The sequence below is a fragment of the Gracilinanus agilis genome, chromosome 2 (assembly GCF_016433145.1).
Source record: "Gracilinanus agilis isolate LMUSP501 chromosome 2, AgileGrace, whole genome shotgun sequence".
Classification (NCBI taxonomy): Eukaryota; Metazoa; Chordata; class Mammalia; order Didelphimorphia; family Didelphidae; genus Gracilinanus; species Gracilinanus agilis.
In genome coordinates, this window is record NC_058131.1 from 181825180 (window position 1) to 181969358 (window position 144179).

At 38.4% G+C, this 144179-nt stretch overlaps 3 protein-coding genes across 4 annotated transcripts in view; all 3 read right to left on the reverse strand.

Moving 5' to 3' along the window:
• Positions 1-29053: 29053 nt before the first annotated feature.
• Positions 29054-84201, reverse strand: NFU1 (NFU1 iron-sulfur cluster scaffold). Of its 2 annotated transcripts, XM_044660904.1 has the most exons (8): positions 84108-84181; positions 73037-73140; positions 69114-69249; positions 52953-53019; positions 48317-48431; positions 45792-45852; positions 37292-37466; positions 29054-29423 (listed from the first exon to the last, which is right to left on the reverse strand). In XM_044660904.1, the coding sequence occupies exons 1-8, from the start codon at positions 84164-84166 to the stop codon at positions 29379-29381; spliced, it is 762 nt and encodes a 253-aa protein (XP_044516839.1). In that variant the 5' UTR covers positions 84167-84181; the 3' UTR covers positions 29054-29378. The 2 variants fall into 2 exon arrangements, with proteins under 2 accessions (XP_044516839.1, XP_044516840.1); XM_044660905.1 differs by lacking the exons at positions 69114-69249; positions 73037-73140 and having other exon boundaries at positions 84108-84201.
• Positions 84202-110861: 26660 nt separating this feature from the next.
• LOC123233443 (uncharacterized protein FLJ45252) lies at positions 110862-112025 on the reverse strand. The gene has a single exon (XM_044659553.1). The coding sequence runs from the start codon at positions 112023-112025 to the stop codon at positions 110862-110864; it is 1164 nt and encodes a 387-aa protein (XP_044515488.1).
• Positions 112026-126396: 14371 nt separating this feature from the next.
• Positions 126397-144179, reverse strand: part of AAK1 (AP2 associated kinase 1) — a 231061-nt gene continuing 213278 nt past the window's right edge. Inside the window, exons 18-22 of the mRNA XM_044659555.1 lie at positions 137459-137560; positions 133677-133778; positions 132253-132362; positions 127232-127343; positions 126397-126491 (exon numbers count right to left, since the gene is read on the reverse strand). Of these exons, the coding sequence (XP_044515490.1) occupies positions 126397-126491; positions 127232-127343; positions 132253-132362; positions 133677-133778; positions 137459-137560 (521 nt within the window). The remainder of the gene's footprint in view (positions 126492-127231; positions 127344-132252; positions 132363-133676; positions 133779-137458; positions 137561-144179) is intronic.

The window sequence follows — 144179 nt, forward strand, 5'->3', positions numbered from 1 at the left end:
GACTGGGCAAATCACTTAATCCTAATTGCCTGCCTACCCCTTACCTCTCTTCTGCCTTGGAACTAACACTTAATATTAATTCTAAGACAGAAGGTAAGAGTTTAGAGAAAAAAAAAGAAAGAAAGAAAGAAAGAAAAAAACATTGTATGAGGGGCAGCTATATGCTTCAGTGGATAGAAAGCCAGGGTTGGAATTGGAAGGTCCTGAGTTCAAATACAGATTCAGACACTTCCTAGTTGTGTGACCCTGGGCTAGTCACTTAATTCCAATTGCCTAGCCTTTACCGCTCTTCTATCTTGGAACCAATACTCAGAATTGAGTTTAAAATAAACTGTAAGGATTTTTTTTTAAGTTGCATACATTGGCTACCCTTAGCCACTGCACCTTCTGGTCTTGCTTAATTGATTTTCTTAGTTCCTGGGACTGGCTTTTTGTGCCTATGTGTGAAGGGGAAATAGGAGGATTGATATAAGCAGAAACGAAGGAATGTGAGGTTAAAAAAGGCACCAATAAAACTTATTTTTAAAATAATAGAAAACAAAACCAAAAGCAATATGGGGCATGTACTATTGAATGTGAAATACATTAAGATTTAAATACTTTAAGATTTCTATCTCTAGAAGGCTTTCCACCAGCAACAGGCTATTACATGCCCCAAAATGAAACAGAATTTTGGCATCTGAAGTCTGGTCAGTCTACCCTGGATCCCTAGGGCAAATCTTTTAAAGCTGAGCTTAGGCTCACATGTAGGACATCCTCAAAAGAAATTTTAAAAGGCCCCTTTTAGCAAGGTGCTCAATTTAATAAACTATAGGATGGCTTTTTTCTCCAATACTTACACAAAAAGGCTTAAAATACAAAAGGAAAGAAACAAGTATCTACTAAGTTCCTACTATGTGCTGGGTGCTTTATGAATCATGCACATTTGATCTTTACAACCATCTTAGGTACTATTATCAATCCCATTTTTTAGAGAAGAAACCGAGGCAGACAGCAGTTAAGTTACTTGCCTACAATCAAATAACTAGTGTCAGAAGCTCGCTTTGAACTTATATATATGTTCCCGACTCCAGGTCCAGCTTTCTCTCTACCACACCACCTAGCTGCCTCAAGAGTATGCACTGACAAATACTTAAACCATGAAACAACAACCCATAATCCCTATTACTCTCCTGAGAGGTTTGTCACTTAACAAAAACATGAAACACCTTTTATAATTATTTGCTGAATGGTATTTTATATCCACCTCATCTCTGAATTTTCCCAGTTATTCAATCAAGGTTCATTCTCTCTGACAAGCCAGGTATTCCAGGCCAGGCCAGCTCAAGCCAGCCTTACCATTCAAGTATAGAAATGGGAAGCAATGAAATACTTGTGGACCACACAGAATTCCATTAAAATTTTTGATTATGAAATAATCAAAGATTTGAAAAGGATGCAATTCCTCAACCAAACATATGCTTCTCTCCTCCACCTCTTCATTCCCCCTCTGTGATCCTACCCAATCAGGAAGTCAGTCAGTGGATAAATATTTATTAAATACCTACTATGTGCAAGACAATGCAGTAAGTGCTGAGAATATAATGAAAGGTGAAAGATAATCAGTGGGGCAGTTAGTAGATAAAGAACCAGACCTGGAGACAGAGGTTCTGGGTTCAAATTTGGACTCTACTACTTCCTAATCGTGTCACCCCGGTCAAGTAATTTAAACCTAATTTTCACCTTGGAGCAGATATTTAGTAGCAATTCTAAGACAGAAGGTAAGAGTTAAAAAGAACAAAGAACAAAGAAAAAAAGAATTCTGTTGAGCTTTATTTGATTTCCTAGATTCCTCATTAGGCTCCTGTTTGTTAATAAACCTATGACCCTAAGAGTTCAAATAAATGGGGAGAAAATAGAATCTGAAAAAAATCCATTAAAATTCAGTTATATTAGGAAACTCAGCCCCAAACTGTGAAAGTGCCAAAAATTCCTCAAAGTTTTTGTCTATCTCTTCTGAAAGGAAGCTGCCAACTGGTTAGTCAGACAGCTCCAAGACGGCCAAGGGCTAGCCATGGATTACATGGGCTCATTCTGGTTTCTTATCCAGCTAGGACCTACCCAGGAATGAACTCTCTGTCTGAGAACCTAGCCAACCTCCTTTGGGATGTACTGACTATAATCTCATCTGATCTCATCAGCATCTGTACTGCAAATCTGAGTTTGTATTCATGAATTACCATCTTGCAAAGGCAGATGTCAAATATAGTTCAATCAGGAAAGCCTGCAGATCAAAGACTGCCTGCCCTCCTTCCCAGGGCTGACTCTGCCTCTTTGATGGCTCAGTTCCAAGCTATCCTCCATCCGCTCCATTATGCATGGCTAAGAGGAATTTATGTAACTAGGGGAACCTGATTTCTGTAGAGCAGACACATAGATGGGAGAATGGTTGATGTGTCTATAATGAACAATCCAACCAATCACTACATCCTTACCTTAGCCTGAAGGTTGGCAGAGGAATTCATGGCACTGTCTTTCCTCTGTCCCATATTACTATCAGATATTATTATTTTTTATATATTTCTTAACAATTACATGTAAAAACACATTTCCACACAAGTTTTCCTAAGTTATATGATCAAATTAATCTCCTTCTCTTCCTCCACCCAGTGTTGGCAGGAAATTCAATCTGGGTTATACGTGTTTTATCATGCAAAAACATTTCTATATTGTTCATTTTTGTGAATAATCATATAAAACCAAAACCCCCAAATATAAACTCATATGCGTTCATCTGCGTTCTGATTCCAACAGTTCTTTCATTGCAGGTAAATAGTATTCTTTGTCATAAGTCCCTCAGAATTGTTCTAATATTGCTGTTACTGTGTACAGTGTTTTCCTGGTTCTGCTTCTTTCATTCCGCATTAGTCCATAAAAGTCTTTCCAGCTCTTTCTGAAGCCATCCTGTTCATCATTCCCTACAACATGATGGGATTCTCTCACTATCATATACCACAATTTGTTCAGTCATTTCCCTATTGATGGACATCCTTTTAATTTCCAATTCTTTGACATCAAAAAAAGAGCAGCTATAAATAATTTTGTATAAGCAGGTTCTTTTCCATCCCATCTTTCCCATTTTTAAAAATCTCTTTGGGATACAGACCTAGGAGTGGTATTACTGGATCAAAGGGTATGTATTGTACTATAGCCTTTTAGGCATAATCCCAAATTGCCCTCCAGAATGGTTGGATCAGTTCACAGCTCCATCAGCAATGCATTAATGTTTCAATTTTGCCACATCCCCTCCAACATTTATCATTTTTCTTTATTGTCATATTGGCCAGTCTGATAGGTTTGAGATGGTACCCCAGTTGTCTTAATTTGCATTTTTCTAATCAAGAGGGATTTTGAATATTTTTTCATATGATTATTGATAACTTTGATTCCTTCTTCTGACAACTGCTTATTCATATCCTTTGACCATTTGTCAATTGGGAAATGACTTGTATTCTTACAAATTTGAGTTGGTTCTTTATATATTTGAGAAATGAAACCTCTATCAGAGAAATTTGTTACAAATTTTTTTCCCAAGTTTGTTGTTTCCCTTCTAATCTTGGTTGCATTGGTTTTGTTTGCACAAAAAATACTCTTTAAATTTAATATAATAAAAGTTATTCATTTTACATCTTATAATGTTCTCTATCTCTTGTTTGGCCATAAATTCTTCCCTTCTCCATAGATCTGAGAGGTAAACTATTCTGTGTTCCCCTAATTTACTTCAATATCACCCTTTACTTCTAACTCACATATCTATTTTGACCTTAATATATATACATGTATATATATAATATAGGGTATGAGATATTGATCTATATCTAATTTTTACTTTTAATTATTTTTGCCAAGTTAGTAAACATGAAGTAACATCTTAAAATTATTTAAATCTGAATTCCTTGAGATTTCTTTATTTTATTATATTATTTCTTATATTACATTATTTTATTTCCTTACTAACATTTCCAAGTGATTATTAATGATTTATGTTTTATTGATTCTGTTATCCTTGAGTAATAAACAGCTTGGTCCCTTTGGGACCATCTAACCATCTAGTATTTTCAGTTCACTTTACTCAACAGATGTAGATTCCCTGAATGTTTCATTTGAGAATTCTCAGTAGAGAAGGTATTTAGTATTTTGTGAATTTGTATCCCTACAGTCTGATACAGTATCTGGCACATAACAGATACTTAATAAATACTTGTTAATCAAGTGATTTAAAAAGTATTTATGAGGGGCAGCTGGGTAGCTCAGTGGATTGAGAGCCAGGCCTAGAGATGGGAGGTCCTAGGTTCAAATCCGGCCTCGGACACTTCCCAGCTGTGTGACCCTGGGCAAGTCGCTTGACCCCCATTGCCTACCCCTACCACTCTTCCACCTATGAGTCAATACACAGAAGTTAAGGGTTTAAAAAAAAAAAAAGTATTTATAGGGCAGGTAGGTGGCTCAGTGGATAGAGAGCCAGGCAGGAAGAACTGAGTTCAAATACATCCTTAGACATTTCCTAACTGTGGGACTCTGGGCAAGTTGCTTAATTCCAACTGCTTAGCCTTTTCTTCTGCCTTAGAATCAATACTTTCTCTTGATTCTAAGTGTTAGGAATAAAATTCTCTGGAGACTGTATATTAATTTATAATTATTAGATAATGAAAGTGAGTTGGAGAGAAAGACATATAAAAGGCATATGGTCAGAAGGGTCCACATAGCTAATCTGAGTTTGCCCCTCCCCTTCTGTCTCTGTTCCCTAGACAGGAGAGATGGTGTGAAAGCTGCTCCAGCAGGAAAAGTCAAAAGGCCAGCAGGCTGCTTCTTCCTGAGAGCCTCACTTCATCCTTGATCCCTAATTAATAACCTGGTGACATCACTCCTTCTGCATCTCCTTGATTGGACAGGCTTGACCTCAGTCCAGGTCAGAAGTCAGTCTTCCAGACATCAGGCATCCTGAGGGACAAGAGACAGCATCTTCAGAGAAGCCAGGGAACCCTAGGCCTGTAGCATCCTCCCAGAGTATCCCATGAGCACCCAATCAGAGGGACTTGGGACCAAAATGGATTTTTGAAACTTTCCTCCTTAAAAAGAAAAGAGGGTATAATTTATTTTAAATTCACACTTAAGGCAGAAGGTAAGAGGTTTATTTTTTATTTTTTATTTTCAGAAGGTAAGGGTTTTTTTTTAATGTGTTTATTAAGCTCTTGTATGTGAGGCAAACTGGGGATAAAAAGATGAGCATTGACATAGACCTTACACTCAGGTCCATTACAACCTACTTTTCAGCCATTTTCAATTGCGTCTGACTCTTTGTGACCCCAGTAGGGGTTTTCTTAGTAAAGACACTGGAATGGTTTGCCATTTCATTCTCTAGCTCATTTTGTAGATGAAGAAACTCAGGCAAACAGAGGTAAGTGACTTGCCCAGGGTCACACAACTAATAAGTGTCTGAGGCCAGATTTGATCTCAGGAAGATGAGTCTTTCTGATTCCAAGCCTAGTATTCTATCATCACATCACTTAGCTGCCCTAATTGCTTAACTCCTACGTTAAGGAGCTATGATTTCATCAGTGTCCTTGATCCCACTATAGTTGCAGGTCCCAACTCCTTTCCTGATAAACAGCCACATTTTCCATGTCTGACAAATTCCTCACCCTGTAACCAGCCTGATTGGTTGCTGAACATCTCTGGACTTTACGCTCAATCTTGGCTGTCAGAGAGACAGTCTATCAGCCCATACTGAAGCCTTCCCAGATTAGTAGGACCTCCTCGACTCTACTGCCAAAGCCTTCTAAAGCTTAAACTCTATTACCAGAATGAGACATCAGAGGAAATGCACATAAGCACAATAACAGGCTGAATGAAATAAGGACAAAGAAGAGATCCAGTAAAAGTGTGCCAGGAAAATTTGTGTGGGGAGAAATCTTTCTCCTGGAGGATATCAGGAAAGTCTTAATGAATGAGGACAGCAATTGAGCTGTTATAAAGTAAGGATAGAAGAGATGAAGAGGCTATGAATCCTAGTTACTCAAGAAAATGATCAATATGAATCCTCAGAAATGAAAGCCACCAAGGCAAGACGAGGAAACAACTAGTAGTTGATCCTTTATGGTCAGAATAGAACAGAGTGCACAAAGGAGAGTTGGATTCCAACCACAAAATGTGACCATCAGCGTTAAAAATCCCTGCCTCTTATTTATTGTGGTTTGCTGGTTCAGACAGAAGAGTCAGTAATTGCTCTATATTCCAGACAACACCTAGTGTAATAAAGTTGGCAATTTGACATTTTCCAAGGCAAAGACAGCCCCAAACCTTAATGTTTTTTGCAAGAAAAAGAAATCTTTAAAAGCTGAACTTAGGCCAAAGGGGACAGTTAGTGGACAGAAAGCCAGGCCTACAGATGGGAAGTCATGGGTTCAAATCTTGCCTCGGGCTTATGACAAATAATCAGGAAAAAAAATTGGCAAAATCCACATTGATATAGTCATATTTAAAAGACCAAGTAGAACAGGGACTAGAATGAGAAAATATTTTTGGCAGGCAGACCAATCAGCAGGATATTGCAACAGTCCAGACTTGAGATAAGAACCTGTACCAAGGTGGTAATACTGTCAGATGAGAGCAGAAGCCATATATATGAAAGATGTCATAATGGTAAAACATACAGGTCATGGCAACAGACTGGATATAAGGGATGAGAGAATGAGTGGAGGATGACAACTAAGCTTTGGACCTAGGTGACTAAAAAGATGGTGGTATCATAGGACTAGGCAAATTTGGAAGAGGGGAGAGTTAGGGATGTTGTTTAATTTAAGATGTCTATGATACATCCTATGGTTCAAGATGGCCAATAGACAATTGGAGATCAGAGATTGGAGTCATTAGAGAAATTAGGACTGGATAAATGGATTTGAGAGTCATCAGCATGAGATAATAATTGAATCCATGGGAACTGATAATGGGAGCTTCAGTTATTAAATCTTTCCCATATTTGTCCAGTCAAGTCCAATACGTAATAAGATTCTGACAGCTGGCCCGTGACAGATTAGATAGACATCAGACTTTTTTAGAGAATGAGGAAACTCAAGGGTGGAGCAACTACGAGCCCTAGGGATATATATAACTTGAGTGAACAGGAATCAGAGGGAATATGAGTCAAAGGACAAGTGATTGGGATATGTGGCTAAGGACTACAGAAGGAAATTGATAGGCAGGGTTTGGGGACCTGATTTGAGATAAAGAGGTCTAATTCACAAAATCTCACAATCACATAATGTTAGAGCTTAGAAGGAACTTTAGAGATCATCTAGTCCAGGGGTTCTTCTTTATCATATTTTTTTGTGTTGTGGCATTGAAACCTATGGACCTCTTCTCAGAATAATATTTTTCAATGAATGGTTTTGTTTTTATTAAACAATCATTAAGCATCTATTATCTGTAGAGTTGAGAGTAGTTAGGTGGCTCAGTAGATAAAAGTACTGGGTCTGGAATCAGGAAGATCTAACTTCAAATCCTGAGACCTCAAATATTTATTAGTTATATGACCCTGGGTAAGTCACTTTACCTCTATTTGCCTTAATTCACTAGACAAGGAAATGGCAAACCATTCCAGTATCTTTGCCAAAACAACCCCAAGGATAGTATGGTCCATGGGTAGCAAAGAATTGGGTTCAACTGATTACAACAATCTATTACTGTGGTAGCATAGTGGGGAGGTGGGGAACAATAAAGAATTTAAGTCAGAATTGTAGTAGAAAGAGATGGAGGATTCTGGGTCTCATTTTGATTCTTTTTTCTTCTTTTTTTTAACCCTCATCATCTGTCTTAGAATCGATTTCAAGGCAGAAGAGAGGTAAGGGCTAGGCAATTAGAGTTAAGCAACTTGTCTGGGCTCACAAAGCTAGGAAGTGTCTGAGGCCAAATGTCCATCTCTTAGCCTGGCTCTCTATCCATTAACCACCTAACTGTCCCACTGATTATTTCTTTTAAAGCAAAATTGGATAGCTGTAAAGTGTCTCATCTCATCCCATCCCCACCTCAGCTTAAAAAGGTCACCCTACCTGAGGATCTTCTTACCTACCTGCCCAACACCAAATTTTTCTTGAGAAGTTGTCTGTGGTAAAGTTGCTTTAATTAGAAGAAAATGGTGAAAGTTGAAGTAGATTGTAGGTAGCCTTGTTTGATACCAGAAATGTTTGAGGCAGGGAGATTCACATTGGGCATGACTTTCTGGCCCGTTAACAATCTAAAATTTTTTTTACACTCTACATGGTATCCCTTGGTTATATGGCTTTTTTGGTTAATGATCACTGAAAACGTGGCTTCGGGGTTACACAACTGAAGTCCATTGCTTGAGAACATACCTGCCTCAAGGTTATAGCTTAGAAATACCTGTGGGTGAACAACTCTGAATCTGCTAAGATTCCTTGTTCTTGAAAATAACTACTCCAGGGGGCAGCTGGGTGACTCAGTGGATTGAGAGCCAGACCCAGAGACAGGAGGTAGGTCCTGGGTTCAAATCTGGCCTCAGACACTTCCTAGCTGTGTGACCTTGGGCAAGTCACTTGACCCCCATTGCCTAGCCCTTACCACTCTTCTGCCTTGCAACCAATACCTAGTATTGATTCTAAGACAGAAGGTAAGGGTTTAAAAATAAAAAAATAAAAAAAATTCTAGGGGGCTCCCTCTCCCCTCCAAGATCAAATATAAAATTTGGCTTTCAAAGCCCTCTGTAATATATCCCCTCCCATCCCTTTGCAGTCCTCTTATATATTACCCACACTTACTGGGGATCCAGTGACCCTGGTCTCCTCACTGTGGTCCTTGAATTTCCTCCATCTCCCAACTCAAGTCATTTTCTCTGGCTGTCCCCTAAACCTGGAATATTCTCTCTCCTCATCTCTACCTTCTGGCTTCCATGGCTTCCTTCAAATCCCAGCTAAAATGCGATCTTTTTATATTTTTAAAATTTTATATTATATAAAATATAAGCTAATCTCTATAGAGAGCCAGCTCTATATGGTAGGGGTTCTGAGTGGCGTTTTGTGGCATCGGATTGTTAAGACAGGAAAAAGAAAATGAGAACAACCAGACTAGTGGTTAGCCCATGTTGCTTTAAACTCTGTGGTTTGGACTTTATTATATACTGATTTCAAACAAAGAACACAAAGAAAGAGTCACAGCTGTGAAGGGGTTACAAATCATACACAACCCATTAAAGTCTAAAAAGTAAAGATATAGGTACAAGGACAAGGGCCAAATTCCAACCACCAATTAGTAGGGGATAATTCTGGGAGCAGAAATATATTTTATGGAGATGTTCACTAATTGAGTCCTGTCTTTCTGATTTACAGGTTTTGCACCTGGTCAAATAAAGTCCGGACTAAATTGTCAGGTTCCAGACTTATCTAAGTAATGCAGTCTTATCTAAGTAATGTTTGTTAGGGTTCAGGCTTCTTAATTATCAAGAAGAGAAATTTTTAACTCAGTAGTTGCTGGTCTGCTAAGGACTCAAAGCTTTTCAATAAGTCTATTATGTTTTTCCAATAAGAAAAGGTATGGCTCATAAAAGATGTCAAAAGAGGGGTCTCAGATTTTTATCTATTCTCTTATTGGCTTCCCACAAATCCCTAGAGTGCCTTCCCTCTGTTGATAATCTCCAATTTATCCATCCATAGTTTGCTTGTATGGAGTTGCTTCTGTGTTATCTTCTCCCCATTGGACTCCTTGAAAGCAGGAACTATTTTTTGTCTTTTTATTTCTAGTGCTTAGTATAATGCCTGGCACAGAGTAGATGCCTGTTAAATATTTACTGACTGATCCGCTTTTTGAGAAGCACTGAAGATCTAAAAATAGATGGAGCTATACCTATAGATCCTACTCTGATTAGATTTACATGGTAATGAATAGGAGTGGAACATGCACAAATAACTGATTCAGGAAATGAGATAACTGTAAAACAGAGATCCAATAAAAGGATTATGAGATATCTAAGGGTGAAAAGGTTACTTTTATCTGGAGGTGCGATGAAGGAAGGCTTCAGTGAGGAGGCGGTAACTGAGAAGGCTCTAGAAGAAAAGGACACAAAACATATAGACATACATATACATATAACACATGTGTGTATTGTGTACATATGTGCATGCTTTGTAGACATACCTGTTTTGTCTATATACACATGTGAGTAAACATGTATGTATGTGTACACGTATGTAAATATATATCCAGAGAGTCATGGTATTCCAGCCACATTACACTGTTCCCCAGCCTCTATTAGCTCTTCTGTGTTCTCTCATCATCGTGCCTTTGTGCATTGTCCCCCCAGTATACAATGGATGCCTCCATGACATCCATTTTCTCCTTTCTCCTCCTTCTATTAAGTAAAAATTATCTCCTTGCTCCTCTTGCTATCTTTCCAGGTTTCTTACCCTTCATTTTCCTCTGCATACTCCATGATTCAGTTACAATGGTCTGTTTGCTATTCTTTGCACATGATATTCCATCTTTGCCTCCATTCTGTTTCATTGGGCTGGCTCCTCATGCCTGGAAAGAACTTCCTCTTCACCTTGACCTCCTGGCTTCCCCAGGTTCCTTAAAGACTCAAATCAAATTCTACCTTCAGCAGAAAGGCTCTCTCCACCCTCTGTTCTTCCTCCCTTGCTGTCCTTCCCCTCCTCAACTTCCTGCCTTCCCTCTAAGGTTACCTCTCATTTAACTGAATATATCTTGTATATACCTTCCTTCTAAATGAATATATATTGTATATACCTCCTGTTTAAATTAATGTGTTGTTCACATGTTGTTTCCTCTTTTAGAGTGGGAGCTCCTTGATGTCAGGGTCAATGTTTTTTGCCTTTCTTTATATCTATCTCTAACTTTTAGCACATTGCTTGGTACATAGTAGGTGCTTAATAAATATTTGTTGACTGCTCAAATCTATCAGCACTTTGCCAGGAACCATCTTTTGCCCTCAACTCCCTTGGATCATGCATATTTGTGTTCTTATCCTTCCCCATTAGATTGTGATAACCTTAAGGGCAAAGACTAGTGTTCCTAATTAAAAGTATTTGCACACAGTAAGTGCTTTATAAGTATTTGATTAACTTTTCAACTCTAGTGAACAAAGCAAGGTAAAAATTCAAGAGAAGTCAGGTAAGACTGAAGGTGATGGAAAAAAACTCTGAGCTGGGCCCATTTGCCATTTCAAAAAAATCAAAGGAGCTGGTTTAATTAGATTATGATTGCTTTAAATAAAACATTCTGGATATTTAGGTTCAAATTATTCTCTAATTAGGAGCAAAACTAAATTTGATTATGCTAATTCAGACTAATTTTGGGAAAAGTCAAGTTGACTGCCTTAAAAATCTGAACCATAAATTTTAAAGGCACAGTTTCATTAGTTGCAAGTGTCATAATAGTAGTATAGAGATCATCTCCCTTATTTTTATAACACAAGTAAATCAAACCAGGTACCTATTAGAGGTCTTTACAGAACTTTCATTAATGAATATATGTACTCACACATGCATATGTATCTATATATCTGTATATATACCTGATTGCCCTTGTTCCTCAGGTCTAGCCCAAGTACCAGAGAAGAATACTCTGCAAGCTTGGAGCACTTCACCCCCTTCCCCAGGAACAGAGAAGAACCTCAACAGATAGATAAAATAATAGGGCAAAAACAGCTAGAAAAAGGAGCATGAGACAAACAAACAAAAACACATGACCTTAGAAGGTTACTTTAGTGACAGGGAAGACCAAAATATGAACTCAGAAGAGGATAAAAATGCCAAAAGGAAATATCTGATGCTTCAAAGGAAAGTGTGAAAGGATGTCAAGCCTCAAAAGAACCCCTGGAAGAACTTGAATAAAAACTAAAATCCAAATAATAAGAGAATTAATGGAAAAACTCAACAGATGGATAAAAAGTTAACTGGAGAAATCAGCTTCCTAATAAGTAGAATAGGCCAAAAGGACAGTGAGGCACAAAAATACCTTGAAGAAAACAACTTCTTAAGGAACAAAATGGACCAAAATGTAAATAGACACCTCCCCCCATGCAAAAAAAAAAAAAAAAAAAACAACACTGAAGGAAACAAATCTTTAAAGAGTAGGATTTGGGGGCAGCTGGGTATCTCAGTGGATTGAGAATCAGGCCTAGAGATGGGAGGTCCTGGGTTCAAATTTGGCCTCAGACACTTCCTAGCAATGTGACCCTGGGCAAGTCACTTGACCCGCATTGCCTACTGTAGAAAATATATGTAAGGTAATGAGGTCACCAGGGATATTATAAATAAACTAAATGGTTTGTGGGAACACACACTGTGATTTTATGAGAGACTAGACCTGGACATTAAAGACTTGAACAGCCAAGCTGCTTCTAACTGACAAATGACAGTTAGCCAACTGTCACTCTGGCCAGAGGCCTTGAATTCAACAGACAAGGTAACAGGATATAACTGGGTTTAATTATGAACAACTAAAAGGAGGGATAGGAATGTCTACTCTAAAACCTTAACACCTAATAACAAAACCCACAGGGAAAGGGAAGGACTTATTACTCCACTAACTTAGTGATCTAAACTAACAGGGCCCAAGGAGCTGTAAATGGAGTCTCTGGGTGACTGACTCAGACCTGGAACCTGCCAGGCTTGAGCAGCTCAGCTAGGGGCTTTGTGGCTTTGGGATTCTCACTGCAATCCACTGATGATCTCTGGATGCCAAGAGCCAAGGTAGTCTCAGGTACCAAATAGGGAGGGTTTTGCTTGAAACACTGTCCACCAGATCTCAAAACTTCTTCCTCTTCCTTGGCACAGGACTGCAGATCTTCTCTCTCTGCTAGATGCCACCACTCAGGATCCCAGGGGAAAATTAGGATACAGGATGTCCTTTTTCTCTGAGTGCTTCCAGGGCTAACTGCAGTTTGTGTTAACCCCCCAATGGAGTCCTTCCCAGAGCACAAATCACTTCTTCCTGCTCCCTCATTCCATCCTGGAATTCCCAGCTTCAGCTCCTTCCTGCTATGTACATCTTAATACCTAATCAATAACTAATCTTATCTTCCTCACAACACTACCCTTACCACCCTTCTGCCTTGGAGCCAATACACAGTATTGACTACAAGATGGAAGGTAAGGGTTTAAATAAATAAATAAAAATAAAGAGTAGAATTGGCCAAATGAAAAAAGAAACAAAAACTCAAGGAAGAAAATAACTTTCTAAAAAATTAGAATTGGATATACAGGAACTAATGAAACCATCAGACATCAGGAAACAGTAAGAAAAACAATTTAAAATGAATAAATAGAAGAAAATCTAAAATACCTCACTGGAAAAATAACTGATATGGAGAATTGATTTAAGCAGGATAACCCAAGAATCATTGGAATATCTGAAGGTCACAATTAGAAAAAGAGTCTAGATAGCATATTACAAGAAATCACCAGGGAAAACTGCCCTGATATCCTCAAAGAGAAAAAACTAGGAACTGAGATAATTCATGATCACCTTCTAAAAGAGACACCAAAATAAAATGCTCCAAGACTACCGTAGACAAATTCCAGAACTACCAGGCCAAGGAAAAAATACTATAAGTTGCCAGAAGGATACAATTCAAATAACAAGGAGCCACAGTCAGGATTACACAGGATCTGGCAGTTTCTACATTACAGGACCAGAAAACATGGAATATGATATCTAAAAGACAAAAAATCTAGGATTACAACCTAGAATTACATATCCATTAAAACTGAACACAATTCTCCAAGGGAGCAAATTGATGTTTAATGACATAGAGAAATTTCAGACTTTCCTGATCAAAAAACCAAAGCTGAAAAGAAAGTTTGATGAGTAAATTTAACCCTCAAAAGAAGCACAAAAAAATAACATGAGAATTTAAGGGTTTTGATAAGGTTAAACTTAGTACATTCCTATCTGGGAAAGTGATAATTGAAATAATTAAGAAATATATAATACTCAGAAAATGTAAAGCACTTAAAGTATGCAAGAAACCTAAAGTACCTAAGATACTTAAGAACTTTTTCTCCATTAGAGCAATGAAAAGGAATATACAAGGAAAGAAGAAAGAGAGCTAAATAAGATGCACTGATATCCAGGAAAAAAATGGGGAATGGGAAAGAGGAACACATGAGAAGAGAAAAGGAAAGAAGGAAGGAGATAAACTATCTCTCATTAAGAGGCACATAAGTGATAAATACAATGAAGAAGATGGTGGGGGTGGGAAATGGCTGTACTGGAAACTTACTCTCCTTAGAACTAGCTCAAATGGGAATAATAACATTTAGATTATGTCAGCTATAGAAATCTACCTTACCCTATAAAGAAGTAGGATAGTAGGGAGAATAAGGGAGGTGGGGAAGAATGGACAAGGAGGAGTATGAATTTGGGGAGGTGGTCATCAAAAACAAAACACCTGTGAACAAGGAAAGGCTAAAAGGAAAGAGAGAGAAGAGTAAATGGGTAAATAAGATAGAGGGAAATGTACAATTTGTAATCATACTGTGAATGTGAATGGGATCAACAGCACATGAATGGGATAAAACAGAAAAAGATAAGAGTAGATTAAAGACCAGAACCCCACAATATGCTGTCTATAAGGAACACATTTAAAATAAGGACACACACATAGAGTAAAAGTAAGAGATGAGCAGAATCTACTATGCCCCAGCTAAAGTAAAAAAAGCTGAGGTAGCAAGCATAATCTCAGATAGAGCAAAAGTAAAAACTGACTTAGTCAAAAGAGATAAGGAAGGAAATTATATCATGATAAAAGGCATCATAAGCAATGAAATAATATCAGTATTAAACATATGTACCAAATAGCACACCAGTTAGATTTTTAAGGGAAAAGTTACAGGAGTTATAGGAGGAAATAGAGAGTAAAATTTTATCAGTGGAGGACCTCAACTTTCTCCTCTCAGAAGTAGATAAATCCAATAAAAAAGTAAATGATAGAAAGAAGTTAAGGAGGTAAATGGAACTTAAAAAAAATTAGATATGACAGACCTCTGGAGGGACTATACCTCTTTCTCAGTAGCACATGGCATATTCACAAAAACTGATCACATTATAGGGCATAAAAAGTTCATATCCAAATGTAGAAAATCAGAAATATTAAGTACATACTTTTCAGCCCATAATGCAATAAAAATTATACTCAACAAAAGACAGCAAAAAGAAAGACTAAAAATTGATTGGGAACTAAATAATCTTATCCTAAAGAATAAAAGGATCAAAGAACAAATCATAGACACAATCATCGATTTCATTTTTTAAAATTACAATGAAGAGACAACATATCAAACTTTACGGGATGTTGCTAAAGCAGTAATTAAGGGGAAACATATCTATAAGGCTTATATCAATAAAAGAGAAAGAGAAGATCAATGAATTGGGTATGCAATTTAAAAAACTTTACAAAAAGAACAAATTAAAACTCCACAATTAAACATCAAATCCTGAAAATCAATGGAGAGATTAATAAAACTGAAAGTACGAAAACCACTGACCTAATAAATAAGACAAGAAATTGGTTTTATGAAAATATAAATAAAATAGATAAACCATCAATCAGATCTAAATAATTAGAGATACCTTAATTGCTCATGGCTATATAATATCCATCATGGCTATTGTAATGAATATGGGACTGTAGCTAGTAAAGATAATAGCAGGAGGATGAGCTAGCTATAGAGAGGATGGTATGGACCAGTACCAGGGGTGATCTTGAAACTAAATATGGATTATCTCAATAGATGTTGAGAAAGCCTTTGACAAAATACAACACCCATTCTTATTGAAAACACTAGAAAGTATAGGAATAGAAGGACCTTTTCTAAAAATAATAAGCAGTATTTATCTAAAACCATCAACAAGCATCATATGCAATGGGGATAAATTAGAAGCCTTCCCAGTAAGATCAGGTATGAAACAAAGATGCCCATTATCACCTCTATTATTTAACATTGTACTAGAAACACTAGCAGTAGCAATTAGAGAAGAAAAAGAAGTTGAAGGTATTAAAATAAGCAATGAGGAGACTAAGCTATTTTTGCAGATGATATGATGGTCTACTTAAAAAATCCTAGAGAATCAAATAAAAAGCTAGTAGAAATAATCAACAACTTTAGCAGTTGCAGGATACAAAATAAATGCACATAAATCATCAGCATTTCTATATATTTCCAACACATCACAGCAGCAAGAGTTAGAAAGAGAAACACCATTTAAAATCACCCTAGACAATATAAAATACTTGGGAATCTATCTACCAAAACAAACACAGGAATTATATTAATACAACTACAAAACACTTTCCAAACAATTAAAACTAGATCCAAACAATTGGAAAAACATTGATTGCTCATGGGTAGGACAAGCTAACATAATAAAAATGACCATTCTACCCAAATTAACTTACTTATGTAGTGCCATACCTATCAAACTACCAAAAAACTTCTTTACTGAATTAGAAAAAACTACAACAAAGTTCATTTAGAAGAACAGAAGATCAAGAATATCAAGGGAAATAATGAAAAAAAAAAACTGGGAAGGAAGGTGGCCTGGCAGTACGAGATTTTAAACTATACTATAAAGTAATGGTCATCAAAACAATATGGTACTGGCTAAGAGACAGAAGGGAGGATCAGTTGAATAGACTTGGGGTAAGTGACATCAGCAAGACAGTGTATGATAAACCCAAAGAGCCCAACTTTTGGGACAAAAATCCACTATTTGACAAAAACCTCTGGGAAAATTAGAAAACAATATGGGAGAGATTAGGTTTAGAACAACATCTCACATCCTACACCAAGATAAATTCAGAATGGGTAAATGACTTGAATATAAAGAGGGAAACTATAAATAAATTAAGTGAACACAGAATAGTATACTTGTCAGATCTCTGGGAAAGGAAAGATTTTAAAATCAAGCAAGAGTTAGAGAAAATGACAAAATGTAAAATAAATTATTTTGATTATATTAAATAAAAAAACTTTTGTACAAACAAAAACAATACAACCAAAATCAGAAGGGAAACAACAAATTGGGGAAAAAAATCTTTATAACAAAAAACTCTGACAGGTCTAATTACTCAAATATACAAGGAGTTAAATCAATTGTACAAAAAAATCAAGCCATTCCCCAGTTGATAAATGGGCAAGGGACATGAATAGACAATTTTCAGATAAAGAAATCAAAAGTATCAATAAGCACATAAGAAAGTGTTCTAAATCTCTAATAATTAGAGAAATGCAAATCAAAACAACTCTGAGGTATCACCTCACACCTAGCAGATTGGCTAAAATGAAAGAAGGGGAGAGTAATGAATGTTGGAAGGGATGTGGCAAAATTGGGACATTAATGCATTGCTGGTGGACTTGTGAACTGATCCAACCATTCTGGATGGCAATTTGGAACTATGCCCAAAGAGCTCTAAAAAACTGTCTGCCCTTTGATCCAGCCATACCATTGTTGGATTTGTATCCCAAAGAGATCATAGATAAACAGACTTGCACAAAAATATTCATAGCTGTGCTTTTTGTGGTGGCAAAAAACTGGAAAAGGAGGGTATGTCCTTCAATTGGGGAATGGCTGAACAAATTGTGATATATGTTGGTGATGGAATATTATTGTGCTCAAAGGAATAATAAACTGGAGGAGTTCCAGGCGAACTGGAAAAACCTCCAGGAACTGATGCAGAGCGAAAGGAGCAGAGCCAGAAGAACATTGTACACAGAAACTGATATACTGTGGTAAAATAGAATGTAATGGACCTCTGTACTAGCAGCAATGCAATGACCCAGGACAATTCTGAGGGATTTTTGGTAAAGAACGCTGCCCACATTCAGAGGAAGAACTGTAGTACTCAGGAGAGGAAACACAGAAGAAAAACAACTACATGAACACATGGGTTGAGGTGGGCATGATTGGGATGTAGACTCGAAACTACCACACCAATGCAACTATCAACAATTTGGAAATAGGTCTTGATAGATGACACATGTTAAAACCAGTGGAAATGTGCACTGGCTTTGGGGGGGTGGGGGAGGGAGGTTCGGGGTGAAGGGGAAAGTAAGAACATGAATCATGTAACCATGATAACTTTTCTAAAAAATAAAAATTATAAAAAAAAAAAGAAACTGAATATGAATGAATCAAAGATCCAGCCCCAGGCTAGCAGAAAGATAGGTGAAACTCTCCTTTGCTAGGCACCAAGCTCCTTTAAGGTTAATATTCTACAGCCCCTGTCCTGATGAGGAAGTGACTTCCTATTGGTGTTTCTAGAAGTGAGACAGGAAGGGAGATGTGGCACTTCCTGTCTACAGTAATGGAGTTTATCTCTGCTGTAGCTTTTCAGAATCTTCAGGAGCTGTCCCTACTTGGCCTTAGATGGAGTAGGCAAATGACCACAAAGTTCTTAGATTAAAGCCAAGGGGTTTATTGATAAATGAGTATAGGTATAAGGGTATTGGAAAGATGGTTAGGTAAAACTAAGAACTAACTAACAGCTTCCTTGTTAAATCTAAGTTTAAGGTGTTGAAAGACTTCCTGGAATGCTCTTCAGCCCCAAGGGACCAGCCCTGGGTCAGAAAATAAAGTGGTCTCTTTTGTTGGAAATAAACTAATCTTTGGTGAATGAATAGTTGGTGAATCAGATGATGTTTCTATTTGGCTTGCAGTGATACTTTGATCCTACATAGCCTAAGAAACTGATTCCCACATTCTCACTCCCACCTCCCCGGGCCCCAGAAATCCCAAGAGGTAGAAGGACAAATGAGAAGTGAGAAGTAGCCAGCGATTTGCAAGCTCTGGCTCCAACTGCCAGGTGCCACCTGCCCCCTGGCTCATGCCACGTTCTATATTCTAACTAGGGCAAACTGTCAACTTGCTCCATGAAAATATGGCAGTATGATTTTCTATATTACACTATGCCAATATATTGAAAATTTCAATCCTACCTAAATTAATTTACTTATTCAGTGTCATACCAGACTACCCAAAAATTATTTCATAGAACTAGAAAAAAATAACAACAAAATTCATCTGGGAGAACATGGAAGTACAGTATAATCCAGTGATGGGCAAACTATGGCCTGCAGGCAAGATGTGGCCCCCTGAAATGTTCTATCCCCTCAGGACATTATTCCTAATCTGACGAATACAATGAGTAGGATACAATACAATGAAACTTCAAAAGAGTTGCCTTAGAAACAGACTGACAGATGAGCATTTCCTTTCCTTTGGCCCCATCTTTAAAAAGTTTGCCCATCCTTGGACCTATTTCAGGCTACACATTGCCTCAGGGAGTTGGGGAAGAGGAGGGAGAGAGAAAATCTGAATTTTAAAAATCACAAAAACAATTGTCAAGTATTTCTACATGTAACTGAAAATTTTTAAAAAGAAAAAAAAAGAAAATATATAGAGTCAAGAGGAGTATCATGTATGAAGGCCAGCATGAAGGCTAAGAACACAGGGTCCATAAAATAAAGTATAAAAACACTGGAAAGGTAGGAAGGGGCCAATTTATAAAAGATTTTAAAAATCAAATGAGGGGTTTTATATCTGAATCTAGAGCTAATAGGGAACCTTAGAGGTCTATTGAGTAGGGGCCCACTCTTTAGGAAGAACCAAGAAAATATTGTATATAGTCAATATAAATATAGTTTGAATTATAACTTTGTCTACCTCCAGAGAAAGAATAGATGAATAGAAACAAGCAAGATACAGTTATATAATATAAATATATATACACACATCCATATACATACAACCATATATACTTTTTGTCAAATGATGCTTTCATCAATTTTTAATTTAAAATTTTTTTCATTTAAAAATTCCTTACCTTCCATCTTAGATCAATACCATGTATTGATTTCAAGGCAGAAGAGTGGTAAGAGTTAGACAATGGGGATTAAGTGACTTGCCTAGGGTCACACAAATAGGAAGTGTCTGAGGTCAGATTTGAACCTAGGACCTCCCATTTCTGGACCTGGCTCTCAACCTATGGGACACTTAGCTGTCCCCACTCATTAAAAAAAAATTTTTTTTTTTAAAGGAAGATCACTTTGGCTGCTAAAAAGAGCATGGACTGGAGTGGGGAGAGCTTTGAGGAAGAAAGCCAAACAGAAGGATATTGCAATAGACTAAACATGAAATGATGAGGGCCTGCATCAGGGTGGTGGCTATGTGAAAGGAAAAAGGACTTAAACCAGAGATGTTGTGAGGCATTATAATAGGTATTAGAAATGTGGGGTGAGTTTGAGAGAGAGGATTTGCAGATGACCCCAAGCCAGGTTTCCAAGGAGATGATTGTACTCACAACAGTAAAAGGGAAATTTGGAAGAGGAAGGATTTTGAAAACTCCCAGTTACTGATAGAACTATATTACTTCCCTCTCAGTCCCCAACCCGCCCCACAAATCCAATAGCCTTTTAATACTGTTTTCGTTTTGTGATAATGTTTTTGAATTGTGGCTGGGAACAAAAGGGAAAAAGGGGAGGAAGAAGATAAACCCTAACAGGGATGATTTTTTTTGGTCAACTTTATAGAAACAAAGTAATATAATTTACCTGCATGTCAATAAAGAATTGACATTGTAGGAATTGTAGGAAGCACCAGAGTAAATGCCTTTTCTGAGGATGTCAAAGCTCCAAGAAATTACTTGCTTTATCTAAAGCAGCTGTGGAGCAATAACAAGGTGTACCTGTGGAGGTCATCCTGAGCACAGGGAGGCACAGTAGATTGAGGGGATAAGATGAAAGAAGTGAGTGGATGGGGATGGGGAGGAGAACACCACCCTAGCTATCAGAAGAATGTCTGCTTTTCTACAAACAGTGGGCAACCCTACAGAAAAAAAGAAGCTGGGAATGAGGAGGTGGGTAGGATGATTATTTATTTTGCTTCAATGAAATGTCTTTTGCTCTGATTTCACAAATCATCTGGCCCAGTAGATTAAAGTCATTGGGTGGGGGCTCAGAGTAATGGATTTGAATAGAGGCTAACTCTATTCTAACTAAGTACCTTAGACTCGGGAGGTAGTCAGGAGTCAGAATCATTTTTGGGGAGAGGCAGGAAAAGTATGTTGTAATAGCGCACATTTCCCTAAAAGTTATGTTGTTATATAATTGCCAAGAGAGAAATCTAACAAAAACACATTTTTCCTAAAAAGAGAATCCAGATACTATACAATACCCTATTCACCTCTCGGTTTAACTTTGATTGTTTTATCTTACTGGCAGATGCCACGAGTACACTAGGAACTGCTAAAGGATGTTAACTATGAGGAAAGTGTGTGCTTAGCAAACCTGTTCTAACAGGAAATACCACTTTGCTATTTACCTCCATTATCTAGGCATTATCTGAAAGCATTTAAGATGTTGACCAGTGGGTTTTTTCCTAGTTTATTTTTTTTTTCCCTTAAGGCTGCCATTTTAACCCAAGCAGCTGTATTTAAACAGATGTTGAAATGTGCATCACCAGGAACTGAAAATATAGACCTTTTTTTTTTTTTTTAAATCTGGATTGAAGATTTCATTCATGTAAGAAACTCCCTAATGAGAAAACCTCCTCTATCAATGCAAATTTGACCCTTTGCAGTCTTACAGAGTTGCCTGGGGCACTAGAAGGTCAACTGACTAGTTTGCCAAAGCCAGTAGAGATAGAGGCTACATTTGAATCTACACCTTTGCTAGTGGGTTCACTTTCCATTATGTCACATTGCATCATAATAATATACCCCCTCACATTTATAATGGGCTTTATAGATAAATTAGCACATCTGATTGATTTCAAAGACTGGTGAGTATATTAAATGTGCTACTGGTTGTCATGACACATTAACTAGGCTGGGGTGATTAAGACTGCACCAGTACATGGGATTTGGAGGGCATGGTTCGGTAGATCCTTTTGTTATAGTGGTGCAAATGGTGAAGCCCTGGGTTTGGGAAGGAAACCATTCTCAAGAATGAGAGGACTCCAAACTTAGCTTAAAAGTAAAAAGAAAGATTTATTAGTAAGATAGGATTAATGGCCAGCAAGACAGTATGAGTGAAACAGCCATGGGAGGTTGCCCCTGAATCCCTCAGTCCTGGGGATTATATACTTTACAACCATGGGGACATGATGTTGAGTCACGATGGGGATGTGATTCTAGAGTGGTAAACACTCAGGTATTTGGTGGGGGGGTTGGTCATCTGATCTGGGTCTGCCTGGAGACATAGGAGGTGACCCTCATAGTTTAGGGGACAGATGGATGTCTGAGATACAACTTGATGATATCGAGGAGGTGTATCTCCTTGTCTATCTCAACTTAAAGGAATTCCAAGAATAATGGTCTTTGCCTCAGGAATCACAAGGGCAGGAAGGGGGAAGGGAATTCCCCTGTTTACAGCCTGCCTGAGTTAAGGGGTACCGGGTCTCTGCCATCTCTGCACAATGCCCATGTCACTTTTAGCTTCCCACTGGGCCTACAGACATGAAGATGTAAGTTCAAATCCAACCTCAGACACTTCTTAGTTGTGTGTCCTGGGGTAAGTCATTTAACCTCTGTCTGCCTCAGTTTCCTCAACTGTAAAATAATAACATCTCCTTTCTAGGGCTATTAAGAAGACCAAATGAGATAATTTTTATAAAGTGATTAGTACAGTGTCTTCATAGACCTCCCAGCCTCCCTTCACCACTTAGAGACCTAGAGACCTAAAGACCTAAAAAGCCCAAAGGACCCAAGTGGCTGTCAGGGGAATTTATATTGCCAGACCAACTGACACTTGCCCCTGGCTCACAGCACCTGGGAACATTCCATGTCTTCCAACTGCCTTCCCTGTCATTCCAGGTGGCATCCATCATTTCCCAGGATATGAATATAACATAAACAAATGAATTTAGCACTTATCTAGTAAGAATAATTAAAGAGAAAAGCCACCAGAAACTTCCCTCTCTCAGTTGCTCCTCAGTAACAACTTAGTGGTGTTCTCAGTGGCTGCACACCTGCGCCTCTATCTACTTCCAAGACAGCATCTCCAATATGTCTCTGGTGCCATGGGCCTTTGTGTCCCTGAATCTTCCCTACAGTTTCAACTGAAACTACTGTAAAAAGATGAGATAAAAGTACATTTCCAGGCAGCTTGGTGGCTCAGTGCATAAAGAGTCAAGCCTGGTAATGGGAGATCCTGGGTTCCAATCTAGTCTCAGACACTTAGCTGTGCAACTCTGGGACAAGTCACTTAACCCAATTGCCTAGCCTTTACCGCTCTTTTTCCTTAGAACTGATAATTAGTATTGATTCTAAGACAGAAAGGAAGAGTTTTAATTTTTTAAAAAAAACATATTTTGGGGGCAGCTGAATGTTTCATTGAATTGAATCAGGTCTAGATACGAGAGTCCTAGGTTCAAATGAGGCCTTTGTTAAGCACTTATGTGCTGGGCACTATACAAATGCTAGGGATACAAAAAAAAAATACAAAATGGTCCCTGCCCTCAAGAGCATACATTCTAATGCCAGAGACAATATGCACATAACATACATATATATGAAAATATAAGGGTGCAATTGATAGTTACTCAATCAAGTCACCCCAATCTATGATAAGTGGTAAGGTGTTCAGTCAATCATAGGTTTTAGACTAAATACAAAAAGCCCCCTGAATTGATGTTGAAAAAGAAGAATGTTTGGATAGATTTTGAAAAAATTTGGCCTTCCAAGTGTAAGGTTGGAATTTGGACTTACAGCAAGTTACTGGAATTTGTAACAAGTCACTGGGTTTTATAGCGAGTCAGTGAGACTTGTTGCAGGTAGTGAAGATAAGGTAGGAATTTGGATTTATAGCAGTTAGCAAATGTAGAATACGGATTTATGGCAAACAAAGAACCAAGACCCTTCTGAGCACCTTCTAGGAACAGTCTGCAGCACTCCTGGGATACCCTGTTATCTATGCAAACATTCCCCTAGGGTCTATATAACCACTGTAATCCTCCCCTCCCCCCCCAAGCAGGGCTCTATTTGGGAGCTGTCCTAGCCCAGCATGGGCTAGTAATAAAGGTGTCTCCAGTAAACTTGCATTGTCTCTGGATCTCCATTCTTGGGTCATGATTCCGAACCCTAACACAAGGTGTTGTCTCTAAAGTATCCAGCTGGAATACTGAACTGATCCTAGTGGTCAAGGCAAGCATGTATTTTGAGTACATCCTTAAGGAGGGATTTTCTGGGGAAAAAGGAAAGGCCTCAGTTCTGGCCTTGACCAAGTCTCCTTCTCTCTTTGGTTTGTAACAATTAAAGAGGCCAATAACTAATGTTTGATAGAAGGGAGATAAAGTCTGCATGGTGAGTCTCTCTTCCAGCTCTCCCCTGGAGCCAAATATACACTGGGAGACTTTAAGGGGGTGTCACCCCGAAACTGGGAGACCTGTGTAGCAATCCAGGTATACATTAATTGTGATATTATTTTAAGAATGCTCAAAAACTGACTCTTGTATGACTAATGATTGATTTCTGGAATCTTGAGTTCAAATGAACCTCAGCCTTGCCAAATTCCTAGCCCTTCCCTAAGGCTACACTCTGAAATACGGCCAGCTATCTCAGTCTCCTTACTTTACTTACAATGATCAATTAACATATGTATCAAACATCTGTAGATGCCTTAGGCCATATCAGCTCCTGATCCAGGTGTTAGCTCTACCTATTGTTTTAGGTTCTGGCAGTTTGTATCTCCTGATGATTACCTCATAATGTTAATGTATCAAACCACTTGGCTCTCCCTTTCTCCATATACCATTGTAACCTCAATAAAAGTAGATATATGACAGTTGAGGATTAAGCTCTTGACCATCAAAACTCTGAACCACCTAAACTCCTGACCATCAGAGCTCTGAACCATGAAGCTCTTGACCACCAAAGCTTACCCGTTGTCTGTGTGCCTTATGCCAGAACTTTCTTTGTCTGTGTGTTTATTCTCGCCTTATGTTCTTTATCCATTAGTCCTTAACCCATAAGCCATTTTCACTCAGTCCTTGGTTCCCCTTTTTGAGTGTCCTACCCACTAGGAATTTTCATGGAGCTGCTGGATGGCTTCAACCTGGATGGCTGTGCTGCCCCACAGGAGTTAGGGGCAAGGCTTCTGTATAAAACGAGGTATATGGTACCTCAATCTGATTCTGAATAAGGACAGGGTTCACACAAACCTCCCCCCCCCCATCAGTTAATTTCACAGCTGGTGGTCGGGCTTCGAGATGGAGGTAGCCAGACCAAGCTGTGGTTCCCCTCTCCCTCATTGTCTCTCAGGCACTCTGGAATGCGATCTGACTGATGAATGGCTTTTATTATTTGCAAACCAGGGAATGGGAAAGAGGTGAAGGGCAGAGGGATTTTGGAGTGCCCTCTTCTCTATTTCTATGGGGTCTGTCACTTGCACTCCTAAGATTCTTCCCCTGCCCCTTCTCCTTCTGTTTTTGTTTCTATCCTTTTCTATAATTGTAAGTTTTGACTGAAAGGGGGTCTCTCAGCAATGTTGGGTAATGGGAGAAGGAGACTAAGAGATGGCTCCCAAAATGGAATCCAAAAACTTAGCTAACTATATATTTGAAGTCTTGATGGGTGAGATGCAATGGAATGGCTTTGATCAGGGAATCAGGGTTTCAATTTCCAAAGAAAGATCCTCAGTAAGCTCTCAGGACTGGACCCAAGCTGGGATGTCTTCCTCCTCCCTCTTCCCAGTCCTCTGCCCAAAGACCTCTCGTCTCCTTCCTCCTCAGAGAGATTCTCAGAATTCTCTCTGGTCTCAATTGTCAGCAACTGCCTTCTCTGGCTCCTTTTGTTTCCCTCTCCTCTGCACCAACACCCATCCTTAAAGACTGATGGAGCAACTTATGAGCTTCAAAAGATCTGGAAGATACTGGGCCTACCATTATCTTACTGGTATCCTCTCAGTACTCCCAGGTAGGCCAATGGTAATGTATGATTGAGAAGTCAAGGACAGACTGTACTTGTGAATCTACAGGATTTCGAAAAGAAACTATAGCTGCCCAGGGGAGTTTTGTGAGCATCCCACGGAGGGGAGAGAGTAACTTTTGCAACCCCAGAAGCTATGAGCTATCCCCTTTGCCACATGTACTCTCCAGAGACATTATCAACCATTTTTATCGTAACACCTTAGTAAATGTCCCCCCCCCCCCATCTTTTAAAAGCTACTTAAGACTGAATGACAAAATTGGATCTGAATTCAAAATCTCCAGGGGAAGTACACTAGTTGGGGCTCAAAATGATGGCATTAGAGAATCACCTCAGCACTAACCTGAGAAGGCTGGAGCTCAAGAGATTAGGATTGGAGATGATAGATGTATGGATGGATTGGTGAGTGGATGGATAGATGGATGAATGGATGGATATATAGATATATATATATATATATATATATATTTTTTTTTTTGTCATTTGCATTGAGATGATAATTGAACCTATGTGAACTCATGAGGTCACCAAGTGAGAGGAGAGAAAAGGGTCCAGGATAAGGCCTTAGAGTATGGCCACAGTTAGGATGATATGAATGGGGATCTAGCAAGAGACCAGGAGCTTACATGGTCTAACTTGATTATCAGTTAATTAAGAAAAGTAGAACCAAGGAGAAGGCACTATTGAGAAGAAAGACCATCTAGGAGATGGGAGCCAACCATATCAAATGTTATAGAGGTCAGGATGAAAAAGAAAAGGTCATTTAATTTGATGATTGGGGACAACAACCTGAACATTTATCAATTATTGAGATTCACTCAAAATCTGAAAAACAACATTGGAAATAGAGAGCTGATCTTGTAAACAAGCAGAACTTCTGTTGAAGTCCAGAATCTTGTCACATAATGTGATCCTGAACAAAGCTTACATCCTAGTGGCTTAAACTCTCAATGCCTCAGGAAAATTTTCTAAGACTGTTAAGTTGCAGAGGACTTGCAAGATTTCACTGATTGATGAAGTTTCCTTCTAGGCAGTTTCTCACATCAGAGAAATCATGGGTCTTTTCTAGGTAGTTACTCACCTGAAAAGATAGAGGAATTAGTGGTAAAGTTAACTTAATATGGATCTACTAACCCGCTTCTTTTCCTTCAGCAATTCCTTGATATTTATAGGGAGAGACATGTTTAAGCAAGGCTTCCTTGTATATTGTTTTTAAAGATTTGCAAGAGGTAGCTTTTTAAGAGATTGAAAGTATTTACATTTTTTACTTCCTGTAGATTCAGGTTTGGATTTAGGCACAGATTGGTTTATATTAGAGAAAAGAACAGTCAGTGGCTGCTTTCACAATAAAATCACAGAATCTCAGGAGTTTGGGAGGCTTTTAGAATCTAATCTATACCTGAAAACAAATTCCCTCTACATTATCCTTCTCATGCCATCATCTAATATCTTCCTGAAGATCCATTGTGGAAAGTTCCCTCCTTCCCTTCCAATGCACCCCTTCTGTAGTTTTTTAAAATGGAACCAAAGTCTACTCCATAATTTCCAGAGTTTGCTCTTAGTTTTTCCAAGTCCAAGCAAAATAAATATAATTCCTTTTTTACACAATAGCCTCTTTCATACTTGAAAGCAGCTAACATTTTCCTCTCCAAGTCTCCTTAGGACTAAACGTTTCTTTCACTGGTTCATGTGTGACAAAGTCTCTAGTCCTCTTTCTGTTATCACCCATCCTTCAGCTTGTCCAGGTCTAACCTAGAATGTGATGTTCTGAATTGAACACAATTCTCCAGATGGTGTAGAGCAGGGCAAGACACAGCATATTATTACCTGCCTCCCACTTTCTGGACATGGTGCTTCTTAACATCCCAAGTTTCTTCAACTGCCTATTTGCTTTGAGCTTGCAGTTTGCTAAAAACTCTAGATCTTATTTCATGAAAACCATTAACTAGATGCACTTTTACTATCTTATCCTTGTGATACTGATTCTTTTGTTTTTAATTACTGAGGAGGAGACATGGTACAGTAGAATAGGTAGAATAGGTTCAAATCCCAGCTCTGCTACCATGGGCAAGTTGCTTAACCTTTCTAATAGCTACCAGCATCCTTCAACATGAGGAAACTGAGGTAGGTGACCTCTAAGGATCCTTCCATCTCTAAATTGTTAACTCCATGGAGTTGAGTGTAGGACTTTATATTTCTCTTTATGAAATTCAGCCTAATATTCTGTTGTATCCTGATTCTCATCCAGGATATAAGCTAGCTTTTCTTGGCTTTGTGTCATTTGCAGATTTGATAAGTGTAAAATATCATCCAAGTCATTGATAAAAAGGTTGAACAGAAGAGGACTAAGGCTAGATCCCTGGAGCATTCAATTGGACACCTCTCTCCAAGTTCAAAGGTCACTTCAAGTGACCTTTGTGAGAATGGGAGTGTCTTATGCCATAAAATCTCAACAAAAGGTAGAATAGAGGGAGACACGAACAGGTGGCAATTAGAAATAAGGAGTATTTCTTATATATAGAAATAAGAGATAACAAGGAAAAATACATGTATAAAAATATTGACGCACTCTTTGTAATGGCAAAAAATTGGAAAATGAGGGTATGCCCTTCTATTGGGGACGGAATACTACTGTGCTGAAAGGAATGATGAACTGGAGGAATTCCATGTGAACTGGAAAGACCTCCAGGAATTGATGCAGAGTGAAAGGAGCAGAGCCAGAAGAACATTGTACACAGAGACTGATATATTGTAGCACAGTCGAATGTAATGGACTTCTTTATTGGCAACAATGCAATGATCCAGGACTATTCTGAGGGAGAGAAAGAACACTGTCCACATCCAGAGAAAGAACTGTGGGAGCAGAAGGAAAACATATGATTGATCACATGGTTCGATGGGGATATGATTGGGGATATATAGACTCTAAACGATCACTGTTTTGCAAATATTAGTAATATGGAAATAGGTTTTGAGCAATAATACATGTATAACCCAGTGGAATTGCTTGTTGGCCCTAGGAGAGGGAAAGGAGAAGGGAAGGAAAGAACATGAATCATGTAACCATGGAAAAATATTCTTAATTAATTTTAAAAATACGGGGTATGAGTTTAGACAAACACTTCTCTCTCTGAGGAAAGCAGATGGCTGCTTTACCTTTCTACTTTCATTTTGAAGAAAAACCATTAAGAACAAAAAAAGAAAACATCTATTTGAAAACAAACCACATTTACAAAACATTAATCAGATGAAATAAATTATTTAGAAAACAAAACAAAGAAAAATAATTGCCACATTTAATTATAGTTGTTTGAAGAATATCTTTTATTCATCCTCAAATTTCTTCAGCAGTCCATGTCATTCATCTCAAGGAAATTACAGGGTTTCAAGGTGAGTTTGCATCTTTTTCTTCTAGCTCATCATCCACAACCTAAAGACAAAGTAAAATGAATTAAAGATTTCAGAAAATACGTTTCAAATTGCTATTACACTGTTTTGATTATTGTATTTGTTCAGGACAAATGACTTTTCTGAATATGGCTTTCTAAATAATCTTTTCTGTGAGAATATAATCTCTAACAATACATAACTACAGGAAAATTCCACAAAAATGAGTGGCCTTTGATATATAATATCTGACAAAATTTACATACTATACTGTTATCTACAGGAAGTAAAATCAAATATTTATATTTAAGAAACAAACATAACCCGAAGTCACATGGACATAAGAAGACATGATTCCACTGGCAAAAAAAATGTTACTGGCTTTTATTCCTACTGCATCTTCACTTCTTAGTGCTTCAGCTCTCCATCTGCAAAGCAGAGATAAATCTGAAAGTGTCCCTTTGTTTATTGGTGATGGTGGTGGTGGTGGTTGTGGTTGTCATAGTTGAAGTTCTAGTATTATTTACCATGTTATTTATTTTATTTTATTTTTTAATAGACTTTATTCTCAGGTATTTCTACCCTATTATACCACAGAAGACATCGCCTGACCAAAAAAAAAATTATATATGTAAACTATGTCTTTCACGTCTTTATCAATTCTTTCTCTGGAGATTGACATTCACAAGTTATTCTTCAAATATTAATTCTGTAGCTGTATATAATATTCTCTTGGTTCTAGTCATTTCATTCTTCATTATTTCATGTAGATCTTTCTAAGTTTCTAAAAAAATTAACCTGCTCAACATTTTTATATAGTAATATTTATAAGAATTTATAAGAATCCAAGTACTAGTAATTAAATGATGGTCATCTTTCCTTCCAAACAAAAATTTTCATTTTAGACCTAAGAATATGATTAAAAAAAATAAACTTTTACTGACTCCATCTTGTAGCTAAGGAAACAGTGCTCCAGAGAGGTTACTTGTCCAAAGTGCCCTAGCTAGTAAAGTGGCAGAGTTAAGATCCAAGACCAGGGTCTTTCTATTCTAAATCCAGAGATCCTTCCACTCTATGTTACTGCCTTCCCCAAAGGGGAAAGGTCTCAAGAGTTTGGCCATGTTGCATAAGCTGATGAAAAATTCAGTAAATTATTTTCTTTGGAAAGGAAGAGGTCATATAAACAATGAACTTTCCCCTTTTCACCAAGTCTATTGCAAGTTAATACCAATTCAAGCTTTTAACACAAATACCACATAAAAACTCCATCCAAGCCAGTGAGTATAAACATTTCCTTGTGAATTCAAGTGGCTCTTGATATTCTATATAAAACAATGGCCAGAAGACAATAGAAAAAAATAAAAAATTCTAATATCATATAATGCAAGAACATTTTTAAAAATACTAATTTGGACCACTTAGATTACTGAATTGAAGTGATGACCATCTCCAATGACATTTATAATTGGAAAAAATTCAGTCCCTGGGTAATGATCAAAACTCTCCCATGTTCATCACTGCAGGCTGAAATTCCTCAGGCTACTCTTAAACCTTGGGAGACCATCTATTCCAGCAAAACAATTTATCAGAAATCCCAAGGCAATGGCTGGGCATTTTATTCTTAGTAATTGCCAAAGAAGTAACACAATTTCCCTCTGTAATCTAGTGTGTGTTATGACAAAAAGATTTACAGATGGCCTTCCTTCTTTCAGCTTTAAAAAGAACAGGCTGCATTTTTAAGTGTCCTCTAAAATGTTGAACTAAAAATAAAAAGACCACAGAATTAACACCTGGGAAGATTAAAGTTACTAAAACAAACTGTCATCAAGTGATTATTTTTTAAATGCACTTTACAATAGGGATTTACTACTAATATAAAGTTTAGCTCATTAGCCTTTTTTCCCATGTGTAACACTTCTTATTCCTGACACAAACACCAACTGAGTTGAAGCTATCATCACCTTTCCCCAGGTCCACTGTAACAGTCTCCCAACTTCAAGTTTCTGTCCATTTCAAATCAACTTTCATACAGTTGCTAAAAAGATTTTCCTTAAGCTCAAGTTTATTCATGCCACTCCACTATTCAGTATACTCTAGTAATTCCCTATTGCCTGAAGAGAAAATATAAACTCCTCTGTCTACTATTTAAAAAGCCCCTACACAATTTTGCCCTGACTTACTTTTCCAGCCTCATTTTAGTCCCTTTCCCATAATTTATGGACCTGTGTCAATGGTCTTTCTGTTCTTCCTCATATTTGACACTTGAGTTCCCATTTCAGTGCTTTTTCATTGGCTGTCTCCAATCCTGGAATGTCCTCCCTCCTTCCTGCTACCTTTTAAATACCTCATTTTTTTCAAGACTCAGCTGAAGTACTACCTCCTATGTAAACGCTTTCTTGATTCCCCAGTGCCCTCTCTCCTAAATGTACTTGTATTTGTTTTATACATATATAAAGAGAGAGAGAGAGAGAGAGATTTTGCACAGAGAACCTGTATGTCGCATAAAGGAATTTTGGAGAGCAATTCATTTGACCAATCCAACCTTTGAGGACATGGAAATTCTTCTTTCAGAATTATTTTCCAAAAGGGAAAAAAAGCCATTTATTGTTAAATTAGAAACAACCCAAAATTAACATCTTGGCCAGAGGAAGGGACAGGTCTGGAATTATAAAACAGACAACATTTAATTTATCTGAGAAAGGCCAAGGAAGATCTAGTTGAGGTAATGAAAATATTTTCAAAATGAGCTGATTCCTGGGGACAATTTGAAAAATTAAGGCAGGAGAATGGGGAAATTCCATCCAAGTTTCTTGATAGGGTTATCGAAGTAGCAGAGGATGTGCTTGGCTTTGTGGATTTAAATGAACAAAATCTATAACACATAAGGAGACAATTTGTGAAAGGCAGTAGCACACCAATTAGAACATACTTTAGATTACACTGCCTGGACTAAGAATCGCCATCTTGAAGATTTAAGAACAGCTACATACATTTTTACATAAGGAAAATGTAAATGAAAAGGATGAAATAATAAAGGCGCTTAAAGCACAACTTAGAGAAGCAAATAGCACAATTAAACAAAAAGATTGATGAGATAAAAAATTTAGCAACTCTGCAAGCATACAAACCCAGGAGAGATTTCACACAAAATAAGCAAAGAAGCAATTTGCCAAGGTGTTTCTTATGTAAGAAAATGGGACACATTGTCAGGAATTGCAATCTAAAAGCACAATTAGACTTTACAAACAAGAAGAAATCATGGAACAACACAACATACAACAACAAACAAAATGCTACACAGTATTGCAATCACAATTGTACAAGTTCAGAGGGCAGCTGGGTAGCTCAGTGGATTGAGAGCCAGGCCTAGAGATGGGAGGTCCTAGGTTTAAATCTTTTCTCAGACACTTCCCAGCTGTGTGGGCAAGCCACCTGACCCCCATTGCCTACCCTTACCACTCTTCTGCCTTGAAGTCAATACACAGTATTGACTCCAAGATGGAAGGTAAGGGTTTAAAAGAAAATTGTACAAGTTCTATGCACACGCCTGACTTGAACACTATGCAGAAATTCATCCAGCAGGGTGAAAAGCTGAAGTTTTTGTCAGTAGTTTCAGGGACTGCAAGAAACTCTCAGTTATGAAGCTATATACTAGATCTAGCAGAAATAAATAATGATGGGAATGGAAATGGGAAAAATGAGGTGGAAGAAAAATGCATTGACATAGAATTAGTGGGTGCAAGAAGAAAACACAAAACTAAGGAACAGGAGGATGAGGAAATGCAAATGCAGAATGATATTAAGGAAATCAGGTGTAAGATTTTTGGAACAGTGGGAAAAGATACCAAAAAAGCAGAAGGGAATAGAGATATTATTAAAGAAACTAGAGCACATAAAATACATTTGCTGGTAAACACTGATTTAGCAAGCAAAGAATACAAAGGAATAGTTTCTGGAATTGCAACATTTCTCAGCACAAGGCAAAAGTAACATAGCAGAAAGGGAAAACTATACTTTGGGAACTGAAAGTATAGGACAAAAGTAAATGATTCACAAATCTTATGGTGCTCTAATGAATCTAAAGTCAAAACTGCAACTGAACTAGGGAAAGCAACAGATAAACAATAGAATGGACCAATGGGGTGGAAAATTCAGTATCTCCAAACATTCAAATGAGCAGACCTCCTGGAGACAAAGTCAATACGGATGATACCACAAAGGGTATTTTTTATTATTTTGGGGGAAGTAGATAGCAAATAGCATAGCTTAACAAAATGGTAAATATTAAGATTCATGACAAATGACCTTGGTAAGGTCATTAGCACGAAAGGGGACAAATAAGAGAGGGAAATTTTGCAGAGAGATGGAAATGGAATATTGGAATGTGACAAGACAGACAGCCAAGGCAGTTGGAAAGGGGAGAACTAAAACTTCTGGGAAGAACTATCTCAGGGGAGTTTGGTTCTGAGCCCTGAACCAGATGAAGCTCGGATTCCCTTGGGGGGATTGAAACCTCACTTTTCCCTGAGGATTTTCCTACCACATCATTTGCCTTCAGCTTTGTGGACTGAACCTGAATCTCTGCTGAGGAAGAAACTTTTCTCTCTCAGTGCTAACTATATCTAAAGACTTTTGTGATCCTTCATTAATAGCTTTGGTTAGCAGCATAGTCAAGCAGACAAGAGGAAAAACTTTTAAGCCAGGCCTTTTGGCTTTTGGCAAAACAAAAGGGACCCTTCAACAGTCTCTGTGTTTTGTAGCTTACGGCACTCCTGTTTCCACTTTCCCAATCCTTTCCTGATTACTAGTTTATTAAATCACTTCTGAGTTTATATACCAACGAAAGTCAGATAAAATCTTTGGAGATATAAGAGGAGGGGTCAATTGAGAGGCAGCTCTAACAGACTTCAGTAAGGTCAAACCCAAAGCCACTGCTGCCTCTCTGACAGGATTTGTATCAGAAAAGACATCTAGGGTTGTCAGGCATTTCGCCAAGTCCTGGCAAACTGCCCATACTTTACCCCATAGGTGCTTCTTATCTGAATATAGAATCTTGTTCCTCCCTGTTCTCAGTTTTCATCTCAGGGACAAACCCCTTGTTGCCCTCTAGTTAGAAGGGAGAGTAACCCAGCTAGCCTATTCACACACACACTGACTAGCCAGTTATTAACATCCTTTTAGGTTACCTATTTCCCTTTTAACAATACACATACATACACATAACCTTATGCAAACATATATTCCACATATTCCACCAGGCTGCACTATTGTTCTGTCTACTATTGATAGGAGAGAGACTACGGCATTTGTGGATGGTTGATTGTTAGTTGTGGTATTGCTTCCTAGGTACTTTGATTCCACAATCTCCAGTTGGAGAATTTTGTGCTTGTCCAATTCCCTTCCTTCTCTTAGTTGTTTTAGTACTTGGAAAATATCTTGATGTTTGCTACCAGTTCCTGAGAATAGTCATCTTTCTTGGTTGTTATTGCTTTGTAATAGTTCCACAGGTGAGAGCATATGTTCTTTGAGACTGTTAGGAATTGCCAAATGGATAGGGTTATGGCTATGGCAGTTGGGATAAAACAAATGCACTCAGCAAGGGTTAGGGCACACCATTTATAATAGTCATAGAGGTCTAAAGCTTGTTGCACGAAATTGGGGACTGTCTTGAACCAAAAATCCATTACACCTTGCATGAAAGACCATGACATAATGGATATGCTAGATAAGATGAATGTTATTTTAGTCAGCTTCATTTTGGGTATGTCAGAAAATTTAAGGTTGTTCGCTAACTTAGCTTGCCAATAAATGTTATGGATAAAAGGGGGACACTAAAGTTGGGGGTGCTCTCCTTCCCTTGCTGAGTGACAGAGGGGTAAAAGGTGATTGAGGTGATAGGAGAGGAATGAAAGGGATGGCTGAGTTTAGGGAGGAATGGACAAGGCGGTATTAGGATGGTAAGAGTACAGGTTGAGGTGTTCAGGAGAGGCAGCTAACACAGGCTAGACACTCAGGCTAGAGACAGAGGATGCTGGGAAATAGGCTGAACCCTTCCAGGCAGGAAAGGTACTTCTAAAGATACAAAGAATAGGGCCAGTCAGAAATGATTGAAATCTGACTTGAGGGCTTTCTTGTCAGTTTCTCAAGTCCTCAAAGGAGGAATCACAAGGCTCCTCCCTGTCAGTGAAACTGAAGGGATTCAGGAGGAAGTATTGGGCAATTACTTTCTCCTAAGATGGATGCCTCTAGTTTCCCCCAGGAAATAAAGAGAATAATTCCTTCCCCTTCAACCCTTGCCTAATTCTTCAACACAATATCTCCAGAGGGTCTGATTAGGTAACAAAGGGATTTATTAATGTTCAGGGTTGGTCAGGAAGGAGAGAGGGGTTTGGGGTTTCTGACAGCCGCTAGGGAGAAACTCAAGATAGGTGAGGGTCACAGGAATGGGTTAGACAGAGAGAAGACCTGCTTCTCTCAGCCAGGGAAGATTTGGCTGCTTTTAAAGTAGAGGGTATACTAAAGGGATAGTGTAAAGTTTAAATTCTTTTGAGAATAATTTCAGGATAAGGATCTTGCCATCTCCCCAAAATCCAGACGACGAACTTGTTTGGTGAGGACACATGAAGATGTCTGAAAAGCCTTCACTGTACCATGAAGACCAAACTTTGAACTTTGGGGTGCAGTTGATTGAACTATGGGGAGTTGAATTTGAGTTGTATGTATTGTTTTAATTGTACACTGTTATGCCAGTGGGGGACAGCCCCAAATTGGTTTTTTGTCAATGCGGCTAATTTTAACCATTTGTTCATCTATTTCTTTTATCCCCAAATTCCTGAAAAATTTAGAAGTTGTTTATTTTTACAGGTCCAGCGAAGAAAAAAGGACTAACCTTTTTTTTTGCCGGACCTCACAGGGAATTGTAAAAGTGAAATTTGGGAAATGCCATCTAAAAGTGTATATATTTCTATGGACATGGAAAATGTATCAAACTACATTTCCCGTGATCCAACGTGGTCCAACTGGTTTCCGTTTCCGGGTTTTTGGGCTTGGGAAGGCCTATGTCTTGACCCAGGGAAGAGCTTAAATCTCCTGGGTTAGGAGGGAGTGTCTCTTTGCCAGTAGGCTCTTGGCTAGCAGACTTGGAGACAGTAATGGAGGCGGCAGCTTTGAATGCTTACAAGCGTGTGGTCTAATAACTTATCTATAAGCATGGCTTTAATTAAAATACTAATATCTATATTTATAGCAGCCTTTATCATTTTTAATATTTATAATAGTTTGAATTCAAGGATGTCCTACTTGCCTATTAGGGAAACTAAACCCACAAAGTCTATTCACTAAAAATCCAAAAGCCACCCTGCCTCCCAGAGCCCCAGGAAAACAGGCAGGGAAAACAGGGAAGTAATATGGAGAAGGTCAGGGAGAGGTCCAGGGAAATCAGCTAGGTTCAAATTGTCCAGAGACGAAGCACAGGCCAAAAGCAAAACTGAAAGCCAAAGCAGAGCTCTAGTTGGTCCTTCTGCTCTGTTCAAGACTCAGGAACCAACTGACTTCTCTCAGAATTCTAAGGCTTCTAACTGCCAGAAGTTTTCAGTTAGCCCCCTTCAAGAGCAAAAGCCTCTCTTGCATCTTTTGCATTACACTAGCCAGTTATTAACATCCTTTTAGGTTACCTATTTCCCTTTTAACAATACACATACATACACATAACCTTATGCAAACATATATTCCACATATATGTGTTCATGTTGTCTACCCTAAGAACATGTAAACCCTCTGAGGGTAGAGTCTATCATTTTTGTCTTTATGTCCCCTGTGCCTATGCACAATGACTGGTACAAGGCAGGTTTCTCAATAAATACCTGTTGATGGATGACAACTCATTTAAGTTGCAAGATAGTTCCGGCCTACCTGCTCCACACCTTCTACTTCTGGAATATAGAACTGAAGCATGTTCTGGATTCCATTTTTCAAAGTGATGATAGAGCTAGGGCAACTGGTACAGGAACCCTGCAGTTTCAGCTGCACAATGCCATCTTCAAAGCCTTTGTAGATCACATCACCCCCATCCTCCTGCACAGTTGGCCTTTGGTAGAAAATATTTAAAAGAAACAGATTTAGAGAAAGACATGAAAAGATTCAATCTGATTTAGGTATGCACTACCTTTTTTAACACTAAAATGAAGAAAGCCAAAACTAGCTTCGGAAATGGAGGGGCACAAGTAACCAATTTTTTTCAAGCCAATGACCACAATAGTTTATGCCACTCTATACCTTGAAATTTTACTTAACCAAATTTGAGTCAAATTTATAAGAATCAGTCATTCCCCAATTAATATGAATGGTCAAAGGACTTGAATAGGCAATTTTTAGATAAAGAAATCAAAGCTATTAATAATCATATTGTGTAATTAGGATTTGCTCCCCAAAACTCTAAATCCTAGCTTCCCATGTTCCCTTTCACATTAGATGCTAACGTAGGGAAGATATAAGTTTTGTGTAGCTCCACCCCTCGTCTCTTCTCCCCTGATCACAGTTTGTGGAGGTGGGGTGAGTCCCAGGCAGGAGAATTTTTCTCACGTGTCTTTATTCAGACTTTTACTTTTGTTCTTATATTTTTCTAACTTCAAGTGATTATTAATAAATCTCATAAAATATAATACTTGGAGTTATTGGACATTAATTTAAATCTTACAATGTGAAAAAAATGTTCTAGACCCCTCTTGATTAGAAAAATGCAAATTAAACTCTGAGGTACCACCTTACACCTAGCAGATTGGTCAATATGACAATAAAGGAAAATAATAAATCTTGGATGGAATGTTGCAAAATTGAGACACTAATACATTGCTGGTAGAGTTGTGAATTTATTCAACCATTCTGGAAGACAATTTGAAATTATGCCCAAAGGGCTATAAAGAATGCATATCTTTTGATCTAGCAATACCACTACTATGTCTCAATCCCAAAGAGATTTTTAAAAAAGGGAAAGGACTCATTTATACAAAAATATTTATAGCTGCACTTTTTGTAGTGGCAAAGAACTGGAAACTAAAGAGATGACCCTCAATTGGAGAATGGCTAAACAAAATATCATATATGATGATGATGGAAAACTATTGTGTAATAAGGAATGATTAGCAGGATGATTTCATAAAGACCTGGAAAGACCTACTATGTGAACTGATACAGAGTAAAATAAGCAGAACCAAGAGAACATTATAAACAGTAACTGAAATGTTGTGGAATGATCAAATGTGATAGTCTTTGCTACTAAACAGCAGAACATTGATCCAGGACAATTCTAAGGGACTTATGAAAAAGAATGCTATCCACCTCTACAGAAAGAACTGTTGGAGTATAAATGCAGAAGAAAACATGATTTATCACTTGTTTATATGGGTATGTGATTGGGGTTTTAGTATTATGATATTATTCACTTACAAAAATGAATAATATGGAAATAAGTTCTGTGTGATAAAATATGCACAACTCAGACTGAATTGCTTGTAAACTCTAGGAGGAAGGAGAGAGAGAGAGAAGCAGGGAGGGAGACAACATGAATCATGTAACTCTGAAAAACATATGTGGAAATTTGTTACTAAAATAGAGAAAATTTAAAAAAAATTAACCAAATTTGCTCAGCTTAAAAATGGTTCTAAAATATTTTGGACCTCATCATCTCATCAATCCAATCCAAGCTCCATAACCTTGAAATTCAACTCCCAGGACCATCACACTTCCTATTATATTACCTACTCTCATTCTCCCTGATCTTCATCCTCATTGTGACTTCAAGTCCTGTAATTCCTACCCCCTTATTCTCCCAGGTTTTCTTCTCCAATCTGGTTTCACTTACTTGTTTCATGTGGAACAGATATTAGATTTATTTTAAATGCTCTACAAGGCAAAAATAGGAACAGGGGTAGAAATTACAGAAGTGGATTTCAGTTTTAAATTTTCTATCTCCACTTGCATTTAAAACAGTGCTCTAGACCAGTGATGGGCAAACTATAGCCCATGGGCCAGATGTGTGTGTATGGGGGGGGAGGGGGAGCCTGAAATGCTCTATCGGGCTGCATGACATTATTCCTAATCTGATGAATACAAGAGTAGGATACAATACAATGAAACTTCGAAAGAGTTGCCTTAGAAACAGACTAACAGATGAGCATTTCCTTTGGCCCCCTCTTCAAAAACTTTGCCCATCACTGGTTTAGAGAACAGATAGAGAAAAGGAAGTAACAGAGCTCTTGGCCAAAGCCTGTGGTCTCGACGGCCAGGCATCAAGGACCTCATTTCTTATAGTGACAGAACAGGGCTTCCTACCCCACTCACCTCACCCATCCTTGTTCCTTAATATAATAAACCATCTTGTTAATGAATAGTAGTCAGATAAAGATTTCTTTAGAGGACACAAGTAAATAGAGAGAAGAAGAGGGAACTGGGGGAGACTGTCTATCAAGCTTTGGTTACGCAAAACCCAAGGCTGCCTGTCATTCAATCTGGGTTCAGAAAGGGTTTCTTGGGGTCCAGGCATTACATTAAGTCCTGGAAAACTGTCAATACTCAAACCCAAAGAAAATCCTTACCTGAATACTGGCTCCTGTCCATCTCTGTCCACTATACCATTCACAGAGATAACCTCTTGACACCCTCAGAGTAAAGGTGAAGAGTTCTCCAGTTAAGGCTTCATACACACAAGCCTATCTAACCAAATAACATCTTTGGGAACTCCCTAAATCATCTGTACAAAATGAACTCCCCAATTTATAGGAAACAATACCATACCCTCCACCTTTGTAAAAGAGTACCAATTAAAGGTTTATATGAAAGCCTTAGAGGGAGAATCTGTATCTAATTAAGCTAATGATTTAAACAATTTTTACTTGGAGTTTCCACTGCTAGCCAAAAATTCACTGAGAATAATACACAAATTTTCACTCCATACAGTTTCAAGCCACCCCCACCTGTTCTTCTAGGGAGCAATTAATTCAAACTCAGCAAGCCCCAAACCAAGTTCATTATCTTTCCTCAAAAACCTAATTTTTTGTGCCCTTTGATCCAGTATTACCACTACTAGGTCTATATCCCAAAGAGATTTTTTTAAAAATGGAAAAGGACCTGTTTGTTCAAAAATATTTATAGGTGTTCTCTTTGTGGTGGCAAAGAATTGGAATCCAAAAGGATGTCCCTCAATTGGGAAATGGAGTGATGGAATAATTTACAGGATAATTTCAGAAAGTGATGGAAAGACTTACATGGACTGATACAGAGTGAAATGAGCAGAATCTGGAAAATATTTGTACACAATAACTGAAACATTGTGGAATGATAAAATGTGATAGACTTTGCTCCTAACAGCAATACAATGATCCAGAACAGTTCTGAGGGACTTATGAAGAAGAATGCTATCTACCTCTAAAGAAAGAACTGTTGGATTAAGAATGTGGATGGAAGCGTATGATTTTATCATTTGTATATTTGGGTATATAATTTAGGGTTGTGGTTTTATAAGACTATTCACTTATAAAAATGAATAATATGAAAGCAGATTTTACATGATAACACATGTATAATCCAGATTGAATTGCTTACCAGCCCAGGACAGAGAAGGGAAGAAGGGAGGGTGACAATTTGAAATATATAACTTAGAAAAACTCATGTGGAAATTTGTTGTTAAAATAAAAAAAAATTTTAGAAATAAAAGAAAATAATTAAAGTCAGGCTTGTTATAGCTAGCCACAATTCAGGAAAGAACAAACATCTAACTTCTACTGACCAAAGAATATTTGTGGGTGAATAATCACTTTTAATTCTACTTGAATCCTCAACAAATATATAACCAAATTTGTCCAAGATATAGAAATGCATAATAAAATAACAGAGTTTGAAATGAGTTTGGAATGATTCTATTTTGTCATGGCTAGATCACTGCTGTCTAATCTCAAAATGTGGGCTACTCTTATAAATAGCCATGGGACAAAATAAATTTGCATGCTACGTGACAGAGGTCCAAAAAATGTTATGAGAATTTCTGTGGGAGAAATGTTGAGAGATCAGGGAAAGCTTCATGGGGGAATATAACATTTGAGCATGGCTTTGAAAGATGGAAGAATTCGCTATTTAGAGATAGGCTATATAGAGTTTTGTCTCCTTGGAAAAGAGACTAAGAATGAAAGGGAATACACAAAGATGGGTTTACAAAGCAGTAAATAGTCTAATCTGGATGAAGTGAGGATTATGTGAGGGGGGATGTGGCAGGAAATAAAAGTTGGAAAGAGAGGTGACCTGTAAATTGTGGAAGGCTTTGAATTGCAAGGCTTTAAAGAATTTAATGGGGGGCGGGGTGCAGTGAAGAACCTGGCTAAGAGTTTGAAATAATAGAATGACATGATCCAAGTTGGGCATCAAGAGGAGACAGAATTGGCATGTTACTGTGGAAAAAGCAATGAACTCAGAATTAAAGTTGAATTGTGACTGCCATTTACTATTGTTGCCTTAGGCAAAGCACTTAACTCTGAGGTACAGTTTACTTGAGTTTATACTGAGGTGAGAACAATAGCAACTGACTTCATTCAACACAATGTATCACCTATTATTTGCGCAGCTCTTCACAAAAGTTCTATTCCTAATATGGGACTCTAGGTTTACCTTGCACCCCCAAATTATAGAAATGCTTCAGGTCAAACTATAAGCAGGAAAATTCCTTTGCTTCCTTGCATTCTTAAGGCTAAAGAAAGGGTGGGCCTGATTCAAAGACTTAATGATAAGAAAGACCCTTGAGAGAATTATTTCCCCCCACCCCCATTCTCCCCTAGGTTTCAAGATGGACATTGACATACAAATTCTGGTTATGTCCAGATACCATCAGGTTGTAATCTAGGCCCCTAAATAATGCCCAACCAACCCCTATGTCTTCAGGACAAAAGACACCACTCTGATCCTGGTCAGATGACCAACCCCCCACTTTTGCCTGAATCCATACCCTTCTTGATTCACATAGCACCTGTTGTAAATAAAGTATAAAATCCCCAGAATTCATCCATTTGGGAGGCAGCATCACATTTATGCTGACCTCTCAAATTCAACATGAATTCCAAATTAATAAATTTCTCTTTTTATTTCTAAGCTAAATTATGGAGTCTTGCAAAGAGTACCCATCCCAAACTCCAGGGGCTCACCATTTGCCCCCACAACATATGAACATCTCATTATGGTGTCAACATTTTAAAACAAATTCGAGCAAAATACAAATAGTAATTTTGTACAAAGGAATGGGTAGTGGATAGAGCTCCTGGTCTGAAGTCAGGAGTTCAAATCTGGCCTCAAATATTTGCCAGATGTATGACACAGGGTGAATCACTTCAGTACTTTTGCTAAGAAAGTCCCAAATATCGTCATGAAAAGTCAATAGGATTCAACAAACACAAAGATCCTACTAACAGACCATTACTCAAAGACAAGTCTAGCCAAGTATTATCAGTAAGGTGAACACAAGGTGATGAATTTTTGTTCTAAGGAAAGATAAAACTAAGGAAAATACAAATTAGCACTAATTCTGGGCATCTCTACTTTCCACTTCAGCAGTGAGAGTCACAATCAGGCAAGGAGGCAATGGATAATAAGAAACACAACAGTTTTTAGACAGTCTGTACACATTAATTTAACTGTCAGTACTCTAAATGAGATCTTTGTCCAGTGAACAATGAGTTGATAAAGAAGAATGATTCACAGGTTCTCTAATAAGAGACAAAGAAGGAATTAGTTTTATCATGAGTTCAAAAGCAACAAGAAATATTGTTTTGTGGGATATTTGGTCATTTTGTATTGTAGTAGTTTCCTGAGTTTCCTCATGAGGAATATAGCAAAAAATAAAAACAAAAAATCACCGTAACAAATAACTGCACTTTATACATCAACACTTGATAAAAAGCTATAGAGGGGCAGCTGGGTAGCTCAGTGGATTGAGAGTTAGGCCTAGAGACGAGAGGTCCTAGGTTCAAATCCAGCCTCAGACACTTCCCAGCTGTGTGACCCTGGGCAAGTCACTTGACCCCCATTGTCCACCCTTACCACTCTTCCACCAAGGAGCCAATACACAGAAGTTAAGGGTTAAAAAAAAAAACCATAGAAATATTATACCAAGAACTAAAAGACTCTTCAAAACAAATAAAGGTGAACCCTGATACATTCCTAATTCCAAGTCTATTGTTCTTTACAATAAAAAATTTTCTCAATTAGACAAACTCAATCAAAGAATCTACAAATAGTTTCAGGTTCACTTCCCTTAAAAAAAAAAAAAAAAAAAAAAAAAAAGAAACCAAAAAGTAAATCTCTCAAACATGCAATTACACTGCTCAAAATTTCTCTTCTTTTCAGTGTTTTTATATATGTTATATCTGTATTAAAAAGATTTATACAAATCTTAGGGTTTTAATGAATGCTTTAAGACTATTAATAATTACTAATAATACTGGAAGCAAAATGGAGCTGTTCACAATTCCCAATGGCTAGGAAGGAAAACTTATTCCTAGAATGCTCTCTCACCCCAACTCTATCTTTTAAAATCCTGTCCAATTTTCAAGGCTAAATTCAAACACCACTTTTTCCTTAAAAGTTTCACCAACAACTCCTATTTAGAAATGATCTTCTCTTTCTCCAGTCACCCACACTGAAAAAGAGTGTTATATTTGACTATGTACTTTCTGTCACCTCCTACATTCAATCAGTTACCAAGACAGGTTGATTCTGTCTTTGTAACATTACTCATTTCCAACACTCCTATTTCTACTGTCATTACCCTAGTTCAGACCCAAAAGGCCTTCTCTGCAACTCTACTCTCTCTCATCTTCTGATCTAGCCTTCCCAAAGTAAGTCATATTCCTCATAAAAAAGACTTGATCAAGTCATTCTTTTGCTCAAAACCCTTCAATCTTGTACTGACTGCCAAAAAGATCCAAAGTCCTTGGCAAATATTGAAAATGCCATAGTAGAGCATGACTCTACCTATTTTGGAATAATAGGAGTGCTGGACTCAGAACTCTGGCAGACCTGGATTTTAGTGGGGGAATTACTTAATATTTCTGAATCTTAGTTTCCTTATTTCTAAAATAGGGCTAATACCTATAGTATCTACCTTACAGGGTATCATCTTTACCATTCCAGCATTATCTCCTGCCTTTTACTACCAGCCATTCCCTATCTATGCCCTTGTTAATAATGCCTGCCTACATACTTTTGCTCATATTGTTTCCCATGCCCAGAAAGAAGTCCTACCGTTCTTTTTGTTACACCTCTTTTTGGGCTTATTCTCCCCAATTTTTACACTCACAGAATAAGGTCCTTGAGAGGGACAACTGCTTCCTGAGGTTCTAAAAATTATCCTTGTGGGAAAGTAACTACATGCCTAAAGCTGTGGTTGCTGAACCCCCTTTGGTATGCTTCCTAATAACAGTCTTCTGGAAGATCCAATTAACTCTCAACAAAAATATTTATTTAAATAACACAAAAGAACAATAATTAGGAAACATTTTTCTCACATACCTAGGACACACTTCCACCAATATACACAATATATGCATGAGTAGAGGATAGCCTGGGCATTTCATAAGGGCAAAGATCAATTATTTGCTTATTTCCTCCCAGTGTACAAGGTAGTACTTTATCCAAGACAGCCATTAAATAGTTCCTGATTAAATAAATGAATCTTCTACAGAATATGTAAGTCAATGTCTATATGTGTTTAAAGTTATCAAGCAAATACAAAATTCAGGCTTACTTCAGATATCCATAGATAAAATAATTCCCTCAAAAGACTCATATTACATCCACACTATGAATTCAAAGAAAGTCATTAAAGAGTTCCTCTAACCAAAATAACCCTCAAAATCTTGCACCTCCACCCTCTTTTTCTGGGTCTGTACCTGAAGCCTTATAAGTTGAATCTTTCAAAGTTTATACTCCAATAGGATGGCCTTTAAGAACCCAGGGCTCCCTCTGAAACCTAAAGGGTAACCAAAGAAAGACTATAGGAGAGGCACTTTTGGCTATGTTTTTTAAAATTTAGATATCTAACATGTTCCTGACTTCTTGTCTCTTTGCTAAATCTCTGCAAACCTTATAGTTTTTTCAAACTTAACTCATTTCTAAAGGTTCTTCTTTCAAAACAGTATTGGATAAAGGACATACAACCATGCTATTAAACTTCATGACCCTATATGATAGTTTGATACATATATTCCTCAAAATTACATTTTGACTATTTTATTCTGTGAATTAGTTTTCAATAAGCACAGAGAAGTAGAATTTAAGCTCTTTTAGAGTTATAAATTAAACATTTAAATTAATTTGCACATGTGTTCATAAAAATAAATCTTTCAAACTCTTAAAATCATTTCTATGGTGATACCTTATCCTTGTATCCAACAGTTCTTTAATCATTGCTACAACTTCATCATCCTCTTCAGTTGCTAGAAGCAAGCACAAATCAAAGTATTAAAAACAGTAATATAATGGATTTTTTTTTTTTTAATTTAGGACTAAGGGGGCAGCTGGCTAGCTCAGTGGGATTGAGAGCCAGGCCTAGAGATGGGAGGTCCTAGGTTCAAATCTGGCTTCAAACACTTCCCAGTTGAGTGACCGTGGGCAAATCACTTAATCCTCATTGCCTACCCCTTACCACTCTTCTGCCCTGGAACCAAAACATAGTATTGATTCTAAGACAGAAGGTAAGGGTTTTAAAATAAAATAAAATAAAATTTAGGAATAAAAAAAGACTTCAATTTTGTAGCAAAGTCACATCTTTAATATTATTTGTTGGTTCCACAACTTTTTAAAAGGAAAATTCCATTTATTTGATGATATTCTAGGGAGGGAATAAGGAAATCAGATTAATTTGACATAGTGTGTTGAATGACCAATATGATACAGTGGTACTGTTTATGTCTTAGAATATGCTTAAATTTTAAAATCTTAGCCAGAAACACTGTAAAATTTCATGAGCCAGAAGAAGTGGAGAGCATCATAAAAAAACCAAAATGTCTTTTACTCCTTGGAGGATAATTTTAAATGAAAATTCATACCTGTTAACCCTTTAAAGTTGGGCAAATTATGTTAAAAAATTTCCTAGAATAAATGTTTACAAAATTATTAAAGTCTCTATAAAGTTGTTAAAGCTCCTACTATCAGCTCTGTTTCCATTAGTAACACTTCTGTTCATTTGTTCTGCTTTGGTGCTACCATGTTATATAAGACAATGTGCCGATCCACATCAGTATGTGTTTTAGGTTTTACGTTTTTAGAAGTCAAGGACCATCTGCTTTATTAACTATATGTAGAGGTTGTTGTTAGTATTTTTTTAGGGGGGGGGTTGCGGAGGGTGGGAAGATTGGATGGATCAGATCTATGATGTCAAAGGTATAGGGTACTCCCTGTGAGGAAACTCATTTGATCAATTCATATCTCTGTCTACTTGAAAAAGAGTTGTCCAGAACCCTGAGAAGTTAAGTGACTTGACCAGAGACAGAGACAGTAAGTGTCTGAGGCAGAACTTGAAGTCCGGTCTTCCTGACTCCAAGACTGAAAATTATGGAGAATGAGAGGAAACAGAAAAAGGCTCACTCTCAGCCTACCTTCAGCTTGTCAAAACCCCAGTTCTGCGCCAGGTGATGCTTAAGCACTACCTCCTTCCAAAAGGCTTTAATGATTCCCTCAGTATTTTGTGCTTTTTAGCAATAACATCTTTACTAATATGAATTTAACATTCAATTCAACAAACATTTGTTAGGTGTCTGTGGTGTATACAACACATATTTTCAACTCAATTTTGGGAACCAAAAGAAATGACCTTTAGTTATATCCACTAAATTTGAAACACGTTTCTTATGCTTTTTGGCTTTCATTTCTGGATTTATCTGATACCTTAAATATCTCATGACAAAGCAGTTGCCTTATTTTGCCACTAGATGACACTCATGCACAGTTTTAGGAAAATTTTTAAGTTTAAACTATCAGCCAATTTGTTGTTCAATCAAGCCTGACTCTTCATTGTCTCCATTTGAGGTTTTTTTCGCAAAGATAATGGAGTGGTCGCAATTTCCTTTTCCAGTTCATTTTACAGATGAACAAACTGAGGCAAACAAGATTATGTGACTTGCACAGGGTCACAAAGCTAGTAAGTATCTGAGGCTAGATTTAAGTTTAGGTCTTCCTTAATCCAGAACCAGTGCTCTATCTCCTGTACCACCTAAAGGCCCTTACCAACTTGTATATTTGAGAAAATATGGTATATCAACATCCCAGAACACAGAGAAACTGAAAACTAGAAGGGGTGAATCTTAAACTAGTAGGTTTGTTCAGGAAATAAAATTTTTCCCTAAAACAGTGAAAGATAAACCTTTAAAAATACATATCCCAATTGATAAGATGATAAGATGTATCTGGGATACATAAAAAAGAAAGGCTTCTATGGTGAATGAATTTCAAAAACTCTTTGTTTTCATATTCAGAATCATTTGTTTAAGTCTCTCAAATATATACTAATGAACAGAATTAAATCCCTTCTGAAAATTTCTTAGAATGCTCAGAATTTTTTTCAATTATACATTAATTTATACAGGTATGCTCTACTTGACAAAAATAAAACTTAGTCTGATGGTCATTATTCATAGCACAAAGATTTTTCACTTTAAGATTCTTTTAAATAGTGAACTCTCTTCTTCTTTTTAAGACATATATATTTTCCAGATTGCTGGAGGGCATTAGAGTCACATGAAGTCATTTACAGAGACAAATATATTACTTAAGTCTCCAAAAATTTCTCATTCATTTATTTCTCTGAAAGAGAAAGTTCTTTCTCAGAAAGAATATACTTTAAAAGATATTGTGTGGAAGTACTAAAATGACAAGAACTATTGTCCCAATATTTCCATTTACCTGTTTCTGTAGAAGGTGTTTCTTCAGTAAGCAGGGGTAAACCAGATGCAAAGAAATCCATTATTGTTGCATAAATATCTGGTTTCAGTAAGTTCCAATCTAAATCTTCACTCTCCTATAAATTTATGAAGAAAAATGTTACAATATTTCTGCTCAATTACACTCATATGTAACTATTTTTAAAGAACCTTTACAACATCATTTTTATAAAATACACAATCAGATTTTATTTTAACAGCTTTCAGTTCTGGGCTTCTGAAGAGTTTTCTACTCATCTATAGTGACTTAGGGAAGCAAGAGCCTCAAGCCAACACTATCTAATCCAAACCAATGTGAATTCAACTGGAAAGGTGAAACCGAAGACCAGAAAGTTACTCAGTTACCCAAGAATCCTCTAGGATAGGACAGTAATGACTGAGCCCTAAATATTCCAGATCATGTATCAGAGGTGTAAGGTGGTATCTCAGAGTTGTCCTGATTTGTATTTCTCTACTCAGGAGGGATTTAGAACATTTTTTCATGTGATTACTGATAGCTTTGATTTCTTCTTCTGTAAACTGCTTATTCATATGCCTTGACCATTTGTCAATTAGAAAATGGCTTGGTTTCTTATGAATGACTTAGTTCTTCATTCTCCATATATTTTAGATATGAGACTGCTATCCAGGAAACTATAAAAATTTCTCCCCAATTTTCTGCTTTCATGATAATCTTGGATATATATTTGTTTTATTTGTATAAACCCTTTTTAACTTAATGTAATCAAAATTATATAATTTATTTCTCACAATGCTTTCCATCTCTTGTTTACTCAAAATTTCCTCTCTTATCCATAAATCTAATGGGAAATATGTTTTCTGTTCTTCTAATTTGTTTGTGATATCTCCTTTTTATTACTAGGTCATGTCTCCATTTTGATCTTTTCTTAGGGAATGGTGTAAGATAATGGTCAATAACTAGTTTCTGCCAAACTACTTTCCAAATTTTCCCAGAAATTTTTGTGAAATAGTGACTTCTTACTCCCAAAACTTAGATCTATACTTTTGTCAAATTCAACATTATTAAAATATTTTACTACTATTTGCTATATGTCTATTCTGTTTCACTGATCTACCTTTCTATTTCTTAACTAGTACCAGATGGTTTTGATAATTACTGCTTTATAATATAGATTAAAATCTAGTACTGTTAGACTTCTTTCCCTTCCATTTTTTCATTAATTCATTTAATATTATTGATCTTTTGATCTTCCAAATAAATTTTGTTGTTTTTTTTCTAAGTCACTAGAATAATTTTTTGGTAATTTAATTAGGAGGCATTGCTTATGCAGATTAGTTTAGGCGGGATTGTCATTTTAATTATATAGGCTCTGCCCACCCATGAACAATTAATATTTCTACAATTATTTAAATCTGACTTTATTTGTAATTACATTCATGTAGTTCCTGGGTTTGTTTTGGCAGGTATACCCCCAGATACTTTATTCTGTCTGTGATTCTTTTAAATGGGGTATCTCTATCTTTTCTTGCAGAACTTTGTTAGTGATATATTAAAATGCTGATGATTTATTTGGTTTTATTTTATATCTTGCTACTTTGCTAAAAATATTGATAGTTTCAACTAATTTCTTAGTTGAATCTCTAGGATTTTCCACATATATTATCTGCCAAAAAAAAAAAAAAAAACAAACCAAAAAACATTTTATTACTCATTGCCCATTCTGATTCCTTTAATTTTTTTCTTCTCTTACTGCTACTGCATTTCTAATACTATATTGTTATAAGGAAATAAGGAAAGAGTAGGAGCTGCTGGAAAGAGAGAAGCAGGAAGATTCCACAATCCTGGAGAGTGACAGAGCTTCTTCTGGGAATAGTTGAAAGCTGGAGAGGTTGTGTGTGTCTGAACTCCTTGGGTAAACCTCATGAGTTTGACTATTTCTCTCTCTTTCTTGTGGCTGTCTTTCTGATCCAACAACTTATTCCTGTTGCATGACATACTGAAAAAGCATACTGAGAATCTGTATAGATATTAGTGCTTTTACCATCAACTAGAAGACAGGCTTGCTTCAATGCCACTAACTCTGCTCCCTGAGCACTATGATTACTAGGTAATGAGCCATACCACAGGGTCTCAAATTCTGTAACCACTGCAGCACCAGTATACCAAATTCCATTACACAAATATAAAGAACCATCAGTGAATACTACCAAGACTGCATTTCTATAGAAGTGTCTTTCAAATCCATCCTAGGCATATCCACTAGATCTACTACTTCTACACACTCATGTAATGGTTCACCATTCTTTGGTAAATCAGGAAGAAGCATAGCTGGATTTAATACACTACACCTCTTCAACTGGATATTCTCACTATCCAGGAGAATAATTTCATACTTAGAAATTCTTTGATCTGAATAAGCTTGAGTATGAAATTTCCACATCCTTCTAATAGATGTGAACAATATAGTCAATGGACATCCCCAAACTAAGTCTGGTGACTTCTGGACTAACACAGCAGCAGCAGCTACCCTCCTTAGGCAAAGTACAGTAGTAGCTGCTGCTATTGGATCAAACTGACAACTCTAATATCTAACAGGACGATAACTTTGTCCCAAAGCCTGTGTCAGAACACCAGAAGCAATTCCCTTGGTCTCATTTACAAACAATTGGAATGGTTTTGAATAATCTGGGATACCCAAAGCTGGAGCATATACAATGGCTTCTTTAAGCTTAGTTAAGGCTTGCAGATATTTAGGCTTAAGTTTTAGAGGTTCAGGTTCTGTATTCCTGATCAAATCTGTAAGACATTCCGTTATTTCACTATAACCAGGTATCCATTGTCTACCGAATCCAGATGTTCCAAGAACAGCTCTGAGCTGCTTTTTGGTCTTTAGAGCACTTAGTTTCTGTATATCAGCTATTCTTTTTTGTGTAATACTTCTTGAACCCTCTGATAACACAAAACCTAGATATTGTACTCTAGGCAAAACCCGCTATAATTTTGGAGATCTTATGACCACACTTATATAATTCTAACAAAAGAATCTTGCTATCTCTAAGACACACTTTTGCATTTGGGGACGTAAGAAGAATATAATCCAAAAAATGCACCAATTAACTTTCTTTGAATTTTATACTTTTAAGATCTGTATTTAGAATTTGCAAAAATTGGCTTGGAATCTGTGAACCCTTGAGGTAAACGAGTCCAGGTCCACTATGTCTTTTCCCACATAAAAGCAAAGATCTTTTGATAATCCTCATGAATAGGAATTGAGAATAAAGCTGAGCATAAGTCTACCACAGTAAAATATCTTGTCTGACTTGAAATGGAAGAAATTATAGCAGCTGGACTTGGTACAACAGGATGAGTTTCAATCACAAAATCATTGACAGCTCTTAAATCCTGAATAAAATGATATACCGGTCTGCCATTCTCATCCAATTTTGGCATTTTAATTGGAAGAATTGGTGTATTTAATTCTGAGAAGCATGGTATAATAATCTCTTGTTGGATTAGAGATTCTATGATTGGCCTTATAATTGGTATGTGCACTATCAATTATCTCTCTACCTAAAAGTTCCAGTTCCTACAATAAATACACTTCACTAACCAAATTCCCCCTTAGGTGGTGAATAGAAGTGGTTGGTTGGAAGGTAAGCAGGAACATGACTAAAGGGAAAAGGTCTCACTGACAGATGGCTTTCGGTGTCTTGCAGCTCTGTTGGAATAGTAGCAACAGGATACACACACAGGAACACAGGAACAAGTATTTGGATCAGGAGGACAGCCACAAGAGAGGGAGAAATAGTCAAATTCACGAGGTCCACCCAAAAAGTTCAGACACACTCAACCTCTCCAGCTTTCTATTTCCCAAAAGAAGCTCTATCACTCCCCAGAATTATGAAATCTTCCTGCTTGCTGCCTTTCCAGCAGATCCTGCTCCTGCTCTTTCCTGATTTCCTCTTATAACAATATTAAATAATAAATATTAAATAAATACTATATAAAAAATTGGTGATAATGGGCATGAATATTTTGTTATCTATAAAAGTAAACAACTAATTAATTTTTTTGGAAAAGTAAAACAAAATGATAGGGATGTCCTAGTCTAGGGGAGCTAAAATAAGTAAGATATTGGAGATAGTGAGGTAGAAGAAAGGACCCTTTAGTGTGAAAAGATGAAAGTCAAAAGGGATATGGTGATAGCTTACACAATTATGGGGGCACAGAATTTGTAAATACAAATTCTTTTGCCAAATATTAGAAATCAAAATTTGAGGATTTTATTTGGTGTTTGAAAGTGGTGACTTAATTAAAAAAAGAAAAAATAATGCTACACACAAGTGTTTTCAATTTTGGAAATAGCCTATATAGGAGATATCCACAAACAATGTTGAAAGTAGTTGTATTCTTCAAAAATTAATTTCTACTGTAATAAAATAATGCAGTAAATGAACCACAGATTTGATTTATTATGGTCATTTTCATGTCATGGGGTAATTCCCACAGTTGCTTGGAAAAACTATTGAAGATGTTTAATTATAGACTAGGCAGCACTGTTACTAAGACAGAATGGAGAATTAGGTAGGCAGAAAATTCTGAAAACATTTCTAGGCCTATTTATGATTACTCTTACCTTTGTGACTGTGATAAAATCCGGTCCTAAGAAGACACTTTTCACCCCTTCGATCCTGAATAACTGCCTAAAATCAAAGGGGGAAAAAAAAGAATTTTCTAATCAATAAGATTCAAAAAGGTACATTTGGCTAGAGTTAGCTTAGGAGTCAGGGAAACTTGGGTTCAAGTCCCATCTGTGACATACACTGGCTTTTGTGACACCTCTCAGGGCCTCCAGACATCTAAAACTATGCATGGTAGAGTTCCTCATTGGAAACTCTTTAAATAATGAAATGTTAGATCTGATCAAAACCAAAAGACTTAAAAAATCTTGTGAGCTAGGAATTAAATTAGAAGTATGACTTCCCTTCCCATCAAAAGAAATGATGATAGCTTATATTATTTACATAGTTTAAAATGCTTTCATTTCACCAAAGTTATATTGTTTGAATGGGGTAGTCAGAAGTAAAATTCTACCACCTCTCTACAGTGTACCCCTACTCAAAATTTGGATGAGGATACCACTATTTTTCCAACCTTCCAAGTCTGTGGCCTCAGAATCATCCGTGATTCTTTCCTTTCTCCCATTTTCCATAGTCTTTGGTATCCAATCAGTTGCCTGATCTCATCAATTATTTTATCTTCACAGAATTTCCTATATCCATCCCTACCCCAGCACTCACAGGCTACTACTCTAGCTCAGATCACTATCATCCTTCTCTTTTTTTCTGAACTTAGCTAACAACAAATAAAAGGAACATTTCCATATACAAAGCAGAATTTTTTAAAAAGCTATACATCAAGTCATAGATCAGTATCACAAACAGCTTGCTTTTCTCCTTAAATATATAAATTTAATTATTTCTATAACTGTCCTTGTCTGTGTTTCCTGACTTTGGTTTTATTCTTTTCCATGCATTTTAAATGTTTCCATTACCTTCTTATGTTACTTCCCCTCCCCAATTTTGGACCTCATCTCTCTACTCCTTCTTTTAAGATTGTAAGAAAAGTAAGGGGTATACATTAATTTTAAAACTTCTGAACAAATTATGGCATGTAAATATAATAATATATAGAGAGAAATGACAAAACTGGTTGTAGCTTCCAGAAATCATCTTTTATCACTTCTTATGAAATATTATATTTATGTACCACAATTTGTTCAGAAATTTTCCAATTTAATGTGTCCCCTTTAGTTTCCAGTTATTTGTCACTTCAAAAAGAGCTGCTATAAATATTTTGCCTATATAATGATTCTCTATTTTGGTCTTTTTCTTCTTCATTTTTCTCTTTGGGAGAATAAGCCTGGACTTTCAGGATATAGTTCCAAATAGTTTTCAGAATATTTAGGCCAATTCAAAGCTTCACCAATAAGTTGTTAATTTTGCCTGTTTTCCGAACAGCTTCTTCAACTATTTTTATTTTCCTTTTTTTGGTCGATTTTTTTCCAATCTGATAGGTATTAGCTAGAATGTTAAGTTCTAACTTGCATTTCCCTTAACTTAATATTAATAACGGAACATCTTTTCATATAATTGTTGATAGACTGAATTTCTTCCTTTGAGAACTACCTGTTCAAATTATTTAATAATATATCTATTGAGTAATGAGTCTTGTTACTATATATTTAAATTACTTACTTAAATATCTTGAATATCAGACATTTTTCAGAAAAACTTGTTACAAAGACCCCCCTCAATTAACTATTTCCTCTTCTAATTCTAACTGCATTAATCTCATTTGTGCAAAAACTTTTCCATTTTATGTAATTATAACTATTGATTTTGTGTGACCTTCTCTGTCCTTTATTTGGTCCTTCCCCAGCCTGCAGCTATGACAACCTCCACTGAGTTGCCAAAATCTTCTTAGGCACATAACTGATCATATCACTTCATTGCTCAAAAACTGTCCAAAGTTCCCTGTTATGAAAATATAGGAATAGATAGGCCTTTTCTAAAAATAATAAACTATATATATTTAAAATCATTAGCAAGCATCATCTGCAATGAGGATAAATTAGAAGCCTTCCCAATAAGATCAGGAGTGAAGCAAGGATGCCCACTCTGACCTCTATTATTTAATATTGTACTAGAAATGCCAGCAGAAGCAATTAAGAGAAGAAAAAGGAATTGAAGGAATTAAAGCAGGCAATGAGGAGACTAAGCTATCACTCTTTGCAGATTATATGATGGTCTACTTAAAGAATCCTAGAGAATCAACTAGAAAGCTAGTGGAAATTATCAACAACTTTAGCAAAGTTGCAGGATACAAAATAAACCCACATAAATCATTAGCATTTCTATATAGTTCCAACAAAACTCAGCAGCAAGAGTTAGAAAGAGAAATTCCACTTGAAAATCACCCAAGACAATATAAAATATTTAGGAATCTATTTATCAAGACAAACACAGGAATTATATGAACACAACTACAAAATACTTTCCACACAATTAAAACTAGATCTAAATAATTGGAAAAACACTAATTGGTCATGGGTAGGATGAGCTAATATAATAAAAATGACAATTCTACCCAAGTCAATTTACTTATTTAGTGCCAGACCTATCAAACTACCAAGAAACCTTTTTATTGAATTAGAAAAAATTATAACCAAGTTCATTTGGAAGAACAAAAGATCAAGAATATCAAGGGAACTAATGAAAAAAAATGTGAAGGAGAGGGGCCTAGAAGTACCAGATCTTAAACTGTACTATAAAGCAGTGGTCATCCTGGCTAAGAGACAGAAGGGAGGATCAGCGGAATACACTTGGGGTAAATGTCCTCAGCAAGATAGTATACAATAAACCCAAATATCCCAAATTTTGAGACAAAACCCCACTATTTGACAAAACCTACTGGAAAAATTGGAAAATAGTATGGGACAAATTAGGTTTAGATCAACATCTCACACCCTACACCAAGATAAATTCAGAATGAGTAAATGATTTAAATATAAAGAAGGAAACTATAAGTAAATTAAGTGAATATAGAATAGTTAGATCTATGGGAAAGGAAAGAATTTAAGACCAAGCAAGAGATAGAAAATGTTAAAAAATGTAAAATGAATAATTTTGATTATATTGAATTAAAGTTTTTATACAAACAAAACCAATGCAACCAAAATTAGAAGGGAAGCAACAAATTGGAAAAAAATATAACAAAAACCTCTGACAAAGGTCTAATTACTCAAATTTATAAGGAGCTAAATCATTCATACAAAAAATCAAGCTATTCCCCAATTGATAAATGGGCAAGGGACATGAATAGGCAATTTTTAGATAAAGAAATAAAAACTAACAATAAGCACATGAAAAGTGTTCTAAATCTCTTATAATTAGAGAAATGCAAATCAAAACAACTCTAAGGTACCACCTCACACCTATCTGGCTAGTATGACAGCAAAGCTCCCTATTATTTTTTGAACAGAAAACAATTTCTTCAACCTGGTACTGAGGCCCTCCCATCTGGTTCCAACCTATCTTTCAAGCTTTATTTCATATTTCCCCCCCTTTTGAACCACATATTTTAGACAAGCTGGATTATAACTATTCCCTAAATTTGACATTCCATTTCCTATTTATATGATTTGCATGGTGCTCCACATGGTCAGGTTGTTTCATCTGAAGAGAATTTAAATTCCATGAGAGTAGGGACTGCTTCATTATTGTCTTTGTATCCCCAGTAATTAGCACTTAGCAGGAGTTTAATAAGTATTGAACTGAATTGATCCCAGGTTTCATTTTGAACACTGGTTCTGCTTATTAGTCAAGTGAACAAAATAGCTCTGAATTTTAGAATGGTAAAGAGTCTGAAAGGATTTTCATGTAGAGAAAAGCTGAAACAACTAGATATTTAGTCTAGAAAAGTTAGAAGTTAAAAACTTAGAAGGGACATAATTTGTATCTTCAAATAGTTGAAGGATTATTATGTAAAAGACAATTTATTCTAAGTAACTCTATAGGACAGGACTATGATGAATGAGTAAAAATTATAGGGAGGAAATACAAGGAAAACCTTTCCAAAATTTAGAGCTGGTCAAAAAAAAGAAGGGAAGTGTATTGTGAGGCAGTGAATCTCCCACCACAGGAAGTGCTAAAGCAAAGACAACCTGTCAGGGGTTTTTTGAGAAGATTCTTGCATAGGGTAGGAGGTTGTACTATATGATTTCTAAGTTTCCTAAAAAATCTAAAGGAAAGATTTTCTATGACTCATACCCACTTAAAATAGAGAACTGCATGATTAACTGGGAAGAGAGTGAACATAGTCAAATTAGCCCCAAAAGGCTTATATTCAAAAAATCTCAAAATCTTAGAAACAGAAGGATTCTTAAGAGGCCCCACAGTTACTTTGTATGTACAGTAGTTTTCCCCCTGCCATTTATCTTGGGTTTCCATCTTCCCAGGGTATCAGTTACCCTGGGCCATTGGATTGCTCACTTTGGCTTTCAACTTTTTGGCTTTTTGGTTTTTTGAGGGGTGGGGTGGGGGTGTTGTTGTTGTTGCAAGGCTGCAGAGCCCCTAGCAGAAGGGTAGGACCAAAGAGAGAGAATATGTATATGTGAATATGTACACATATATTGTAATGTAGGATTTATGCAAGACCTCTTGCATTTGCAAATTACTCTAGGCAATCCTGTCAGTTAGGAGAATGGAACTTTGCCCCAGCAGGTGGCAGTCCCAGGAACTGACAGTTTGAGCTGGGACTATAAATACCCCTGCTGAACTAACCTGGGGGTTCTGATTTCCTTGACCTCAATCAGACACCCAGCTACCCCTGGACTTCCCGTGGGGACCCCGGGTTGAGGAAGATGGATGGTGGGTAGGAAATTAGATTAGGTCAGCCTAGCAACAGGGACACCCCTAAACCAAATCATCAACCTCATCTGTCTAGCTGGTGGATCACTTAACATCAGGGCAGTGGAAATTATCCCTGGCTGAGGGGCTGGTTCCCTCAGCCTGATGTTACCTTCTAGGTCCATTGCCAACACTGGCCAGTCACCCTTAGCAACTTCTCCAGCCCATAAACCCTCTTTCCTCAGTTTTCCCTCCTGTGTTTAAATAAACCCTTAGCCTGAAACTGTGAGCTTCTGTAGTTAATTATAACATCAACCTGGGCTAAGGGGCCGAGGAGAGGGGAGAATAGCAATCACTTGACTCCAAGGAAGTACTGGCCAGGCATCCATTTTATTTAGGAAGAGTATGAGCTTCACTTCCTATTGGTTACTGCTTTCACTCCAGCAGGGAGGGGCTCCTCACTCTCCACCTTAAAGGAGCCTACAGACAGCAGGGAGACTGACTGGACATCACCGCTCAGGCAACACATCCCTGGCAATCTCAAATCACCAGCTACAGTAGTTACAAGCTCCCTGGCCAGGTGACTTCACTGGTACCACCAGCTCCCCTGTTATCAGCCACATTACCCCCTTATCACAATATGCATATAAATGTGTGTGTGTGTATGGCAGGCAGGTGTTCACTTATATCTATGATTTCAGCCATCCCATAGTAGGTCTTGGAATGTATCTCCTGTGGATAGGAAGGTTCTACTGTACTTTGTATTTATTTATATTTCTGTATATTGTTTTTTCCAATAGAATGAAAGCTCTGTAAAGTTATTCATTTGTTTTTGTTTTGTGATTCTAGCAGCTAGCACAGTATTTGACACACAATACCTACACAATAAATTCTTGAATTAATTTAATTGGCTTTAGGGAATCACTAATTGAGACATGGCTAGTGGACTACTATATCTGAGTCGCATCTTAGACTTTGTCTTTAAAATAGAGAACAAGCAGAGATCTGAGAATGAAAAGGATGAGAGATATAAAGAAGATATATATAAAGATATAGAGACACATATTCTAGTTTGCTGGAGAAAAGACTTCAAAACCCTCACAAAGGACAAGAAATGATGCCTACTCAATTTTCAGATAAAGAAACCAAAACTATCAATAAACACATGAAAAAATGTTCTAAATCTCTTATAATTAGAGAAATGCAAATCAAAACAACTCTAAGGTACCACCTCACACTTAACAGATTAGCCAACATGACAGCAAAGGAAATTAATAAATGTTGAAGGGCATGTGGAAAAATCAGGACATTGATGCATTGCTGGTGGAGTTGTGAATTGATCCCATCATTCTGGATGGCAATTTGGAACTATGCCCAAAGAGTGCTAAAAGACTGCCTGCCCTTTGATCCAGCCATACCACTGCTGGGCTGGTACCCCAAAGAGATCATAAGGAAAAAGACTTGTACAAAAATATTTATAGCTACACTCTTTGTGGTGTCAAAAAACTGGAAAATGAGGGTATGCCCTTCAATTGGGGAATGGCTGAACAAAACGTGGTATCTGTTGGTGATGGAATATTATTGTGCTCAAAGGAATAATGAACTGGAGGAATTCCATGTGAACTGGAATGACCTCTAGGAATTGATGTAGACTGAAAGGAGCGGAACCAGGAGAACCATATACACAGAGATGGATACACTGTGGTAAAATCAAATGTAATGGACTTCTGTACTAGCAGCAATACAATGATCCAGGACAATTCTGAGGGATTTATGAGAAAGAATGCTATCTACAACCAGAGGAAGAACTATGGGAGTAGAAACACAGAAGAAAAACAACTGCTTGAACACATGGGTTGAGGGGGTTTTGATTTGGAATGTAGACTCTAAACAACCACTCCAATGCAACTATCAATAATATGGTAATAGGTCTTGATCAATGACATGTACAACCCAGTAGAATTGCGGGTCAGCTATGGAGCTATGGAGGGGGGGGGAGGAGAAAGAAAGAACATGAATCATGTAACCATGGAAACTTTTTATTAAAAAAAAAAATAGAATCACTAAAAAAAAAAAAAATGATGCTTATGGTTCCTATGAAAGTAGTACACAGGGATTGCTAGGTAACTCAGTGAATTGAGAGCCAGGCCTAAAGACAGGTTGTGGGTTCAAATTTAGCCTCAGACACTTCCTAGCTGTGTGACCTGGGCAAGTCACTTAATCTCCATTGCCTTCCCCTTATTGCTCTTCTGCCTTGGAAATAATACACAGTATTGACTCTAAGATGGAAAATAAGATTAAAAAAAGAGAAAAGAAATTAGTGCCCTATACTGTAAACTCAAGGGCACAGACTACTGTAAAGGTTAAATTGAATGGTTAGATTTAAATTATATGAAATAATGTGGTCGCTGAAATTATTATATCTCAAGTCAGAAGTTTATTTACCAAAACGGGGGTGGGGGGGTGAGGGGGAACAATAAAGTAGAGAAATGTGAAAGAGGTTAGAGAAAATACCTATACTAGTCCTCATTGGGCCTCCTCCAAGATGGAATCTAGTCTCTTAGGAAACTAGGAAAGGAGTCAGTTTTATCACTCACCCAACAAAGTAGTCCAAGAGTCAGAGCCTAAATTGAAACTGAGCTCCAAGCCCACAATTCAAACTGCAGTCTCCAGCAAAGTTCCCTGGAAGAGTCTCCCCAGTCAGAAGACTATCTCCAGAAGACAATCTCTTCAGACTATCTTCTCAAAGACCATGCCCCTCTGAGGGAGTTTGGGTTTGCTTTTATGGTGACTTCTTTTCTTCTCCCCTTTTCACAGGGACCAATCACAGTTTAGATATTTTTTAGCACTGGCCAGGGGGCAGTGTCTGTGGGATCGGCTTCTCACCTTCTGAATGTCAATTTTTCATCAAAAAGGTTCATAGTTTCCTGGTTGAAGAGTTTCTGAGGGTGTGAACTCTTGTGTGTGAATTCTTAAAAGAACTTACAAGTTTCTGACTGAGTTTTTAAAAAGGGTGGAGCTCTCCAAGTACCGTGCTGGCTTCTCAGCTAGCACTAAGTAGGGTGTTCAATTCAATTTAAAAGGTAGACAAAGGAGAGTTAATCCTATCTTCAGTCTCTAGTGAAGTACTTGTTAGTGTTAACTCAGGATAGACAATAAAGAATTCTCTTTCACACTACTAAGGAAGTAGTAATGGCAAAGTGCTCCTCTTTCTGAGATCACAAAGATACCTCTCCTCATTGCTAGCTTATTCCCCTCCCCTCTTCATGTACTCTCCCATGTTATAATACACCCCACCAAAAAAAAAAAAAAATCAACAAACTCTTTATTACTGAATAATTCTCTTTTGTCCTATATGGTCCAGCTCATATTTGCTGGATAGTTCACCCTGGGCTACATTTTGAGCTTCAGTGCTCTTTGGAATAATATCACACTGTTCTTCAGTAGTTTAAGAGAGAAATAAGAATTATGAAAGCAGAATTTATATCTTGAACAGCAAAATCAATAACCAAAATAGAAAAACTTGAATCTATTCAAAAACAAGTTCCACTAGTAATCAAGAGGAAACTATCAAATACAAAGGAAAGGACATTTGAATAATGCAAGAATATTTCACATACACTAGAAAAAAAGAGTTCTCAAGTGTCCTTTCCTTTGTATTTGATAGCTCCCCACCTGCATAAAATGCTGCTGGTCACCTGTCCCACTCCCTCAATTCCTTAGCTCTCTGGCCCTGCACCAGAGTTTAGAGCTTGCTTTCTCTGGCACCAGCAGAGACTGCTTTTTACATCATGAGTAGTTCAGAGCTTCTTTCTTAGGTACCAGTTGTTTAGAGGTTTGCCTCATTGGTACTTCTGCAGTACAGCCCCCAGCAAGCTTTTGCTCTTAAAGGGCTATAGTCAAGCTAGTTATTGAAGTCCAAGTAAACTTGCATAATCTAGAGACAGGGTCTCATATGGTACTGGAAAGAAAGAGGAGGATAGGTGGTAGTGGGGGGAACCTTTATCATATCTTTGAGTCTTCTAGTGCAATCTTGCTGCCAGGAGTGCAGGATATGGATGGTTGTTAAGTGAGCTCAGGATTAGTGAGCTTCCATTCCTAGGGTTATTTTTTTAACCTTCTTTTGGATTCCAGGTGTCTGAGACCATGGAAGTAACTTAAGATGTTTTATCATTGGTGCCTAATTTGTTTTGAAAAAGTTTGGAAGGTCATGGGGCTCAAAGAAAATGTCTAGTCTGCCATATTGTTGCTGTTCACATCATTCAGAAGTTTCCTATTGGCAAAGTACGGAAAATATGAACAGTGCCCAATAGGGTAGGGACTGAGTCATCTAGGACCTGAATTAGAAGTGATATGAATGCTAAACTCTCTAGTTAGAATGTTTTCTTCAGTCAGAAGCAAGGAATAAGTTAACCTGGACAGGTCAAAAGAAGGAAGACATAAATACAAGAATAAAAACCTAATTAATTAATTGATGGCATCATCATTACCACCTGAGGGAGAAGCTAAAGAAACATAGATAATCTCTAATTACAGCATACCTAGAGAAAAAAGTCAGAGGCAATCCAGCCTCAGAAGACAAACTAACATACTTCTGGGAAAAACTACTGGACAAATACATGAAGACTGTTTTTACTTTCGAATGACCCAAGCTGAAGCAATGTGTTCTCATTAAGAAAGAAGACAATGCTACTATATAATGCTACATATAACTATTGTTCTGAATAAAATCTGATGTTTGTAACAGTTTCAGATTATGACTAGTATAATATCAAATAAACAAAACTTGTTAATTTGTTTGGAGGTTACGAACAGGAAGAACATAAAAAATGTGGTCTCAAAAGACCCCTTTCTAGAAATGAAAGAATTCTGTTGACTTTGGTGTGCTGTAAGGTCTGTGTGTTCGTTGCATTTTCTGTCAGCCTGTCCCATATCTGATGTATTTATTAGCTCAAGTATTTAGATGGGCCCTTTTATTTTTTTTCTGTAGAGAACTAGATATAAAAAAAATTGGGGTGCCTCTAAGGTGGGTACACAAAACAAAATCATTTGATAGAACCCATATAAGATAGAATGTAAACTCAGAACTGCAGTTCTGGGACACAATTATAGAATAGAATCTTATAGTCTCACATGTCCCATGCCACATGATTTAGCAATCTCTTCTTAAAACAGATATAGGAGCTCAATATCTTATGCTTTAGATATGATATATGAAATAAAATCTTATATTATGGCTTTATATCACTGATATTTCTGTTGATATTGCTGTAAAGTAGATAGAGGAGACAAAGAGTAGGTCCTTGTTCAGTCCCTATGTCATCTCTCTCACCATACAGGGCCCAATCATAGTCAGAGCTCCAGCTTTGAGATAGTCTTAACAACTGATGTGAAGTAGTACAATGGAAATATTGATGGCTATTAGATAGGAAAACACTAACACCTAGAAGGACCAGGAAAGGTTTCCTGTAGATGCCAGAACTTGAGCTGAATGGAGGTTATGATGAGGAAGAACAAATATCAAAGGAATGAAAAACAGATAAAATGAAAGGAGATTATGATTAGATAAAGCAGAAAGCAGTTTAAAGTTGAACAAATTAACTATAAATCAAAACTGGGATGGAAAGTGAAGTCAGAGCAACAGGAATAGCCTGGGATAGTACTGAATGGTGGAAGGATTAGATGTGGGAGAGACAAAGTGTGGACCAGAAATGAGTGCTATAATAGCACAGGTGGGTAGGAAAGAGAACCAAACCAAGTTGACAGCAATAGGAAAAGAATATAGGGGATGGATTTGAGAGATATTTCATAGAACTGACAGGGTCTCATAACTGTCTGAATGAAAGGTGAAAGGGAAGGAAAAGTTTAAGATAATCTAAAAGTGACCAATTTGAGAAACTGGATGAATAGCAGTGACAAAGAGAAATAAGAAAAATAAGGAACTATGTTTTGGTAATGTTATCAAGTTTGAAATGCTAGTAGTATACCTAAATCAAAATTGCCTGAATCAGTTAGAGTGGTGAGATCAGAGCTCAGAAGGCAAACCAGGAGTAGATATTTACAACTCCAAATTATCTCCAGAGAAACAGTAGTTGAAACTTTGGGAGTGAATAAGCTTGATAAAGGAGTGTGTGTGTGTGTGTGTGTGTGTGTGTGTGTGTGTGTGTGTACATATATATATACACACACATACAGAGAGAAGAAAATTAAAGACAGATTTTTCTGGAATGCATATATTAAGTGGTTGGGAGAGACAGAGTCAGAGGAGTCAGAGAAGTTACTAGAAACCTAGAAGAATTACCAGAAGAATGTAAAGTATATGAAGCTAAGGAAGAAAAGAACATCCATTATGAGAAGGTAATCAGCAGTGTCAAAAGCTACTGACAAGCTCATGATAAGAATTGGAAAAAGGCTTCTGGGTCTAGAGACTGGTGATTTTGGGGAGCAATTTCAGTAGTGTGGGGAAAAGCCAGTGAAAGGGATGGAGGAAAAGAGAAGAAAATGAGAAAGTGGAAGTAAAGGTTTTTACAACTTTTAACAGAAATTTAATAATGGGAAAAGAGAGATGAGACAATAGCTGGCTCAGAAAGACCTGACTAAGTAGGTAGGAAGAAGAGAAAAAGACACTATTGAGAAAGAGATTTTTGAGACAGTGAGAATGACTTTTGAGCAAGAACTGAAAGAACCCAGAAGCCAGCCTCCTACCCCCGCCCCAATTCTTCTTTAATGCAGGATATCTGTCCTTATTTCCTCCAATTATTGCTCATCAAAAGGGATTTCCATTCTCTACCACCCTAGTCACCTTGCTCCAGATACATTTCAGTTTGTCACCTAGAATGGAACATATTACAAGATCATAGCTTTACTAGACTAAATTAATAATATTATCTCTCTTAATCTGAATACTGTTCTTTCATTTACACAACCTAAAAATGTACTATCTTTTTTACAAGTCTAGTTACACTTTGGGCTTGTATTTGATTAAGTGAATTGACCATTAATTCCTCAGTTTTCTCCACATAAACCAAGTCTCAAGGATCCTGAATATAGCAAATTTTTGTAGGTCTAATAAATGAAGACTTTAAATTTATCATCATTAAATTTAATCTTATTAGTTTCAGCTAATTTTCTGATCAATCAATTTTGACCAATTTTGAATTCTGAATGTTGTCTAGCATACTTGTTATCCCTTCCAGTTTCATTATCTGCAAATTTTTAAATTATTTTTGAACCCTTACCTTTTGCCTTAGAATCAATATTATATATTAGTTCTAAGATAGAAGAATGGTAAGGGCTAGGCAATGGGGGGTCAAGTGACTTGCCAAGGGTCCCCACAGCTGCAAAGTGTCTGAGGTCAAACTTGAACCCGGGACTTCCCATCTCTGGGCCTGGTTCTCAATCTACTAAGCTGCCTAGCTCCTCCCCTTTATGTTTGTTTTTATCCAAAAGAAAGAGTACAGCAGGACAAAGACAGAGCTCTGTGGCATATCACTGCTTCCTCATTCTTCCCAATAACAGTGATTGTTTAACCAATAATCTCATGTATGGTTATTTGATAAATTTCCAAGTTCAAACTTACTTGTTCAGTTAGCATTCCCTTATCTTGTTCACAAGGTTATTACAAGAACCTCTGCAAGTATTTTGCTAAAATCATGTCATAATGTATCTGTGGCATCTCCCTGTAATCTAACACTTTAGTAACCTCGAAATAAGATTAATTTGGCATGAAGGCTTGTTCTCAGCCTTGAATCCACTAATAAATAATTGTTAAGGGTAACAGGAAACTAAATAATTGAACTTTCTGAATTCAGGAAATGATATTACTTCCAAAAGACTAAATTTTAAAAGGCTCTTTGCCACCTGGAGTTTTGAAAGATATCGCTTGAGCTAGATTGTGAATCTGGATTAATTAGAAATTTTCTTAAATTTCCCTTGAACTGTTCTAGGTGCCTTGAATCAGGAACAGTGGAGGATAGAAAGATTAAAATAATGTGTTATTTAATTATGTTTGGCTCTTAGTAGCAGTTATAAGTTCCTAAAAGTCTATTTTGATGGTGTCTGAATCTAAAATCTCTTAGCATACCTTCTCTGAATACCAAGCATGAAAAGATTTAACCCAACATTTCCCTTTTTCACAGTTTCATGATGTGACATATTTCACACTTACACAATGATTTTTCTGTCCAAGTAGCATATAAATTACTTTCTCTCACCTGCTTTCAAAAGCTAGGCTATTTCTGATGCTAGTAATAGAATTGGTATAATTTATGCTCTTTACTCCTGGATTGGTTCCAGTTGGAATGGGTTCACAATTTAGTCTTGAAATGTCTAGAAATTCAGTTATCCTTAAATATATATATAGAATAGTTTCAATTTGTTTTTAAACAAGAACACAGAAAAGGTTTTACCACACTTAACACAGTAATGTAACCATTCTATTTTTTTCTTAAAAACATTATCTATCTCTAATCTTAATCAAGTTGTAGAGCTTCTTAAACTTTAACAAATATTCCATAAGTACCTATTAAGTAGATATCACTGTGGTAAGCAAAGGGTAACAAAGATTATCAAAAGACAGAGTTCCTATTCTCATGAAGCTCACTGTCTCTGAGAATAATAAAACATACAAATAACTATAATAAAAACAAAATGTGTACATAATAATGGTTCAAATCAAATGTTATATAAGGCTTAAGAGGGGAAGGATTATTATTGACCAGGATTGATCTTTCAGAAAGTGTAGGATGAACTGAGATGAAAGAAGCTGAGAAGGCATTCTAGGCCTAGGAAACAGATTGAGCAAAGGAATCATGACAAGAGAGTGGGAGTCCGTATAGGCTATTTGTTTGACCCCTATTCCCAGAGCTCCTCCTTCACTCAGAATGGAGAGGAGCTCCTCTCTAATTCTCTACCATTTAAGGAGGATTCAAGGAATTCACCTCACCACTTCCTACCAAATTGACCTCCTCAATTTCACAATCTCCATATATTCATCATTCTGCAAGATCAAACCAACTCAGTAATTAATACTTCCTTCAGATCATTTCCCACTATAGCTATAGGCCTTCATCATGTTCCAGAACTGGATACTTCCCTGCCTCACAAGACTTTCAATTTATTTTTGTACTATCTTTCTCCATAAATGAGCTACCTCCTTCAGAGCAGGGACGGTCTTTTGCTTTTTGTTGTATCCCCAACTCTTAGCAGAGTGCCTTGTTCATAGTAGGTGTTTAATATAATATTGACTATTTTTTTTACTATTTGTATGTATTCTCTTTATATTTATTCTGAATATACTTAGGTTCTTATTGTCTTCCTCATTACAATGTAAGTTCTTTGTGATTAGAAATTGTTTCATTTATTATAATTATATCTTCAGTACCTAGAATATAGTAACAATTTAATATATGCTCATTGATTAACTGATTTAAGTAGTTTTATTTGGCTAGAATATAGTGAACATGTAAGGAAATATTGTAAAATAAAGCTGGAAAGCAGGATCAAGTCAAATTATAGAGATCCCCGAACATCAAGCTAAGGCATTTGAACTAGGGTATCAAGGTGTATGAAGATGAACTGAGAATATGAGGCACAGTATAAGAGGAAGAGAGGAAAAACGGAACTGCCTGGGTTATGAGGACAAAACTTCAAAGTTCATGATCTTAGAGATAGTAAAATCTAAAGTGTGGTCACATTAATATTTTGCTAAATGGGCCAGAGAGAGGTCAGCGTATTATGAAGCTGAGGAATCATGAGGACAGTGTAACAGGGATGGTCATCAATAAGCATACAAAAGGCTTCTGATGCTTCCTCTGTCCCCAGTGGCTTCCCAGAACCATGACCCAGGTGTTTCCATTGCTGTGGCTAATATCAGTAAGGAAGCAAATCTGAAGGAGAGTTACCTTTAAGTATCTAGCAAGAAGTTACAACAGGAATTGATGATATTAATGAGATTCAAAGACAAAGTAATTTCTGCCTTCCAAAGACAGACAATCTTTTCAAATGGGCTGACCATTCATGGTACAGCTGAACCAGTATAAAAGATCTGAAAGTTATTCTTAATGTTCTCTGTGGCTACGTTTATACTGCTCCAACTTTGAAGTTTGTAACACTCTAGTTACCATTTTCCCATTGTGGATTCCCAAAGTAATATTTGCTTGAATATCCCCAAAGACAAGTTGTCAGATCTGTACGGTGTCAGGACCAATTTACTGTCTACTCGAGTCTCTTGCCCTCTTGTTCAACTGCTGTTCATTTCTTGCCAAATCCTAATCTTGTATAACTCTGATCATCTTTCTTCTTCACCCTTATTTATATTCTGCTGAATGGACCTGGAGAAAATCATGACTGGGTCTATTAAAAATTCGTTACATAATCTTAACTGGATCTACTTTATACTTACCTGAAGAAAATTGAGGTATTCAATGAGAATTTCCTCATCTTTCCTCATCTTCATCTCACATCCCTTCCTTTCCCTTATATGATTCTCCATTCTCTAATCTTCAGTCTGCCCTGATGCCTACAAATACTTCCAAGATGTCTTCCAAGACTTCTAAGGCTCAAATCCAGGAGTTCTTTCCTGTTTTCCTCTCTGATGTTCCCCCTACCCACCCAACTCCTAATACCTTCCCTCTAATATAAATCTGCCATTTACACTGTATATATTTTGTATATAGTTACTTGCATATTATTTCTCACATCAGAATAAAAACTCCTTGAGGGTAGGGACTGTTTTTCCCCCTTTTCTTTGTATCTCTAGGATATTCTTTTTATCCTAGGCACATTGCCCAAGGGCACATAGTATGCTATTACTACATGCTAGTTGACAGAACAACTATCCAAAAGCCCAAAGAAATCAAAGCCTCTTTTCCTTTATGTGTGTGTATGTGTGTGTATGTGTGTTTTCCTGCCCCCCACCCCGAGAACATTTTCCTTTTCTTTGTATAGGACCCAATAATGCAGTCTGAGTTAGTTTAAAAGAAAAAAAAATCAGAAGAAAAGGGAAACAAAGTCCAGTCCTCACTCTTTATGTTTCAAATCTTTAAAAATAAACACTAACATCCATGAAAATGGTAGATGATAAATGAACTACACAGAAAGAATATGTTAAATTCATGGAGGAATTTAGGAAATTGGATGAAGGATGGCAGATGACAGCAATAAGAAAGGAAATAGAGTGATAAATATGTCTGTTTGGGATAAGTGTCTTATGATATTAACTCTTGTTATTTTTCCTTTATCTTCACCTCCAAAGTAAAAAAGCTTTTAGAGAAAATATATCTGATTTATAATGAGAAAACCTAGATCCCATAAACCCATGCTATCTTAACTATGGTTCAGCAGCCACTTGTATTACTTGGGGAAATATATGAAACATTTTAAAGTACCTAGCCAGAGGGGAGCGGAATGCTGTGGCTGGTGTGGGAAAATCCATGGTCTGTGATCCCAGCACTGGTTTTCCTGGAATAAACTTTAAACTGTTCGGGTTGGGGGTATCCTGTGTTTGGATAAACATGTATCGCACTGAAAGATGAAAGAAAGAAAAATATGTTATTCTAGAAAAACATTGTGAAAAATCTCAATGTTTTTAAAATTGTCCCTTAAGAACTCAAAATATTCTTAAAAGTTAGACAGTCTTTAGTGTCCAAAAGATGGAAAATACTTATTAAAGAAACTTTAGTCATTTTCGCAAAATGGCTTTAATATTATATTTTGGGATGTTGTTCCTATACACTCAAGTATGTTCTCTATAATACTGATCCTGAAGCAAAATGCTTCATTTGTTCTGTCTAAAACAGCATACTTCCTTTAAAGAAAAAAAAAATTAGAAGTTTAATACTGAGAATGCAAATTGCTTTCTGGATTGTTTCTTTCAGAAAAATCAGGATGATTTCTCTTTCTTACTGTTCCTTCCAGTCTCCAGGTTGGTTGAAAATAGATTTATTTTTATCATGGGCAAAAATAAGAAGAAAATTGAAGTTTTCTTTTTCTATCTTGCAATTATGACAACTAGTTGATGAAATGATGAACCAATAATTTATAGTATTAAATTATGCTATCATAACAACAATTCTTTGGACCAAAATAAAATTAAAACTATCCTTTCACAAGCAGAACTACTTAAATATATGAACAAGTACTTAGGGATACGGTGAGATAACAAAGTAAAAACACACTTTATTTTAGACTTAAAAGGAAGACTATTTGGCAAGATATGTGGTTGCCATGGAAATGTTCTATATTCACCACTCTGAAAATATACTCATATCTTGACCCTTTCTCCTTATTTGAGAGGGGAAGAGGAGGGAATGGATGTGAGAAATAAGGAGAGTGAGACAGATTAACTATTATTATTTACTATTTGTTTTAATTCTGTATTGGAGTGTTTGAAGAGAACAGTCCCACTGGGAAGTAAATTGAAGGATTGCTCATCTACCTGAATACAAGAAAGTAGATAAAGAACAACAGATGAGTCAGGGAAAGGTCTTATCATAGTAAGTGGGTCCGATGCAAAATTTTACTCTAATCTCAATTGGGCCCTTCTTTAAAAAGGCAATTCTTTTACTTGGCTCTTACGGATTTCCTATCACACTGTACAAAGCAGTTCTTCAAAACCATTTCCTCTACTCAAACACCTAAATGCCACCTCTTCCCAACTTTCTCAGCAAACAATTTCATGTATTTCTTTAATGAGAAGATCAAGACCATCAGAGGTAAACTCCTTATTTCCATCATCTTTTTTTATATTACTACATCCTCTCTTATTATTTCCCTTGAATCAAGGGAAAAGGCAGCTCTTCTTTTTGTCAAAGGTAACCCCTTTATCTGTATCCTTAATCCTATCCTCTTCTTTCCCTTCCAGCACTTTGCTCCTCCAATAATTGGGTCTCCTCCCCCAAATCCCCTTCAACTTTTCCCTCTACACAGCCTGCTAAATAAAACAAATTCCTCAAGCTGGCTTGCAAGGTCCACAAAAATATGATTCCAACTAGCCCTATTTCATAGTAATCTATGGTCCAGATGAACTATGCAATGATCTTGTCCTGAACTTTGCCAGTTACAAGCCTTTGAATATCACTGACCTTGCTTCAATGCCTGAAATAGACTTCTTCTGTGTCTATAATGCATTAACCCCTTCTTTAAAGGTTCAGATTAGGTGTGAATTCTTCTGATTTCCAAGCTTAACACAGTTCCTTCCATCTCAAATCTCACTATGCTTTTTGATTTCTCCTACATACTTTACATTTTCAAGCTTCATACTAATTGACCCTCTGAAGTTTCTATCACTATTAACAACCCCACTCACTATATAGCCTTGCTTTTATCAGCTTCAGAGATATTAAATGTTCCTCATTCTCCTCTTAAATCACTAAACACTCCCAATGTTTTTGAAGGCTACTCAAATAATTCCTAATGCCCTAATGTGAGTATTCCCCAAAAATCTGTCCTTGGCCCTCTTCTCTTCTCTTTCTATACTCTCTCACTGACAATGTAATTTATCCCTATGACTTAAATATCACTTTCCCCAATTTTTTTTTTTTTTATCCTGGGACTCCATTCTAGGAGCATAGGGCCACAACCAGTAGGCAATGGGTCGCTCAGGGTCACCCAGCTGGGAAGTGTCTGAGCCCAGATTTGAACCTAGGACCTTTCCTCTCTAGGCTTGGCTCTCAATCCACTGAGCTAGCCCAGCTGCCCCTACTTTAGGTTGCAGTTTCTTTAGCAGATGTAGTTTTTACAGGGTGGGGTTGCTAGCCCCACGCCCAACCCTCCTCCTTTTTCATCGGGGCTAGGGACCGTCCTTAGCCCAGGAGTGGTAAGGGTGGGCGATAGGGGTCAAGTGACTTGCCCAAGGTCACACAGCTGGAAGTGTCCGAGGCCGGACTTGAACCTAGGACCTCCAGTCTCTAGGCCTGGCTCTCAATCCACTGAGCCACCCAGCTGCCCCCAAATACTTATCTTTAATTCTGACTTCCTTCTAAGCTCCAGACTTCAGTCTCAAACTTCTTTCTGGATGGCTTCACTTAGATGTCCTATCATCAACTCAACATATCTAAAACCTAGCTCATCACTTTGGCAATGCTGTATAATGAAGAGAGCATTGGACTGGAAGTCAAGATCTGAGTTCAAATCCCACCTTGGACAATTAATATTGACTTCCAGTCCAATGTGTAAAAATGAACGGATTGTATTAAATGACTTATCAAGTATCTTCCTGCTCTAAATTTAGGATTCTATGAGACTCTCTACTCATCTTGATTCTTATTCTGACTTCAGTATCTGTCCACTGGCACTACCATTCACCTGTTTGGGGTCTGGTATTTTATTTGCCTTTTCGATTTCCCTCATCCTTATTCCAAACTAGATTAATAGATCTAATTAAATCAAAATAAAAAAACAGTAAATAATATAACTTGTTCACCAATGGTAAGAACCAAGAGGTTAATGAAATAAGATCCCCAAAATTAAGAGGTCTAAGTGAATTTTTGTCAAATAGCTGTGTTATTCTACACTTATACTTCAGGTATTTGGTGTTCTAAGAAATAAGATTGTCTAGAAAATAAAATATTCATTTTCCTGTTCAAATCATCTTTCCCTAATGGTGTAGTTGGTGGTACAATGGATGGAGTGCTGGGCCCACAGTCAGGAAGATTTGAGACAAATGTGGTCTCAAACACTTGCAACATTATTATCCTGGCAAGTCATTCAATATGTTTGCTTCAGTTTTCTCAACTGTAAAAATGGATAATAATAGCATCTACTTTGTAAGATTGTTGTGAAGAAATAAACAAGATAACATTTATAAAAAGCACTTAGCACAGTGCCTAACTTAATAAATGCTTATTCCTTCCCTAATTTTATCTATATATGATATGCATATATACACACATACATATGTGTGAATATGAGGTATATATGAAATAAAAACTTATACTTCTATTGTCTTCTAACAAGTTATCACCTTTAATAAGTAACCAATGTTGTGTTAAAGATAGGACAAAGTACCCAGAGAATGCACATATAAAGAAAAAATTCAACTATTGCAGCATAAAACAAAATTACTCTTTTATAGGCTAAGATTGTAATATTTGCCCAATGAAGGCAATGCTAAAAAAAAAAAAAAATCCCTGCAAAATGGAGGAAGGGGTCTCTTACAAGTCTCAATTTTGTGATCCTACGAAATGATTTATTTTACAGATCTCCAAATTTTAAAAATATAACTTATTCTCCTATTTTGGAGAATGTCAGTCTTAGAACAGTTCCATTAGCTTTTATGAAATTCAATTTATAATAGAAGGGAAAACTTTACCTGTGTTATATATTGCTGTGAATGGAGGCAAAAACTGTCTTTGTACATATTGATGCAGAGATTGCTTCCTAATGTTGTTCGTATTTAGCTTTATATTATAAAATCTAAATTAAAAAAAGAAAAAGAAGTTACATCTGAGTTTCAACTCTTTAAAATTAAAAAAAAAGGCATAAAAGTGAAAAGTTATCAGCCACAAAAAGCACTAGAACCACAATAATTATGGGACTTGATTTTCATTTCACATAATAATCTTTCTTCACAAAGTCCCACTTCAATTTGCTTCACTGAAGTGTGAAGGTAAAGAGGGTTCACATCAGTAGAACATTAGATCTGGCAAGTTCTTCTATAATTTTGGAAAGGCTTCATAAATGGTCTACTCTAGACAACAGATATAGTCTATTTTTTTTAAAACCCTTACCTTCTGCCTTGGAGTCAATACTGTATATTGACTCCAAGGCAGAAGAGTGGTAAGGGTAGGCAATGGGGGGTCAAGTGACTTGCCCAGGGTCACACAGCTGGGATGTGTCTAAGGCCAGATTTGAACCTAGGACCTCTCATCTCTAGGCCTAACTCTTAATCCACTGAGCTACCCAGCTGCCTCCAGATATAGTCTATTTTTAGAGGACTACCCTAGCTAAGCACATAAAGGCACATTAACAGTAGGCTTGCCACTTAAATGAAGAAATTTTTGGCCATGGTAATCCATGAAACAAACCTTTTAAATGGTTTCAGTACTGAATCTCCTTTCTGCTTCTACAATAGCAAAAGAGAAGCAGGGAAAAGGGCAGAAAAAAGATCAGATTGTTCAGACTATCGATAAATTTTAATCTGACTATTGATACTCTAATGTAAGTTCCTTGAGCAAGGATTTCAACAACTGAACATATTGCTGAGGAGCTGAATCATATCTTTGTTGACATTCTTGCTATTAGCAAAATCAGAACACTACAGTTAAATGGGAGTATGACTCAGGTATTCCTTGGAGAAGCAAAGGAAGAAGTGGGCATACCTGGGTACACTCAAAGACAATAAGAAACATTATTTCCTGGGACATTTGGTCAATATTTTATAACTATTTTTTAAAAACTACCATGAAACTAATTAGTTTATGCATCAATATCAGTTGCTAAGATGAATATGTAAAGAAATTCTATAAAGAATTTGGTAATGCCTTCCAAATTAAATCAGCATAAGTGACAACTTAGTGGCTTTGATGAAACAGTGGAAAAAAGTAGGAATGGGGAAAAATAAATGCTAAAGCATTACTCAGGAAGACAGAATGGGAGATCAAAGAATCCTTATATGATGAAAACGTCTTTTGAAAAATGTTTGGACAAATAATGCCCATTTGAATCTGGTCTCAGACACTTACCAGCTATTGTGACCTTGAGCAAGTCATTAAACTCCAATTGCCTAGTCCTAATTGATCTTCTGCCTTGGAACCAATACTTAGTATCAATTCTAAGACATAAAGTCAGGGTTTAAAAATAATTCCCAATCCATGTGAACTGGAAAAACTTCCAGGAATTGATGCAGAGTGAAAGGAGCAGAGCCAGAAGAACATTGTACACAGAGACTGATACACTGTGGTAAAATCGAATGTAATAGACTTCTGTACTAGCAGCAATGCAATGACCCAGGACAATTCTGAGGGACTTATGGAAAAGAACACTACCCACGTTCAGAGGAAGAACTAAAGGAGTGGAAAGAGAAGAAAAAAACTTGCTTGAATACATGGATTGATGCAGACATGATTGGGGATGTAAACTCGAAACACCAATGCAACCATCAACAATTTGGAAATAGGTCTTGATAGATGACACATGTGCATTGGCTATGGGGGGAAGGGCAGGAAGGGGAAGGGGAAAGTAAGAACATGAATCATGTAATCACGGAAAATTTTTCTAAAAAATAAAAATTAAAAAAATAAAAATAAAAATAATTCCTAAGTGTCTGAAAAACAACATAAAAATCAAACATTAAATCTTGAGAGCAAAAGAATTGTAATTATTGTGTAGGAATGTAGGAATTATCACTGAGTTGAATTATCAAAGCTAATAATAAGAATTAGATTTTTTTAAAGCATGAATGAGAAAAAAGATATAAGTAAAATAACTTAATCTTGAATATTTAAATAGCAAATACACAATAAAAAGTGGAAAATGAGCATCCAAAATAATACTGACACCAAGAACAATTTTATCCAGAAGTTTAATCAATGTAAATTACCATGAAGACCAAAAAAGCCCAAAAACCACCTTAGTCAACAATCATAAGACTTACCTGCCCCAAACAAAGAAACAACTGCCAAAGGCAACACCATATTAGAATATAAATGTGTTTGTAAATCTTACAAAGGAAGATGGATGAGTATGTATAGTGTTGGTTCACAGAGAACCAGATTAAAGAAAGTTTGATAAGATGCCCAACTAAGCGAGGTCATTCCACAGATATTTAAAGATAAGAATGTAAAGATAACAAGCAAGGAAAAAACCCAAACTGAAAAATACTTGTAAAAATCTTAAACTTTTTTTCAACAAGGACAAAGCAACTGTACTTACAGAATTTATATTTACAGAAAAGATGGAAAAGCACTAAAAAGGAACAAAGATGGGGAAAGCAGCTGGGTTAGACCCATTATATAAATAGAGAAAATCTCTACTGTAGCAGAGACAATCATGAGGAAAGCCAAAATACAAGATAACTGAAGATAGGAAAAATACTAAAGGGGGGAAAAAAGCTTAGGCCCTAAAAAAATAACCAAGAGAATTATCAATAATTACTAACCTATATGCCTCTTCTCCCCCCTGTACAAAAATCACTTTGAAGCAGTCATACATGAATTAAGTTTCCTTAATGAGGGTATTGATAGGAAGCCAGGAAGCTTTTTCAAGGATATTCAATAATATGTCATATCTTTACCATTTCATAATTAACTGAAAAGATATAATAGAGTATGTAAGATCCCTCTGAGCTTACCATTTATAGATTATGAAAAAGCACTAAGTTTGGTAGAATAAGATGTTGCCTTACAGGCTCTTTAACAACAAAGTGTTTCCTATCACCACATCACAATCATTCAGAATCTCTTGTAAAATATAATAGATATGAAAATAATACAGTACTGTTGTTTAAGCCAGGAAGAACAAAAACAGAAAGAAAATTATAGACCAATTTCATTAATGAATATAGAGCAAAAATTATAAATAAAATACTAGCAAGGTGAATATAGCAATATATTACAAGTATCATTCACTATGACCAGGCGGAACAGGAATGCAGGGCTGGTTTAATATTAGGAAAACTATCAACATAATTGACCATATCGATAACCAAACTAAAAAAAATCACATGATTATCTCAATAGATGCAGAAAAGGCCTTCAATAAAATATAACACTCATTCCTATTAAAAACACTAGAAATAGGGGGCAGCTGGGTAGCTCAGTGGACTGAGAGTCAGGCCTAGAGACGGGAGGTCTAGGTTCAAATCCAGCCTCAGACACTTCCCAGCTGTGTGACCCTAGGCAAGTCACTTGACCTCCATTGCCCACCCTTACCACTCTTCCACCTAGGAGCCAAAACACAGAAGTTAAGGATTAAAACAAAACAAAACAAAACAAAACAAAAACACTAGAAATCATAGGAATAAATGGGTCGTTCCTTAAAATGATAACTAAAACCTAAAATCTACAGCAAGCATCATCTGCAATGGAGATAAGTTAGAAGCCTTCCCAATAAGAACAGGAGTGAAGTAACAATAATCATTATCACCACTATTATTTAATATTGTAGTAAAAATGCTAGCTTTAGCAATAAGGGAAGAAAAAGAAATTGAAGGAATTAAAGAAGGCAATGAGAAAACTTAACTTTCACTCTTCATAGATGATATGATGTCATACTTAGAGAACCTAAATAATCAACTAAAAAAACTAATTGAAATAATTAATAACTTTAGTAAAGTTGCAGGATACAAAATAAATCCACATAAATCATTTCTATATATTACTAATAAAGAGCAAGAGTTAGAAAGAGAAATTCCATTTAAAATCACTCTAACAATGTAAAATACCTGGGAATCCACTTGCCTAGGCAAACACAGCAATTATATGAACCCGATTACAAAACAGTTTCCACACAAATAAAGTCAGATCTAAACAATTGAAAAAATATGAATTGCTCATTAATAGCTCACAGGCTGAGCTAATATAATAAAAATGACAATTCTATCTAACTTAACTTATTTATTCAATGCCAAACCAATCAAATAATTATTTTATAGAACAGGAAAAATAACAAAATCCATCTGAAAGAACAAAAGGTCAAGAATATCAAGGGAACTAATGAAAAAAAAATGTGAAGGAAGGTCTAGCAGTACCAGATCTCAAACCATACTATAAAGCAACAATTATCAAAACAATCTGGTACTGGCTAAGGAATAGATTGGTAGGCTAATGGAATAAGATTAGGTACACAATATACTGTTCTAAATGACCACAGAAATCTAGTATTTGATAAATCCTGCAGGAATTGAAGTAGAGCAAAATAAGCAGAACTGGGAGAATATTGGAACAGCAATATTAGACCATGATTATCTGTGAAAACTTGGCTATTGGCAGCAATGCAATGGTCTGAGATAATCCTAAAAGACTTATGAGAAGGAATGCTATCCACCTCCAGAGAAAGAACAGTTGGAGTTGTCTTTCACATCAGTGTAGCTTTGGTTTTATTTGGGGGTTTTGATTATGTATGAGTGTGCTCTTACAACCATAAGGAATACAGAATTGTGTTTTGCATGACAATAAAAAACCACTAGAAGAAATAAAAAGGAAAAAAAAAAGAAAACATGATAGAAATAATCCTGTTAAGTGAATCTTTTAAACACTGGGTTAGGAATAAACAGGGAGATGTATGCTTGCCAAAAGGCATTCACGTGTGATAGAGGAGATCCAACAGAGTCCAAGCTGAAGAGGGTCTCCTTATGGATTGTGAGGTCCTTCAGATGCTTGTTTGCTAATATCGTGCTAATTGCATCAATTCTTAGAACACTATAGAGCCTCCTGGAAGAAATCCAGCTTCTTCTCAGAGTGAAAATTCTTACTTCCTCTTATAGTGATCACCTATCTCTTTTCAACTATGCCACTATCCTATTCAAACCCGCCCCGCCCTTCCAAAAAGCAGCATAGACTGAGAATCAGAGTATACTTTGTAGTGGCAAGAGCTATAAGAAAAAATTATTGGGCATATCTATCCTTTCACAGGTCTTGAATTAAATCCAATAAGTCATTCAAAGCAGTTTGGCTAGACCACCCTGCCACATGGCATATGAAGAATAAAAGTGAGTTAAGATTAAAGCACGCATGTGAATGGATAATCTCTAGGTATGTTTATATTGAACAGTTCAAATGGATGAACTCCTAGAGCTCAACAAGAGGAAAGTAGGAAGGATTGCCTTCAGGAAACTGCAAAACTACTTTAAATGACTCCAAACCTCCACTGAAAACAAAGGTCCATCTTTTTAATATCATCATTCTACCAGTGTTGCTGTAGAGCAATGAAACAAGGAATATAAGTCTTCAAAGAATTAAACATAGTTTTCACATTTTCACAAAGAGAGTGATGGAGAGGCTCAGGATAATTGTGAATGATCCAAAACATTTAACCCATGAGGAAATCTAAAGAGGCATAAAGGTGTTATCAAGAAATAGTATGACAGGGGCAGCTGGGTAGCTCAGTGGAGTGAGAGTCAGGCCTAGAGACAGGAGGTCCTAGATTCAAACCCGGCCTCAGCCACTTCCCAGCTGTGTGACCCTGGGCAAGTCACTTGACCCCCATTGCCCACCCTTACCACTCTTCCACCTATGAGACAATACACCGAAGTACAAGGGTTTAAAAAAAAGAAGAAGAAATAGTATGACAGAAAGATGAGCTAATCATATGGAATAGGGATGATAGATAAACAGTCAAAAGTTCTCTACTAGAAACTGAAATGTCAGGATTTGATGAACAAAGCTTCTAGCACCCTGGCTAGACTCTTATGATGAAAGTATGGGAGAATAAGGGCAAAAATCATGCAAAATAGCAGGCATGGATGGGTTGTGATCTATAGCACTGGACGAAATTTACAAACCTCTGAAATCACAGATCCATTTGAATATTAAATAATGTTTCCAGTGGCTAGACATGCTGAACACTTATACAACTCACAAACAGGTATAACTCTAAATGAAAGGCATACCCTATCAAAAGTAAACTAGAAGACATAATTGATAACTGGGACCCTATAGGCCTCTGTGTAGCAGTACACAACTAGATTTTCCTATTTTCCCTAATTCTAAGGTAAAAAGGTAACAAAGATATACTGTATATACGTGGCCAGAGTAGTAGCTTCTTCTCAGAATAAAAATTCGTGGTTCCTCCTATAGTAATCATTTCTTTTCCTTTTCAATCAGCTTTCCCCCTTCTTGCTCCCCAGTATGTAAGAGTCTTATGAACCAGAGCATGGAATAGCAAGGACTATCAGATAAAATTCTATCTCTTCACAGTTCTTGTATTAAATAGTTAGTCCAAAGTTGTTTCACAAATTCACTAATATGAAATGACTACAAATGTCCCTCATTATTATGTATGGGATACCATAAGAAGGAAAATCATGAAAATTTGGTTTGAGTTCTCTAATCTATTATAGGAAGATTGAGCTCAACGTTAAGCTTCTCTCCCTGTTTCATTTCACTCTTAGGAGAGCATACTTAATTTAGTACTTCTAAATCTGTGATTTTTTGATGATGTTGGTACTCTAAAGCAGGTAGACAGATTTAGTAGATGGTCTTTGATAACTGATATGGCTGAAAAATTCATCATTCTGTAATCATTTGGTAATGAAACTCTTCTTGGTACCTACACTTAAGATAATCTTTTCTTTTAAATTTGAGATTTGAAACATAAATACCTCAGTTCCAGAGAAAAGAATAAGCAACTAACTTGTGAGGTTTTATCTTACTATCCAAATGCTAACAACACTTCAGGGAAGCTAGGTGGCTCAGTGGATTGAGAGCCAGGCCCAGAGATGGGAGGTCCTGGTTCAAATCTGACCTCCAACACCTCCTGGCTGTGACCTAGGCTTAACACCCATCGCCTAGCTCTTACCACTCTTCTGCCTTTGAACTAATACACAGTATTGATTCTAAAAATGGAAGGTAAGGGTTAAAAAAATGGGAGGCAATAAGACAGTTGAACTGGGGTAGGCAATGAATTTGATTAACTTTGCACTTCGGCCAATAGCAAAAAGTTTGTTTTTTCTTTAAATAAATCCTTTGCTTTCTTTGGCTAACACAAAACACATATTGACCCAGAAAAGCTGGTTCAAAATTGGGGAAAATGTTTGCTTTGATTATTCTTTTAAAATAGATGTGTGGGGAGAGCATAGCATTTAATGGCAAAAATTAATGATACCTATTACAAACATCTATTTATGTAGAAGCAGCTTGGTGGCACAGGAGATAGAGTGCTAGGCTTAGAGTCAGAAAGACCTGAGTTCAAATCAGCTTCAGACATTTACTAGCTATATGATCCTGGGCAAGTCACTTAAACTCCATTTGCTTCAGTTTAATCACACCTAAAAAAGAGATAATAATAGCACCTATTCTTCTGGGGTTATTATATCAAGTAAGATAATAACTGTAAAATGTTAAATAAGTGCTACTTAAATGTAAGTTATTATTATTTAGAATAGCTATGCTTGTGATGAACTTGTACTTCTTGAGCAGTTTTGGCATGAAATCCTAAATACCCAAATAAAGAGGACAGAAAAAGAGTGGGAATGCTATCAATGTTGTCATAGAAATAATGCTGAATCATAAGTCTGGAAATTTGGTTACTAGTCCAACATCTAACATTAAATATTTATGGACATTATTTATGGAAATTTATGGAAATCATTGGACAAATTATTTAACCTTGTCAAAGGACACTGCACATACTTCAGTGACTTTGTTAATTCAGGTTTTCATTTTCCTAAGGACTATCACAAATCCTCTCTCTATATGCAAGATATATGTTGTTCATTCTTTGTTTTGAAGAGGGCCAATGACATCACAGGGTGATGGCTAGATTTGTATGTGAAATGGATTTAAATGAGTCAGAATTGCCCCATCTTCAGCAGCTCTCTTTTCCAGAGTTAACTAAGTCTAGTTGCAAGACAAAATTAGGAAGACTGAAGATGGCCAGGGATGCAGTGGATAACCTTGGCATCTTCAATGTCTGACCAAGCGCTAAGTGCTCCTGGCCATTGGAACAAATTGTTCTCACCTGCTCACTCCACTGACGGAAGTCTTCATATGCTGACATATAGAAGGCACTTAATAAATGATTACTAATTTGTTAGATAGTCTTCATTTATGTCCCTGCATTCAAACTGCTAATGATCTTTCCAAATTTAACTAGGACTGATGCTTTGGACAACAGTCAAATCACTAATACCAATGCTAATGGAGGAGGAAATAACCCACTATTCTTTGGTTCTACTCCCAATTCCTTTGATAGCTGTCATATTCAAACTCCCAGAGTTTGAATACGACATATCCCAGACCCAAACTCCCTTCCCTGGAGCTACCACTTCCTTATAAGTGTGGCCCCCACTTGAATATATAAGTTCTTTGCAAGGGTAGGAGGAGAGACTAATTTACTTTTGTACATAATAGGTAGTAGGTACTAAAAACATACTAATTTTCTCCCCAACTCCCTTTCCCTATCCTCCAGCACCTGGCACAGTGTGGGAATTTGATAAATTATATACCTCAGACTATAGAGCACTAAGGAGCCACTCTTCCTTGAGGTAGAATCATGGGACCTATTAACAAATCTTTGTAATGGTTCTTAGGAAAAGTTAAAAGGCAGAAAATATAGTGCAGAGACATTTCATTCATTCATACCCACCTTGGGCCTGTTCTCAAAGCCTTTACAACTTGATAGAAGTCACCAGAACTTAAAGTCAGATGATCCCAGGGTTATTATTTCTATGTCATGATGAAGTATCTGAGCAAGTCTTTAGAAGAAGTATTACAAAGTTGCTAAGCCTTTTAAAAAGTGAAGTGAATTTCTGGGCCTGCATTTCTTCATCTATAAGATGATTAAGAAACTAAGCTTTGACTAGATGTTTCTTTTCTAGATCTAAGATCATATTATTAATGAGAAATTAGCATATGGTATAAATTGAGGGAAAGAATAGCAACACATGTAAATTAACAATTATATATCATCTCTATAATTAAAAACATTTATTGTTTACTTACTATGTCTAACTCTTTCTACCCAATTTAAGCTTTTCCTGGATAGGAACAACCCCCTACTTGAGTCACAAGGTGATATAGTGGCAAAATCATTGGCCTTGATATTGTAAGACCTTAGTCTGAGACTGAGCCCGGTCAGTTACTGTATAATTTTGGGCAAGACACTTATCATTTTCTCTTTCTGAGGCCAGATCTTCTTATCTGTAAAATGAGTATGGTAATACCGGTACTAGCTACTTCATAAAATTTCTATAAAGCTCAAATGAAATTATGGATATAATGTGCTATATCAACTTTAAGCATTATTATATAAATAAGCTATTATTATACTCTTGTTTTTCCTCATAATATGTTTTGTAAATCCAAGCTGATTTCAGGTCCATTAATTTTATTACCTAGACACTATGCTAGATGATGATGATACAATCTAATGAGGGGGAGGAGATATATATATATATATAAATCAATCAACAAGCATTTTGCTAAGTGATTATTACATGTAGACACTGTATTGGATGCTGGAGAGCTGAATCGGTTCTAGCTAATATTTATACTGTGTTTACTATGTGCCGGGTGCTTTACAAACATGATCTCATTTGATCTTCACAACCTATTATCCCCATTTTATAGATTTGGTAACTGAGACAAACTAGGTTCGTTGACTTTCCTAGAGTCACATAGCTAGTATTTCAGGCCAAATTTGCTCTCAAGTCCTTCTGACCTTAGGACCAGCATTTTATTCACTGTCACCTTACTGCTGGAGGTTACATTCTATTGGGGGTGACGTGTGTATATATAAATATATAAAAATAGATACATGGTGATATGGATACAAAGAACTTATAAGAGGAAGAGTGCTAGAGAGAGATTTTTACTTCAGGAAAGAGTCAACTAAATTCCCTTTCAGCTCTGGAATTGTTTTAAAGAATTCTAGCCCTATTGTTCCACCTAGTCCTGACATCCTCTGTTTTAAGGTCCCTTCCAGACTGGGTATTGTGTGGGCAGATGTAAGATTATAGAATCTTATTTTAAGGTCCTTCCCTGCTCTGATATTTTATGTTATCTGTTCCACTAAATGTAAGGTCTCTTCTAGCTGACACTACCTTCTTTAGTTCCTTCCATCTCCAACAGTCAATCTTCTAAGATCTCTTTGTAGTTCAGCAATTCTACGTCCTAGGGTTCCTTTCAACTAAATATTCTATTTGTTCTAAATCCCCTTCCAGCTCTAAAAATGTTGCACCCCAAGCAGATCCTCTTCCAGTTCGGATACAATTTCTTATTCTAAGGCCCTTTCTAACTGATCCTAAGCCCTATGTTCCACAACCCTCTCCAGCTCTAGAATCTTATGTCCCAAAGCCCTTTGCGGCCGACACTCCCCAAGTTTGGCATCCCTTTCTCCCCTCCTAACCCGTGGCAGCTGGGGAGGGACGGCACTGAAGGACACCCGTATCCGGGGTTCCAAGAACGGAATAAAGGTCAGGGGAGGTGGGCCTGGGCCTGGTCCAACCGAGCCGCCCAAGGCCCAGCCGGCTGGAGAAGGGAGGGACCAGGGAGTCACCGCCCCTCGAGGACACCATTTCCGCCTGGGACTTGGAAGGGAATGAGTGGGGAGGGGAGGGGAGAGGAGGTCAGGCAACGGGGTCCAGTTCCCCTCCTCCCCCTAGAGAGCAGGATACACTTGAGGGCATGTTGCTAAGAAGATATGGCCGACCCCAATCCCTCTCCTGGGGCTTCAGCCTCAAGTCCTCCCATTCCCCACCCGCGGGCTCCGGGAGCATCACCTACCGCCCGCGCAGCCCAGCCAAAGCTGCCGCGGCTCCCAAAGCCAGCCAGCCTGCAGACATCTTAGCTACTTAGCTGCGCAAGTGTGGAGCAAGGACCCTCCCCCTCCCCTTCACCCCAGAACAGTAGGCTTTACCAAACGCCTGTTCAGAAAGGCCGGAAATGAAGTAGGCAAGGACCTCCTTAAAGAAGAAGGGTCTCGGAGAGTGGCGTGTGGAATTGACAGCCCTCTGCTGGTCAGTTCAGGAATTGCAGAGTCCTTCCAGGGAAAACTGACTAGTCCCGTTGGGAGCCACGTGGTTTTGTTGTTTGTTCCTTACCTTGAACGAAAGTGCAGTTTCCTAGCAAAATCTACACAGATTCGTGAAGCTCATCTCAGGTTCTTCCTAAATTAAATAGAGTATAGCATGAGAAGGGACCATAGAGCTGGCGGCCCGAAGTCAAAACCTGCTTTGGTTGCAAAATGTATTGCCTCACCCCTAGCTACTTCCTCACCCCAAAGACATCAGCTTCATCCTTAAAATCAAGATAAGTATCCTCCCGCCCATCACTCTCCTGGGGTTGCTGTGAGGAAGGCATTCTGGCAGGGATGGGAGCAGCTATCTCCATTGTCAAATTTTTAGAACGAGGAAATCGGATTAGTTTATTGTCTCATTCTTAAGAAAGTAATGAAGAAAATGTCAGTAATGCCGATGAAATTTTAAAATGTCGGAGGCAAATTCCATTCCCTCCCCGACCCCCCTCCGCCCCCAAGAATCAGCTAAACGTTTGCTAGTCTGTAATTTGGAATGCTATATAAATAAGAACTCTTATTGTTAGAGATGAATTTGGTCCCTCCTTTTACAGAAGAAGAACCTGACTTCAGCTGAAAGAGGTTAAAGATTGCCCCAGGTTCACAAATCTTGGGGAGCTGGCTTGGAATTACTGTTTCCCACTGCCCCCTTTAAATCCAACTAACTCCACCTCCACATGCCCATTTTCCTGGTGTTAAACCCCAGTGTATCTTCCTAGTATTCTCTTAGTTTATAACCCCATTATCTTAGCTAACTTAGACTACCATTACCTGCTGCTACCTCATAGCAAGATTCCTCAAGTGAGAGGATCTCAGATCACCTGAAGGGCAACTTGGTTCCTTTATCTCCTGCTAAGCCTAGTGTGTCCCCTGAGGGAAGGCTGTAAGTGGCCTGGCAGGGTCTTACATCTACCTGAAAGCAATGTTTTGATCTGTGCTAGCTCAAGGCAGCTTCCACCTCCTACTGCCAGCCTGGTCTCCCAGCTAGGATGGAGAGCCCCCATATGGGAAAAGAGAAGCAACCTACCCTCTGACTTCAGGCCTTCTATCTCCCACTGTACCTGTCATTTGGGAGAAGTGGAAGAGGAAAGCTGGGAAGGAATGAGGCTTCTTTTTCCTACTGTATAAACTCATTTTTCATCTCCAGCTGTGCCCTTTCCCAGCCTAATCTCCAGTCTTAGGAAGGAAGAGGATTTGTGAAGGTAGACCTCTCATCTGACTATGTGCTCTCCTTTGAGGCATGTTTACCTTCACCTTACTTTCCAGCTTCTCTTGGGAAGAAGAGTGGCACCTTCCACTCAGTGTTGAACATTTTCCTCCTTGGTCATACCCTTCACATCTCAGTGGCTGAATTCCTATAGATTTGCATCTAAATCCCATTCTCTACCACTCACCACCCAATTCCTCATTTCTAAGCCCCTCAACAGTCCCACCCCAAAATTTCAACCCAAAACCACCCAGCCCTTCCACTGTACTTTCTGAAATGCCTGTTCCATAGGCAACAAAACTTCCTTTCATTTTAAATCTTATCCTTTCCCACTCCTTCCAGCTACTAGAGCTTAATGAAGCTTGGCCTTCCCCCTGAAGACCCAGGCTTCCTGGCCATACTTTCCAATACTGGCTGCACCTTCACTCATTCTCCTTGCCTCACTGGTTGCATTGGGAGAGTTGGAATGCTCTTTGCTTCTCATTGCCACTTCTAGGTTCTCCCCTGACCTCTATCACTCAGCAATTACTCCTCCTTTGAGATTCATACTATTCACATCTACCTCCCAATCAAAATCTGGATAGCTGTTTTCCATAGAGAGCCCCCTGCTTTTATTCTCCTTCCTTCTTCAATGAATTTGATATTTGGCTCACAATTTTCTTTCCTCTCCAATTCCTGCCCTCAGTGTAGGGAAATCCAATATATAATGACTCTCCCTCAGATACCCGAAACAATTAGTTCCTTGACCTACTTACCTACCATGGCTTACTCCTCAACCCCACCTCTGCCACATACAAGGTTGGCCATACCCTTGATTTCACCATCACCCACAAATGCACCACCTCTATGTTCAAGAATTCTAAAATCCCCCTTTTTGACCATAATCTGTTGTTGTTTTCTGCCTCTCCCTCTGTCTTTCCTTACAAAACTTATTCTTCCTTGACATGGCAACCTCCAAACCTTAAAATCCCTCAATTCTTTCCCAGAACTTCTCCCCCAGACCATCTTCCCCACACTAAATACTCTCCTCTTTCCCCCATTTTGACCTCTTGGTGAACCAATTCAACTTTACACTGTTCTCCTCTCTTGAATCCCTAGCTCTTTTATCATATCACTGATTATGTCCAGCTAATTCTCAGCCTTAAATCTCTTCCACTATATGCTGCCTTTGTTCCTATACATGTACTGCTGAGCCAAGGTGGAAAAAATTATGCAATTGTTCTGACTAAATCCATAGCCAAGCCTTATCAGCTTACTATCACACTTTCCACAGTGGCTTTTCCAAACCTTTTCATCCCTCCTCATACCTCCTATAACTCCCCTGAGAACCTTTCCTTATTTTTTGCAAATAAAAATAAAGTCATTCTTCTTGCTTCCTCATCCATCACTTAGATGCCTTCTCCCACTCTCTCCTTCTTCACTCCTGTCTTACATGACAAAGTAGCCTTATTCCATACCAATAGTAACTTCTCTACTTCTTCCATCCAGTCTCCTCCAACAGGCTGCCCCCAGTATCATCTCCATCCTATCACTTATTTTTAATTTCTTCTATGTACTGGCTCATTCTCTGCTTTCTACAAATATGCCTATGTCTCCCCATCCTGAAAAAACCTTCATTTGTTCCTTCCATCCCGGTTAACTATAATCCTATATCTCTGTACATTTGTAACTTAACTCCTCCAAAAGGCTAACTACAGTCTTCTCACTCTTTTCTTAACTCCTTACAATTTGGCTTTTGACCTTATCATTTCACTAAAACTGCTCTCTCCAGTTATCGATGATCTCTTAGTAGCAAAGTCCAGTGACCTTTCCTCCATCCTCATTCATTTCTTGACCTCCCAACAGCCTTTGGCACTGTTGATCACTCTCTCCTTGATGCTCTCTTCTCTCTAGGTTTTCAGGACATTACTCTTTTCTGGTTTTCCTCCTATCTGACTACTTCTCTATCTCTTTTGCTGGATCTTATTCCAGATCATGGGATTGTGACCCTTAAAGTTCTGTCCTGGGCCCTCTTCTCTTCTTCTTCTGTGCTATTTCACTTAATGATCTTATCAGTTTGCATGGATTTAATTACTTTCTCTAGGCTGATGACTCCCAAATCTACTGTTCTGCCCTAATCTCTCTGCTAATCATCAGTCTCACATCTCCAAGTGCCTTTGAGACATCTCAAACTGAAGGTCTTAAACCCAGTATATTCAAAATGAAACTCATTTTCTTTTCCTTCTACTGTTCTCCTTCCTATCATCCCTATAACTATAGAAGGTGACACCAATCTCAGATTCACAACCTAGGAGTCACTACCTCTCTCCCCCTCCCTCCATCCAAGTTGTTACCAGGAATGTTGATTTTATGTTGCTACATCTCTCAAATATGCCCCCATCTCTCTTCTGACCCTGCCACCACTCTGGTGCAGTGTAGAGAGCCAATTGGAGAAATAGGGTCAGGATAGGGCCTGTTATCTGGATTCCCTATGTGACCAATCCAGGCTGAGGCAGTCTTTGTGTTTGGTCCTGGTCACCCAAGCCCTGAAAAGCTCTGGTACCAGCAGGTTGGTTAATCCAAAAACAACTTGACCCCTCCAAGAGGCTATTGGAAGTCATTTACAGAAATAGAGTCTGTAATATTTTATCTGGATCCCATTACAAAATCATTGGGAAGTAAAACTGTGTGTATGATTTTTTCTCCACTGCATGTCAGATAGCAGACTGAATGGGCCTTCTAAGGTAAAAATCTGAGATTCCTCTTTTGACTCATTTTCAGATCCCCACCTTTTCTCAATATTCTTATTGGAAAGCTTTGAGTCCTTAGCAGACCAGAAGCTACTGAGTTAACAATTTCTCTCCTTGATAATTAAGAAGCCTGACAGACAAAGATAGAGATAAGACTTTATCTGACCAGGTGCAGTCCTGTAAATCAAGGCAGAATGCAATTAGTAAAAATCTCTATGAAATATGTTTCTGCTCCCAGAATTAACCCCCTACTAATTGGTGGTTGGAATTTGGCCCTTGTCCCTGTACCTATCTCTCTACTTTTTAGACTTTAATGGGTTGTGTATGATTTGTAACCCCTTCACAGCTGTGATTCTTTCTTTGTGTTCTTTGTTTGAAACCAGTATATAAATAAACTCTAAACTTCATAGTAGTTGGAGCAGCTATGGGCTAACCACTAGTTTGGCTGTTCTCAGTTTCTGTTTCCTGTCTTTTCAATCTGACGCCACTAAATGCCACTCAGGACCCCCCCAAATATATAGAGCTGGCTCTCTATACTGCAGGCTATCATCATCTCATGCCTAGATCATTATAGTAAACTGCTGGTGGGTCTGCCTGCTTTGTCACTGCTCCCTACTCCAACCTGTCCTCCACTCGCCCACTGAAATGATTTTCCTGAAGCACAGGTCTGATCATGACACCTCTTCCCCCTAAACACACACACGTATACATGTACACTCAGTCACTCACTCATTCACTTAATAAACTTCAGTGGCTTCCTATTGTCTTCAAGATCGATTACAAAATGTTCGATTTGTCATTTAAAGCCTTCCATAGCCTAGCCTCGTCCTACTTTTCCAGTGTTCTTATACTTTGTTCTCCCACATATTTTCTTCAATCCAATGACATTGGTCCCTTGACCATTCTCTAAACAAGATACTCCATCTCTCAGCTCCAAGTATTTTCTCTAGCTGTCTCCCATACTTTGAATGTTCTCCCTCTACGAACTGGACTACTGACCTGCCTGGCCAAGTTCCAATCAAAATCCCACCTTCTACAGAAAGTCTTCCCTCTCAATTCCAGTTAATTCTATTAATTATTTCCTATTTATCATTTTTAGAGTTTGAATTATATGCACCCCCCCTCTCCCTCCCTCCCGCCCCCCTCTCACTTATCTTCTTAGAATCAATACTGTGTATTTATTCCAAGGCTGGAGAGTGGTAAAGGCTAGGCAATGAGAGTTAGGTGACTTGCCCAGGGTCACACAGCTAGGATTTGAACCCAGGACCTCCCATCTCTAGGCATAGCTCCTAATCCACTAAGCTACCTGAATATATAAGCTTCTCCTGAATATATTGTTTCTCCCATTAGGTTGTAAGTTTCTTGAGGGCTGGAACTGTCTTTTGCTCTTTTTTTTCCACCCCTGCATCCCCAGCACTTAGCACAGTGCCTGGCCCATAGAAGGCATTTAATAAATGTTTATTGCTTGATCGATCCTGTTTTTCATCTCTTCTTTTCTTACTTTTACCCTTCTCTTCTATCCTATTTTATAGAAATTCCAACTTAAATATTACTTTTCCTACAAGTCTTCTCAAATCTCTTCAACTAAAAAGTGACCTTTCCCTCCACTGACCTCCTAAAATACCCATTTTTTCAATTTCAGTTCAACAAACACTTATTAAGCACTTACTGTGTGCAAAGTGGAGCTTGAGATGACTACAAAGTGAAAGGGAAGGAAATAAGCATTTATTAAATTCCTACTGTGTGCCAGGCTTTACAAATGTTATCTCATTGATCATAAGCCCTGTAAGATAGATGCTATGATTAGCCCCATTTTACTGCTTTAGAAATTGAGGCAAACAGTCAAGTGACTTGCCCATGATCACACAGCTAGTAAGTGACTGAGTTTGGATTTGAATCCAGGTCTTCCTAACTTCAGAGCCTGTGCTCTAAATTCTGTCTAATCTAGCTCACTGGGAGAAATTATGTTCCAGGCAAAGAAGCATGACAAGTTTGAAAAGAGAGAGCACTCTTACTTGGGGAAGAATAGGTAGTAAAATCTGGGTGGAGAAGTAATAGATATATTGGGCCTTGAAGGAAGGGAGAATCTAGATAGATTTAACTGAGGTATAATCCATTCTAGGGATATGGAATGGGAATGAGCACAAGCAGAAAGAAGGGAAAAGATAGGTTGAGAGATAGTAGAGTAGCTCACTTTGGCTAGAATATCTAGTATGAGAAGTAGTATGGTATTATAGAAAGCTGGAAAGAGAGGTTGGAGGCTCCCCGACTGTGGAGGGCCTTGAATGCAGTGGCACACATGAACTTCATGGCCTCCTTCCACTGCCATGACTGAGGGGCTTGCAGCAAGTCTTCTTCCTGGTGGCAGTGCGTGTTCCTGGTATGAGCCTCCCAGGTTGCTCTCTGAGCCAGAGCTCTGTGTACATACTAAAGGAACACATGATTCCAAGGATCTCCTTTCTCCTCCTCACTGCTCCCCCCCCTCCAAAAAAAAAGAGTTATTTCATGGGAGCCGCAGAGACCGGAGGCTCCATGAGTGTGCCCAGGAGTCCTGGATGACTCTTCAAGCTGTGAGCCATCCATGGCCAAGAGGAGACAGGTTTACCCCAAGACCTCAAGTGGTTGGGTTGGAAACCGGTAGAGAATATGTGCATGTACTCTAAAGGCTGGCCACTGAGCAGGAATGACTCTTGGATCTACCATTTGTAGTGTTAAAAGGAATTCTTTATTCCTTTTTTTAGTTAAAGGGGGACCTGGAGGTCCTCTTACCATAGAGATGGGTAGGGATTAACCAGCCTGCAGTGACAGGAGGTAGAAACCATAGAGACAGGTAGGAGGAACCATAGAGACAGGAAGTGAGGTAGGAGAAGGGTATAAAGGGGGGGGGGGCAGTGTGAGTTGGTTGGGCTGGCAGTTGCTGGGAAGTTGGCTGTTGGGAGTGAGTTGGGTTGGTGATTGGCAATTAGTTATTGGAATATAAAGGCAAGCCTGAGCTTACTGAGAGGGCTTTTGGAGCTTCCCTACTCAGAGGGCTTTTTGGCTTTAGCTTTTAGAGGCCTTTTTAGCTTTTGGGTTTTGGACTTTTGGTTTGAGGTTTTTTTCTTTCTTGAACCTTTTGGAAGCTGGCTGGTCTTTGTTGACAGACCTAACTGGGGTTGGATTAAACACTGATTGGATTGGAACTTTGTGGGGTGGTTGTTAGTTATAGGCAGTTTGGGGTAGTAATTATAGGTAGTTATAGAATAACTGGGGCAGCTGAGTGGCTCAGTGGATTGAGAGTCAGGCCTAGAGACTGGAGGTCCTAGGTTCAAGTCCGGCCTCGGACACTTCCAGCTGTGTGACCTTGGGCAAGTCAAGTCACTTGACCCCTACTGCCCACCCTTACCACTCCTGGGCCAAGGACGGTCCTTAGCCAGGATGAAAAAAGGAGAGGAGGGTTGGGCGTGGGGCTAGCAACCCCACCCTGTAAAAAAAAAACTACATCTGCTAAAGAAACTGCATCCTAAAGTAGGGGCAGCTGGGTAGCTCAGTGGATTGAGAGCCAGGCCTAGAGACGAAAGGTCCTAGGTTCAAGTCCGGGCTCAGACACTTCCCAGCTGGGTGACTGTGTGTCCCATTGCCTACTGGTTGTGGCCCTATGCTCCTAGAATGGAGTCCCAGGATAAAAAAAAAAATAGGATAACTAGTATAGACATTAGGAAATTGTCTTTCTCTACTTCTTTCCTATATTTCTTTTTTTTTTTTTTTTAAATTTTAAACCCTTAACTTCTGTGTATTGACTTATAGGTGGAAGATTGGTAAGGGTAGGCAATGGGGGTCAAGTGACTTGCCCAGGGTCACACAGCTGGGAAGTGTCTGAGGCCGGATTTGAACCTAGGACCTCCTGTCTCTAGGCCTGGCTCTCAGTCCACTGAACTACCCAGCTGCCCCCCCTATATTTCTTTTACTATATTCTTTTACTACCTCTATTTTAATTAAACTAAATTGTTAATTGTTAAAAGCTGCTAGAAGTTTTCTTTTCTCTGGCTTAAAGGGACAATATTAATTTACAACTCTACTATATCCTCATTAAAACTTAAATTATTAAAAACTGCTCTCTTATTTTGTCAAAACTCCTAATTTAACCCTTACAGTAGGGAGCCCATGCATGTGACCTGATGTTGGTCCCGTCACCTGTCTTTCAGTCTCCCTCTGTCTGTCTGTCTCCCTCTCTAGGCTGCCTTACTCCCTCCATCATGGGTCTATACTGGCCAGGTAAAGAGGGTGGGGGAGTCGGGGTTGGGGTGGAGGGCTGTCACCACCACTCAGCTCCAGTTCATTCTTCTGGGTCCTGCAGTCACTGTGCTAAGCCGAGTGGCAGGGGGAGGGGCTATATATTCCTGCTCTTTGCCAGGATCTCTCCTGAGATCACCTGGCTGTGCCTCCCATGTGTGCAAAATCAAATCAAGTCATGAATCATGTTCAGTCGTGAAACTTACCCACAGAAGAGAAGGCACTAATAATTAAAACAAAATCAATAGAAGAAAGCAAGAATAATCAAATATACATATCACTACTCATAAACCTGGGAAATGCATGCCCTGTCCATGGGGACCTCCCAACAGAAATAAAGCGATGAAGCATGTGAGGAGGTAAACTTCCCCTGGGTGAGGCTACTCCTGACTCTAGATGCAGGCCAGTCTGTGAATAAGTTCTTTTATGGCACCGTCTTGGCACATGTGCAGAGCCGGCATGAGGGAGCCATTCTCCACTTCCCAGTGTGCCTGAGGACATTTTTTTGCATGCTCTGCCTCTCTGCTCCACTGCCCAGAGCAAGCACTTCTGCCCACTCTCTCCTGTCATCCTGGGGTTCACAGACAACTTGAAATTGCCCTCTGGGCACTTCAACTTGTCCAAGGTCCGCCATTCCTGGTCTAGCCTGTGTCACCAGCTTCTCCTCTGAGCCTCCCTTCGCTCTTCATGGATGAAGCTGTTTCTGGACTCCTCTGGAGCCCCTGAAGCGATGAATTCCTACATTTATTTATCTGAGGGGCAGTTTTGTCTTAGATCTCCACACCTCCTCCATTCTTAGCCAAGGATGGCTGCTAGAAGACCTTCAGGGAAGGGGAAGCCACTTGAAGCTGACCATTCCACTTTTAGTAAATAAATGTTTCCTTGCATTGAGCTTAAATCTGCCTCTCTGACATTCCATCCATTGCTTCTCGTTCTGATTGCTGACACCAACATCTACTGTTTCTACCAAGTGATATACTGGAAGACACAATGATCCAGGGTCACTGTTCCCTTTTTCTTCCACTGACTTACTTTTGTGCATCTACCTATTTGTCTACTGTCTGACTAATGAGCTAACGGGGCTAGTTCACTTGCATGACATCCTTCCCCTCATGGCTAACTCCTTTAGATGCGCTCCAGCTTGTTAAACTCTGGGGTGAGGAGCGTGGCAGTGTGCTCATCTTACTGGGGGTCTCTGCATTTACCAATATCCAGTCTTCAAGGCCTATCTTTAAATGAATGTCAACTGAATAAATAAATATTAGGCACCTTTTATGGATAGAGTACCAAGCCTGAAGTCAGGAAGAGCTTTTGAAAGCTATCCCACTGCTCCTAGATTCTGATAAGGACAGCTTAGGTGATAAAGAAAAAAGCGGGAGACGAGATGATCTTGTCTGTCAGCTCATGGTTCCATCTCTGAAGTGCCATTGAGTCACAAGTTTAATATATACAGAATTCAAATCCCATTTCACACAAAGGCACAAAGAAACTTCGCAGTTGCGCAGAAAATACAAATTATGTCATATCAAAGCACAAAAAACCTTAGTGACTTCAGGGTAGAGATTAGCCTGGAATAGAACAAGGTCCAAGGCTGAATTCTAGCTGCCTTATTATCAGAAAGCTAAGTCTGGGAATACTTTTCTCAGGGGCGGAAAGCCCTGCTGGAGGAGGTTTTATCTAGATTTGGCCTTGACTGTCTAGAAAAAAATTTAGAGCCCAGGCAGCTTTTTGCTTAATTTATGTCTTTTTAGTCTTGGAGAGAAATTGTTAACCTCTTAACTGTCGGTGTGCTAAGAACTTAAAGTTTTCCAAAAAGACTATAATCCTTTCCAATAAAAAAAGTTATAGATCATAAAAGGGGCCAAAAGAGGAATCTCAGTGGCTCCCAGCTTTCCGAATTCAAATCTGGCCTCAGCCATGTACTAGCTGTGTGACCCTGGGCAAGTCACAAAACCCTGTCTGCTTCAGTTTCCTCGTATAAAATTGAACCGGAGAAGGAAATGGCAAATCATGCCAGTATCTCTGCCAAAAAAAATTAAAATGGGGTCACCAAGCATCTGACACAACTGAAATAACTGAACAACACATTCTTTTGTCACCTACACTTTCCTGGGCTGTGAGTCTGGTGAGCCAGACTGGTCAGGGCAGGTATTTCACCTCACTGCCCCAGTTTCCTCATCTGTCAAATGAGGATCTTAATGACTGCTATGCCTATATCCCAGAGAGGCTGTGAAGGGCAGATAAGAGAATTATGGGAAAGTCTTTTGAAAAGTGTTATGTGCTATATAGTGGTTGTGATGGTGTTTAAGTCTAGGTCCCTGGACTCAAGAAATTACAAACTCATTGAAAGGGCAACACATACCTGCACGAAATCCTCATCATCATCTTATTTTTAATACAGTGCTTATTGGTTCTAAAGCCCCTTATAGAAATAACTTAATTTGACTTGAATTGATGACGTGACTCATCATACAAAACAGACTTTCAAAGATTATCCCAAAAAATCATCTAAAGAATACTCTGTAAAAACAAAGATCTTTTCTTTTTCCAAGTCAGAAAGACCTCAGTTCAAATCCCAACAGAGACACTTGGCAATTGTATGACCCTGGCTAAATCATTTAACCTCTGTTTCCCCAACTGTCAAAATGAGGATATCTTAGTTGTAAGGATCAAATGAGATTGTGTATGTATAGATGCATGTATGTAAATACTAGTTGATTGGCTAATTAAATATCATGTCATTAAAAATGACCCACCACTGCAGTCAGAATGCTTAATGAATGATTTTTATAGTCTGAGTGGAATCCCTCAGATATTAAAAGTCTGGGGTAAGCCTTCAGCGCATTGGGCAAACATCTATTTGGATTTTTGGAAATATGTGAACAAAAATCACAGACTAAAGTATGGAGAAGGTTGTGAGTGATGTTTACTAAAAAGGACCCATGCCAAGGAAATGACCAATATACTAAAGGATTTCTTTATACATATATAGAGTCATCTGTGGTCATTAGAGTTTGGCACTAAAATAACTGGGAAAAACCATAATAGCATAAGCACTCTTAATTGAAACCCATTCTTCACTCCTCTTCTTTGAGTCTTCTTTGAGGCAGCTGTGGAAGGATATTGGCTTTGGAGTCAGGAATCAATGTCAGTTAACAGTCAACAAGTATTACTGTCATTCACATCAGTTTATTTACAGCTTTATTTTGGGGTTTTGATTTTACATACAAGAACCAACATGGAAGTGTGTTTTGCATGATAATACATGTGTAATCCAGATCAAATTGCTTAACCTTTCCAAAAGTTGGGGAGGAAAGGGAAGGAGGGAGACAGTTTAGAGCTCATAATTTGGGAAAATATCTGTTGAAAATTTTGATTTTATGTAATTGGGAAAATAAAACATCTTTGAATTAAATTTTTTTAAAATAATAAATACAAATAAAACAATCAACACCTCCTACATACCAGATACTATTGTAAGCTCTGAAGATACAAAGGAAGGCAAAAAGCATCAAAGAGTTCTTGAGGAGCTCATAGTCTAGTGGGAGAGACAAACCAAAAACATTTACAAAATATATGTAGGATAACTCAGAGATAATCGACAAAGGGAAGGCACTTGAATTAAGGGGGATCTGGAAAGGTTTCTTGTAGAAAGTGGGATTTAAGCTGGGGTTTGAAGGAAGTCAAGGAAGCAAGGAGGCAGAGATGAGAATTAGAGATTTCTAGGCATGGGGGAGAGACTGTGAAAATGCCAAGAACTGAGAGATAGAATGCCTTTTGTAATGAACAGCAAGGAGGATAGTGTCACTGCATTAGAGAGTACTTGGGCTTGGAGGGTAAAGTGTAAGACGACTGGAAAGGTTGGCAGAGGGTGGGAGGAAGGATTTTGTATGTGATCAAGGAAGTGATAGTCAGTGGAGTGGATGGAATGGGAGTATAAATGGCCAAATTTGGGCTTTAGCAAGATCAGTCTGTCAGTGGAGTGGAGGATGTCCTGGAGTGGGGAGAGATAGGTAGGGAGAACAACCAAAAAGCTTTGTAATAGTCTAGATGTGGTATGAATTCTGGGCTCTGACATGTATTTGTTTTGTGACAATGGGCATGTCATTTATTCTCTTTGAGCCTCAGTCTCTTCCTTTGTAAAATGGGGAAAATATACTTTTACTTCTAAACCAGTAAAGTTGTATGTAGTAGACATTTTTTTCTAGTGTAAGTCTTAAATTGTTCTAGAAATGAGATTTGTCCTAGGACCTTCTCAACATTTGATAGTTCCAGGTATTAATATTATGGGTAACCAGTTATGCTTTTCCTCAATTTTTTTGGTAGAGTTGTACATTATGCTTTTCTTGGTGGTAGTTCCTTCAATTTGGTTCAAATAATCCCTAACCTAGAATTTGATTAACACACCACTAGAGATGTAGTATTACTACTGTGGAGCTTTAGGGTTTTGGCATGGAAATCTAAACAGCTTTACGCTTTCTCTCCTTTTCCTAATTGCAAACTATCCTTAGTAGTTGAAAGAGGACGATTCCTTGATTCCATCATCCCTTTCCTTAAAAATTATTGTGTGGGGGCAGCTGGGTAACTCAGTGAATTGAGAGCCAAGCCTAGAGATAGGAGGTCCTGGGTTCAAATGTGGCCTTAGACACTTCCTAGCTGTATGACCCTGGGCAAGTCACTTAACTCCCATTGCCCAGCCCTTACAGCTCTTTTGCCTTGGAACTGATACATAGTATTGATTCTAAGATGGAAGGTAAAGGTTTAAAAGAAAATTCTTGTGTGAACCATTCCAAGTTGCCTGACTTGGTGATCTGTATCATCTTGACTGTTTTGCATCTCCTAGTTATAAGGGGAAACAGTTATTTTGTTCTCAATAAGAAAGGAATGTATTTGCCTCAACTCAAATATCAGACCAAGATCAGAGATTGGAAGCTGAGGCAGAAGCAAAAAGATTTTAGAAAAATTAATGATCTACATCTAGGGTTTGGGCAGGGAGGATACAGCTATGTGTCAGACAATGCTAAAAAAAACTCCTGAGACTATGAATTAAAAGAGCTGAGGTCCCTCCCATTTGGGAAAAAAGTTAAATGACAGATGTACTTTCATGGAGAATGAGTAAGTAGCAGCTAAGAGTAATTTTCAGCAAATCAAAAGAAATACTAAGTGGTAGCCTTTGAGGCAGAGAGAAATTCTAGTCTTAACAACATGATTTGACTTAGCCTCCCATGCTCCCTCTGCCTGAGTCCTCTCATGCTATGCTCCCAGGCCACATATGTTCTATATGGGTATATTTTCTCCCACTGGTAATGTGGGAATGATGGGAGAGTATAGCCACATTATATCAACTACATGGGAGATTGCCCATGTTTTTTTTTTTAATCTTTCTTGACTTTTTAATTAAAGATTTTTTTACTTTGAACTAATGCATCTTCTAGTTAATCCAAAAAGAAAAGAAAGAAGGAAGGAAGAAAGGAAAGAAAGGCGAGGGGAGGGAAGGGGAGGGGGGGAGAGAGAGAGAGAGAGAGAGAGAGAGAGAGAGAGAGAGAGAGAGAGNAGAGAGAGAGAGAGAGAGAGAGAGAGAGAGAGAGAGAGAGAGAGAGAGAGAGAGAGATGTAAAGAAATCTTAGACTGGATTTTGAATAGACTGGACCTTGAACCTAGAAGTAAACTCAAGTTTGAAGGGGGTGGGGGGGCTGAACTATATAGTTAAAACATAATTCACCATGGAAACATTTTCTTTTTGAAGTTTTTTTCTTCTGTGTTATCTTTACTAGGGTTATAGGCACTTAGATCTGAATCTAAGGGGAAGAAAATTGTGGAATCTTTGGGGCTCTCCCCAACAGATACAGCAATTTCTCCCTTCTGCTCTGTGGATCAGTAGTCAGCCCTCCAAAGTCTGCTACCTTCCTATATTTCCAGCCTTATTTAATATTACTTTTCTTCATATGTTGTATGTTTTGGCCAAACTGGAATACCATCTACCCCAAAACAGTCCTCTGTGTTTCCCACCTGTTCTTTGGACCTAATTCCTTGGACCTAGAACAATCTCTTTCTCTCTATCTGCTGAATTTCCACCCATTCTTTAAAACTTGTCAAATGCCAACTTCTCCAAGAAGTCTTCCCTTTACCTCCTGGTTGGAACATTGTTCCTGAATGTTGAACCTCTTCTGACCTCATGTAACACTTTGCCTTATAATGCTCTAATAAATTTATTATGCAACAGTATGTTATCCTTCCTTTGATAGAATTTTAACATAGACTTTTAACAAGACTGGCTCTAGATATCATTATTGTGGGCATCCAGATATGTTTTCTCTTTCTTTTTTTTTTTTTTTTTTTGGTTGAGATAAGGTTATCTATGTTTATATCAGCTCCCCTTTAGAGTGTAAGCTCCATGAGGGCAAGGACTATGTGTTTTAATTTTTTCAACCCTCAGTGTCGTAGCACAGTGCTTTATTATAATAAAGGCTTAAAAACATTTGTAATATTATATCTCACCAAGAACATGCCTAAGAATTTTTTCTTTTGAGAGGTAGAGGTGTTAAATTCTTTAGCATTTCCTGTCAGAGGGCATGAAACATTTGAAAAGCTGGAATATGAATATCTCAGTATTTCAGATAGAAATCTCAAATGTGCGACATTCCTGCCTCACACTTTGCCAAGAAAATTGAGGCAATTCATCAACAGCTCCCTTTTCTCTCCTTGTGAGCTCATTTTATTCAGACATCTTTATTTCCCCCTTCACTCTTGTCTCACATGCAAAGTTGTCCTTTCTTGTTGCCAGTGTAATATCCTTTATAAGCATTTTTGATCTAATTTCATTCTACATTCTCCATTATTATCCTTTATCATCTCTACTCCCTCTCTAAATGTCAATCTCTTCCAGTCAGCCAATCTAAATGCTTCCTCTGCCCTTAAAGAAAAAGCTTCATTTAATCCAGTCATTTCCATTAGCTATCATCTTATATCTTTCTTACCCTTCATGGCAACTAAAAAAAGCTATGATGGATTGTTATCTGTACTTCTTCCTTCCTTTTTCCTCACTTTCTTCCAAATCCTCTGCAGTCTGACTTCTGAACTTAACACTCAATTGAAACTGTTCTCTCCAAAGTTACTAATGCTTTCCTTTAAAAAAAAACCTTTCCCTCCTGTCTTAATATCAGTTCTAAGACAGAAGAGTGGCAAGTGCTAGGCAATTGGAGTTAAGTGACTTTCCCAGGGTTGCATAGCTAAGAAGTGTCTGACATGATTTGAACCCAGGCCTGGTACTCTACCCAGTGTTACCTAGCTGCCCCCTCCCCAGTCTTTTTTTTTTTTTTTTTTTAAACCCTTAACTTCTGTGAATTGGCTCACAGGTGGAAGAGTGGTAAGGGTAGGCAATGGGGGTCAAGTAACTTGCCCAGGGTCACATAGCCCAGTCTTTTTTAATTGCCAAGTCTACTGGTCTTTTTTCAATCCTCCTTCTTGACCTCTCTGAAGGCTTTGACAATTCCAGTCACCCTCTTCTCCTAGGTACTGTCTTCTCTCTAGGTTTTCATGAACCTGTTCTCTCTTGGTTCTCCTATTTATCTAACCTTTCTTTCTTTGTCTCCTTTGCTGACTCTTCCTTCAGGATATGCTTACTAATTGTGTTTCCCAAGGAAGGGTTTACTGGAGCTAGTCTAAACCTGAGAGCTGACTGTTAAATTTTTAGAATGACCATTTACACCTAAGAAATGGGCAACCATAAGCCAGGATTTGCTTTATTGTTCTGCTGATTGTTTAATTTTAAGAAAGTGTGGGGGCAGCTAGGTAGCTCAGTGGATTGAAAGCCAGGCCTAGAAACTGGAGGTCCTGGGTTCAAATCTGGCCTCAGATATTTTCCAGCTGTGTGACCCTGGGCAAGTCACTTAACTCCCATTGCCTATCCCTTACCACTCTTCTGCCTTAGTATATAGTATTGATTCTAAGGCAGAAGGTAGGGTTTTTTAAATAATAAAAAAATAGTACTTTTTATCAGCCTGCACACACTTTCCCCTCTCCCCAATTATTAAAGGTATCCCTATCATCCTAGTCACGCAGGCTTATAAGCCAGACTGACTCCTCGGTTGTATTCCACATATCCAATGTGTTGTCAAGTCTTAGCATTTCTAGCTTCATACCACATCTAGTATGTGTCTCCTCTTCACTGGTACAGTTTGCCACCCTCCCGTGCCTGTGCTATCGCAATAGCTTTCTGTTGGGTTTCCCTGCCTTATCTCTTCTGACTCCATCTCATCCTCCACTCAGCTGCCAAAGTGAGCTTCCTAAAGGGTGGCTCAAGACCCAGTGAACTCTAGAAGCTTCCTCTTACCTTTAGGATCAAATACAGAAACTTGCAGAAGTGGGGATTTGAGCTGAGTCTTGAAGGAATTGAGGGCAGCCAGACAGCTGGTAGATGTTAGAAAGGGTATATATAAATATATATGTAAAATATATGTGTGTGTACACACAACATACATATGTGTATGTATAGAAATATATGTGTGTTTATATATACAATGTTTTATGTGTTCCATCCATAGTTGAAAACATGTATGCCCTGAGGGAAGGGCAGCTAGGTGGCGCAGTGGATGAAGTGCCCAACCTGGAGTCAGGAAGACTTCTTTTTCCAAGTTCACATCTTACCTCAGACACTTAGTAGGTGTGAAACCCTGGGGAAGTCACTTATACTCTTTGCCTAGGGTTCCTCATCTGTAAAATGAGCTGGAGAAGGAAATGGCAAACCATTTTCATATCTTTACCAAGAAAACACCAAATGGGGTCATAAAGAGTTGGACATGACAAATGACACAACAGCATCATCATAGAGGAAGGGAGGACTAAAGGAAAGAAGGAAAAGACTAAAGTATCTGCTCTATTATAGTAAATATACTAAGTACTTTGCATAAATTGTCTCATTTGATCCTGAAAACAACCCTGGGAGGTAGGTACTATTAATACCATTACTTTACAGTTGAGGAAACTAAGGAAAACAGAGCTTACTTTATTTGCCTAGGATCACACAGCAAGTATCTGAAACTGGACTTGAATTCAGATCTTCCTGGTTCTAGACTTAACACTCTATCCACTGAACCAACAGCTGCCCATGAAGTGGATTGTGTTCACAGTCTGGCATCAGAAAGATCTGGCCTTAAATTCTGCCTGTTCATGAACCACTTTATTTTCTGATTCTCAAGCAACTCCCAAAACTTGCTGATAGAATTAGAGGAGTTAAAATATATGCTGATGGGAGCAGTTCCCCTCCCACCACCCCTGCCTAATGAAATAAAACATTGTTGATATGTTTTGGGCTGCCCCTTTCTATTTACCTGTTTTTACCTTTAAAACTCTCAGTCCTACCTTGGACCAGGCACAGGGTGGTTTAATGGAATGAGAAGCAGGCAGCCTAGATCTGATCTTAGCTCTTAAGCTAAGTTCTTGAACTTGGGGGAATCACTTGGCCTCTTTGGCCTTCACTTACTTCATCCATAGAACAAGTTTTCTAGTTATCTGTATATAATCCCCTTTCTAGATGGTAAACTTCACAATGGTGGAGATGATGCCTTCTTTTAAACTTGATAACTTAAAACTCCCAGCATCTAGCCAATAGGAAGCACTTAATACTTGGTAAATTGAAGACTGGATTAGACTTCTGTGGTATAATGTAAGGAATGATGGTGTAATGTAACTGATGGGGTAATGCTAATTGGGTCTCCAAAGTATTGATTGATAACTCATATGGACTCATTCCAAAGAAATAAGCTTTGTAAGAAGAGAATATAGTAACAGAGCATTTAGTATAGTAACTAAGGTAAAGAGGTAGAGAGATAAAGAGTGTGGGTAGGGGTTCTCAGGAAAACTTGTCATCTTGCTCAGTTACCAAGGAAGAGAGCATTTTTTTGGGTAGTTGTTGCCCTATGGCTCCAGGGAACCGATGTCACTTTATCCATGGTTCATTCCATTTATCCTTTTGGGGGAATTCATTTCTCAGTTCCAGACATTTTCTCTGGCTTTTCTCCATGCCTGGAATGCTCTCTCCTTTACTCCAACTACTGAGCTTCCTGGCTTCCTGCTAATCCCAACTAAAATACCATCTTTTACTGGAAGTCTTCTCCACATCCTCTTATAGTGCCTCCCCTATTATTTCCTGTTTATCCTGCATATAACTTGCTTTGTTGTTTCCCCTATTGGATTATAAACTCCTTGAGGACAAGAACTCCTTTGCCTCTTTTTTATATTTCCAGCACAGTGCCTGGTACATAGTAGGTACTTAATTAATTCTGCTACTTTGGAATAAGGGCTTGCTCTAGCTATGTAATTCTCAGAAAAGAGAGCTTCTGAAAAGTAGCTTATTTTCTGTCTGATTTCCCTACGGCAGTTTCCAATCTCTCCCATTAGGATAAGTGAATTATCTAGAAGAACTCAACCAGAGACATGGCTTCATTTCAGGAATCACTAGGTCACCAATATTGGGCTTCAGCTGTCTTTGATCATAAAATACAATCCTAATAGACATGCTCTATATTTTATTCAGTTAATGTCTGATAAAAAGCCTGGACTTCGTGTGGCACAATGGAGAGAGCACTGGCTCGAAACCAGAGCATTTCCATTCCAGGCCCATCTCTGGCAAGTTAATGATTAAGTCCTTTCCAACTCTGGATTCCATGACTTCTTTTGAAGTCTTCCTTCTTCTCCTATGGGTATTCCTGTTAAAATGAGAGCTATCTGGAGGAACTTTGGGTAAATCCCACTGTGGTACCGTTTTCCAAAGGAAGGACAGGCCTATCATTTTTCTACCCTTATGGGAAGACCAGAAGTATGCCCCATGCTAGATCCCTTCTTGCAAGTTTTTGCATTTCCTTATATTTGTGCTGGGTTTCTCTTTCCAGAAGTAATATGCTTTCCCACAAGAGGCAGGGTAGCATAATGAATAGAGTCTTGAACTTGGAGTCAGGATGACCTAGGTTCCACTTCTGCCTGTGATGCCCCTTATAATGGTGGTTAAGTTTCTTAATCTCTCCACCCATTTTCTTCCCTGCAAAATGGGGGCTACCCTATGGTATTAAAGAGCACAGTGTAGTGGCTAGTGAGCCTCCTGAACAGGAAGAGAGTTCAACTCTGACCTCCAGTTTCAACCCTGGCAGGGCACCCCCTTTCAGTGCCTCCGCACCTTCCCCAAGTTGCAGACCAATTGCGGATCTGCATTGCTTGAGGGAGTTACTCCACTGGGAACTCATTCCCTACACCAGTCACACTGGAGACTGAAACACTGGGTGCTCTCCTCATGTGGTTGTGATGAGTCAGCTGAGGTGTGTGCGAGGCCGGTGGCAAACCTGAAGGTTTTAGGCAAGTGTTATTAGTCCTAACCAGACACGCCTGTGGGCCAGCAGCACCGGATAGGTGGTGTCCTAGGAGAACGCTGGACTGACTTCCCCGAGTTGAGAGTTCCAAATTAGTTGTGTGACATCTGACCTTTGGGCCTCAGTTTCCTCATTTGTAAAACCATGGCTCAAGATTGTATGATCACCCTTAGAATGAGAGGATGCACCCGTGAGCACTATTTCCAAGTTCCCCCTTCCCCTTGGTAGCTGGAGATAGTGTAGCAGAGGGCTGCCACATCTCCACTTAGGCCACCCTTTTGTGCCCCTTGGGACACACACCCCGGGCACATCTCTGTAGAATATCAGAAAGGAAAACAGGGCCTGTAAGAGTCCTTTCCTCCACTGTGCCTGAGAATGCTTTGACAATAATGACCCAAGTATGGTTCATGGCTTCTTCCAATCCTATGAAGCCCGATTTCAAGAATAACTCAAGCAAGGCATAAAGTATTTATTTTAATCAAGTCCATTTTCAAGAGGTTCTTACTCTTAACAATTCTTCATAAAAACTATCAGATACATAGATAGGTCACACCAAGAGTGCAAAGGCATAATGCCAACAGCTTGCAAATGAGAATTATTGCCCAAACCACGGAAAATGGAAAAGTGGCTTTTTCCATCGACTGTCTTCTGGGCTCCTCATTCGCAGCCCTTGAGATTGTTTTCTGAGGCGTGAGGACCTCGGGACTTCTTGTACCCAGGTCTGGCTCCTCATCCAGTCTGCTCCAAACAAGAACGTTAGATGGGAGAGGCTGAAGCCTCGGTCCGCCGAGGGGGCCCGGCCACCCCTTCATCTTCACCAACCATCCCGAGGGCGTCACCTGGTTTCCATCTCCTGAAACTTTTCGTCCTTTGCAACAACTTCGTGCTGGGACTCTTCTGGGGAGGAGGGGGCTCTCCGGCTGCCCCTCTAACATCACGAGGCCGGGCCCAGGCTGAGCCCTCGCCTGCACAGCAGAGCCTTTCATTAGCCAGGGATGGGTCACTCCTTCCACTTCTCATCCAGGAGAGCCATCAGAAGCAAAGCCTACAGTCCGCTTTTGGGTTTCTTTGGGAGCAGAGAAGTAGGTCACGAGTCAAGCGCAGAGAGAGACACATCCGTAGGCTCCCGTTCCCGTTCCTCAAGCAGGAGTCTTTGGTGGGTGCTCAGGGAACAAAACTGGCTGCAGGGACTGAAAAAGCTGCATCCACAAAGCATCCTTTTCTCCCATGTCCAGCTTACTTGGTAGAAATCAAAACCATGTTTCGGCAGCTCATTTTCAAAAGGAATTAAAAAAGAACCCCGGCTACCTAGAGCGCGGCCGCTGTTCTCTGAACATGGGCACCGCAGCAGCAGAGACGGGCTGAACTTCCACAACAAAAGAACGTGTAACTGTAAACTCTTGCGTTCACGAACACGGAGGTGGGGTGCGCGAGAGGGCCAGATGGAGCTTCCCCAGCGAGCACTGCGCAGACGTGCCACTGAAAACAGCAGGGATGGGGGGTCCTAGCGGGCACTGCCCTGCCAGGCGTGATGCTAGTGCGGGACACTGAGACCATCTGGGGAGACGGGCTTGGCAAGAAAGAAGCCCGGCAGGCCCCTCGGCCACACAAGACTCCCTGGACAACAAGGGCACGTGCGTGTGCACAAATAAGTGGAAGAACGTGACTGAGTCAGGTAGATACTGCAGTGGTGCCAAGGGTTAAAAGAGGGGGTAGGGAAGGGGCACGTGTACATGGTACACGGGGAAATGTCTGGTTTTTCTCCAGGCTGAGCAAATTATTTTGTAACCAGAAAAATCATGTGCCCAGAGACCATGTTGTATCTTCCCAGTTATCTCATCAAATTCCTGATGCATGAAACAAACCTCTGAGCCAAAGCGACATGCTGGTCCTATTTCATATGTATGTCTGCACACATATGTTAAACATAGTTCCTTCTACAGGATAAGATCTAATGAAACAAGCAGCTTCCAAATGTGGGCATGCCAGCACTCGGAGGGTGCTTTAAATAGAGCTCTGGGAAGGGGATGACTAATAGCAGAGTATCGATTAAGAGCTCCAAATGTAGTCAGACCACTTAAGATATATATTTTTCACCTTGCTGAGATCTTGACTATTACTGGTGCAAATTTGGATGCTACTAGTACAGCCTATTGGAGTGAAGTTGGGCGGGGGGATCAATCTCATGACAGAAATGCAATGATTCATAGTTTTCCGTATTAAGCCACCATTTAGTCCTAAAACTCATTGTTTGACATGTTTTAGCTGGACCGCCACCAAGTCAAAGGAAAAGCATAGCATTGGTTTTTGAAAGTTTTTCTAGGTAACTAAATATTCCTTATCAGGAGAGCAAAGGGTCCTTGTCTTCTTTAGTTTCCTATAATCACATTTCCTATTTGATATTCATATGTGTGGGCACACCCACTTTACTGGGCTTTCCACATTATCCTTCTCCCTCCCACTTTTGAAAGTAAAGATCCTGCAATATTTAATATCTATTTTCACATCACTTGAGGGAAATGCACTTATTTTTAATAATACTTCTATTTTTCATGCAGATTTGAATGTCCAGCCATCGAAGGAAGCGGGGTTGGAATGATTGGCAAATGCGATCCAACTCGAGTCAGCCAGTAAAAAAACATTCTACATCTTCGTTCATAGAGACTTAGCTTAGGAATGTCTCCACTGCCAGATTCTATATTCTTAGGTTGCACCTAGGAATGCCAGGATGCATGAACATGAATACTTAACTTTGCCCAAAGAACTTGACTGGCTGAGCCAACACGTGAGAAAATTTCAGAATCAGCAATGACAGCAACCTAAAAATAAGGGAACAGTCTAGGGGACATCCATTATGTTGCCTCCTTTCAGTTTAGCTCAATATTCAGCCCATATTCCCACCTAATGAGTTTTCCTGAGGATTTAGAATAATATTCACAGCTAACAGGGACCTCATAGATCAGTTAGTCCAAAATTCTCATTTTATAGTTGCAGACATTGGACCAAAAAGGTCAAGTGATTTATCCAAGGTAAGTTAGGTAAATAGCAGAATTGGGCCTTGAACCCAGGTTCTTGGACTGCATGTCCACCTATAATTGTGAGTATAAGGGAAGGTTTTTTTCTTTTATAAACACAGGAGGAATCAAGTCCATTAATTCAGTCATCCTTGGTAACGGTGATTGACCATGGCTTCTTTAAGAGTAATTCAGCATAGGCTATGGCTCAAAACTTCACGTCAGGGTATAAGTATTCTGGCTTACTTCACAGAAAGAATATACCTTTTCTTTGAGGGTCATTATTTAAATTGCATATCCCTGCCATGTTAGGAAAAAAGGAAACCAAAAAACCTTCCCCTTCCTCTATACTCCCTACCCCCAAATCCAGAATAAAAGCATTATTTCTTGATGAACTAAATTTGGACTCTCAGTCTTTACTATGGAAGTGGAAGTCTATTTTACATTATTTACTTGATGCCAATTTGGGGTGTTCTAAGGATCCCCATTTATCTTACAAATTAACCTCATTAATTGATTTCAGAAGATGTCTTGGCGGGGTGAAGGGAATAATTTTCAAGTGACATAACCTTTCTTGCTAGCTTCATGAACCCAGTAAAAAATGCACCATTTAGAGAGATTGTCTAATCCAATTTCTTCATTTTATGGGTGAAAAATCAGGTCCAGAGGAGTGAAAAAAACTACCCATGTCACACAGGACTTCTTTCTAGGTAGTTTTAAATTTTAACTGGGGATTGTGGCCTACTATGCTTAGAAATTTTGTGGTTCTGACTTTATTTTAAATGACAAAACTTACAAAATGGAATGGATTAAAGGGAAAGGGAATAAGCAAGCATTTATTAAATACCAATTACTGCCAAGCACAATGCTAACTACTTTTCAAATTATCTCATTTGTTCATCACAACAACTCTAGGGGGTTGTTATCCTCAATTTACAGTTGTGTAAAATGGTTAAACGACTTGCCTAGGATCATAAAGCTAGTTTGGATGTAAACTTCTGTATACCTGGATCCAGGCCCAGTGCTCTATCCACCACCCAACCTAGACACCTCTAAATTGAGTAGAGGCAATTAAAAAAAAATACAAGTAGGGAGAAAATATAACACAGATCCCAGGAAGTTGTGGTTTTAAATGGAAATTGGCATGTTATCTGATGATTTCATCTAATGATCGCTGAAGCCTTCTCTTAAGGATTGAATAAGAGAAAATGATACGGCATTAAAATTTTTTTATATACTAGGGAAAACCATATGATCATTGGATCCATACAGTAATCTGTAGAGATACAGGCTTAAGTCACATTAGACTGAGGTATATTTAAAACAGATGACTAGTCCAATTCCACCTTTTTTAATGAGTTCTTTATCTGGGTAATTTGGCTATCATGATTTTCTCCTGTGTTTAAACCGTTATCTAATCACCTACTTTTACTCAAAATAATTAAGTTGTTAATTTGTCTTTTAAAAAGCCAAGTGCTCTCCAAATATATTGCTTGGCAGTAACTGTTACCACAGACATGAAAATGTATTGCCATGATCTTTAAAAAATGAAATAAAAAAGCAGGATGGATGATCATCTGGCAGGGGAGTCTAACATTTTGGGAGGGATTGGACTTGGGAGGTTCCTGTCAATTTAAAAAGTCCATTCTTTGTTGGTGTGTGTACAATATATCTATCTCCCAAGGACAGAGGGTTTATGTCCTGGATGACACTAGATATCTGATCTCTCTTTTCATGCCCTTGAGGGAAATTCAACAGTGACTATGAGAAGAGCTCTAGATAGGGTTCCATGTGCAAAGGTTCAGTATACCTAAATTATTCAACAGGTAAAAGGATGACCCTGTGCCATGGACTGCTTCATAATCATAGAGGTGCCTGGTTGGTTATCATCTCTTTTAGCTGGACAAGGCAGCTGTATAACAGTCAGTCTGTCTATCTATCTTTCTATCCATCCATCCATCCATCCATCCATCCATCCATCCATCCATCTATCTAGGTCTTCTTAGCAACTCCCAAGATAAGGACATAAATTCCTAGCACATTTGTTACCTCAATTTGAAAGCTGTTGCTAGTAGCCCTGATGAAATATAGAATCCTATTCATTTTACCAATGAACTAGACATTTGATAAAAGTCCCAACTAGAAACAGATTTGAAGGGCAGGTATCACTACCATAAAATCAACAGATTTGATTCTAATGTTCAAGGCAGGAATCTGGCTTAGTAAGTTTTCTATCTGACAGAAAATTTTCCAAAACTCACTAGGTGTTACATGAAGGGTTCACATTAAAGCTTGTGCATGAAGTGTGCTTTTACATGTAGCTGAATTTTTCAGCTGAGATCTTCCAGAAACCTAGTTATTATTTTAAGGCACTAATAATGAAGGGTCCAGGAAAAAAAAAGGGATGTGGCAGATCTTTCTAAAGACAGTAGTAGGTATTGTCATTTTTGGAAGACACTAGTCATTTCCTCACTTCTTTCTCTAACCAATATATCATGAAAAGAGAGGAAAGAATTGGAAATTTTCTGGGTCCCTTCTTTGCCCTGACATATTGTATCTGGACACTTCCAATCCTTTCTTCCTTTAATCAAATAGAACAGAAACTGAGCCAGAATCCTGAAGCAAAAAAATTCTTTCCCAGCTAGCATTATGACTGTTCTATTGATCTTCTATTGGATTCAGGCCTGCTGCTTTTGATTTTTCTACTCTTAAGATTTCATACCCTGGCTGAGACTCAAATAAAATGGCCTTTCTTATAGTGCCATGTTAGAAAAAAATGCATAAATAAAATGAATATTGCATGACCAGATGAATGTTTTGTTTTTTTTCCCAGTGAAAAATAATAATAGGGAAAGAAATTTATCGTGATGCACCCCCTTCCACCAAGCCTTTACCATTTATTCCTTCCCCTGGGTTCAATCCTGTTATCAAAAGAAAAAAAATGGACTTAAATGACAGCTGGGTCTCAAAGTGAAATTAGATCCATAGGGGAATGCTAATGAAAGGCTATCTGGGGAGTAAGAGGATAGCATTAACCTGCTGGAAAATGTTTTCTGTATTACAAAAAGGCCACATGCTTCAAATGCAGTGTTGCCTCAGAAAATACAGATCTGAGTACTCAAATCAGTTGGTAAAATATGATCTGGAGACTTCATTGACATTGCTACAAATATGCAAGGAGATATCAGACAAGCATGCATTTCTGAGTCTGTATGGATAAGAGGCACATCACGTATCCATACATCCACACTCAGTGACAATGTGCACAAAGCCCCAGCATGCACACAGTAATTCATCATTGAAATGAGGCATTCCATTTGGAGTTGGCTGGTTTTTTGAGAATAATCAGTAGCTACAAGATGAGATTTCCTCTTGGGAGGAAAGAGCTATCTGGCCTGATCCCCTCCACTCCCCCCAGAAACTACCTCTTTGAAAGCAAAACAAAAAAAGCCCTTAGAGAACATTAAATCGGTCCTGAGGGCCTTATTCCAGAATCCTCACTGGACCTGACAATGAACAGAAATTAGGTTTTATATAACCTGGTCTCTTCAAGATCGAGAGTAAAAGGGGTGAAGTAAATAGCTTCTTAGTAATCATGGAGGGACACCTATGTGAAAAGCCACCATAAAGGTGAATGCTCCAAGAAGCCCAGCAGTCAATATAAGCAAAAGAAAACTTGAATATAACTTAAAAATAACTCATCCCCCACCCCCACTCCAACTTCTGCAGTTGGGCTTGGAAGAGAAGTTCTGCTGTGGTGAGAGGGGGGGTCTGAGGATCAGTAAAGAGCAGCTGAGGGGAGTGTGAAAGGGGATGGTGGTGGTGGTGGGGTGGTGGAAGGAGACGTATTTTAGGTGAGGGGCTTCAGGAATGGAAAAAGCTCTTAAGGTTTCGGCTTGCTTGATTTGGAAGGAAAAGGTGCCAAAGCAAAAGGATCAACACTGGGCAGTTCTGTAGTCCTGGAGGAAAAGGATGTGATGGAAATGGATCCAGAGATTGACTGCTTGTTGCTCTGGGAAACAACTTTGTAGGCAGCGATGGGCTGGGCTTCCAGGCTTGGCTCATTCTCAGGACTATAGTGACGGGAATATTTGGACAATGACTGGGGGCGGAATGGTTTGCTGGCCATCGAGCCCGAGGCAGCTTCCTTCTGGGACGGGTGACCTTTGTTTCTGTCATTAGGGTGGCCTCCAGGATCCAGAGAGGTCCCCTTGGAAGGGATGTTGTCTAGGCCTTCTGCTGACTGGAGGGAATTGAGAGGGAGGTTAGATTGGTGGAGAAATCCCACCATGGGATACTGAGTGAGGGGAGAGAGTACTGTGGGGTGCACCCCCCTATCAAGGTTTGAGAGCAGAGGGTTAATAACTGGCGAGCCATCTCCCATTTGACTGTGGAGGGCAGCCTGTGGGGGTAAATCCTTGGTGGCACCTTGAGGGCCCACCAGCTCTTCCACGCTTTTCTTCTTGGTGAAAGGAGCTCTCAGAAACACATCTGCATCCTCAGACACCTGAGGAGCCATGTGGCCCTTGGTGACAAACGGGGCTTTGGTGAAAACATCCGTGCCATCGTACAGGGGCCTTGCGCTCCTGAAAGGGGCCGTGGCAAAGACATCTGGCTCGCCAGAGACCTCTCCAGTCAGTTGTACAAAGGCTTGGAACTGGTTCTCTTTCCCCCCCTGGGCTGGCTTAGTCTCTTCTTTGCCAGTTTCTGGTTGAGTAAGATTCGCTTTTTCTACTAACCCGGCCTGGGGAGCTTTACAGGATTCATCCTCTTCTTCGGAGTCCATAAGGAGAGGCCGAGAGCCGCTGCAATCCAGCATGTCTCCCTCGAGATCGGTCCCTTCTTCTTCGCTGCTGTGAAAGGAGCTGTTGCTGGAAGGCCGACCTCTCGCCAAATAGTCAGATTCTAAATTATTCTGAGATTTGGCCCCCGGCCCCCTAGGAGAGTCTGGTTCCAGGGGAAGACCTTGGTGAGGAGGCTCTTCGAAGTGTTCAACACTTACTGAAGGGCACGCATTGGGCTCCCTCTGGAGACCTGCAAAGAGCATGGAACAGACGGTTACCAAACAGGTCCGGCAGATCTGGATACTCCCCCCGCCCGCCCTCCCCCGGCAGAAACATGGTGAAACAAAACAACAGATGTGGTCGATGGGAAGAGGGAGAAAACAAAATGGAAGACGGGAGGGGGGAGGAGACCATGGCAGGCAGGCAGGGACACGGCACACAAACCGGAGCACAACCCGTCACCATCTCACACCTGGGAACAGGACAAGTAGGAGGCATGGGCAAAGGAGATGAAGATGTTAGACACACACAGACATCCAGTGCTACTCAACATTCCCTTTCACATGGCCAGGCACCAAGACTCTCGCTATCTGCTTCTGGTTCATAAATGAACAAAAACAAGCCCCATCAACATACCCAGGCACACCTTCACAGCTTCAGGCTATGCAAAAGCTCAGTCTCTGGCATGTGGCGGGCTCCATGCTGAAACCTTCCGAGGGGAAGCAGGCCCTGGCTTCTGGACAACTACTTCATTGAGGATGGGAAATAGGTCACAACGTCTGGTTCAATGAGCAAAAAGCTTTTGAACCTTCAAAAGTCTTTATAGTAAAGGAATTCTCTTGAGGGCTGAGGTCGAGCTAAATGTCCACTAGCTGCCTTTAATTAGAGTGCTCCTTGGAATAGTTCCCCCCCCCCCCCCCAATTTTCTAAACAGTACTTGGCTTCATAAAACTTCTATTTTACAGTTCTCTTTCAATGGGCAAGAGTGTGCTAAGGACCCAGGTAGTGACCTAGGCATTAGCACACACCATGACACACTAGTCTCTTTTAGTCTAGCTAGAGGCATCAGAAAGGTGCTAAACACAATTTAGATGGTGATCAGAATACAAGAGAGCTTCTTTTCAAAGCAATATTAGCAGGTTAAAAGTATGGCACTGGACAGGTTAGCAAGAAGACACAGATAACTAAGCAAGATAAAGGATATTTGGAGGACTAAAAAAGCATTGGGTTAAATGGTCAGAAAGGCGCTCCCACCAGAGCTTTAGAAAAAACTAGGGTTGGAAAGGGCCTTTGGAGAGCACCTAACTCAACCTCTTCATATTACGGATGAGGGGACGGAGGGACAGAGAAGCAAACTTTCCCATTGTCATACAAGTAAGAAATCAACAGAGTTGGGATTTGAACTCAGGTCTTGTGGCTCTAAGTCCAGTGCTCTTTCTACTATACTGTACTACTTCTCTGTAACTCATTGGGACAGGTCACTAGGTAGAATAAGGTTGTTCTGATTAGGGATGGAATATTACCTTCAATGACCATGCAGATGTACCTTAACCCTCCTCCCCATCTATTACCCACCTCCCCCCTTTTCTCTGCAAGCTCATAAACAGTGATGCAATGTATGGGCATTATCCCCAGCCAAAGTTCTACACCTGAATTAAGTAGACAGTACGCAGCAGGAGAGGCACCAAAATCAGTTTATTGGGAAACATTCACTTGGATACATTACACTGTAGAGTAAAGACAGTGTAGATATAAGTGAACATTTTATAAGTTGCTGTACAAAAATACTATATGTTTCTCTGAAGCCTATAACTCTTTTTTTAGCGATGCTTCTTTAAACAGCACTAATCTCAATATTTTGTCTGCAAGTAACAAAATGGTTTGACATTTTTTAAAATTTTCCTTCCTAACAGCTTGACTGCATTTACTAAGCTAGTGACATTTTAAAACGAAGGTGGAAAGCCTTAAACTAGGACGGGGAGTTGAACACTTTCCAAATAGCAGTGAGAGAATATGAAGATGATGGAAAAGGTTTTGTGATCAATTCCCTTGAAAGCTCTAGTTTGTGAAAGGGGACTGACTGGTGATAGGAAAGCCTTGGTTAGCACGAGGTTGGGCAAGAAAGAAACCTTTGAAGGGAGCTCTGCTCAAAGAACTAATCATGTCACCTTAGTAGGAGCTTTCAGATTGAGGCTCATTTTCTGGTTCAGGCATGACTATTCTGAGTTTATCATGGCTGACTTCAAAATGTCATTTCTATGAGGATGTTTAGAGGAAAGGGCAACAAGAAGCTTTCTGAACAAGCATTTCTGTTCACAAAGATGTGAGGAGTTTGGAAGCCCCTCTTGCCTCCCACCTCCAAATACCCAGGACAAGTTCTGCCTGCCAGCACCAAAGTGTGTCCTCTCATTTCCCCCAAACTTCCTTACAGATTCATCAAGAGACATTTTATTAAGTTGGTTATACGGCACACTGAAATAATCAGTTGAAAAGTGGAAATCCAGTTAGGCCAACTTTTTGGCATCATGGAGTTGAAAGAAACTAAATAGTATTTTGAATTCAGGAATAAAAATAAACAAGCAACACCCCCCACCCCCATTCCTTAATTTAGTTAAACCAGTATTTGTGTATGTGTATATGTATGCATGTGTTTGTGTACACAAAGACATAAACATCACTGTCCTCAGAAGCATTTATATTTTGGATCCTGGTTATATTTATTATTTGGGATTTCCTTTATAGATTGATGGGAAGCTCCAAATAGTATCCAAATTCATGCAGCTCTCACCTATTTCATATGGCTGAATAGAATAGATCATGTCTCCAAATCATTGGTCCCTTTTGGGACACTGGGCTCTAACTAACCAAGAATTCACCAATATAGTGGATATCCTAGGAAATTCTCATTAGTCAAGAAAGCTAGAGGAATAAAAGGAAACTAAAAAAAAAAGTCTAATAATATATCTACTCTAAGATTATCCTGGGAAATGGAAAAAAAAATTTCCTAAAATTCACACCACTCCTACAAAAGGGCAGATGCAATGAGAAGGACCCTACAAAATCACAGACCAATTTGATCCTATCCCTGTAAAAGGTGAACGGTAGATTTTGCCCTGCCTGCCAAACAACATTTGCCTTCTTTTGGATTCTGTGTGGCCATAAAGATCCACTTTCAAATGAGTTTCCTACTTCAACCTCAGTATCCCTTTTTCATAAAGTTTTTACATGGGGAAAAAGAAAAGGAACTAGACTGGGACAGAGATCAGTCTACTAAAACTGCATGCCCAGACATTTAACTAGAGTCAGCCTCAAAGCCAGCAAGACCCGGTGTCGAGCTACCTCTAAAACATGTCTGTTGTGACCCTGGGCAAATTACTTAGTAACTTCTCTGGGTTCTATGTGCTCCTCTCTAGTCTAAGTTGCAAAGAAGGCATCAATGGGCATTGGTACAGGGAGTTTCCTAACCTGGGAATCCCTTTTCTCAGTCTCTGACTCTTAAAATGCACTGTGCATGCGCAGAACCATTGATTTCACATTCTGATGGATTGCTATGTAGTAATAATAGCCACTGTGGTGGTAGCCATTAAAATAAGGGAGGAAAGGGAGTAAGGATTTCTGTAAGACAAGCTAAAGATATACTGAAAGCTGTTAAATACATTTTACTGGGTGCAAACAGACTAACCTCACCATCTAGTCCATATGTATCTCAAGAGGAATATTCCCGTTCCCTGATGTTCCTATCAAGTGGTTTAACAAGCAGTTTCCACTATGATGATGGGGAAATCCACTACCAGCTAATAAGGCAGTCTACTCTTTTTTTTAGGTAGCTCTAATTGTTAAGAAAATTCTCTTTTCATTGCACCATGTTCTGTTTATACCATTCCCATTGATGGCACCTTAGATGGGCCAGCTGGGCCACAGTAAAACAAGACTAAGCTCACTTCCACTCATCCAAGTGTTCAAGACAGCTGCTGTGATTCCCCTAAGACTTCACCTCCCATATCTAGCCTGGTTTTTGGATCCTTTGGTCATTCTCCCACTTGGCAGTAATCTCCCTGATATGCAGCACCTGGGAGGCAAATGCAATTCTCCAGAAGTGGTCTGATAAGAACCCAATACAAGAGGACTGTTGCTGCTCTCTCTCACTTGGGACACTGCCTCAGTTAGTGTGACTTAGCTTTATGCTTGCTTCTTGGTTGAGATGAGATCACAGTCCCCCCAAAATCTCTGGGTCCTTTTCTGATGGGCTGTTCTGCCAGAGTTCCCAGCCCAGACAGGTGATTTTCTGGCCCAAGTTGTTTCTCAGAATGCACTCACTATTCCTGTATACAATGGCCTTGGCCTGGGCTTTCAACTGTTTTTCTAGAAGCATTCATGGCCTTGTCCAAATCCATCAACATTCTCTTGCCTAGATCCCCTAGTGAACAATGGCACCCAAGTTACAATGCCTAGTTGGGATTAGGGGCAGAGTTGCTAGCCGTAGTGCTTGATCCTGGCCATTAGCCCCATGCTCCTGATACTCAGTTTTGCCTCAAAATCTGACTGTATAAAACTGATGCCAGGATTTCACATGCAAATCTCAAACTTGACCGAAACACATCTACTCCTATGAAGGGCTTAAGTAATACGTGCAATGAGACATGACTTTTTTGCAACTTCCACTTATATCAGAGTAAATTCACATTTTTAAACCTTCATCTGGGATAACTGTGTATAATTTGCTGTGATTCCCCTCCATAGTACTTCTAAAGGCTACAAACTAAGCATAATTCAACAAAATGCCCTATCTGCTTTAGATGGTTAAGCAGCATGGGTGGCATTAAGAAAAACACTGGTGGACTTCATCTATCAATTCCCTCTCTACTGGCTCACCATTCACTTTGGAATTATGGCTCCAGTACTCAATCTCATAAAATCAGAGAAGTTAGAACAGGGAGGGCTCTTAGGAATAATAGCATCCAAATCTTTCAACTTACAAATAAGGAAACTGAGACCCAAGGAGGTTAAGTGACTTTCCCCAAGGTTATACAATAAATGGCAGAAGTGAGATTCAACCTCTCATTTCAAATCTCATTTTCTTTCCATTATACCATGATGTCCTTAAAGCACAGAATGATCTTAGGATCAGCTTATCTAAAAGGTTTAGTATCTGTAATTCAGAGTGCTCCCGGGGCAAAGTTTCAATACTCAAATTTCCCTGATGGCTTGGCAACATGTTTTTCTCAAGAGAAATCTTGACTTCACACTACAAAATAGCAATGAATCAATATAAGGGATTTATGTGCATTCTGCAGATCTCTTTGTATATTTGAAACCACTTTTTGGGGAGGTGTTCTTCTACAGGTTAGAGTAAGGAATACAGAATAAAGAGGGCCTCCTGCCAAAGAATCTCAAAAAATCCACACCATCTGAAATTTGCAAAATTCTCTGCAAAAGGTCAAGGAAGAAAAGTGGTGCTGATCAAAGCCAGATGTTCAGTATTTTCTTGGTGTTGGCTGTAAAACAAATAGGCCTATTTGTTCAATCACATGTGGCTCTCACAAGACAGAAAAACCTCTGATTGGGAATAGAGGACTCGTTGGCCTTCAGGGCTTACTGATAGATACTACTGTGCCTCTCAGATCAATGGGGACATTAACCCTTGTGAGAAAGCTTCTGTCAACATGTTAGTCATCCCTGATAAGCTTCCTTACAGGAGCCTGTGTGAGTCAAAGCTGAAATAAGAGGGCAGCTAGACTTATGACTTTTATTTCCCAGCTTTCCTCCCATTTACAACAAATCTGTATGGAGCAGGGAGGTGCTTCCTTATCTGATTGTTATGAGCCTTTTTTCATCCCTACTCCCTTTCCACACATTTTTTTCCCCCTTTTGGTGCTATCTTCTTATACCAATGATGTATTTTTGTTACCTCTAGTCACCTCTTTCCTGAAAAGTTCAAGAACTCAGCTCCTCCTGTAAGGCTATATATTTACATTTCTAAGCATGCACAGTAGTGACAACAGATGAAGATTTTATTCTCTTGAATTTTTACATAAGGATGTTTTGTCTACATTTATAGAGCTTTATTTCTTTCAAATACTTGCATAGCAATTTCTAGCCTCCACATTTTGACTTAAGAAGGTAATTTTACATCTAAAAGCTTCCTTTTGTCTTCTTGGGGAAAGGATAGAATGAAAACTGGTATTAAATATACAAATACATGATATAAGGAATTATGTGACACCTCAACTTAGAATTCTCACACTATGTAGGTAAAAATTCACACTTCCATACTTAAAGAGATCAATAAAAAATATTTGATATAGGTTACCCAACCCTTCTCCCCAATTCCCCATGGTTACTAAAATATGGTGAGATGGCCAATTGGCTATATTTCAAAGGATGTTATCTGACAATAATTTTTTTTGAGGGGGGAGGAAAAACAAAGTCATAAGGATATAGGAATGATGATGGTTTATATGTCAATAAACTCTGTTGGCATCTGAAGGAGGAAAGATTGATTTTTGTATTATTTGGAGTTTAGGAAAAGAGACTGTGCAGGATTTCAATCCAGGTTATGGTTCTTTGGATTTTGTTTTGTAGCTTCCTGGGCTGCGTCCAATGTGGTTACCTTGGAAGATGCTGCCACAGTTTTCTAAATCCTAGATGTTAAGAGGCGGCCAGGACATAACACATTTCTGGACTGAGGATATGGATGAAAAGTGGAATAAACTAATGGAAAGCAGTAATCCTGAAGTTTTATTTGGGTTGAAGTTGTCCAGCAGAGATAGGCCTTGTTTATTCAAGTTCTTGTACCCTTGGGTCAGGATAAAGCTTAGCAGGTTCCCTCAGTCAACACCTCCGAGGTGAAAGCCATTGCAAAGGGGTTGTCTGTCAGGGAATGGAAAAAAGAAGCAACCTAGACCAGTTCCCAATTCTTCAACCAGGCACTGAAAGCATCCAGCCTGTTTTCTCATCCTTAGCTCCCATCATTCCCTTCATTTCCTCTAGAGGGAAAGGGCCTGGATATATGATTATTTCACTGATAAAAGGGAACTCACAGATGAGGAAACTCCTTCTACCTGTGTAGATTGGCACCTTTTCTGCAATATAAGAGGACCCCCCCCTCTCCCCCGTCCCAATCCTTACTTTCTGTGTTAGTAACAGCTCTAAGACAAAAGGGCCAGGGCGAAGTAGATGGTGTTAAGTGACTTGCCCAGGGTAGCACGGCTAGGCAGACCTTCTTTCAGCAGTCACAGAAGTGCCTAGAAAGAAGTTCTATGATTTAGCCAGGGTCACATAAGTCAGGATGCAAAACAGACAGAACTTCGGCCTTGGTCTTCTCAGCTCTAAGGACAGATCTCAAGCTACTCTGCCAAACTGCTTCTCACACACTCTATATTTAAACTAGATGAGACCACTAGCTGTTCTGTCATTGCCACCATTCTTTCTGGCTTCCCTGCATTATTATGGAGTGTTACCCATACCCGGGACATACTCATCCCAAATCTCTGCCTGTAAAAATTCATTTCTTCCTTCAAGGCCTGGCTAATGCAGCACTTCCTCTAGGAAGCTTTTCTTGATGCTGCTAACTCTCCTCAAACTTCCTGATTGCGCCATGCCTAGGTCTCACCTTTGCTCCATTATAATCAACCTCAGAGCAGACTTAAAAGTGTATGTGTTAAATTCTTTCCCTTATACCCTGCCTCCCCAGTTCCTCTAGGATAAGGACTTATTAGTTTATATCTGTATCTTTAGAGCTCAGCACTACGCCTTGTACACTATAGATTCTTAATACAGGCAGTTGGATTTAAATTGAATTGATTTCATTTTTTAAGACTTATTTTAGCCAAATTGAGTAGCAGCCACAGGCCTTACTAGGAAGAAGTACCTCTAATAGATATTAAATGAAAAATCAATGGCATTTTGACCCAGAAGTGTGGCCTACTAGATTATAAAATACAAAGGGAAGCAAAAATTCAGTGTTCCATTTTTTCCAATGTCAGTCTACCACATTCTGCAAAGAAATTTATTTTTAGTAATAGCCAAACAACAACAACAAGTTCCATCTACTCGAACAACTTCTTTTACAAAGTGACTTGCCCAAGGTCACACAGGTAGTAAGAGGGTGAGGGAAGATATGAACCCAGTTCCTTTGTTTTCCAATTCAGTGCTCTTTGCCCTCCACCTTGCTTTTGTTAAAGATGATGTAGAAAGAGTAAATCCTCTGGGCTTGAGCCCCAACTTCTTCATTTATTAGGACTATGACCTGCAGCAAATTACTTTTCCTATCACAGACTGAATTTCTTAATCTTTAAAAATCAGACAACTGAACCAAATCATATCTGATCCCTTCCAGCATCTGTATTACCAGATGTCTTTGAAAAACAATTTATTTTGAAGAGTCTAATAAATAATATGAGATCCTTAATGTAGGGTATTGACCCTCTCAAAAAAAAAACCCATTTGTCTAATAGCTTTACACATGGAGACCACATGAGCTTCTTGGAAATCAATTATTCCCTCTTCATATTAAACAGAAACTTCTCTAGTGAATTGTACACAGTCATACTAACCTAAGTCATAATTGTGAAGGAGAAGCAATGTACCCTACCTCCCTATTCTTGGGTCATCTTCCCCCTTTCATCTAGCAGCATGCTTCACTGACTTCCCTCCTTCCTTTCTTTCTTAAAACTCTTTCCTTCTGTCTTAGAATCAATACTGTGTATTGGATCCAATGCAAAAAAAAAAAAAAAAAAGTTAAGAGCTAGGCAATTGGGGGTGAAATGACTTGCCCAGGGACCCATAGCTATGAGGTGTCTGAGGCTAGATTTGAACCTAGGACCTCCCATCTCTAGGCCTGGTCCCCCAATAACATCTTTCTGAAGATTAACTCACCCTAAAATGTTAGTGATTAAGTATGTTACCTTTCCTGGGGTTTTTATTTCCAAAGAAGCCTGACTCTAGGGAGAGGGCAGTGCTTAACCTTAGAGAAATGAATCAACCATGATGATATTTTAGAAATAAAGGAGTTAATAAAAACCCTCTGTAAGATGAGAATGGGGTAGGCTTTCCCAGAACTCTTAAAAAATCATCCTGCGGACTCTTGCCTTCCCTACATAAGGAATGTCTGAATTGCAATAAATTTAATACCTAATCTCACAATCTTATATAAGAGTTGGAGGTCTGGTGTCTCCGAGAATTAGAGATCTCTGTTGGGAATCCTCCTTTGGTGGAGTGACCTCACCTCTCTGGGCCTCAATTTTGTTCATCTGTAAAATAAGAGGGCTGGACTAGATGATTTTCTGTGATTCTTTGACAGGAGGAATCTATATTTTTGTGGGAGGGAGAAGAGGAAGTTTCCAGATGTGTGATTTTATCCATGTAGGGCATTCTAAGTGTGAAAATTCAGGATCTTTGACGCTGATGGAGATCTACAACTAGTTTATAGCCTACATACTTAGAAGGGCTGCCTAGGTCACTGAGAGGTTAAGTGATTTGCCTGGTGTGGTCCCCCAGCTAGCATATATCCTAGGCAACCCAGATCTTCCCGCCTCTAAGGCCAAACCTTTATCCACTACACCTCATTCTAGATACAAAGAAATGATGGAAAAGTCATGAGAGGAGAGTCAGAACGGTGCGTATTTTAAAGATTCATTACATTTGCTTTTATATGTTAGTGAAGAGGTTGAAAACCAATGTGTGAGCATAGCTGAGGCTGAGTTACTCTGGGTAAATACGGAGATCTCTTTTGGGACTGTTTTCCAAGTCTGCAGCATGCTCAAAAGCCTAGATAGAACCTGTGGGACAAAGACTTTTCCTTTGAGGAAGGTATGGGCATTTTGGAAGTTGGAGTCACTTGATGGCAAACCCAGGTACTAACCTAGGGGGATGTTGTTCTCACCTAAACCCCAGCTGTAAGGAACGACAGGACTGGTTTTCTTGTGTGGTCTGGCTTATCAGCTGGCCCTGAGGTCCGTCCTTTCTCCTTGCCCTGGGAAGTCAGAGAAGGCACTAAAGGGACAGCGGGCTGGAATCATTGGGATAAGTACCGAGACTTCCAGGAGAACCATTTAAAAGAGGATAATAGTTATTTGGATGTGTAAGTTCTGGTATGTTTTTTTTTGAAAAACCAAATATTTAAAAGCATTCAATTAAGCAAAATCCTTGGCTTAAATGTGACCAGTGATTTTATAGAATTTCAGTTCTAGAAGGGGCTTTGGAGGCCAGATGAGCTTAATAAGAATCCCATCTACAATGTGGCTGGTAAGTGCCTTTTCTAGCTTCTCCTGATGGAAGTCTTCTAGTGATGGAAAACTCCCTACTTCCTGAAGCCATCTTCCTAGATAGCTCTATTAGAATTCATTTATCCCTATTTTGAGGGGTGTCTGACTCTCTGTGACCCCATTTGGGATTTTCTTGGCAAGGATACCCAAGTGTTTGCCATTTCCTTTTCTAGCTCATTTTATAGATGAAAAAACTCACAGATAGTAAATGTCTAAGGCTGGATTTGCCCTCAGGAAGATCAATCTTCCTGACTTCAAAGCCAGCACTCTATCTACTTTGCCATCTAGCTGTCTCCTGATGAAACTTTTTTAGGAAAGCTCTAATTGCTAGAAAGTTTTTTGTTTGTTTGTTTTTTTAACTAATGGCAAAGTTCAACCTACAAATCCTATTGACAACTCCAACTTATGTCCTCTAGACTCAAGGAGTACTTCTTCCCTGGGACTGGCTTTTTAAGTACTTGATTCCCTCAGAATTTCCTGTCCTTTAGACTAAATATACTCAGTTTTTTCAATCAATTCTCATCTAGCTCTTCACCATCCTGGCTGCCCTCTTCTTGACTCTCTTTGGATTATGAGCACCCTTCTCCTAAAACGTACTGCTCAAACTTAACATGATAATCCAGAAATGGTATAAGTTGGGGGAGGGTATAAGTAGGACAATCACCTCTCCTCTCAATGCTGCCCGTCAGTTAATTTTCTTGTCAGTCAGTTGGACAGTAAAGACTTTATTAAGTACTTACAATTTGCCATGCACTGGAAAGAAGGGCTTTCAGGCTTCCCAAAACAGGGATTTGAATTAAGTGACCTGAGTGATCCAAAGGCCAGGGAAAATCAAATCAATTCCTGGTTATAATGATCATCCTCCCTTAAAGCATTATGGTAAAAGTAAATTACAAGTATGTATATGTATATATATATATGTATATATATATATACACACACACAAACACAGTCACATGTTCATACATATACACATTTGGGTATGACCTCTATGTCTACATCTGATACATAGATATATTTCTATATACTATATATCTTCCTACAGGGTGTCCCAAAAGGCTTAGAGCCTTATGAATGTTTAAAATGACACTTCAAGTTGTGGGGATACCTTGTAGAATATTTTTCATTTTTTCAGAGAGCAGGCTTCTGTTTTATAAACTAAAGAAAAAGATTTGGGATGCTGCTGTGCTGCTCTATACAATAAGATGCTATGCTCGAAGATAAAAGAGCAGCCATGATTGGATCTCCCTAGAGAGCCTTTATACATATAAAGACAGAATTGGTCCTGTCGGGTAAAGTTTCAGAGAGCTAGAGTAATGACAGCAACCCAAGGTAGGACAATCCTGTTCAAACATTTCACAAGCCCAAATGAGGCAATGTCACACAAGAACATCAGGATGAAATGCCACCCTTCACAGTTCTTCTGAAGTAAAACAAGAGATACTTTCCCTCTCTGAGACTTTTTCCACACCTAGAAAATAAGAAAGTGAGACCAGATGATCTCTTAAGAATAACAAATCTAGTGGAATGCTATGGAAATCATTTAGGAAGCTTGGAAATCATCTAGTATGACCTCATTTTACAGATGAAGAAACTGAGTCCCAAAAGAGGTTGAGTGATTTGTTCTGGGTGATCTATGAGTCTAATGCCAGAATCTACTGATTCTCAGTCACATGTTCTTTTGAGGTCACCATGCTCCTTACATGCTAGCTCTGAAATTCTTGATAATTCTATTAACCAACGACTAAAACTGCCATCATATTTTCCTTGTTCCTAATAAAAACAACAATGACAAGTTTAACATTGACTGTAAAAATTAGGAATGGGCCTAATTATTGTGTTATTCCCATGTATTCTCAACTGGTAGTCACTTGATTTTCTTCCCATACTCCTGAAAAACATGGCTTGAAAAATTTAGTGCCAGCTATCTCATTCCAGTTATTCCAAGCCAAAGCCCTATAGGTTAAAATCCCTGGGTCTCAATCTTCTTTTGTATCCAATTTTATTAGCTATTTCTGTTAAAACTTCCTGAGCCAGACCATCATGAAGTCAATACATCTTAATCTAATTAAGAGCCATGTGGAAGAGTGACCACTTAAACCCAATTCCTTCATTTTCTCCAAATTATATTCTTCATGGCTTTATTTGAATTGAGTAGTCAGACTATCTTGAGGCCATTTGATTGAGAAAATCTTATTTTAAAACTAAACTCTTATACCTCCATTGGTTGATACATTCTGCTTATTTCAGAAGAGAGAATAAAATTTAGATCTGAAGCATTAGTTCCAACATGTTTCCCTTTTCCCAAGCATAAAAAAGTGAACGAAGTTCCATTTTTATTGTTGCTGAAACTCAGCCAATCAAAAGGATTTCACTGATAACTGTGTGTTTGTGTTTCATCCCCAGCAGGCAGGTTTAATTTTGAAACTGCAGAAAAATAAAACCCAAACGACCTCATACCCTAAAACAGGCTTGTTATTTGGCCAACTGGCTTCAGACCACAGTGGTGCCATTGAAAGAGAAAAGAAGAATGGAAGAGCCTTAGTTCCCAGCTCCACTGTTTTTCTAAGGCTGCTCACATGGGAGAGCTCAAAACTTCCCCTCCAAAGTGCAATGTCTTGCAGGCTTTAGGGGTTATCAACAAATGGGCCCCCTACCCCCTTTTCACCTTTCTTCTTAAAGTGCAAATGTAGAGAAGGAGAAATAAAAGTATTAGGTCTAGAGTCAAGAGTGTGGATGTGGAATTTTATTTACAGAAATCTTTTCAGCTAAGAGCTGGATCCTTTTTGAGGGTGAGTGGGGGAGCCAGGAGTAGGAATGGGGAGAGAATAGGTAGAGAAGGCTTGCCCGCACCACCTCTTCTCATGAACTGTTTCATCAGTAGCTTTTTCACACAAGGAAAAGCAAAACAAAACAAATCACGATTCAGCGAATAGCACGAGCTCCATAGGCAAACAGAGGGCAAGCACTAAACTTGTGAGTATGTTGGTCCAGAGTCCTTTATTTCATGAACAGTGTTTTAAAGTCAGTGAAGAACTCTGTGCTGTTTCTTGATTTTTGGCTTGTAAGCCAAGGAGAGCAAGCAGAACAGTGGCTGGCAGCCTCCGATTTAAACATCAAGGAGAAAGGAAGGTAATTAACCTGGGCCATACGGCCCCTAGCTCGTCAGCACACTCACTTTGATGACCAGAACATAAACAGGCGCTTACTCTACAAAGACAAAAGAGCTGCAGGAAGCTCAGAGCAACACACTTGTCAGCTGAGGAGGATCCTGTACCTTACGACGTGGGGCTGCCAAGTAATTACATGGGAAGGGGAGCATGAACCCTGTACAGACACCTGACATTGGATTGGAAACGCCAAGTGGGAACAGAACCGGTCAACATCTTCATTTATACATAATTTACAGTATTCAATTCAAAATAAAAATCACAAGAAAAATACATCCGTTTCTGCTATGCCTTCTCCCACCCCCAGCCCACCCTTCCCCACAAAAACAAACAAACAAAAAAAGTGGCTTCTAATTAAAGATATAATTACCACCACTGTCTATATTTTGGTCTAATTCTGAGACCTGGGCTTGGGATAGTTACAACAATAGGAATAGCAATACTTGGAATGCAATTTACCCAAAGATCGCCAGTGTTTGCAGTCATGTATCATGGTCTCTTCATATCCAAGAGGTTAAAGCAATGCTGCACAGGTTTGGGGCTGATAGTGGGATGACAAGTGAAATCCCTTGGCTAAGTCTAACTTGGCTGGCTAAGGAAAAAAAAACAAAACAATTTCTCCTGCCAAGCATATACTACCAACAAGGCATTCTACCCTCCCTTAAGCCTTAGATCCATCCCCAGTCTATAGCCTCCAGCTGAGAACATTTCAATGGTCCATCTCCACAAGGTGATGCATTAAGAAAAGAAAAGAAACAGATAAACATATTCATCAGGCCTAAGGAAAGGGGGTTTGGGAGTCTTGGCTTGGTAGACCAGTCCTAGTGAGCACAAAAGAGAGACCACCAGGTGACAATTAACTAGTTGAACTTTTGGTCAAGCTAGGTAGGGATCGATTCCAGCAAAAGGGAGGTTTTGTGGCAACTAGTTCACAATTTAAGCTAATGCTATTGAAAGTGGGTTCATGAGAAACGATTGATAAAATGGGACCTGGGAGGAACTTGACAAGAAGTATCTCTGGAAGGCCATTTCCTTTCCTTATTGTTTCTAGGGGAGAAGGTGAGTGGTGAGGGTAAAGGATGGCGGGTCCCTTTTTTGCAAACTAAAAAAAAAATCATTTTGAAGGTTAATTCTTCTGGAAATGAAAACGTAGATTACGGTATGAAGGTTACAGAACTGCATCTGCTACTGGGTCACCGCTACAGGTCTATAAGCTGATCCACCAGCAGCAAAGACCTGGCTAGGTTGGGAAGACTGGACTCAGAGCTCCCACTGCTGTTTCTAGAGTGCCCACCTGGAAGTGGAGAGATAGGAATTCAGTACAGAACACAAAGGGTTAAGGTTTAGATGTGCAGAGCAAGCAACCAAGAAAAAGAAAATAAAACCAAACCTAGGAGCAGTAAAAAAAAAAAAAAAAAATCTATGCAAGCTGTTTGTTATAGGTTAGAATTTGCAAGAATCAAAATTAACTACTTCCTGCCACCCACCATTCTCTCTCTCAACCCCCCAAATGTCCACAAGGCAGCCCATGCACTATTCTGTTAAAGGCAGGGCAAATGAAAGCTACTAGCAAAAGTGATTTCCATTCTTGGCCAAGAACAAGAGGCTGCACCCTGATACTCATCCCATCAACCAAGTCAAATGAAATAATTTTTGCTTGAGGAAGGACTTAACCCAATACAACTTTTGTGCATGGGGAGAAATATTAGACCAACTAAATAAATGGTCTTTTGACAAAATGGCATTGCAGAGAGATCAAAAATTTTTGGACATGATTCAAGGTAGAAAGGACTTCAATATAAGTCCTGAATTTGTAAGTGTGACATTGCATCAGAGATGACCCTCTTTAAAAGGAATATTTATTAAGGTTTTTCCCCCTCCCCCAAAAAATATAAAATGTGATTATGGGGACTCCAATTTCTCTGCTCAATCCATTCAAAGAGCCCTTAAATATTTATTCCTAGCAGGTTAGGGACTTTTCTACATAGAGATAATCTATTCTCAACCCCTTCTCTTTGCCTCATTCTTTCTTACCTTGTGAGTTTTTGGATATCAACACGGGAATGGGGTCAAACTCATCTTCTGCCACCTTTTCGGGGCCCTCAGGAACATCAAAACCTGAGATGAGATTACTATCTTCTGCAGCATGAGGGAGGGATGGAAATGAGGAAGCAGAAAGAGCAGAGACAGATGTTAGCTCAGAAAACAATGTTAGAAGACACATAGTCCCCATTAGTATTAGGGCTGTTTTTAGAAGAAGGTGCAAATACTGCCTTAAGGTGGAAGTCCATAACAACAAGGGGAAAGTAAAGTGTCAGGCAAAACATACTGAGTAAACAGGCTACTGTTGTGACTTATAAAGAAAGACTTCTTGGATTATTTAGGGATAGAAAAAAAAAGGAAAGAAATAAAACATAATTATCTCAGTCTAAAATCTAGGTCTTATCAGGAAAAATTGATTATTATTTTTTTGTTGATCATAGTTCAGACACCGGAAAGGGAAGAGGGCTGTCTGATTTATTTTATTTACCTTCTTATTGTAATTATTGCCATATTACTGCTTTCTTTTTTTTAAAGCAAATTTTGTGTATATCTTTTGTTTATTCAGCACAGTAGTTTCTAGATATAGAAACTCCTTTCCCTCAAAGCCTCTCCTGAGAGCTTAAAAAAAGTCAATCAAAAACAACCAATATAGTGACTACATCTAATAATAATAATAATAATGATAATAATAATAAATGTATGTATGTGTAATAGACACACATTATTTTGTTCTCATGGTTACAGTCCAAGAGGAAGAGGGCGAATTTCATTATCTTATACTAGGCTCTTCCCAAAACAAAAAAATAAAATAAAAACCATAGAAATAAACCTTGTGCCATCTTTATGGGCAAAAAGAGGGCTAACTAATGAGACTTAAACCCAGGAAACCAATTTATGGATTAAGAGTCAAATATTACCCAGCAACTTGAACAAAATACTTCTGAAATGACTCAGCTGGGTAGACATTTCTCATTCTAAGAGAAATTATCCAAATGACTTAGAATCCCTGAGTGGACCAAGGGGTGGGTGGGTGGGGGAAATAAAGGGAGGGAAAGGAGTGGGGCAGGGTGAATAAATAAATGTATGTGCCAGTTCTTATCCAAAAGGGAATATATTCATATACAGTGGGAAGGTAGGTAGAAGTCATGTAAATTTATTCCTCTCAATTCCAATTAGAGCTGCCACACCAGCACATCCCAGCTGGGCCCCCATTTTGTAAGCAATGTTACTCTGTAATTGCTCATCACTGTTGATGGGCTCATCTGAAATACTGTCAGGCTTAATTGCTTAAATAGGCAACTTGCTCAATAAAAGCAAAATCTTTTAAATATTGTCAAAGGCAAAAAACAAAACCTCAGCTATGTCAATGTAAAATGCCTTTTTCCTGAAGTTTCTTTCACGAACTCCCCTTAGAAAGGGGAGCTTTAGGACCGAGTTCTCTTTAATTCAGAAATCCCACTGCCTTAAGGGGACATCTTCATGAGTCCAAGAGCCAAAATGATCAGTAAGCCTCAGTACTCCCTTTTCCCTCTATGCTATTGTTTCATTACAAAGATGATGAAATGGAAGTGTGACAAAAAGAGAGTCAAATCCAGAAATCTGATATTAAAAGTGGATGGAAATAAGGTTTTCCTATGAGGTCAAGGTCAAAATTGTGAACTCGGATCCAAACGTTCATCTTAGATATAAAACTGAATGACTATCACTCCAGAAGAATATAAACTCCTTGAGGGCAAAGATTATTTTTTCTGTCTTATCTATGTATCTTTCCCCAATGCCTAGAAGAGGATCTTGAAAATAGCAGGTGGTTAATAAAAGCTTGTTCAAGTGGAGCTGAGTTTCCTTAGTTTGAGGAGGAGACACTAAAAAAATATGTGCTGAAGCAGCAGTACTCATAAACAGCCTGGGGTTTAAAAGCACTTAAGTTTTAGAGCTAGTGGTTGTTACCATAGAAACAGTCATCAGTAGCTAGAACTCTATAGGTCTCCCCAAAAGGACATACTTTAAAAACCCTAGAAATGGTAGTCAGGGCCATTTTGACAATTTTTGAGATGGGGGGGGGGGGGAGAAGAAGAGATCCTCCCTCATGTTTTCCATACTAATTCCTCAACTTAGTAACAGAGGAGATTTGTTGAATATATTTTAATGCAACAAAGTAACTTAATAAAAGGATAGCTTTCTTAGCAATTTTCAAAAAAGCAACCATGACCTAATCAGAGGTTCTTAACCTGGAGTCTCTGGGTAGATTTCGAGGAGGGGGCAGGGGGAAGCAGCTGTGGATATGGATAGGAAAAAAGAGAACCTTTATTTTGACTATAATTGGTTTGCACTGTAATTCTATGCTCTTATTTTATGCATTTAAAAACATTTTGAGAAAAGATCCATAAGATTCGCCAGAATGTCTGTGGGATCAAAGACACAAAAAAAGATTTCTAGATGTTCTCTAAGGTCCATTTCAACTCTAACATTCCATGTTCTCTGTTCCAAAGGCTCCTTCCAGATTTGGCAGTCTGTTTTAGTCCAATGCCCTAAAGTAAAACAGCATTGATTCAGATTTAGAGGACCACTTAGGTTTGAACCTCGGTTCTGGATTTATAAAAATGAATGAGCTGACTAGATCATTTCTAAGGTCCCTTCCAGCACTATGATTCTAAGGAAGCTTGAAGCTTTGATAATCTAGATTTTGAGGTATCTTTTGGCTCTAACATTCTACACATTCTGCATTCACAGTTCATCTTAAGTGCTGACATTCTGTAATATTAAAAATAAGGCTGTATAAGTTATGTTACATAAGAATCAAAAAGGTTTAGAACTCACAATTCCATTTTTCATGCACAGATCACTAGTCTAGTCAAATAGAAGAGGGGATGGATGATTATCTTAGGTAGTCTACTTAAGGATGACGTTTTGTTGACTGTGTGAAGTCATGGAACACTACAGGTCCCCTTCATGGAGATTCTTGGGCATCCAAAAGAATTGGCCTTGTAACATTCATGGAAAAAACTAAATCAATGAAGAATGAACTCTGTTCCTCCCACTCTGACCGCCATTGGGTTGACAGCTCATTGAATTAGCCTATTTTAGTATATGCAGGTCAACACTGAGTTTTCCACAGAAGTGAGCAGATATGTGTAGGAGAATCAGGCTAGGTGGCATTTGGGGAAATGGCACAGGGTTTTCAATGATCTCTGCTCTTGCAAAAGCCCATATTTCCAATGCTCTTTCTCATGGTGATACCATATGGTTGTAAACCACAGAACACCACATCCTCAGAAAGATGATAACTGCCCGTGACTCAGAGGGCAACGGAAAGCTGCAAGGTGGGTGTAAGCAGGTTGCAGCTTGTTGTCAATAATGGGCTGTGTTTAACAAGTGACATCATTTAAAGCATATGTGACCAGGAAAGAAGGTGGGTCAGTTATACATCGAGATGGAAAGCTAACATATGGACAGCCTAAGTGTTGTACAGGAATCTATTAAATATTAAAATAAACAAAAGGAGGCATATAACATATTGGTTGGAACCTGCGAAAAGGATTTATGGAAAGGGATGGAAAAAAATTACACCGGGATGAGATATTACTACCTTGTTGTGATTAACATGAGTGGAATGAATACTTATAACAAAGATTCCCACTGAAAGTGTAACTAGCTTTAGTAAAAGCCACCTTTTAAAAGCCTTGATACTTTCTATTGCTGAAGAGGGCCAAAGGTTTCCACTTAAGATTGTTTTTTCTTAATGAAGAAATTAAAAGGATGAGGCCTTGCTGGTTTGTGGCCTTACTAAAGTTCTTTCTCTTCCTTGCCATCCATTTCTCTTCTTCCCAAGACAGCAGACACTAAGCTAGATGAGCCAGTTTTGGGTTCTAATATGGCACATAGGAGACAGGGCAGTGTATATAGGGTGCTGTACCTGAACTCGGGCAGATCTTAGAACAAATGTGGCTTTAGACATTTACTAACTATATGACTGAGCAAATCATTTAACTTCTGTTTGACACATTTTCCTCAACTGTAAAATTAGGACAATAAGGCTTATATTGTTGTGAGGATGAAATGGGATATCTATAAAATCTTTTACAAACCTTTAAGTGTCGCATAAATACTAGCTAAAAAAGACAGGGTTCAGATCCAATCACTATCACTCTTCCTAAATTCTACTCAATATTTGAGAAGACAGAGGAGGAAACACTTGGTTTTGGGAAAGTGCTGAGAAGGTTTTAGAACCAATGAGGATTAAAATCTATTTGATGTTTTAAGAAGCATATTTGATTCTAGCTTAATGAAGAGAAAACAGTTTATTCTGAAGGATACAACTGTACATTTTGCTTGTAGGAGGAGAAATTATTACTGTAGACTTTATAAAACCCTTTTTCATAAAGCATGTATAATATAAACCAGGTCTGGCTGGATTGCCTGGGGTCCTATTTCCTCATCTGAAAAAATGAAGGAATTGGACAAGAAGATCACTAAGGTTTCTTTTCAGATGTATGTTCCTATGGTTCTCAACTTAACAATAAGTAATTTTTTTAGTAGTTTAGAAGTACCTAATTATATGTATTTGATGGGTTCAAAAAGCTAAAGGAATTTTAAAACTTATCTAGTCTAGCCACATTATTTTAGAGATAAGGAAACTGAGGCCCATAGAGGTTAAGTGACTTGCCTACAGTTCCACATATAGTAAATGGCAGGGTGGACATTCAAGCCTCTGATTCCAAAATCCAGAATTTTGTCAATGACTATGTTGCGACCTCTTTCATTATCTGAAGTAATAAAACCTCATTTTGATCAATAATCATTTAGAAAATTAAAAAAAATTCATATTGTTGTCTTGACCCCCTTTCAACCTAATTTTCTCCCATGTTAGTTTGAATCATTGGATGGAAATGATAACAGGAGGCAAAAAAAGAAAACAGTAATACAGATAATCTCATTAAGAACAACTTCCTATCTTCATTTTTCCCCTCCCCTCCCTAGACAAATAAGAGCACAAGCCATGTCAAGTGTTTACCTTTATGAGCTGGAGCAGAAATTGCCATGGGAGTGAACTCATCTAGAAGGTCAGTAGCTGGGTTAGAAAGCAGAGAGGAATCAAGAAGGGAATCTTCCCCAGGGAGAGAATCTGAGTCCAGATGAAGGGATGCCAGGAGCATGAAATGGCATATATAACAGGAGAACGGGATTAGACTGTCAACTTTTAGATTACTGGCTTTACGTCTCATTCATACAATTCACAACAGCAACAAAGACAAAACCAAGAGGTCTTTACAATAACAACAACAATAACAACACAAACAACACTTCTGCAGAGTTTACAGAGCATTTTATATACACAGGATATCCCAAAGGTCTTAGTGCAGTTTGAAGTAGCTGTTTTAGTAAGTGCTTTGTCATATGATCCTGGGTAAATATAGGAGACTTTTGTCCCAAGGCCAATAACTTCCCAGAGATCTTGAACTGAAATATTTTAGATGATGAAAGCCAAGGCATAGTCCAATCCCAATCAATCTTTTTTGGGTATCCTTAGATCACTAATGCTGCTCATCACAGATTCTACATCTCCTGTTTTCAAGATTGTGAAAAGGCCTAACATAAAAACATTAAACCCAAGTTTATAAAGATGACAAATCCAGTGCTCCCCGATTATCATTAAAACCGCCTGCCCAAGGTTTTCCACTTCTGTGTCAGAGCTGTAAGTGAGCATCTAAACAGATGCTTCCCCCCCCCCAATTACCTTCAAATTTGATTTTTTAAAATCTCATATATGTGATTAAAACTGTGTATGAAATACAAACTCAGGTGTACAATTTTAGTTGAGTGTATTTTAAGAGAAAATAAAATTGGTCAGATGTCATTTGAAGTGATATAGGTTTAACTCTCTTCCCCCATAACATTGTACCAAACCAGTGGTCTTCTATACCCAAATCATACCACATCATAAGCAGACTGTGATAAAATTATGAAAACCTCAAGTAACATCACTACACCAGTCACTCAGTCATTTATAAGGCTGTTTGTGTGGAACTGCTTCTCATAATGCTGCTTTAAAAAAAAAAAGCGAATTAACATTGTTAGAATATGTTGAAGAGAAAAGAATCTATGGTTGTCTGACTACTCAGCTGACTAGAAAAGAAGAAAGGAGTCTAAAGTTTTATAAGAAAGCTGAGGGAAAAACTGGTGTAGAACCTATTAGTCACTACAAACAACGTAAGAGCCATCCTTCAAAGAGTGAGCAAGTTATTAAATACCTATAAGCTGGAGCTGACAGCACAATTAGCAGCAACTAATCTGGTCGTAAGTAAAATGAACTAATTTGCAGGAAAATCACATCCCCATTCTTGATTTAATGTGGGTGGGAGATAGACTGGTTCTCCTCCTAGGAAGAAACTTGGTTCTCCTATCAGATTCCATGAGTTTGAGAAGAAACTTTACTAACCTGTTCGGTTGGATATGACAGAGTCAGTCTGAGATGAGAGGCGCTGGGGCATTGGGGGCTCCAGTCCTGGTATGAGACTTTCAACAGCAACATCAACTTTTCCTTTGGCAGCAGTGTTAAGAAATCAGAGGAAGGGGGAAAGGAATTATAGGAGCTAGAGGAAGACTGAAAAGCACTGGAGTTGTAGTCAGAGGACAAGGGTTCAAATCCCAGTTCTGCCACTTATAGCTATATAATCCTGAACAAGTCATTTATTTTCTAATTTGGACCTTAGCCTCTTCATGTGTAAAAAGGGGGATTAGATTAGATAGTCTCTAAAATATAAATGCTAGAATCCTATGAAAAGCTAGGATTGTTAATCCCTAAATAGCAAAGGGCCCTGTGCATGGAAGTACAGGGAGTGGGCCTGAGAACTATGTCATAGCTTAAGATATTTGGGGATATTTAGCCTGAAAAGAGAAGTAGGAACTAGTAGCAATCTTCGCTTTTTTTTTTTTTTAGTTATTCAGGACTATAGACACCATGCTATTCATTCTATATTGCCTTAAGACAGATCTTTGATTGTTAATTTAATTTTTTAGGTCTGTTTTCCCAATCAGAAGATAAGTTCCTTAAGGAGAATCTCATGGGTTTTGCATAACTTTGTCTCTTTTATAGCATCTAACATAGAGTTTTGCATATTATACATAATTATCTTCTGACTGATGGGTGTAAATCTAAGGTGCCATCTGTACCATTCCCTTTAAAGTTTTCATATGGAAAAGTTTGATGCTGAAAAGAGGCAGAAACATTGCTTTTGCATAAAGAAAAAAACATTTTATCAATTAGTAAAAATTATCTTTTTATGGCTAAACAATTTGATGTCTGAAAAGAATAGGAATTTTGGTTTAACAAAAATTATAATCTGTATGCAAAGAAACAATTTTCAGTCATGTTATAAGCAGATTGATTATAAATTGGCCAGAGAATGAACTATGGCATAAATATAAGTACTTAAATGCCCTTATGAAGGATGTAGATTAATGTCTCTTCTGTATGCAAATAGTTTTGATAGTTCAAAGGGAAAAAGAAAATTTATTCATTAAAAATTCAGAGTATAAAAACACACACACACAGTGTGTGTGTGTGTGTGTGTGTGTGTGTGTGTGTGTGTGTGTACACATAAAATGTATTTAGGGATCATTAAATAAGGAAAGGGAGAGTTGGTGAGTTTTTACCTCAAAAATGAAAGGTGAGTCACTGAATAATAGCTGACCCTTATGAAAACTACTGAACTGAGTGAAGAGTAAGTAGAAAGTGAAGACTGAAGTCAGGAGAGGAGGGGGAATAGGCTTCAGCTAGGAGATTCCTGATTGGCTGAGGAAAGATTAGCTAATGTTAAACTGGACAAGAATATCAGCACCGGCTACTGCTCTTCAGTGCCACCTAGAGTTTCAGAGCACTGAAGCCTTTCAAAAGTGCATGCTGCTTTCACCCATCACTTTATATTTTGAAAAGGGAAAAGAGAGGTTTGGCAGCTGCTCTCAGGAGAGGTGTTTGGTCACTGCAGCATTCTGGTGAATAAATGGCTATCTGGGCTTGTCTGTATTGCCCAAAGAGAGCTAGTTTAAGGAGATGCGTACTTCTCTGGCTTAAAGGGAACTGCTAGCTAAATTAAGAGGATAGTATTTTCTCAGCATCCTTTTTTCAGGGTGACTCTAAGCTGAAAGGACTTGTAAATGCTTCAGTGGTTCACAAATAGGAGAAAAGTATATTTGCCCAGCTAAGGATTAGAAGGGAAGCAGTTAGAAAAGATGGGGCTGCATGGGATATAGATATTCCTGAATGCAGAAATATTATCAAAGCCTACAGTCCAAAGTATCGGTTACCTCCAGCACATGGACTTTTCTCCTTATATGTTTGCCTGCCAGGTTTCTATAAGTCTGTGAGCATCTTCCCAATGGGAAGGAGTGTGACTCTAGTTACTGTATGAATTGTGATGTATTTATTATTACAAAATTTACATTCATACAAGTACCTGATTTTTATTTTTGCCTTACTAAACAAGTAAATATATTCAAGATCTAAAAATAGCAACATCTGAGAATTAAAGGTTGTATGAAAAGCAGCACATAGGTAAGGGTTCAAGAGCTAACTAGGACTCAGAGTATTTGAATGGGATAGTGATCTCTATTCTGGGAACCTAAACCTGCCAGGGTGAGGACAGGCAGGAGAAAGTGAGCTACCCTTGACCTGTGTGAGAAGTGTAAGGCACTCTGGTAATCCATCACACAAGAGCCACCACATTCACCTGTTACATACACATACATGGAAATTCCCTTCATTTGTAGGAGACATGGTCAAGAAGTTAGAAAGAATGAATTCCACAATTACTTTGACTAAGACTGTCACCTCTAGAGAAGTTACTTTACCTGGGGACAAAAACTCGTTTATGTCTTAATAGGAGAGCACACTGGATGGATCAGGTCAGGATTAAGAATTTTAAGCTAAGAAGTTGAGCTAAATAGGATATTATAAAATATAATAGGGATACATTTAAAGCTTTACAGTGATCAACAACTCTACAAAGACATGATAAGGGAGGTATACTAGACACCAACTCAGCTGAAAAGGATGTGGAGGTTTTAGTGGACTGAAAACTCAACATAAAACAATCATAAGTGTCATATGACAGACAGCCAAGAAAAGTAATGAGATCTTTTTTGTTTTGTTCTTGTTTGTTAAGTTGTATCTGACTCTTCAAGACCCACTGGGGGTTTTCTTGGCAAAGATTCTAGAGTAGTTTGCCATTTCTTTTCCCAACTGAGATCTTCAGCTACAGTAATAGAAGTCAAGTATTTAAAATGAAGGACGTGACAAATAGCCGAACTGGATTATGCCCTGAGCAGGCCACACCTCCAGGAATGTTTATAAGTGGGCAGAAATTGGGCCAAAATGTGTGCCTATGACTGTTTTTTTGATCCATGGGCTACATTAAAAACAAACAAACAAACAAACAACAACAAAAAACAACCCTTACTTTCTGTCAGAATTAATACTGTGTGTTGATTTTAAGGTAGAAGGGTTGTAAGAATTAGGCAATAGGAGTTAAGAGACTTGCCCAGGGTCACACAACTAGGAAGTGTCTGAGGCTGGATTTGAGCCCAGGACCTCCTGTCTCCAGGCCTGGCTCCCTATCCATTGAGCCATTTAACTGCCTCCCCCCATCACTGGTTTCTGATCCATAGACCACATTTTAGGAAGGGCATTGAAGAGCTGGAGAATATCCAGAAGATCAAACAGGATTAAAAGGGCCTTAAGATCAGGCTATATGAGGTTCAGATTAGGTGAAGGAATTAGAGATGGTGATTGGTGAAGAGAAAGTTTGGGCGCATAGTAGCCTTATATTGAGTAGACAATAAATGTGTGGATTAGAATCACAAAAGAAAGAGTTTCTTTCTTATATAAAAAATAATGCTCATGTATCCACAATGCTTTTACATGTAATAGTGTGTCTGAGGTTGGCAATACATTATCTTCATTTTATAGATGGAGAAATGGAGGCTCAGAAACTTGCCAAGATCACACAGCATTAAATAAATGATGGTGGGCTGGGCCCCCAGTCTTCTTTCCCTAAGCCACACTGGCCTTCCAATGCTTTATCTTGTCATAGCTCAATAAAACACTGGATTTACCAAGCAGCTTCCTAGTTCTTTTACACAAAACTCTCAAAACACAAAGGCATGCACTCCACATCATGATAGCGACAGAAAGGGAATTATTATTATTATTGTTATTATTACCATTCACAGCATCTGAAGTGCTACCAAAGGGATCTGCCAGAGGCAAGAGGTCAGGAAGGAGAAGTGAAGTACTGGGAGATTTGAGCCCCTCGATAAGCTTTTCTGGGTTGGAGAGAAAGGAAGGAGAGAGAAGAACATTCAATGAGCTGTCAAAAGTGCAACTTTTCATCTTTCCTCTTAAAGGCAAATAAAGTTTCTTCACTCAATCTCAGGAGGGAATCCTAGCACATAGGAACATTGCTAAGAACAGAGCAACCATGAGCAGAAATCAGTGGGTCAAAAAAATACAACTTGGAAAAAAGAAAATAAAAGACATGTGTTTTTCCAATATGGAGAGCTAGGATAATGTTAAATCGGTATAAAAGGCATTTTAGCAGGCAAGAGAGTTTAAGGAAAGAAACACTGAGAAGTGATGGTAACCGGGATCTTCAGTAGAGTCCAAACCATGGTGTAGGGAACCAGTTAGCCTGAAGAACAAAAGATTTGGCCAACCTGGACTCAGGAAAAGCTTAATTCAAACTCTGCTTCAGATATTACTAGCTGTGTAACCCTGGGAAATCTCTGTTTGCCTCAGTTTCTGGATATGTAAAATGGGAGTAACAATACCCACTGTTTAGGATTGTTGTGTGGACAAAATGAGATAATAATTGTAAAGTACTTGGCCCAGTACCTGGAACATAGTAGCTAATGTAGAAATATCTATTATTATTATTATTATACTTAGCACAGTGCCTGCCACAAAATCCTATATAAGTATATAAGTACAAGTACTGTATAAGTGTTAGCTATCACCATTATTATTATAGCACTTTAGCACAGTGCCTTGGCACATAGTAAGTACAAGATAAATGTCATTATTGTTTTTGTTGTTTTAATGCTTAGCATAATTTCCTGGCATAAAATAAGCGCTACATTAAGTGTTAGCTATATAAAGGTTATATCTTTGGGATATCTAAAGAACTGTCATGTGGAAGAGGGATTAGACTTGTTCCCTATTATTCCAGAATGCAGAATTTGAGCCAAAGGGCATCATTTAAAGAAAGGCAGACTGATTCATTACATAAAAAAATGAAGTAGACAGTCAGAAAAATTCAACGGTGGCACAGCAGAGGCTGCTGAGGACAGTATTCCCATATCAGCTTAGAGGTTGGCTGGACGAGCTCCATGGTACCACCCAATTCTCAGGCTCTGTGACTCTAAAAGCACCAAATGCCCATTGCCTATGTTTCATTTTCAACCTGGATCCAAAGGCAATATTTATAAAGCATCTGCCATATATAACAAAATATTCAAACTCAACATTTTGTAGAATCCAATTTAAATATAATAACAATCATCAATATGTACATGAAGCTATGAAGTTTTGTAATTGCAACGTGCTTTACATCAATCATTCATTATTTTGTGCTATTCTTCCTAAAGTAATAAGAACAGAAATATAGGGTAACCTAGGTTTAACATAGCTTTAGACAGAACGTTGGAGTTGGTGTCAAAAGACCTTGATTCAAATCCTTCATCAGCTAGCTGGGACAAATCGCTTAATGTCTCAGTGTCTAGTCTATCTCATAACTGTATTACTTTCTCATAGGTTGTGATCCTAAAGAAAGCACTTTGCAAACCTTAAAATGTAAGTTATTATTATTTTTCATAGGGATATAACATCTCAGTCTAAGAGGGCTTGTTGAGGCAACATCATCAGAAGCGTAATAATGAGAATAATTTATATTTATTTGGGATTTTGCAAAATTTACATAGCATTTTTCTTCCCAGGATGGTCTGGAGGACAATATGGAATAGTAGCATCAAAAGTATTTGAATTTAGGAGACGTAGGTTCAAATCCCACCTCTGAAATATTATTAACTGTGTGACCGTGGACAAGTATTGTTACTTCAATGAACTATTGTTTCTCCATCTGTAAAAACAGACATAAGAATATTTACAACATTTATTAATCACAAGGCTGTGAGTAAATTAATGTATAAACCTTTTAAAGAGGGCCGGGCATTGAGGTGCAAACTTGTGATTCCTGTTTGGGGGGGGGGGGGGGGCTAAAGCTAGTGGATTGCTTGAGCTCAGGAGTACTGACCTGAAGTGGGCTAAAGCTGATCAGGGATCTGCACCAAATACAGCACCATTATGGTGAGCCCTTGAGAGGGGGGGCGGGGCTACTAGGGTGCCTGAAGAAGAGTCGGTATTATTTGTTAAGAACTTGCTCACAGCACATGGCCAATTCAGTGATAGAACCAATATTTGAAACCATGTCTTCCAACTACAAGAATTTGAGAATAAAAAATATCATCCAAAGAAAATTATTTAATTTGGCCTGGCTGTTTGGAGGAATAATAAAATGCATAGATAAGAAGGACCTTATAAAACATTCAGGTCAAACTCTTGATAGAGTAAAAAAACTATACTCTATGGATGGAAATGACCAGACAAAGAACAGAGAGTAAGTGGTGTATCTTGGAGAGATATTAAAGGAAGGAATGGCCATGGCTAATGTCTAAAAATAGGAACTATTCTCAAGACTTGGGGTGCTTTCAAGAATAATAATGAGTTTTAAATTTTAAAAAGCACTTCACTTATATCATTTAATCCTCATGACAACCCTGTGAGATAGGTGCTATTATTATATCCATTTTACAGATGAAAAAATTGAGGACAAGAGAGATGAACTGCCCAGCATCACACAGAGGCAAGACTTCAACTCATTTCAGATTTAACACTTGATCTACTAAATGCCTGAGTCACATGAACTGAAAATAGAGCCAATATTTTTGGCTTCCATGTTGTTAGAGGGAGTGGAAGAGTATGTGTTACTTTAGGAGAATGATGCTGTTCCCATGTGAGTCTATGCCAGAATGATATGGCTTGACAGGAGGAGATCGCTAGGGTCTACTTGTACCTCACTGCTTCAGTTATGAGCTCTGTAAACAAGTCCCATACTTCTCTGTATGGGGTCGCATGTCATCAAAAATGGCTACGCGTGTCAGTGCTGACACACGACATAGGTTTGCCATCACCGCACTAGGCCTTAGTTTCCTTGTCTGTAATATGGGAAAATAATACAGGTTTCCCTGCCAAATTGTGGGGATTAGAGGCCCTGTGTCTCTGTGATCTGTAAAATACACAAAAAAAATTTTTGGCCTTCTCTTTGTACCAGAAAAGAAGTCTGAATTTTTTATTTTTCTTTTAGGGGGTGTTGACAATACCTAATAGTAAAATCTGAATTAAGTATTTGGTCATAGACTATCTGTAGGTCAAAGTTAAGCTGTCTCTACATTTCTAGCCTTTGTGTGCCATCTGCTGGCTTTTGTATTCTTTTCACAAACTTTTTACTTAATTTTAACTTTTAACACAAGAAATTGTGTATAGTTATAGTATTAAATGATAAAATATGTTTATATTACACAATACTGTACATATATTCTATGCTCTTCTTAATTTCTAAACCTGTTTTGTGTCATTTGCTGGCTTCTACAAAACTCCCCCCAAATTCCCACTTAATTTCTTATGCCAACCAACAATATGTTGAAACTCCAATGGGGAAAGTCATGATGTTAAAAGGATACCTTTATTTATATTATCAACCTCAAAGGATTGCTTTTGGAAAAAAAGAGTTTATAAGCCTTTAAGTACCACATGAATGGGAATGGATATGTCAAGCCCTGGGAGGACAATTTGAGCAGTGCAGGGAAGGCTGATATGAAAGGGTCTCCTCAACAATGGTCTTGCAATTTACTTGTGGAATATGGAAAAATAATTATTTTTCCTTTCATTCCAAAAAAACTTTCTTTTGAGGCATTGCAGAACTACTGCTTTCAAACAGAATGCTGGGTATGGGCCCAAATCCCTTCAAGTAGAGAAATTAACCCTTAGTTTCTACACCTAGGATCGAGCCAAATAAAGTGTGAACCTCACAAATATGAATTATTATTCAATAACAACATTATATTACATAATTTTACATTATAAATAAATAAAATATTAATCAGTAACTAAAGCATCTATGATGTGGTTCATGTAGGGGGTCCTCCCTCCACAAAACAACCTGCATCTCCTCTATGACTTAACAGATGGTATAGAGAGTGATTGTGGGAGAAGAACTCATCATCATGGGGCCAACCTAGTGAATAAGTCTCTTCCAAATCTGCTAGCTGGGGTAGTCTTTGGATCACCAGCTGTTTCAGCATATTAATATTTGCCAAACCTTGTGTCCACTTCCACAGACTTTGAGAACCCAGGCTCACTTCCATGCCTTGCCAAAGTACAAAAGTAGAACTTTAGAGAAAAAATTTTTTTAAATGATGACTCACATGTTCTAGGGCACTTGAAAATCTACAGAGTGATTTCTTCAGCTAAAGAGTACAAGCATTATTAAACCTTCCCTGTTGGTACAGACCTGTGATTTTGTTGTTGGTGATGAAGGGACCAGACCAGCAGCTCATCTCCCACTTATGGTGTTAGGGAGCTGCCCAGAGTCTCACAACCAGTATGTGTCATAGGTGGAACTACACCATAGATGCTTTTTTTTTTTTTTTAAGCCCTTACCATGTGTCTCAATATCACTTCTAAGACAGAGGAATGGCAGGGTTAGGCAACTGGGGTTAAGTGATATGCCCAGGATCACACAACTAGGAAATATCTGAAGGTCAGATTTGAACCAGATCCTTCTGACTCCAGGCCTCATGCTCTATCCACTGAGCTATCCTAGCTGGCCCTCAGAGACCCCTTTTAGCTACTGCCCAGGGTCACCTATGCTAATAAACATCAGATACTGTATTTAAACTTCCATCTGCTGATTCCGAGACTATGGCTTTTTCTACTCTGCATCCTAAATGGGTATCTTTGACACAAGGATGATGCCGATTGACTCAAGGCTGAAAAACCAATCTAAAAAATCTCTGTAATTTCTGGTTAAAAAGGGCAAATTTAAATAAAACGTCAGTATGACAAATACATCTCCCATCTCAGGGCTGATCTAAGCTGACACAGAAGCCAAAATGCATCGTGGTGAAAGAAAAAAGGGGAAAAAAACAATCAGTGTGATGACCAAACATCTAAGTGGGGTCAAATCAAAATTATTCTTGCCACATGCTTGACATTATTTTATTATTAGAAAATGAGGATTAAAAAAATCTCTGGCAACTCTCAGCAGAATGGCAAGGACAAGAAAGTGTTTTTCTAAATGTGTATTATTTTCCATTATCCTAAACCAAGTGTTGGGCAGTTTTCTTCCTTTCTTCCTCCCTATTTGTAATTTTTTTCTAGTTTTATTTCTCATATAACTGCAAAATTATGTATTGGATAAAAAGGTGATTGTTGGAAAAATGCTTCTGACCAAAAACTGCTTTGTTTTCCCCTCCTGGAATTCAGACAAAGGTGAGATAGAGGACCATGTGGAAGAAGTAAGCCTCAAAATGGTATGGTACTGATAAAGGAAGCCTAAATAATGAAGGGTTCTGTTGCCAGGGTACTCTGCTTCCCAGATTTCTAATGTTCCAACCCCTTTGCCCAATGGGATACATTTCAGAGTAGGAAGAGAATGTCTCTTATTAGAGTGGGAGAGAAAGATGAAAAATAAACATATACGGTGAAGCTAGGTGCCTTAATAGATGGAGAGCAATTCTTTTTTTTTTTTTCTTAACCTTTATACCTTCTGACCTATATACCCCATGTTATCAATTCCAAGGCAGAAGAAGGGTAAGGGCTAGGCAATTGGGACTCGCCCATGGTCACACAGCTAGGAACTATCTGAGGCCAGATTTGAACCCAGGATCTCCTGTCTCCAGATCTGGCTCTCTATCCATTGAATCACCTAGCTGCCCCAATTAGTTTCAATTCTAAGTCAAAAGGTAAGGGTTTAAAAACAAACAAACAAAAAAGCAAATACAAACCTCATTCAATCAATACCAATGAAAGTACTTTTAATGATATTTAGAGGCCTCAGAATATTTGGCCACTGTTCACTTTTGTTATGGCATTAGATATTGTTTGTAAAAGAAAAATCTCTGGTCTAACTTGTTTTATTAAGGAGGTCTGGGTTTTATACCTGTTTTAGGCCAAATGCCACAAAGTTGATTATCTTTTAGGAAAAAGAAAACTTAGCTAATCTATGACCTTCAGATTACTGGGATAGGCAGATTTGTGAATAAGGTAAAGGGGGGAAAATGGAGGAAAAAAATCATCTTGGAGTTGGGGAGAACAGAACTGTGATTTTGTTGACGTAGAGAACTACTGGGTGAAGAAACCCCTTCTACCACTGCAGATCTGAAATGTACCATATTTAAGGCTTGACTGCATCATCAAAGAGTTAAATGACTTGTCACACAGTCAATGTCAAAGGTGGGACTAGAACCTGTTTCCTGATTACAAGGTCCAGCTATCTTCTACACCCTGTTGCCTCTCCACATCATTCACTTAAGAAAAAAGCAATGAAAAGTAAAGTTGACTTCTCTGCCCCTAGGGGAGGGGGAGGGAAGGAATAAAATTTTTGGTATTTAATTCTCCTTCTATACTACCATTATGTGCACCCCCACCACCAATACCAAGAGACAGATCTCCCTAAGTCAGGATGCACAAACCATTTTTAGCTCTATAAACCACTTCCTTAGGATCACAGAATCATAGAAAGTCAAAGCTGGAAGAGGTCTGAAAGTACGGAATGTTAGGGGATAGGAGGTATATTGGAGATTAAGTCTAACCTGGCAATATCTGAGG

Coding starts and splice junctions, on each gene's coding strand:
- NFU1 (XM_044660904.1), bottom strand. CDS start 84,166: ATGTCTGCAGGCTGGCTGGCTTTGGGAGCCGCGGCAGCTTTGGCTGGG. Junction 48,432..52,952: donor ATTTTATCACAGTCACAAAG/GTAAGAGTAATC, acceptor ATAAATTTATAG/GAGAGTGAAGATTTAGATTG. Junction 37,467..45,791: donor CTGTTGGATACAAGGATAAG/GTATCACCATAG, acceptor TTTCTACCAAAG/GCCAACTGTGCAGGAGGATG.
- LOC123233443 (XM_044659553.1), bottom strand. CDS start 112,025: ATGCTCTTTGCAGGTCTCCAGAGGGAGCCCAATGCGTGCCCTTCAGTA.